Source organism: Coloeus monedula (assembly GCF_965178545.1).
Source record: "Coloeus monedula genome assembly, chromosome: 11".
NCBI lineage: Eukaryota > Metazoa > Chordata > Aves > Passeriformes > Corvidae > Coloeus > Coloeus monedula.
Window position 1 is genome coordinate 3,135,929 of NC_138791.1, and position 121,896 is coordinate 3,257,824.

At 41.5% G+C, this 121,896-nt stretch overlaps 1 protein-coding gene across 1 annotated transcript; it reads right to left on the reverse strand.

Moving 5' to 3' along the window:
* Window positions 1-31,770: 31,770 nt before the first annotated feature.
* IARS1 (isoleucyl-tRNA synthetase 1) lies at window positions 31,771-120,974 on the reverse strand. The gene is made up of 35 exons (XM_082289076.1): window positions 120,920-120,974; window positions 119,185-119,274; window positions 116,792-116,911; window positions 116,119-116,275; window positions 115,543-115,662; window positions 112,606-112,688; window positions 104,908-105,025; window positions 102,114-102,261; window positions 100,806-100,893; window positions 96,999-97,059; window positions 95,290-95,385; window positions 90,743-90,865; window positions 89,196-89,287; window positions 84,761-84,859; window positions 74,631-74,757; window positions 69,756-69,829; window positions 69,240-69,434; window positions 65,091-65,177; window positions 64,342-64,425; window positions 60,874-61,021; window positions 58,003-58,123; window positions 54,171-54,262; window positions 53,754-53,831; window positions 53,245-53,366; window positions 50,563-50,665; window positions 50,358-50,441; window positions 46,321-46,495; window positions 45,313-45,416; window positions 44,934-45,029; window positions 43,958-44,134; window positions 43,074-43,185; window positions 42,026-42,151; window positions 37,526-37,669; window positions 36,431-36,583; window positions 31,771-32,468 (listed from the first exon to the last, which is right to left on the reverse strand). Exons 3-35 carry the CDS (start codon window positions 116,908-116,910, stop codon window positions 32,386-32,388), a joined length of 3,789 nt encoding a protein of 1,262 aa, XP_082145202.1. The 5' UTR covers window position 116,911; window positions 119,185-119,274; window positions 120,920-120,974; the 3' UTR covers window positions 31,771-32,385.
* Window positions 120,975-121,896: the final 922 nt, after the last annotated feature.

Sequence of the window (121,896 nt, forward strand, 5' to 3'; positions counted from 1 at the left end):
CAATACTAAATTTGAGATAATCTAACAGAACTTGGGATTTAATTTCTATAGAAAAGAGCTCTCTTTTTTTCTTCTTAAGTACAAGAAAATGCTGAATGCTCCTACTTGATTTCTGTAATCCGTTCTGTACAACAGCACCCCAGAGCACATCAAGGATTCAACTTAATATACAGTTTCTTCATTTGCAGCTACTTTTCTCAAGTTCATTAAATGATTCTGTGTCTGTAAACCTGCTGGCAACTGGATACTCCACCTTACTGCACTTCCTGCCCCAGTGAGTTTAAATGCTATTTTACACTCTCAATTGAACATTAAAAGGGCAATGATACACACCAGGAATTTCATGCAGCTGTATTAATGCTGACTACTGTAGCAGAACTGGCTTCCAAAGCAGCCCCAGAATTATCTTGTAGAGACATTATTACCAAGAAATTGGAAAAAAAAATCCTAATCTGGTCATTCCTTATAAAAATGAGGAAGAAGGCAAAAAAATTGACAGTTTGTTTCTTTTTAAGGCAATATCTGAGGCATTTCAAAATATTTTTCTACACAATTATAAAGTTGGGTTTTTTTAAGGAAAGTCAAAGGAAAAAAGAAAAAGGTGGTTTTGCTGTATTATATGTTTCCAGGAACTACAACTCACAGGAAAACATCACATGTGATGGAGATGATGCACAGAAAATCTTGTGCCAGAAACAGAAAATTAATCAATTTAGTAATCTGTGTGTGTCATCAGGGCCAAATACTCATCTATAAAAAGCACCTCTTTGGTGCCTCGTTGGCTCCAGAACTCCAGCACCATCTTCACTGAATCTGGTGTCTTCTAAGATCACATCTCCAGCCTGCAGCCTGCCTTACTACTTATAGCTGGACAGGGTTTCACAAATATTTATAGATAGGAAGTGCTTCACAGAAGTTCCCTTTCCCCACAGTAATTCCTACTTCAACATACATGAAAAGTTACTTGCCACTCAGAAAGCTGAGTCATTATTATGCATATTAATAAGCATCTTAGGAAGTGTATTTTTAATGTATGATGTATTTAAATATAAGTCTTGACCTTATAATGATCTCACACGACTATTCATATAAATAACAAATAGTGTTGTGTTATTTCTATGAACCCAGCACAGATTACCACAGCTGGACTAACCTGTGAAGAACTTCAATTTCTACCAACCCTTGTGGTGCTAAAAAAGCATCTTAGATAACAAAATGGGGGGAAAAATGTTAAAGAGAGAGAGAAAAAACCCAACTTGAAAATACGCTGTGTTTCTCAGAGCACTGTCACTGCACCTTCAACAGCTACAATCCTGCTGGGTGAGGATGAGAAGAGTGAATACAAAAAGCTGCCACCAATGCCATCCTCCTAAAGCAGGAGCCCAGCACAGGCACACAGGAGCTGGAACATGAGTGTGGCTGAAGAAAACCTGCCTTCCACATTCAGGAAGAATTGGAAACGAGCAAATAAATCGCTCTGAGTTGACAGATACATTTTTTCTTCCCATAGAACACTCTTTCCCTCCTATTCCTATGCATAGGCTTGTGTGTGCATTTCCATATTCCCTTGTAGGCCATCTCAGACAGAAAACAAGGATGTAGGAAAAAGCCACAGCACTGGATTTGGGGGAGGGGGAGGACTTACAACCAAGCTTCCAGGTCATCACTGCCTTGCAAGTTGATTACTCAACTCACAACTAATCTGCTGCACAATGCAATTTGATTTCAATTTCCCAAGGAGGTGGAGGAAGGGAGAGAGGAGAATGTATCCAGCTGATGAAGCCCTGCTTAGGTTAAAGTCTGCTGAAAGCTCTCTGCAGAAAAAGTGCACAGAAGGCACTGCAAAGGAATTAATGGCTGGTCATGTTTCCCCTCTACTTTTTCTGTTATTAAATATTCTTGCTAACTAAATAAGCATGACCATTTTGTTCAACTTTGCTCACAATATCCCCTAACACATACAAAATTCTGTCTTTGAAAAATGTGGGGTTTTTTCCTAAAAGGAACGGAAGGCAATTCCATTTATTGGATAATTTTTCTTGATAAAAATTATAATTTTTTTTGTATTTACAATTAGTAATGGTACTTTATATATAGCTCAAAATATTTTCCCTTCTCCTGGAGGCAAGAGTTAAAGGCCTCTGGCACCACCATTGACCAAATAATGAAAGAATTTATTTGCCATGCAGCTTTAACGAAACAGCTCCGGAACATTTAATTAAAAACGCTGCAGTTCTTTTCAGGGAAGAGGAAGCCTGACAGAGAGTTATACTTTGCAGCACTCCTTTGCTTCATTGCATGTACATTTCAACATCAGACCATCAAACACTTCATCAGTTTATTTCCATTCTAATCTGTCATTTCCCTGGCAATATCCTATTGGAAGTTACTCTCTCTGCATATTTCACAAAGACCAGCTCATTAGTTTCTTGTCTACCAACCTGCTTAATTACATCCCATAGTGAAACTCCATTAATTTTAACAGAAGTTATGTGTCATTCTACAGCCTGATTTTGGTATTTTGATCCCATTTCTAACAGACATTTTGATCCTTGGTACAGAAAGTGCCACTCACACAGTACGAAGCTCACAGAGATAAAACTCACTTTGTATAACTCAAAGTGCCAAGTGCAGCGCACGGAGTCAGAGCCCATCCCGACATTGGCCAGGATTTGCAGCAGCTGACCTTTGAATCAGCCCAAAATGACCCTTCTTCAAAGCTCTATCTGCTCTAATCAAATAGAATGTAAAACAGCAAGGGACTTTCACTCAAATGTTTACAGAGGGGTGTTTTTAATTATACAATTGAAAAATTTCAACTATTACACTGGGGAGATTTACATGAGCTTATTATGACTTTATAGACTTGATCTGGTTTAAATTATGAAAGCTTTTTATAACTTCCTACATAAGGATCCAGATTAGAATTTCTTTAATCAGCTCAAATATATAACATTTGAATTAACCATTCTTACAGTGTGCTTTTCCTGGCAGAGATTTAATGCACCCCCACAAAACAGGTACAGAGATTTGCTCAACAGAGAAATAGTGAAGTAAACAAAGCCCCAGCACTGTGACTGACAGACAATTAGCACCAGGTATGACTTGGGTTCTACAGGCTTCTTTTTAAACAGTCCCAGTACTTCATAGAATATTTTTTTAAGTGGTCTTCTAGATCCACTTGATGTGTGTGTGTGTGTGTGTGTGTGTGTGTGTGTGTGTGTGTGTCCACCAAATCATCGTGGCAACTCTGTTTCATTAAAACATCACAATATTTTTTGGTCAAACCTTTGCTTTATCAAAAGTCCAATTACTCATTAGTTCTCCCAGATTTCCATTGGAAAGAAAAATTTTAAGAATTATCCCAGCTGTGAAGGTGACTGATAACCAATATACTGAAATGCATTTGGGGAATCCTGGGCTGATTAACTTTGAGTGATCAGAGATGTGAAAGCTGCGCTGTCAGTCAGAGCAGGGACTCAGAGCAGGTTTCTCAAAAGCCAGTCTGTACCTCAGAATCTCTGATGAGGGACTGACACATTGAAGTTTCTATCTCAATGGAAATGTAAGTTTTATAACACCCATATTTTTTTTTAAGTCTGGTTGGCTGTATATTTCCAGGATATATTGTATTTTCGTTATTTTCGCCTGATTGAGACACAGTTTTTAATTATCACTTTCTGATGGATCCAGCCAGCCACAACAACCACTATGAAATTTATGTGGAGCCTTTCCAGAGATAAGAGGACTAAAAATAGCTGTCAATAGTTAGGATCCCTGTAGAATAGTATAGTGGGCAATACTTTGAAAAACTGAAATGGTTAACTAGATTTCATTATAAGAAGAGATGGTAAGTATTTTCTGAGAAAATAGGCCTTTGTAAGAGCTCTTATGCCGATAACTCTAAAACTGAGAGCCAAATGGTTTTTAGATGTACTTGAAAACTCCTTGAGTGTTAACTGGGATACGTGGATGGAGAAGCCCATGCTCTGAACTCCTCAGTGCAGACTGTCTCACTGATGTCATGAGGAAAATCCTCACTCCTTCATAGTTTTATAAGGAAAATGGACATTCAATGTAGTGGATAATACAGGTCCTACTATGACAAAAGCAGCTGTTATCATTAAGCCTGATCAATTCACAAACACCACAAGAACACAATTTTTGGAATATCAGAACACAACTGCTCTCCAATACTTTCATGCCCAACAGTTCTCCAAGTTAATTGGTCAGTGCACAGCATCAGAAATTTCCTATGAAATGTTACCCCACAAAGGCTCCCAGCACACCAGAGGGCTGTGAAGGAAACCACCCTTCTCTGTCCATGTGCACATAGCCCCTAATTCCACCAAGCACTCAGGCCTGATGTTTAATGCTTTACTCCAGCAGAATTCAAATGCACATGTAAGTGCTTTGTGGAACAAGGAGGGATTTAGGCATATGCTTAAGTACTTCACTGAACTGGGACCAGGCTACTATTTATAGCAAGGTTTTTGTTCCGGTTTTATTGTTCAACACTTAAAGTCATCCTATGGCTTTTCCTTCTGTATACCCTCCCCTCACACAGCAAACCTTTTAAGGCTGCAATCTTCTTCCAGAAGTAACAGGTTTAAAATCAAAATGGATATCATAAGCTCCTCCAATTACATAATTTTTTTCATCATATTTACACAGAAATATGAAAAAAAAAAGGCTGAATGGTAGGAAAGTTATGAAGCCAAAAGTTGTATGTAATAACAGGATGAAAAATCCCATCCCACCCCACCCCCAGCACTGAAGCACTCACAGAGGAACCAAACACTAATGTGTGCCCCCAGATGTGTTCATTCCATCTTCCCCAAGTGTCCTTCGCTGTGCAGTCCTCTGTTCCACGGAGAAATTCAGGCAGACTCATGTTTAAGGCACGATTTTATTGAACTTGAAAAGCCATCAGTGCTGAACACCCCTTGCTGCTGCAGAGGCAGATTGCTAACAGGCACTGAGTGGTGTTGTGAGGAGACAAAAATACTTCCAAACGACTTCCAGTTCAACACCAGCACCTCTGTGTTTTCATTTAGAGAAATATATCTCTCTACTGCAGAGGCATCTGGACCTATCAGCTCATCTTTCAGTGTTAATGAACATGTTTTCTCCAATCCTTGTTTTGATTGATCAATGTCTTTTCACCGATATTGGTATAATAGCAAAAAATCCACATCTCCCTAGAAATCTCAAAATATTCCATCTGCTTTTTAAACAGTACTGTTGTTCTCTTACAGATTTTATGTTCCCCACAAATATGCACATGGGTCTTCTGTTTTCTATATTTGTACACAGATTACCCAAAGACAGCGCTGTGTTTCTGGGATGCTTAAAAATCTGGTTGGAGAAAACCGGCAGGTTTAACTGTTAAGCCAGCTGGGAAAGGCGTGCTTCCACCCAAAGCGATAGCGACTGTAAGGATGTTTAGGAACGGAAATGGTTTAAAGGGAAAGGATTGATGCTGATATTTGTTGAGAATGCAGGGAGAGAGCTGAGAGAGGAGAGGAAGACGGGGAAGGACGCAGAAGGAGCGATGAGAGCCAGCGGCGGCTGCGGCAGCGGCCGGGCCGAGGGAGGGGGCTGCACGGAGGGGAGGGGGCTGCAGGGAGGGCAGGGGGCTGCAGGGAGGGCAGGGGGCTGCACGGAGGGCAGGGGGAGCAGGGGGCTGCAGGGATGGCAGGGGGCTGCACGGAGGGCAGGGGGCTGCACGGAGAGCAGGGGGCTGCAGGGATGGCAGGGGGCTGCAGGGAGGGCAGGGGGCTGCAGGGATGGCAGGGGGCTGCACGGAGGGCAGGGGGCTGCAGGGAGGGCAGGGGGCTGCAGGGAGGGCAGGGGGCTGCAGGGATGGCAGGGGGCTGCACGGAGGGCAGGGGGCTGCAGGGAGGGCAGGGGGCTGCAGGGAGGGCAGGGGGCTGCAGGGATGGCAGGGGGCTGCAGGGAGGGCAGGGGGCTGCAGGGATGGCAGGGGGCTGCACGGAGGGCAGGGGGCTGCAGGGAGGGCAGGGGGCTGCAGGGAGGGCAGGGGGCTGCAGGGAGGGCAGGGGGCTGCACGGAGGGCAGGGGGAGCAGGGGGCTGCAGGGATGGCAGGGGGGCTGCAGGGATGGCAGGGGGCTGCAGGGAGGGCAGGGGGCTGCACGGAGGGCAGGGGGCTGCAGGGAGGGCAGGGGGCTGCACGGAGGGCAGGGGGCTGCAGGGAGGGCAGGGGGCTGCACGGAGGGCAGGGGGAGCAGGGGGCTGCAGGGATGGCAGGGGGCTGCAGGGAGGGCAGGGGGCTGCAGGGAGGGCAGGGGGCTGCAGGGATGGCAGGGGGCTGCAGGGAGGGCAGGGGGCTGCAGGGAGGGCAGGGGGCTGCAGGGAGGGCAGGGGGCTGCAGGGAGAGCAGGGGGCTGCTGCCGGGCCGTGCGATGCAGAGCCCGTGCTGCGCAGCGGGAACAGCCGCTCCGCACTTCCCAAGGAAATCCACCGCCGAGCTTTGGCTATGGAAAGCTGGCAGAGAGAAACTCGCTCTGCCTGATTCTTCCTCCGCTCAGGGGAACAGGATCTTATACATCCCTGTAAATACTTGCACACGAAAAGCATCAAAGGCGGCATTACAAGAGAAATCCATTTCTCTTGTAATTCATGACTTTCAGTTCTGGCTGCCAAGATGCATTGAAAGGGGCAAAATCATCCCTCAAAAGCACATTATTTCATCAGAGTGCCCTTACAATATAACCCAAAGCCACTAAAATCACAGAGAGAAGCTTTTCACCATTTTCAGGAGTCTGAGCCGGACTGCAATAACCTTCAGCTGAATTATTAATGGTAACTTGTAAGCCATTATCATGGAAAGATCTCTATTAGTCACCAACTTACAGTGCTATTTTCAAAAACATCCAACTTAGGGATGTACAAATCCCATTGACAAGCCAACAGGACTTAAAATTCCATTTGGCTTCCATTCCTCCCCTTTTTAAAAATCCTGCCCTTAATACATTAAACCTTCCTACTGCACTGTCTATAACTTATTTGATAATCAGGCCATAAACGTTACTTGACAAGAACATAACCCTTGGTGCTAAGTTTACAAATTCTCTCCCTAGGACAAGATGAAATTTTAACTACAGGGTGTTCAGTTCTAGGCAGGTTCTTCTACTTGAAATGCAAAGGTTCTCAGAAAGGTGTCCTCAAGAAGAACAGCAAAAAAACAGGTATTTTCACGTACAGAAGAGACTTGGTTGGTTGTGTATTTGTAGAACATGTCACACTTGACTTCCACATAAGTAAATGGCTTTAATGCTCCCGTTGAATAACATTACAAATATCTTGCAGATACAAACAGTGTTTGCGCTTACAGCAGCATTTTCTATCCAAAATTCCCAGCAGCTTTACAAGTAGTGATTAATTAACCCTTGAAACAGGCAGGTCATGTGCACACTGTAACAGCTGAATTATAAATCTGAAGCAACAGCCCACAAAGACAAGCAATGTGTATGAAGGCACAAAATGTCCCCTAACAAAACAGGTAACAAGACACAATTTGTTCTCCCTTCCCATGCCACAGCCATCACATACCTGCATTTTTTTAGTCTTTCCTTGAGCAGGAAATGTGGGATATCATCAAGGTAGAGCTGTGCTAACAGGATAAAGGTATGAGCATGGAAGCACTACTAATGCTGCAGCTGTGTTTTATTCTCATTAACAGGAAAGCATTGGCTGAGATCTTAAGGGCAGCAATACATTTCAAGTAAGCATTATCACAAGTCAGGAAAAGTCACTAGTAACACACTGAAAGGAAGATGTAAAGGAAGCACAAAAAAAGAAGTGGAATTCAGGGCAAGAATTTCGGCAAACTCAGTCAAGTGATTTGTAACATCTCTTAAAGAGAGGATCGAGGAATTCAGGAAAACTGACAGTTACCAATGAAGAGTGTATGAAATAGTGCAAGAGATTATCTCAGTGCAGGGGAATGTAGGAAACACTGGAAGAGACTGTTACACCCAGAGTGTTTAAAGGCTTTGACTATCAGAAGAGATTGTACAAAAGGTGAAACAAGAACATTTAACAAAGAACAAGTATTAGAATGGCACAAATGTCTCAGTTCTGATCCAGATGAGCCAACACACAAAAGGATCAACAACTAAAGAGGGACATAAAAAGGCAATAGGAAAAGGATCTATAAATACAACAGAAGTAAGTGGGAGAAAAAGATAAGCAGAGGCTCTAGTATTTAATGGGAAAGGAGAGAAAATAACAGATGGCAAAGAGAAAGCTGAAGCACTCAGTGCTTCCTTCATATTCTTTTATGTCTCCATCTCAAGGATAATGAAAAGCAAAAATATTTCTAAAGTTATTTTTACTGAGAAGACAGGACTAGAGGCCTGAAGAAAAAATGAATTAGGCTAAAAACTATCAGAAGAAGCCAGACATACTCAGTCTGCTAGAGAATGATGAAGTTCACTGCAGAGTACTTCAGGAATTACCTAAAGCCATCCCCAAACATTAGCTATTATATTCAATAATGCACAAAGGGAGGGTAAAGTTCCCAAAGGACAGCAGCGAGGCAAAAACAGTATGCAGCTTCAAAAGGAGAAGCAAGGCTGAGTGAAGAAACTGCAAACCCCACCACCTCCCTTTTATACCACAGAAGACACTGAAACAAGTTAAATCACCATATAAGTACCTGAAGGATTAAGTGCCTGAAAATAATCAGAATGTCAAACCAATGAAGTTTCCTTTTTGATATGGTAACTGGGCTACTACAGAAGGAAAACCCAGTAACAAGCAGTTTATACTGGCGACAGTAAAGCTTTCTGTAACTGACCAACGTGACATTTTCATGGCGTGGAAGGACTGATACGAAATTGCAGTTTAGTGGATGCTCAGATTCTTAAAAAAACGAAAACCAAACCACCACCCAAATTAAAAGTGATTACTAAAACTCACTGTCAGTGGAATACATCTCACAACTCACTCCCCACATTAGAAAATGCCAGGAGAGAAAAATGTTTGTGAAGCAAACAGGTAGGGTTCATATCACCTCCAGTCCACAAGCAAACAAGATCAAAATTCAGACTAAAACGTAATGCATTGACGAACTTGTTGCAAAGTGAAGTGTAAGCAGAGCAAGTGCAAATCCAGACATCAAGAAAAACACTAAATAGAGACAAGCTGAGTTCTGTTGGAAGGGATCTGGAAGCCATTGTTGACTATAAGTAAAAAATGGTATAATGGTATTTTTGAAAAGGATGTCTAACAGGACTGCCACTCAGACAGTAACCTTTCCATTTTCTCTACTGTCCAGAAAGTTGCAGAACATGAGTGAAGAAAAAAATCACAAGAAAATTCCCAGTAAATGCAACTGTGTCTTGTCATCCTGTTTAGCTGGGGAGCAATAAATGTCAGCAGTGCCAAGGGAAAATATGAGGGGAGCACTGTTGGATCACAAAAAAGCAGTGTAATAGTGTATCTTTTGGAGGGAACACACCCATTAACACCAACCTTCACAGGCCATAATGGCATTTTCGTGTTCCTACTGCTCTCCAATTCTTTAGCACTTGACACAGAATCACCAGGGCTGCTGTATATAACACATTAATTTTTCAGAGTATTTAACCTTTCAAGAAGAATCATTCTACATCTTCCAGATTGATTCTTGTGGCATTTTCAAGCTGAACTAAAAAATGGGCCCAGTTTTTGTCAGGGCTTTTGGACACTTGGCACTCACTGTAATTAAGAAAAACCCAATGATGTGGAATAGAATCTCTTCCAGGTAAAATTTTGACATTTTGTCTTCATATAATTACTTTCTACTGTTTATAGGCCAAAACTCACGCCAGTCTTCTATTTTTAGTTCGCATAAACTGATTTAAAGCTTGTAAAATACTTCACACATTAGAAAAACGCTGGTGAACGTGTAGACTTTGTAGACTAAAGTAATGCATTAACATTGCATTTGAACCTACGACCAGAAGTTCAGTGCAGCAAAGCAGTTGTAAATACACCTAATGATGCCACCAATTAGTTTTAAATAATGAAATTTCTTCTCAAAACTTCCATTTTGCTTTTCCTGTAACTGTAGCCCAGCACCTAAAAATGCACATATCCACTTCCTGAGATGACAAAGAATGTAAACCTTAATTCTTTTGGAGTAATTACTTTAAGCTTCAGCAATTGCAAAGAAATCTGATGATAGCAAAGAATATTTTTTCTGCTTGCTTATCATAAATCTCCTCATTCATACTGCTGCTTAAAAATATTCTGAAATGCGTATTAGATTACTTTCTAGGAACCCATCAACCTATTGGAAGTGTTCAGCTTGGGTTACAGAGAACATTCCCTGAAAATAAAATTCCTATTATTTCAATCCTCTTAAACAGTATTAACCTCTTTAAATAATAACAACATTACAAAAAGGTTTAAAATACCAAGAAATTACCTGAGTCACAAAAAATTAAATGCTGGATCATCTAAAATATGGCCTTATTTTGTCTGCTGTGCTGAATGCAATCACACCTTCCAGGATGGAAGATTTCCCATCAGTGGGAATAACTTCCCCTAATGAAGAATGGCTATCCAATAAGCAGGACAGAATATACAGGATCAGCAAATACTTTAAAGGTGATTTTTTTCTGCACAGGAAAGCTATCCAGAGGCTTGGAATCTCCTGCTCATAATGAGATAACAAAAGGAATGTGCTGGGCATTAGGCTCACTGATAACCATCAAGAGAAATCCTGTTCACCAGAAAACTCCTGAATCCTAACGCATGTCATGAAGAGGTGCATATGGAGTGGACAGCAGCTGCAATATCTTTAAGCAATCTTCATCCCTGATGGATGACTTTAGAGTAGGCATAATATTCATAAGTTCAATGTAAGTTATTTGAGCCTTGTTAATAAATAAATCAGGCTAAAGGCAATTCCCCAAACACTGTGGAATTAATGATTTATCAATCTTAGAAATAGAAATGCTGAATAGAGACAGCTGCATTATTCTGGCCTCATAATGCACAAAAGGTTTTCAAAACTTGAAATGTGCATCCAAGGTCACACTGCTGTTGAGTGTGAGAGGGAAATGTGATTCAGTCTTGCAGCTCTAAATCCTGTCCCTTCAACAATTAATATCAATCCTTGATGAATCTGCAGGCCCTTGTGACAATTTCCATATCCACATGCAATGCATACATAATCCCACTGCTACATGCAGGCAGGAGAAGTATCTCCTCCACCAGCACAAATGAAATTAGGCAGGTCTGGTTCTGAAAATCCCACTACTGGGACTTTTTAAAGGCAGTCCACTGCACAGGGAATAAACTCATTGTGCACAGAGGTTCCTGTATTATGGCAACTGGACAACCCAACACACAACCCTGCTGTTGCTGCTCTTTCACGGAGGTTCAGCTCTTGCATGACAACGTTGCCTTCCCAAGCCTTTGGCACGTCAGTTGTGGCAACTTCAGGAAGCTGAGCAGTTCTTGGGATGTATGGCCTTGGAATAGGAATGATGGAGAGACTGTAAAACCTGCCAGCAAGGCAAGGCCTTTCGATCAGAGGAGAGAAAGGGCTGGGAGCAGATTAATAAGCATCCACAAGAGAATTGCTCTTGAGGCTCTGAGGGCACTGACCTGAGCAGGCTCTTCAGAAATACCTTTACTGCATACTTAAAGGTGTGCAGTGAACCCTCCAGAACACACTTCCTACTGTAGGTGTTAAAGGTGTAGCAACCCCTGCCTCCTAGAAATATTTAAAGCTTTTTTGGTTTACATTCCAGTGTGTGGAGGACATCCCTGCAGCACACCAGTTATTCTATTTAGATGCTACAAAACATTCAAGAATTCTGAGCATAATGTTCAAAATATGTGAAAACAAGGCCTTTTACTTAATGACCCTTAGATACAAGTCCATGCTGATGGAAACGGGGTCATCCAGCAATACAGCAGTTACACATCCCTTAGGAAATGCTGTCTTAGATCACATAGATGCAAAAAATTGGTCACACCCGTAAAATGGGAGTCTGAAATATTTCACTACTAAATAACTCCATTTATGAAGATGAAACTATTTTCAAAGTAGTCTTTGACAAAAAATAAGCATTTGTGATTTAATTGATAATGCTGTAGCATGAATATATTGAGACCAGCCTGGATCTCAGCCACTGTGACACTCATTGCTGTCACTCCTCTCATCCTATTACACACAAATATTTCTTGTTCATTCTCCCTTTTCCTTTCTCAAATATTTTATATTTTTCTTTTCAGATAATTAAAACTATTTATCCTTTTGTATTTGCCACTTCTATTCATACAATAATCTGCTTTTCTATATATCTTAGTTTTTACAAACTTTTTCCTTCAAAGGACAACTTAAGTTCCACTCTGAACTTTGCAAATTGCAGACATTTATTGCACAGTGTACATTAAATGTAAAGCTGTTTGGAAACAGAATCCTTATGTCTGACACACACATTCCAAGGATAAGATTCACCAGAAGTTTGAGCTTTGTTCAGATGTTTGTTTTAAAAGATTTCAGCAGTCATACAATTTTGTTTAATGTAAACATTAGCTCTGTTCCCAATTATCTCCTCCACTATCATCTCCCATCAGACTGCTGCTAAAACAATCACTTATCTCTTGTACAATTACTCTGCTTTTTCCTCATGGCCAATGCAGATGACTTTTTCCCAACTGCAGTCCTGAACCTAATCTTAAGTTACAATGCAAGTTTTAGAGTGTTTTGAGTATCAGAATTTTCTTTTTAACCTCACTTGGTGTACTTTAGACTGCCTACAATACACTGCAAAATATGCAGGTTTTGTAGATGCAGATAAACTCCAAGCACTTAGAGGATTATCAATATTCAGACAAACAGTCCTACTTTCCAGTCACATCACTGAAGTTTCTGTGGTAAATGACCTGAGGTGCTTTATTCTTGGCTAACCGAGGATGAGGAACCAGACAAATGCACCAAGTTTGACTCAGCCAGATACAAAAAGGCAGCAAACACTGTTGGAGGTGCCCTATGGTGGCTGATATGTGATGTGGGACACGGTGGAGACTCACAGCCCTCTGAAACAGTGCCAAAGGCCAGGAGGGGAACCCTGAGGCATCTCCAGTAACACCAAACACCTTTTTGGGGAAACCAAACCAAACCCACTGGCTATGATAATATTCCATTCAGACTCCTCACTGCACTCCTCCAAACCAGATCCATCGAGGTGACAGCATGACAGGACACCATATAAATATCCCTGCTATCTCCCCACGGAGCTTGTCAGAAACAACAAAAATGTACTTAGCACAATCAGGAAATAGACAATTGAATGGTTAAAAGATATGGTTGGGATAGAGAGACATGCCAGACATTTGGATCAATATCACATTCAGTAGCCTGGATAATCAAGAGGTTGCGGTCCTGGATTTACAGCATGTGAGCAAAGGACAATGCTGGTAGTGGTATCAAATAGGAATTCAAGGTAACAGAATACTCCACTTCCATTCCATTAAGTGTTAAAGTGACTGTGTTCATATTGACACTAAACTGAACATTTAATCCATATTCTTTTGCTTTAGGAAGAACTTGCAGCAATATTCGCTTTGAAAATGCAGCTTAACATTAGATCATGAAGTCATTACAGAGAATACTGAGATACTGAGCTGGTTTCTTAGCAAGATACACAGAAAAACCACTTCTCCACTGAAGAGTCATGAAAATGCTGAATCCTGTTTGAGTCAGCACATGAAAATTAGTCACGTGTAGGTGAGGGGACAGGATCAGAAACGAAGTGGTGCTCAAGAACATGACAGTGTGCACGCAGTCCCACTCAAAGGACTGCTTACGTAACTCAGGGCTCACAGTATCTATCAGCCACACACAGTATTCCTTAAAAGATTCCCTGTTACTGTTTGGGAGTTGAGTTACAGCAGTATCAACTTTCACACTGTTTAAAAACTTACATTTTAGCTTATTTTAGGAGCAGTTAAGTCCTACTCTACACCACTGCTTTCAGCTTGCCTATCTTCCCAGCACCTTATCTTGGTACCCATGCTTCTCAAATAGCACTTTACTACAAAATACGCTTTAAATAAAAAGAAAGTAAAGAAAGTATTAGCACAGAATTAGGTTGGTGTAACGTGATAAAACAGCACAATAAGATGGAAAAAAAAAAAAACCACAGGCAAAAAGAATCAGCAACAAATACACAGAAAGAAGTAAACTTTTTGACAGTTTAATTCAGCAAAGGAGATGTTTCCTCCACCTACAATACAAGAGGCCATTCAAAGATACAGAACGGAAGACAGTGCCCCTCCGTTCACGTTTCTAGCAGTCTCCAAATCAAGATTTTAGGAGAACACCCCATTATGCTCAGTGACGGTAGGAAAGCACATCTTGACGACATCCATGCCAAGGTGGTGGCGACCGGGACCACAGCGGCCGCCTCAGCCGGCATCCAGGGGCACCTGGGCGGGCTGGTGCACTGCGTGACCCGGGCAAAGTTACCTCCCGCCGCATTTTCCTCGGGCTTTGAGGCGCTCGTAACGCTCCGCTGGAGTACTGCGAGGCTTTGAGAACTACTGCTTGTAAAACATTTAAATCCCCCCGTGGAAAAGAAGAAAACAAAAAAAGCCCCAACGCGGCCGCAGCAGAGCTCAGCGGCACCGCAGGAGCTGGGCGAGCGCCGGGGACACGGCGGGGACGGCGCTCCCGGGAGGGGCTTCTCCTTCCATCAGCCCCGCCGAGGGAGCAGAGCTGCGGGCAACAATCTCCTTATGACTCCCTCAAATTAATATTTCTAGGAGGAGCGTCACCTCCTGGAACGCGGCGCCCCGAGCGCGTCCCCGGGGCCGCTGAGGCTCCTGCCGGGTGCGGTGCCGCGGGCGCAGCGGGCACCGCGGTGCCTCGGGCGGGCAGCGCGGGGCTCCGCCGCCGCCTCCCGACCCATTCCTATCTCTAAGAGCCCTCTGGGCTTGAGCCGGACTGAGACCAGAGGCTTCCCGCAGCAGCGCAGCCGCTGCCACCGATCCCGCCCGCCCCGCGGAGCCGCCTCCATCCACCGCCCGAGCGCATCCTCCGGCCGCATCCCGCTGCCCCCGGCAGCGCGCCGGGATGGGCTCGGCCCCGGCAGCGCTCCCGCCCCCGCCGCCCGCTTCAAGGTCACCGCGGCGCGGGGCAGCCCCGGGGGTCGCCGCTCCTGCTCCTACCTGAGCCGGCGAGCGGAGCGGAGCCGCCGGGAGCGCGGAGCCGCCGCTGTCCCCTCACCGGCGGCAGCGCCCGGGGACTCGGGCCGCGCACGGCGCCTCCTCCTGCGCCGGGGCCGCTGCGCTGCGCTGGGAGGCGGCGGCTCCGTCAGACTTAGCGGGGAAGCCCTGGGGGGGGGGGCGGGCAGCGCGTCTCCCCACCCCGCGAGGTGCCGGAGCCGAGCCGAGCCTCCCCCGGCGGGGCTGGGGCTCCCCTCAGCGGGGAGAGGCTGCGCCGCGCCCCGCTCCGCTCCGCTCCGCGCAGGGCTCCCCTCAGGGGTCCCTCAGGTGCGCGGGGGATGCGCGGCAGTGGCGGGAAGCGCGCGGAGGCGCCGCGCAGGTGAGGGCGGCTCTGGGGCGCCCCAGAGAGACGGGGCTGAGCGCGCCCGCTCGGCACCGAACGTTTAACAACACCACCTTTCTATTGCCTTTTGGGTTTCTTTTCCCCTTTAACACTCGCCAGTTTTCTCCCCGAATTCTGCAAAAATCCCAAGGGGAAAGCCTGGCGCGGATTCTGAGAGATGGAGAGTCCCACCCTGGGACACAGCACCTGGGGAAGTACAAAAAATGGAATCATGATGTGCAGGTGATGTGTGTTATACAAACTGAGCAACAGCACTCCAGATTTAGAAAATTAGTAATAAAACCCCACCCCGTGACTTAGATTTGAAGATACTACTTTTGTTTGCAAAGAGGATGGCATCTTTGAAATGCTGCCAAAGTAGTTAATGCTGGGTATTTAACCAACACGTTCTGGTTTTACATATAGGCTTAAGTTAGCTTTCCTAACAGTTCTCTTGTGCCACATAATCTTTTCACCCTGAGAGTTCAAACCAGTTACCAAACGTCTCCAAAGTTGAACTGAGACAGTGAATTTTGAAGAGCAGAAAAATGTATTTGGTAGGTGGGATGGGGTTTTGCGTGGTGTAAAGAATGCACACACATCACACAACAACTGTAGACTGCTGCAGCGAACAACACCAGCATTTTACTTGGAAAACTGGAAGTCTTCCACCACTTTTTATTGGTGAATAGCAGCGCTGCCTAGCCCTGGTTGTTTGACAGATGATACACTGTTAATTATATTCTGATTACTATCTTGGCTTCTTCCTTAACACCATTTGAATTCCAGTTTTAACCTTATCTCAGCAAGGACTTAAGGAAAAAGTAGGACAGCCAACATAAAAGTACAAATCCCTCCACATCTTCTAAAACTATTTGTAACTTATTGAAACCCAGGAGAAGCTGTTACCATGTATTTGTAGAGCTTTCAGACAGGCTTGTTAACAAAATCCAGACTTGTAGGTCTCAGCAAGCTCAGTTACCAGCTTTGGAAGAAAATCAGAAACCTGTAAGTATTCTGCAAATATCTAGATTGGTTTTCTCATCTGATCTTAAACCACATGCTTACTGCCAAGTGAGAGTGAGCAAGGTGCTTTCCCTGGCTACGTTTCCCTGGGTCATGAGGAAGATCAAACCAACTGAGAAAAACTAATCAAGAAGAGCAGCATTTTTGTTTTGACAATGCTTAGAAAGATGGCAGAGAAATCCTGAATGAAATGTTTACAGAAATAATCATGCAAACATTAGGTAAATGCGGTGCTATTTTCAGCTTGTGCTTATTAATCATTTAAAGCAGATGATTGGAATGCCATTTGAAAAGCATTAGATGTGCATTCTTACTAGCTGCCTGCAAATGCATTTCACTGGTAATTCTGTGCTGCACAAAAAACATGGCATCCTCCAGACTGTTTTCACAGAAATACTAAATTCCACACACAGCTCCACCTGTTAAATACCAAGGCTCACAGTGCAGAGCTCAGGGTTTAAATCTCACACAGAAGGACAGTCTCCCATCACGTGATTCCTCACATCAGAACATCCTCAGCGGGTCAGCTGCTGCAGCTGGAATTAATAACACCAGAGCAGCACAAACAAATTATTGCTTTCCTTGCTTCCTCTTCATCTTCTGATGTTTAGCCCCTACGACTCTTTGTCAATCGTGGTGAAATAGCAGAAGCGTCTGGCTGTTTATCACTGGTGATAAGCAATGACTGACAGGGCAGCTTTCTTCATTTTAAGATCTTCTGCCTATGAAAATTTTTCCCCATGCAGACAGTGGAGCAGAACTTCGTACATTTTTGCCAACTAGAAGCTGTCCCCATATTTTTGTAGAGTACAAGGCAGGGGTCTCAGCACATCTTTCCTGTTTCTACAGCATTTCTAGGAATTCAACCTCTTACAGGTTTTAAAAATACTTAAAGTGTGATGTTAACAGTAATAACATCAACTAATGACTAAATCTAACACTTCTTATTATATTTTAGCGATTATGACCATTTGTGTTATGTTTTTCCCTAAATTCATTGCACCTCCTCTCACCTAAGGTGACGTTTAGAGATTCCTTTAAATTCTTCCTCTCTTTCCTGGTTAATGGGGGAATATATGTGTAGTGGGGTCATCTCTTTTGCCAAAAGGATCTAATGGAGCAGAGATCACGTAATCACTAAACTCTAGCACTATACTTGCCTCGAGTTTGAATAACCTAACAGTGACTTATCCTTCTCAGACAGTTCTTCTCCGGTTTTAGCTTCACATAATTTTCACAACATGGAGCTTAATTTCCATGCTAACAAAACAGGAGAGGAATTTCAAGGAAATTCTAGAAAGGAAGCGATAATGGATGCCAGTTCAGCAACTCAGATTTTGGCTGTATTATGTTAGAATGAAACAGCTATTTGCATTTCAGCCTCCTTTAGGACATTTCTAAAAATAGATGTGTTTGTGAAAGGGCATAACTGGGATGTCTTGATACCATATATAAACATAACATCTTCCATCCTGTGGAGCCCTCACTCACTTACAGAGTTTACCTTTGAACCGCTGTTGGTGCCAAATGGCAACACTGAGGATGAAAGTGGAGAATACTTGGTCTGCCAAAAACGTAGTAATTTGTGGATCAAGAGAGCAAAGTGAAATCTTAAAAGCTGTCCTCATCCTTCAGGCAGAGAGGTTGTACCAGGAGTGGTTACACAACACCACGGAGCTGTGTGAAACATGAGCGGCAGGGAGGACTTTTGGAGTGCCCACATTGGACTCCCAGCCACCAAGTCCGACTCTTTTCTAACAAACTGGGACATTTCATTACCAGAATGTTCAGACCCAGCTGTAGCTTCTATTAAGGAAAAGCTCCCATGGTATCAAATGCCACCAAACCACGGCACAATTCCAGCATCTGATAGAGCAGAAAATGTATCCCTGTGAATCGCCAGTGAGATCTCCTGCAGTAATTTCACACCCTCACACCAGCTTCCCAGTGAAAAGCCAACCAGCCCTAAATATCTGCTGGTTTTAAGAGCAAAAGTAACACCAGACAAAGGCTGTGTCAGTAAAACACTCTGTGACGTTGCCATGATGTCTTACAGCAACCAGCATGAGGAAATTGCTTTTTGCATTTAGCGTTTCGACATCGTATGCACTACAGGAGAGGATAACAAAAACCTGCCCTCTGCTTTGTTTTGAAAAAATACAGGTTGACCAGAGGATTATTAGGTATAATGGGATATTCTGGAACCATAATTTTGCTGTTCTAAGTCAGTATCAAAGCAAAAATAGTCAAGTGCAAAGGGCACATTATGTCTGCACTTACATGAAATGACCTTGCTGTGGCCCAGCTTCAGCCATGCAAAAAGTAGAGGGACTTCCACTTCCATCTGAAGTTCAGCAGTTCTACAGGTCAGACACAAAGTTCCTGTGCTGTTGGCACTGCTGATCCTGGCTAGAAATAAGATTGACTAAAAGTTACCAATTGATTCCTCTATAAACCAAATCTGCTGCTTCTCCAGCAGAAAGAATTCTCAAGCTGTAATTTGTTAAACGTGACATAAAGTTGATGATCTTGCAACCAAAAGCACTTTGTCAGAAACAGCATAAAAGGCCATTTTCTCCCACATTTAGAACTCAATGGATGGAGGTGTCCACAACACCTTTATTCTGAAAAAAATTCTCAAAAATTAAATTAAAGACCCCTACCAGTCAACAAGAAGCCACCACAAGAAAAGAGGTCAGAAGAATATGGTGAATAGAGACACTGCACTATTATGGTTATATATTTTCTGAAAGGGCCAAAAGGTAGTTTTGCCAGATGCATAGTCTGACTTGGTTTGTCATAATCTGCTAATTATATGTATATAAAAGGGGGCAGAATAACTTTTTTGACCCCTGAACTCCTCAGCAGTCACGAAGTCCTTTTATATACATAAGGTAAATTGTGCAAAAGGGCTTTTTGCAATATCCAAACCTTTTTGCAACACACTGAGACAATCCTCTTAACCTCTTAAATTATGCAGCAAGACTGCTTTAAAAAAATCCCAAATTCTTCAGAATCCCAAATTCACAGATTACTGTGAGAAGTCAGTTGGTAAAATTAAAAGCTTTAGTAAGGATGACATTGCTTTGAGAACAACTTACATGTTTTGTTTTATTTCTTTATTAACGAGGAATTACATGAGGGAAAATGCTCAAGTGGACCCAGGACTGGATTAAAAACCCTGAAAACACTCTGAGAGCCAAAAGATGGTGAATTACCAAATGTTAAGTCACAGCACTGTTATTTTACAGTTAAGAAGAAAAAAGACAACTTCTAGTTGGATAATAATCACAAATAATCTCAAACATGCTCCTTTCCTATTGATTTTTCAACTATTTTTTTCCCTTTGTTTTCTGAGAAGAAATCCTGATAGATTGAAATAGGCACCAGTTTGCAAAATTAGTGCAAGTACCAAAGATCCTGAATGTGGCAGAGCATTAAATCCTTGCACATGGGATGTAGGGCATTTCAGAAGCAAGAGTAAAATCAAATTTAAAAAAAAAGCAGTGAAAACAAAGCAGCAGCTAAAGGTCAGTACAGGAAAACCAGCTGAGTATTGGCAAATTTGTCTCAACATTCCCATAAATTTAAAAGTCAGTCCTTGCTTTCTATAGCAGCTTCCCAAGGGGGAAGCAGAATCATTGATTTAAATACTAGTTGTCATCAATGGTTGCAGGAGAAATTCCCAGAGAAAATACTACACAAAAATACCTGAAAGAAAATATTTATCAATAACATATAATTCATGTTGCAAATAAAAGTGAATTTAGCAAGGCAAAATGAACCTAGATGTGGTCCCAGTGGTCATTTTATAAATCCCAGATTTAACTTGCTGCTCTTTGGGTAAGAATAATTCACAATTTGAGAATAACAACATTTTACAGTATCTTCTTTGGACTGACTGAAGGTTGTAAATTACAATCCTGCTATTTTTTTAGGAAGCCCACTTACCTTTCATACTTCAAGTCTTAATAAAAACCCGGGGCAAGGCAAATCTGCCAACGTGCATTTTAAGTGATTGCTTTAAGTCATAGATGCCAGGAAAAACAATCAGGAAGCCCTTGGATACACTCAGGAGACCCATGTCACTGCAGAAGGAAGCTACCAACGCTGTTAGGCTGCTCTGCAATTTATCAACAGTGAAATCTGCCTTTTCACTTTTCCAGCTTCTGGCCAAAACTCCTGCTAATGAACCCAGTGCTTATTTCTCACTGCACTGTAAATAATCACCTTGGACCTCCTCACAATCACTACAAATGAGCCCTGAGGTGGGATGAGCACGGGCATTCCTGTCAGACTCAGGCACCTCCCAGCAAAGCACTCCCAAATTAATCCCACAATTACCCAGCACTCCCAAATTAATCCCACAATTACCCGTGTGCTGATGGGCTGAGCAGTTTCAGGGGTTGATGAGGTTTAACTCGTGTGGAAACAGCAGCAGCAAGGCCCTTCATGGCTCAGCAGGTACAGACCTGGCATTTGTGTGGCCTCACCTGCAGCCTTCCACTCTGAAAAGAGTGGGTTTCTACAGATAGATATATATAGATAAATATATATATATATACACACACTCACAATGGGAAGAGAAATAAGTACACCCAGATTGCAATTCCAAATCTCCTCAAATGACTTCAGTATCCCCACTTCCACCTTTCCATTATCTGGAGAGAGAATTTAAGGTGCCTACACACCTAAATTATGCATTTAAGGATTAATTAAGAATTAACCTCTGATATTGTTTTATAATTAAATCCATATATCTGTCTAATGATCCTGGGCATATATGAGAGTGATGAGTGCAAACAGCAGGAAGGCAAAAATGTGCATGTGGATTTCATTATGGATGGGAGAATTACAAACCTTTTCTTATTTTTCATTCAACTTTGTTTTCTCATAGCATTTCAGCAACATATTGATTTATATTGATCTAGGACTTTTAGACAAAAAATTACTCCCAGTTAAAAACTACTTTTTTTTTCCCTCAGCCAATAAATTCTGATTCTTTCTTATTTCTCTAAGTATGAAAATTGTCATTTAAAGATTTAAACCTGAACTCTGTCAACAACAATATACTGACAAAGTGCATCCAAACCACAGTTTTTCTCTCAGTATAACTTTCTACACAACTTTTAATTAACCATGGATAAGCAAGGGGATGGATTTTATTTTAAAATGCTTTTCTGCAGTGGTCTGAATTTCTGCAGACTTATTGATCCTGAAAATACTCCCTTATCTTTAGTGTTTCCCAGTCATAATTGGATAGAAATTACCTTGGGAATAGTGTCTGACACAGAACACCAATGCATTGTACAAAAATAATCCCCCAGCCCCTGAAGTTTAAAGATTTAATTGCTTCTTAGAGACGGTTTAAATTTTTTGTTATATGTAAGTGAAATCCCAACATAAGTTTTTGGAAGAAGTTTTATCCTCTTACAAAGGGATTTGAATGGTTTGGGCTTCTCTGCAAATGGTCTTGTCCTGCTGCTCTGCTCCTGCTCTCAGGCTGATGCACACTCTGTCCTCACTCACAGACACTTCCTAATGAGGCAAATATTACATTTGTATATTATATTACAATTGATAACTCTCACCAAAATAAACAATTTTTGACAGAATAGAAGAATCAAAAAAAAAAATTAATGTCCCATCTTTCCTGAAATGTTACTACACACAGCTAGCTGTCCTAATTATCATAGAAAGCCTGGATCTCAGCAGCAGGAGTGAACTGGGATATGCTGGAAAACAAAAGCTGGAACAATGCTTGAAAAGCTCGTGGTGGGTGGGCTGCCAGTCCTTCCATGACCACTTGCCAGAACAGTTCTGGGATGACTGCTCAGACTAAAAAGCCCCTGAGTCTTTCAGGAATCCTCCCCTTTGCAGCTCCATAACCTGTTTTTGCCTGGAATGAACAGGTTGGGATAAGCACCATCACTTTCTCCCCAGTAGCTCTGGTTACTCCAGACATTTTCCTTTCTTTCTCTGTGAGGAGGACAGGAGAAAGTTCTTTGCACAGAGTGAGGTCCCAAAGATGGACTGTGCTGTTCCCAGCGGAAGGAGGCAGCCAGGCCTTGGTCCTGGAAATTAAGTTATCTCTGTTTCCTCTTTCAGTTCTCTCCTGTCTCTGGTTTATTTCTTGGTTAAACCAACGCTCATTAGTTGTGTCTGCATTTAGTCTCCAACAATTGGCAAAATTGAAAACACACATTTGATTCAGCGTTAGGGGAGTTTCAGTAAGGAAAATCCTGGAATTTCTGCACTAAGACAAGTGTTAAAGGTTTAGATGAGGCAGCAAATCAACTCACAGAGTGCAGAGCTGTACCTGCCCAGAGGTTACAATCATCCTGTAACCCGCCTGTAAGCACAGAGGAGCTTAAGTGTACCTTCAGTTATTCAAGGCCAAAGAAAGCAAAGCCAGGTATGAAGATACAATCTTTCTTAAACGGTTGTTTTATTACACAATAGTAAACCCCCACCAGGAAACAACGACCTTCCACAGCCCAGCAAAAAAACCACCAGGAAATCTTCATCCACTCCTTAAAACTTCTCACAGACTACATACACACGTGACTTACTTCTAATGGGCTGCACTGATATATATTAATCAGAAAGTCTCTACTAAAGCAGTAATTATTCCATTTCTAAGGGGGTGTTGGGGTGGATGTACTTAGTACAGATTAATATTCTTTTAATTATGTAACTTACTGGGACCTGTGAGTTGGCAGGGCTGGTGGTTTCTCAGTGCAAGGCATACATGACAAAGCTTCACTAGTCTCTCATCTTTTCCCCCCCTCTCCTTTTCATTTCTCATATGGTTACATAAAAACAGCAGGGAAATGAATTATGCATATTTTTTAGCACACTGAAAAGTTAATGAGAAGTTAAATACAACTTACATGTGTGATTGCACAAAGCACTTATTTGACCTTGCTAAGCTTGAACAGGCATTCTAAGATTAGCCTGGCATGTATTTCAAGTGTATGAAAAATACAAAATTGGTTCTTAGAACACTAGTACAGACTGTTTCATGCCTAAATCCTTGTTATGTGCAGTGTATTTATAGGAAATGACTCAACTTTAAAGTGTGCAAAGACAAGTAAACTCTCCTTCCTCATGGCAAAGTGGTGCCCGTGTATTCAGATGCTCCTCGCCAAGCTGCAGCCTTCAATAAACCGCGCTCTGCACAGGCAGGAGCAAAGACTCTGCAAAGGTTTCCATGTACCACTTTTTGTCATAATGGCTGTGAAATATTGCAGCATTTTACAGTGGAGCAAATGGGAGGGAGGGGGCAGAAAGACCCTTTGACACTTTGACACTTTTTAGCTTGAGGGTTTGTACACAAACCTGAGGGCCCCACAAAGCCCACAGTGACACTTTGGTTCTCCAGCTCCCTTTGCCTTTCCATCATTTGTTACACCTCATTTTAAGTTAGGCCTTATTAGCCAGAGGGCAAAGCAAGAAGTAAGTGAATAGAGAGACCAAGGATAGAACAAACTCCCATCCTTCCAGCACCACAAACAGAGAATGTTTTGTCCCGTGCTTTATTCCCTGTTCTTGTGTAGCAATGGAAAACGCAACAGTGCAAGATCTGATATACCATGAACCAACCCTCCACACCCTCAAGGAACACCGTGGTAAGAGTTGCTGCTGTTCATCCATTTGGGAAAGAGGCAATAGTTCAAGGAGTTGAAAAAAATCATATTCTTCTTCAGCAATATCTGAAAAAATACTGTACTTGAGATATTAAAAAGTTACTTCAGTAACTCAGCTCTGCTGAGAACTGCTGGACAAAGTTTCAGCCTCAGCTGACAGAAGCAGATCGTGTTTAAGTTTCCTTACTAATTTATGCAAAGAATGAGAGGATGAAAAATATTAGATTGTTGTCTCCCAAAATGGTAAATACAGGTAAGCTGTGGGAAGTGATTTTTAATACCATTGTTATACTGGGGAAAACAGACCATGGAAAAGAAGACCGTACATGACACTCAGACAAGTGCACGTGTACCAGTAACCCTTGCACCCAAGTCCTTGACCTTTTACCACTAATTAAAATAAAAATATTTTTAATTTGTGCAACTATTCCTTTTCCTTGACTTAATGTCTCCTCACCCCCACAGCCTTTTTGGCTGTACACATTACTGTGTTGCATTGCATTATTACAGGGCTCCTGATCTCCAAAGGATTAACTCCTGGTTAAGTTATGTAGGTCTGACCAACAGTTATAAAAATTTATTCCCCCAAATGCACCTCTTTGTATCATGCTCTCTATTTCTGCAATGTCTGAATTAATATAACACATTGCAGCTTTTCCGTGCTTTTAGTGCTGGGGAATAATACATTTTTTCAAAGTGATTATTCCATGCAAGAAAAGGCTTTAAACTGGCAATACTTTAGGCATGTTATTACAAAGGTGTATAAAACCTGTTTGATATTATTGCCCCATGGAAATTACTCTGGCCTCTGACAACTCTTAATACCTTAAAACCAGCAGCTTAAGGAGACAATCTTGCAATAAAGAGGCTACATGGACTCTGTGTTGGGTGCCCTTATCTTCCCTTCCTCTTTATTATATACACTTGCACAAAAATCTTTCACTTTGCCACCACTCCATTCCTTTTCTCTTCCCTCTCCTATTGTGATGGAAATTATTTAAGAATTAACCTGCTGCCACTGACTCCCGGGTCAGTTTCTCTGTTTCTGTTTTGACATCATCTAACAAAGATTAATTTGGATACAGGCTCTGAATGGCAGCTCGGGGAGGATCCAGCAGCCAGAGCCTGCACTCTGCTACTGAGCCAAGGAAAAGCAGGACAAGTCTCACAGGCTTCAAGTTCCTGTGTTCACTTCTAAAAATGCAAACCTACAAATAATCAGCATATTTCTTTGCCTTTAAAGAAATCCCAGGTTTGGATTTTTCCCTCCTCAATGACTTCACTGTTTACACATGATGTAATTAATGAGTTTATCAACTTTTTCTCTGCACATCACAAAAGAAATCTGAAAGCAGGAATTGCCTTGGGACAGACCAAGAGCCTGGTCCTCAAGGAGACACTTTAATGTTTAAAAATATAAATACACATTATTGAATTGTCAGCTGCAGAATGCCTTTCTGGAAAACAGCAAAGTAAAATAAGTACCAGCCTGAAGACATTCCAGTTGTGTCACTGATGGTGGGGAGAAAAAAAAAACCTGTTAAGGCTGGACCCCCTGGCAGCAGCGACAACGTTTGTGCCCCTCTGTGTCAGCACAGACCAGTCCTGCTTGGCAAACATGGCTTTGAGTGAGAATCCCTGGAGTCCATACACCAGAAACTGGAATGGAAAGGCAGGAATGAAAACCCACTGTGCCAGAAGCAGCTCAAAGAACAACATTCCCACGTGCAGCCAAGCAGCCCAGGGAAGCACAGAGCAGGGAAGCAACGCTTTGGGATCCTCAGGGCTGTGCTGTGCCACCTCAGGTTAGCACATCTGTCAAATCTACCCGACACATGCCTGTGTATCCACCAAGAGAGCAGCTGAAAACAGGGTTTTACACAATAATCCAAGTCAAACTAAATATTTGACAATTTTGTCCAACTCTGTTCAGCTGATACTGCTCTTGTGCTTCCCAGAGAGCCGTTTGTGTCTCATACTTGATGGTACCGACAGCAAAATGTGATTTGGACACAGACCATTAAGTCTCTATTTGCAGTATCTTTTCGTAGGTTTTTCCATTTTTAAAATGATGGATGTTACTGGTTCTTTGCTGCTTTCCTCAGGGGGAGGAAGGCATCTACTTGGAACACGTATAGCCCGAAACAGCCGGTGTTTTTTGGCTAATGTACACAAGTGCTAAAAGCAAAAGCACAGGTTTGCAGGGCAGTGGCTCAGCCATGGAGGGGAAGAGGTTCAAGGCCTTCTGTACAACTGAGATTCACAACGCGGTATGATCAAATTCAGGCAGTTGAGCTGCAAACAGAGGTTAGAAAAGAATCCAAGTCCTGCCCATCAATACACTTGAAACAAGTCAATATAGATGTGCTGGTACCATGGCACCTGTGCTTACACCCCACACCACCGCTGTGTGACACACACTACATGGCTGCTTTGGGACGTTTTTCCTCAAAGAGATACCCAATTTCTCCTTAATTTAATTTTAGAGTGGAGGAAACAGAAACTCCTGTGGCTGTTTACCAGCTCACCTCCTCTGTTAGTTTTGAACTGTGAGTTTATGTCCCTGAAAGGAGGGCAAAGCAGCTGAGAAAGGCATTTTTTACAAAAACCATTGAAAAAGGGGAATCTGAAACATTTTCTAATTAATTTGCATAATTAAGGTCAGGAGTAAGCTCCTTCCAAGTCAACAAACTAATAGTATCATCCAGGGATTTGCAGTATAAGCTACATGTTCCAGTTTGGGTTTGTCCCCTCCGCTGTCCTTTGGGGCAAGTAGTCATCCCACACAGAAATAAATATATTGTGTTGTTTGGGGGGGTTTAATCCCCTTTCTGTGCCTTTATTTCTGTCACTTTGATTCCTCTTACAGAGGTGGTCTCAGTTAGATGGTGTTTAACACCGGGTGAATGACAGAATCTTGAAGGTACCCAAATATTGCCAGCAAAATGCATTTATATAGCTGGCTTGCACATCCAGTAGCTGATGAGGATGCCATAGGGTGCCACAGAGGTCTTCAGACATCAACATGATCAACACATTATTGTAGATATCCAAACAAAAAACACATTTTAGCACTTACAACCAGTTTCTTTCCTTGTTTCCACTAATCTTCATAGACAGGCTGAAATTTGTCAAGAATTTTTTTGCAAATCCATCATTTCCTTAAGTGAAGAAATAAATTTCAAGTGAGTCAGAAAAATCCTGTCACTTTCCCAGGCCACCCATCCTAGGGACAGATGAATTCTTTGGCAGCTTCTCCTCATGTGTGGCCTAAATTCCCAGCCCATTTCACTGCAGGCCTCTTGAAAACTAGTTCATTACTATTCTCTTTGCAATTAGTACTTATTTATTGGAAGACTCGTCACATCTCACCCCCAGTCTTCCCTGCTGCAGACTAAACATGCCAACTCTTCCAGTCTTTCCCCACAAGACATCTTTGCCAGACCTTATTCCTGATTCTCCTCACTGGCCTCTCTCCAAATTGTCAACATCTTCCTCATCGCAGGGTTCCCGAAATTGGACACAGGGCTGCAGGAGGAGCCTTATCAGTAATTGAGTGGAAAGATTACTTCATCATCTCTCAGACAATCCTGTTTATGCAGCACAGCACTTGCTTTTTTTGGTACTTGTGTTCTTTGGCAAGAATATGGAATTATTAGTCCTCGTTTAATTACTAATCCGTGGCAGCTCCCTTTGCTGTAAAGCTCTTCGGTTCCAAGAGCCTGAGCCTGGGTTTTGGCTCATTCAGTTGACACAGAGAGCAACTTTTCTTCTTCATCTTACAAACACTGTCTTCAGGAATATTCAGGATCCTTCATCCTTGTTTAGATTGTATCATCAGCAAGATTTGCAGTCTAAGATCTCAATTTTTCCATGTTGCCTCATCTTCCCCTCCTCCCACTCGCACTGCCTGGCACACAACATCCATAAGCAACGAAGTCCCAAAGATCCCATGATTTTGGGGGTTGCCAGCACCATTAATCACAGAACACACATCCTAGCTCTACATTTTGATAATCTTCACCTTTGCAAAGCTGCTGACTTAAAAACTGAAGGATATTTGTCCTTCAGGCAGACTACAAATGATATTCCATGGCAGTACCCTCTGCACAGCTGTCCAGCTGTCATACGAGATCAAATTCAGCAAACATTAAGTGCCAGGGTGCATTTTGCTTGTCTGGGAGATTTCAACTCTTTTCACTGTTTTGAGCACTAAAGACAACTAGAAAAAATTGCGAAATTAGGGTAACGTTTACAGAACTCCCAAGAAAGTCTTAAAAATTAAGTATCTTTAGGAACAATTTTTATTCCATCTACAAGGAACTTTAGGAGTCTTCTGAGGAGCTTTGTGACCCCTAATTAGAACTCTGCACAGACAGAGACTAGAAATTAACTGAAATACCCAGACATACTGAAATAGCAACCTTCCCCCCCCCATCATATTAAAGCTATAATTGTATTTGTTACATAAACATTTTAACTGGGGAAAACATTAGATAATTGAAGACAGTCCCTCCCTCCAACCCCAGCTCTCCACCACTCACAGCACAGCAAGAGTAAAATTAACTCAGGAAAGTGTGTTCCCAGTGCAAAGCTGCTCACGTGCATGGACGGTGCTGTGCTGCTCACACTGGGGAACAAAGATGGGAAAGGAACCTATCTGAGGCTATTTTGCAGGTCACCTTTTGTAATGCAGCTGCAGACAGCATATTTTCAATCTGTTTAATCAGTGTCAAGAGTCCAGCCTATAAGAAATCAGATGAAGAGCAAGAAATTATTTAACAGACTGAATAATTGCCTTGTGCTTAACCCCCAGTGATGACGAGGATTCTGAACTCCACCGCTGCTGGCAGAAATCAGAAAGATTCTGAGCTGCAAAAGGGCTGAAAGGTTGATCAGCTGTGACTCAATTCATTGCAGGATGAGAAGAAACCTGCTTATTTTTTCTCTCCTTAAAACCATTCTTCTCTCTGGAAGTTCCTTGCAGAAGGCCACCAATAGTCACTGTTTTCCCCTGCATTCAGGCAAGACAGAAATGCAGTTCTGACTGTAGCACCTTGTCCTGAGGGAGGCAGTGAGGTGACTCTGGGCTAGAGCCAGCCTGGCCCACGCTCACATTGATGGGTTCTGAGGAACAACAGGGACTGGACTGACAGGGAGCAATCCTGCTGCTATCCTGTCACAGAGCTTTGCTGCTTCAGCTCAGCCAAGCCTGAGGATTTCCTCCCATCCCCAGCCTTGCTCAGTGCCAGGCCCTCTCCTTGCCAAATAGGATCAGCTACAGAATCGCAACCTGATGGAATTGGGACAGAGCAGATCACTTGGAGATCAAACCAGCTCCCAGAGGTTCAAGGGGGGCAAATGGGGAGGGACACAAATCTGTGCATGTGTGGTGGGGGATGTGTCCATTTTCCTAAGCCCCAGCACTGTGATTTTTGGATATGACAATAGATCTGGTTTGTATCAGTACCTGCTGCTCCCCAACAGCACAAAGCTGGCTCAGCAGCCCAGCTCCTGCAGAGCCCTGGATGCTGCACACATTCCAGGCAGGGGGAGAGCTGGATTGCCACCAGGTGAGAGGCAGGAACAGGAGAGAAGGGACAGCATGAGGATTCACAGATCCCAACTCCTACAGGTACAGCAAATGCTGTGACACAGCTCTGTGAGTGTCCTGGCAGTGGTTTCTCTGTGCAGAGGCAGCAGTGGTCTGGGACCTCATTTGTGTAACAAGCTATTTAAGAGGGAAGCTAATTGAAGGACATAAATTTCTGAAGAATATCACATCAAGCCAAGAGACTATTATTAGCCCAACCTAGATAATGTTATAGAAGTGCATTAAGAAACCTCAATAAAAAAATTACTAGGAAACATTCCCCACTCCAAGATCCCAAGAGATAAATTCTCTCATGCAATGATTAGATATTATCCAGAATAATAAATAAAGAATACTAAAAATGGATGTGGAGAAGGAAGGTAGAGACAGCACAAGTTCACCCAAACGGGTCACAGCCTGTTCCTAACGTTCACTGCTTTGGAGGTTAAGAGATCAGAGCCATCTAACAGTGGCAGCTGAAAGGAAAATTAAACTATAATTCTGCCACAAAATTATTTTTTAATTATATGCTACTTATGTAAATGTTGATGCAAAGTTAATGGACCCAGAAGCATTTCCAGCAGCATCCTCTGATCAACTCTGGTCTCGTTCTTCCATTACCTGTCCTGAGGATATTGAATTTTCCCTTCTGCCTGTTTCTACTGATCCTACCAGACAGAAATAGCCATCTATGGGCATTTCCATCCTTGAGCAGGCTGGAGCACCAGGACACACCTGGGTTTCTGCTCCAGTCATCATAACCCATGAGGACTATGCTGATGTGGACAGAAAGCTGACAGACTAAAAGCAACCAGGTTAAAAAACAAAACAAAACCAACCACAATACATGCACCAAAAAAAAAAAAAAAAGGAAAAGGAAAGGAGAAAAAGGAAGAATGAAGTGCATGCAGTGAAGAAAGGAAAGTGAGATAAAGCAGGACAAAATGCTAAATCCCAAAAAACTCGTTAAAAAGGCAAGTGATGTTGTGACCTTAGATTAGCTCATTAAGAATAAGGGTAGGTTGCAATCATTTACCATCTCCCTTTATTCTCCATCAACAACAAAGCAAAGTTGCTTTAAGAACAGCAATCTTGCTTTCACAAAGATGAAACCTGGACTTTTTAACGTGACAAAGAAATCCCACAAACCAATACAAATTGGATTTCCCTGTCACTATGTCAATAAAAACCCAGCTGACTTCCAGGTAAAAGTAGAGGGCAATGTCCAGTATTCATTAACCTGAATAGGCCAGTGTGGTTCAGGAGGCACAGCCATTTTTAATACTGATAAAAATAATTTTATGTAAGCTGAGTGCCAGGAAGTTGGTTCACTTCAAAGGAGTCTCAACAATTTTGGTACAGCCCACTACTGCACAGGAGTTACACAAAACAGCTATTTATAGTTATTCCAACTAAGACAGGGTTATCAGAAACAAGCTTTGGTTTTTATTCATAGTATAAAGATGAAAAACACAGAGCAATGGAAAAACACACTCAGCAAGCCTCTGTTCTCCCAGGCTGTAACTCCACTGCTCCCCCCGTGTGCAGTGGGTATCCCATTGTTCACAGGAACTCAGGGAGGCCCACAAGTGCAGGCAGCAGCTCCTGCCCAGCACAGGGTGTCCACAGCCAAGGCTCACACTGACTTACCCTCAGGAAGGTGCAGGAACACCCAGCTGAGCTTAAATCTCCAGGTGAACCAGGCAAAAACACCCCCAAACTGGCAGAGGTGGTCTCTTACTTCCCCTGCCGGCAGCTACACGAGTGAACACCAAAACATTTGACAAGCTGTACTGAGTATTACAAAAACTAAAACCCCAAACTAATTTCAATCTCAAACTGCTTCTGCATCAGAACAACTCTTCCCCCAAACCCCTGACCAACCCAACCCCCCAAACCTGCCAGCACCATAATCCAAATTGCCACTGGTGTTCAGTACATGCACTGCCACATCTCGGGTGTCTCCGGGTGTTCCTGATCCATACAGAGCTCTAAGAGGTTACTTCTTCAGAAATCCTAAGGAAGCAAAGTACTCTCAACTCAGGGAAGCAGGAGTCTGGAGATGAAGCAAATTTATTGTTCCAAGTGTTGAAATCAACAGCCACACACTTGATGAAAATCCAGCAAGTATGAATGAACAAATCTGGAGAACCCTTAAATAAGTTACAAAGCTGTTGGAGGATGGTGGATATATATCAGAGCACCTTGTAGGTAACCCATGGTTTAGAAAAGATGCCCTCTGCACAAAGAACAGCATCACTGAGGTATGAGTCCCATTTCTCTCAGGCAAATTACTGCATAGATAGCTAAGGTTTCTGAACAGCTTTTACAGCATTTTAAGATAACATAATGAAAATACATTGTATTTGAAACCAAAGAGCAGCATCTTAGACATGCACTGGTAGAATACATCCTGTGTGCCACTAGAGATGTTAAAAGTACCATACACAACTTGGATGTTCATCTAAAAGCATAGTAATTTCCTTTAACTTCTTTTTTTTGTGGGAAAAAAGTCTACATGGTCATAAAGCTGGAATTCTCAACATTCAGCTGTGGTGGGCATGACATGAACATACAGGGTCTTCATGTTCAGGTTCTTCATGGAGACATCCTTTGTGATCTCTGAACGAAGGAAAGAAGAGAGAAACAACACAATTAGTGCTCTTGTTTACAGGGAAAACTATGAACTTTTTTTTAATTTGCTTTATTCAGCCATTTCTGCTGGTTTCACCACAGTGAGACTGGGACAGAAACTGCCCAGCTCAAAACTCCCTCCTGTTAAAGCCCAGTGCATGAAAGGAAGGGTCACCACGTGTCAGGAGTGTCCCTGCAAGAGCTGAAGAGCCTGGTTTATGTTCCAAAGTAGAACTTTTCAGAAGTCCACATCAGCCCACAGCTCTGACCTTCACATCCTGACAGAGCAGTACCTAGTTCAGAAAACTCTAACACCATGATATGAAGTCAGTACGAACAGTACAACACAAGGCACTGAAAGCCAGAGTCCCTCATAAACAGTTTATACGTAAAGCAAGGATTGTACCAGTACCTGGTGGAAAACTCTGCTAGAACCTTGTTGAGGATGCCTGAAGAATTTCATATCATACAGGATCAATTCCCTAAGTCTTCTCATAGCTACATGCACAGAGTTTGGAACAGGATATTATCCCAACAAACCTCTGAAGGACAGAGCACACTTCCAATAGGCTGATTCAGGGGTTGTAACCCCACCTGTGTCTAGGGAAAGTCACCTGCAAAGCTTGCAGAGCTGGAGATCTTTCACTATTACATTGTGAAATGTGAAATTTTTCCCAAGAAGCCTGGTGCTTGCTGACTGTGCTTCCAGCACCCATCAGCAATAGCAAACTGCCCCACTGAGAGGAGAGTGTTTGGAATACTGGGAGATACAGCCTTGGAACAAAAGTCACCTCAGTAACAAATACCCCAGAAACCTCTTCACTAAGAAAGTTCAGAGTGATAAGAAACTTGGCAGGTGTAAACACAGGAACACTGGTGAAACCAGATGAACAAGGACTGGGGTCACAGTGCCACAACACCCCAGAACCCCTGGAGACAACCCAAGCAAATACAAGATAATATAAAGATCTGGCACCAGTATTAGCACAAAGGACACATTAATAACACCCAGACTGGCTGGGGATTTTCAGGAGGAACCTTTTTGCAGTCTCCTGCCCCATCTTGCTTTGAAAAATATTTCCTTTTTAGAATAAACACACAGAGTCTGCACTGATGTTTCAAGCCATCTGTTAATTAGAGAACTGAGAAGCCCTCATGGATCAAAATGGCACTGTTTTTCAGGAGTTCTCTTCCATTGTAATAGTCCTCTTTAAGCAGCTGAATATCCAAGCATAGAGCTAGAAGAGTGGAGCTATAATCCAATTCAGCAATTAGGGCTTTATTCCCTCACTAACCTTCCTTCCCAGGAACATGTTCCATCAGGATGTAAAAAAGTTTGGTCTGCAGAGCAGCCAAACAAACTGAACTTGGTCTCCAAGTCTCTTATTAAATGTTTATTTTTAAGATCCTGAAAAACTAGGAACTTACACAAACCTACTATTTTCAACAGTATCTATCACAACAATTAGTTTTAAAAACTGGAAATTTGATTTTTCAACAAACTGTAGGGACACCCTCCTTTCTGTGCTCCACAGAAAGGCTTTGCAGGGAGCACGTGAAGTGTCCCCATCATGGATCTATCAGGTACCTGGAACTCATCTCTCCAGCTCATGAATAAGCAACACTCACCACTTGGACATTTATTTATGGCATGTTTTCCAACATTACAAACGGGGAGTGAAAACCACGTTTGTTTCTGAAAAGCTGGCCAGTCTTTGTGCAATAGACAGCAGATGCCCAACTGCCTGCACCAACATCATTTATAAAAATAACCTTTTCAAAACCAATAACTCATTTTCCACCAAGTGATTGTTTTTCCTTTTTATAGAACAGGCACCAACCTTCCAATTCATGAGTTATTTTCATCAAACATTTCAAACAGTTAACAGCAAATACATTTTTATTTTTACAATAAACCACAAAAAAACTACTCAAGAGACTGAGCTTTGTTGTTTTGAAGGTAAGACCTTGAACAGATTGATCAGGACATAAATGGGGGATTACAAAGCTGCAACAATATAGATAAACATTAACTGACCTAATGTTTTCTAGAGGCATCAAAGTGTTTTGTATGCAGCACTTATTTATCATACAAAGAGATGTGAAGATAAAGTACAATGACATCGGTGTTTAAACTTTAGAAGTGTTATTCAGGGAGGTGAATGCTAATAATTAAATCTGAGATAGCAGAAGTGTGGCTACAAGGCATTAGCTGCACAAATAAACCTCTGAGACCAAGCTCTCTGTGTTCTGAATCTAAAAGAGACCAAATCAGTTGTTTTGGCCTTGGAAGAGTTATCAAATCTCATCTTTCACATCACTGTGAACTGTCACTTTACACACCTTAATGAAAGTTTAAACAGTTCTGGAGAATCCATACTACAAATGTTACAGTGATTTAACCCTTCCCTTTCAGGTGAAGGCATTCTAAAAATCCTCACTTCAACTGAGCCTTAAAGGCTGTTTTGCCTGTACATTTTCCTGTCCTGTCAGCTCCTTGCCTCTTTCAAAGCTCTGCTGTTCCCTACAGTGGTTTTTTCAGTGTCTGAACAGAATCATGCCGTGCTGTAACAGTGACAGGAACCAAAGAGGAGCTGTGCCTAACATCCCTTGTTCCTGAGTGCCTGAATCCCTGAATCCCCAGGCAGCAAGGCTGCACACAAATACCTCTGGGCTTATGCAGACCAAGTGGGGTTCATCTTCTTCAGCACATCCCGTGTGCTGAAACACTCCAGGCTCCAGTTCTCTGTTAACACCACTCAGCACATTATTTTTGGCATTCGCTCACACTACCACTAGAAAGTTTCATCAACATCTGAGATCCATCTGAGCTACAAGAACGGCTTTTGGATAAACACGTTCCAGGTCATATGAAGTAAAAATTAAAAAAAAAAATCCCAAACAGCCAAAAATCCACAACAAACCCCCTGCCCCCCCCCCCCCCTTGCTCTGATTCCAGTCTATCCCACCTGAATCCTCGTGGACAGCTGAGTGACCCCAGTTCTCCGCAGCTGGACTAGAGCTGCCTCCCCACTGACAGCACCTCCTGAGGAAGCTCAGCCCACCCTAAGATGGCCAGTTTGAGCAGGATGTCCAACTTCTGGATAGATAACGTGTGATAAGCCCATAAATGGCATGGATCCCTCCCAAACAGCTTGTAAACCACATCACTGTGACACTGCAGACAAAACCCTTGGCATCATTTCATTCCAAGAGCTGAATTCTCCTGAATACAGGAATCACTGTTTTGAGTTCTTGGGGTTTTTACCATGTAGTTTCCAATCCATTCTCTCTGTCAAATGAAGTCCCAAATCACTCTGGTCCATTTTTCATCATCACAAGTGGCTACAGTTTAGTCACACATTCCCCACGAATCAGAGATCTTTGTTTCCCACCTGTCTGTGGTTTTGGGGGATTCTTTAGCATTTCAGACCTGTGAACGTGTGCTGAAGCTTCCTGCTTCCCAGATACCCGATGGCTGTGCCCTACTGACTCCAACCTACCCACACTGCTCTAACAGAGATCCAACACTCTTTCCACCCACTCCAACTGTCCAAGATAATGCAACAATATGAATGTCACAAGTTCGAACAGATTCTTAAAACATTCCTACTGTAGACTCACTTCCAGGAGGAGATTCACTGCTCAGTCACTCAGCAGGGCACTGCCACTCTCACTGCTGACTGACCTTTACTGCAGAAGGAAAAAGCTTTTACACAACTTGGCTTGGCCATTTCATGAAGGGAATGCATTACAGCTTTGAACTTCTAAATCTGTATGTTTGCTTAAAGGATTTTATTATGCTAATATTGAATTACTGGGCAAAATTACAAACCACTGTGTGAATAGTGTGGATTTAGTAATTAAACTGGATCTCAGGTTACATGAGCTGCTCCTCAACAACAAATTCCAAGGATCCTCAGATGAGCAAACCAAAGGTTTGTGCTTACCATGAGTTAGTGCTTCATCCAGGAACAACTTTAGCCGCCTGCTTCTCAGCCCAAAAACTTTTGCTGTCTCATGCAGGAGACCTTTGTAGGTTAATCCATTCTGACCAACGGGGTTTTCCATTAGGAGAGTTCCCACTGTTCCTTTCTGGCATTCTGGACAAGGTAAAACAGCTGAGTCACTATTGGTAAGAAATGAAATTATTTCTTTTATCTGGGTAAACTGAAATTTAGGATTTCTTCTTCCATTTCATCTCTATTTCTCCACGGTACTGAGAAATTAGCAATACCAGCCTACAGATATTCACAAAGTAACTTCATGAAGCACAGAACCACAAGTGTAAAGTGATGACTGACAGCTTGGCCAACAGAAGAAAACTTTACAGAATTCCTTACATGAGTCAAATGATAAAAGGGTCTGGGAAATATGAAATATTTCAACAGGACACAGAAACCACTACGTGCAGAAGCTCACCAAGCACCTACTGATGATCAAATCCCTAGGAAAAATCATATTTTTAGCTCCTGCAAGCTCTCAGTAGTGTCAGAAAGGGCTCATACCAGAGCACAGAGTAAGAGCAAGTTACTAAAACAACTCAGTTTCTCCCACAAGAGCTTTCAGATTAGCAGCTGGGAAACAGAATTACACACACACATATATTATACACCCAGACCAGGTGAATAATACAATTCATTTTGCTTTTAAATGGCACTAAGAAGTGTTTCACAGGCTGTTTCCAGTGTCCTGGTAAAGAGCTGGCTCTTCATTCAAGTTTGGCCTGTTTTAGACTCAGCCCTTTACAGTAAGCTGCACAGGTGAGCTGATGGTCACAAACAGGGAAACAATGACCAGGGGCTCATGTTCAACTGCTGCCCCTTATCTCAAACTGGCTTTTCTTTTTCTCTCAGGAGAAGAGGCATAAAAGCTAAGTATAAATATTGTTCTTACCAGAAAGCAAGTACTAGGAAAAAAATAAACACAGTCACCATGTACCAGTGAAAACCTCCATTTTCACTGTGCACCAGCAAGTGAAAAGGGCCAGAACTTGCATGACAGCAAGCTCAGGCTGTGAAGGAGGAGCCCAGCAGCCCACGTACCTTGTGGCTTTGCATTGATCAGCTGCAAGTTGATGTACTGGCAGAGCAGGGCACTGGGGGAGCTGGGCAGGGCAGGGGCTGACCCTGCTGTCACGTGCAGAGTCTTCCCACTGAGGCCCAGCAGGTCAGTCTGGTTTATCAGCTCTGCAACAGAAAGTGACAGCAGTCAGGCCATCCCAGGAGCCACGAGCTGACAGCGAGGCTGTCTCACTCCCGACCCCACTGCAGGAATGTCTCCCCTTTCAAAATCCCGTCCTCAAGAAAGAGCTTCTCTGTTGGAAAAATGGATGGAATTTGTGCAGAAATATTTGGTTCTCGTAATAACACAAAGGGGGTGCTTGGTTTGCTGTGGAAATTAGCTCCTATACAACATTTATTATGCACATAGTGACTTATGCAATAAAAATAGTTAGCAAACTTCAAACAAGCAGGAATTATTCACCCAAGCCAACCATTCCTACCTCATTACAGGAAGATCTGTGATCTTTGCTTGCACCAAAAATCCCCTGGCCAAAACAGCACGGGGGATGTGTTTCTAGGCAACATCAGGATATTTATTAATATTAAAAAAACAAACCAAAAAAACTAAAGTCATGGCTCATGACTAAAGCCCCCTGCATGACTGTGCAATGCCACCACAGCTCATGATCCAGCACGGCTCCAGCCAGGCAGATGGAGAGAATGGGGGAAGACCAGACCCAAAAACCAGGAGCCCTGTCCCCAAGAACATCAGAAGCAATCCCTGGGATGAGAAGCTGATGAGGTTTCTGTGACAAGAAAGAATTCTGCAGCACTGCCTGAGCCTTGAGGTCAAACAGCCACTGATGGGCACAGCATTAAAGATACACAGGAATAACATCACTCTCTGCTGCAAAGAGCTCCAGAGATCACATCCAGGAGAACTGATGCATTTAATTTCTTGTCAGAACTATGTGTTCCTGTACATATGGAACAGGCACACCTGTCAGCTCCAGCAAACAGGTTTTCATTCCATAGCAGCTTTGTTCACATGTCACAGAGCCTAAGCTGTACAAAGCTCATTTTCTATCAGTTCACCTGAAAGAATCTCAGGGGAATAACTTATAAATTTATACACTTTGTAAGTTTATAAACTTATAAATTCAAAAAACCCCTAAACCAACCACAGAGCTCCCAAATAAAGCCCCAAACCCTCAAAAAGCCTAGCCCCACAAAAAAGTGAACAGTAATCACAAGCACAAGCTCTCAAAATTCTGCCAAGTGCCACAGAACAGAGTGGGATGCACTGGGAGTGTTTACAAGATTGCTCAAGGAAGCACAAAGACCTCAGGCTGCACCTAAGATTCTAAAATGTGTATTTTAAATATCAACTTTCATATATTTGTATACAAAGTTGTAACAGTTTGAAGAAAAAAGAAACCAAAAGCCAAACACTGCTCTGGCCTCTGTGAGGTGCCAGGCACGTGCTCAAGCACAGGAAGGGGATTTGCTTTTGGTTTTATTTCCAGGAAAGCACGAAAACAACTGGATGAACAAGTGGAGAGGAATTACCAAGATTTCACCCAATGGAAGGGAGCCAGGGCAGGTTTTTCCCAGCACAGCCCTAAACCAGCACAATTTCAGGCCATGGGAAGAGAGAGCACTGGAGAGCAGGGGGTCAACAGAGCTGGAAACACTTGGCCCCAGTAACTCCCAGTTAGCCACTCCCCAGCTGGCAGCATCCCTGTGGATCCATGCAGGGCAAGGGGGCACGAGCTGCAGTAATGGGGGGTTTGCCCAACTAACAAATTAGCATTTGGCATTCCAGGACCACTGACATTTTTCTAGGGAAGAGCTCAGGCACAGTGCTGTCAGAGGAGCCTGTTCACAGAACCCTCTCATAAGAGCAAGAAAAAAGTGGATCATTTTTTCATATGTATTAATAGACTTGAAGGGAAGCAGGTATTACAAGTGTTCATCAAAATCACTTTAAAAGTCAGTTCTCCCTGCAGCAGGGGTTTAAGTGGTAATGCTCTCCTAAGGTATCTTACAGCCCCACAGCCTTTTAAAAATTACAGATTAAAGAATCAGCCATCTGAAAATCAAAGATGAAATAAGACCAGAATCAAGAAGTTTGTAGGGAGATTTTTGCCCCATGTTCCTTTCCCCTCCCTTTTTTTAAGCCCTACATGATCTACAGATGCATTTCTTCCCATAAACATACTGAAATTGTTTTAAATAGGTTTTCTTCAATATGGGCTACTTCCATGAAAGCTGAGTGAAAGTCTACAAGCATCCCAAACAAGAAGTTTAGGGAATTTCCAGCAATCTAGAGGGAAAAAAGTCAAAGACAACAACTTTTTTTACCATCTGACTGGAGCCCAGCTTCTTCCCTTTGCATTACTTTTTTTTTTCCATATAGAAAGAGACAAATTCTATTTTCAGTTTCTGAAGGTCAGTACAAGTCCCAGAGCCTTGTTTGGGGATTGTGCAGTTCCTCAAAATACCTCGACACACTGCTGGGGAGGAAATGTTTATCCCATTATTCCAATGCTGCACTGAAATGCAGGGACAGGACATTATCTGAGCCTCCCTTAATATAAGAACTGCCTGATCCTGTGCCACTGCACAACCCTAAGGAAATCTTCATTACAATTAGAGAACAAGATAATAAATTACTGCAAGTAAAGTGGACAGCCCTAGAAACCACAGGAAGGGAATGAGGAGCCAGAAACACAGTTTTACTGGGTCCCAATTTTATTAACACACGTGGGAGCGATTCAGAAATGACTTGTGTGGAGTGCACAACCTTTCTCTGCAATTCCTCTTGGACAGAGCAGCTGATTCCAATCCCTGCTCACCTACAGAGGCCCTGCAATCACCATGAGGCCCCACCTGAGGTTACCCACACCCTGGTTGGGCAGATAAAGCAGATGGATTGTATCCAAAGCAAACACCGGAATTCCGGATCTATTCTCTGACACCATTCAGGACTATTTTCCTTGCACATGCCTTGAACTCTGACTCCCCAGGGAGAAATACCTTCTGCTGACCAGTAGTTGTTTGAAATCTCTGATAAACTGCAACAAAAGCCAATCTGATAATCTGATCTTTCCAAGGGAATTTCCATACGGTCAATGAGTGGGCAGGGAAAATACCCTGCTCTGCCCAGACCACTGACACACAGGGAAAGGTGAAAATCAGCATGCCAAGATGGGGAGTGCCAAAGTGATTCCTAAGGAGCAAAAGTGAATGGAAAGGAATAGAGCCTTTGTTACTACAGCAGAGGAAGAGGGAAGGTTTCAATTTTCTCCACCACTTCCTTTAGGACTTTGGCATTAATGGATTTGTGCTGCATCTTTTCGTCCTGTAAATGGCAAGAAAAACCACAAATACGGAGTCAAACTACTTATAACCTTAATGAGATGGGAGTTTCCCAACTCTTCTGGGCCTTTTGCAGCTCATCTCTTACTATCTGTGGTGACAATGAACAATACCAGTACCCACCTCCCTCTGCAGGCACAGACCACACTGCTAGGAACTGTATCACTCCTACTTGGAAAAGGATTTCAAGAAAAACCATTTCCTCCTCCAAAACACAACTGGAACTTGAGGAAGATACTGAAGGATTTCCTCTAAATCCCCTATAACTGAAAGCAAAGAGTAATCCTTTTGTATGACAGGACTATTCAGCTGAGCTGAGCACGACCCAGAAGATTTATCACAGTGACCTAATGGATGACACCAGATGGGAAACCCCCAAAACACCCTCCTAGAAATACTCTCAGGAGAGGACCAGTAAGGAAACTAAGGACTGAGATGGCAACAGTGACATAGAGACTATTCCCCTATGGATGTCATTGCTGGACATGAACTGCTGATCCTCAGCAGCCCTGGGGGGCACCCCAAAACAGCCAATTCAAGCACCTCCCCCTCAGATGTGCTTCAGTAATATTTTCATGAAAAAAACACTAATAGAAGTTTTTGTAGCCATCCAATTACCATTTTCATAGTGTTTTGGGGTTTTTTTTACATTCGTGTGCCTTAAAGTTCAAGCTGCAAAAATATTCCATAGGTTTTTCTAAAAAGAAGAAATGCAGAGATCCTCAAGGTTGCCCAGGATGGAAAGGCAACATTTTTCTTCTACAGATCACAGTTTGCATTCAGCTTAAGTTCTCACCCTGCCTACTGAGGCATTAGGGAAAAGAAAGCATGGAAAGGCTGATGGCAGCTCGCCATCAAGATCCAGCATAGCCTGGGCCCAGTGAAATAAATCACATTTTGTCCTGATGAGAACTGCAATGGAAGCAAGATAACAGATGAGCACCATTTAGCAGCAGCTTTTGGAAACACGTTGGTGTAACTATAAACACAGCCTCATAAGCTAAGTACTATAAAATGGAGTATTTCCTTACCCATTTTCTTGTCAATTTTCTATAGCTAGCTAGATAGATATAAATCACACAGTAAATAATTATACAGTAAATGACTCCTAGCTGCTGCTAGAAAGACTTTCAATTTTCCTTGTCATACTCCATTTACCTGTGTTTCCATTAAAAACTGTCAGTTTGGAATTTTTAAGACCAAAAATGCAGGAGACAGCATCTACAAGTCCGGTGAAGTTCAAGGTATTATCTCCTTTTGGATTTTCCAGCAGCAACACACCATCTAAAACAAAAATTAAGAAGTTAAAATGCAGTTCGGAAGCAATATCCCAGTTCTAATGATTTTCTAATGACACTAATTACTTCCAGTGAGTTTCTAAGCCAATTTAAAACTGGCAACACTGCATCTTCCCAAATTTTTTTAGCTGGAAAGAAAACAGAGAAATGGACTGATGTGTACCTCAGATTTATAGTGTACAAGTTATATCTGCTTTTATGAACAAGGCAGTCCCATTTATATGTCACTGAAGTGTAAATCCAGCATTATGTTGGCTAAAAGCTGCCAGACTGTGCCCTCTGAGATGGTCACCAGCTTTGCCAGCTGGATTCATTCACACTCAGGGAGCAGTTCTGTGACCAAGAACAAGGCACACTTACATCCATATATAAATTGTCAGCACATGCAGGAAAAAATTCCCAAAGTACATTCAGTTTTCTTTTTTTTTTAATATATAACTCACCCTTGTAACATCACTGCACTCATGTCCATTGCCCAAGACACAGTCAGGCTATTCTCTGGTTTTAAGTATTCTTTTTATCTCTGTACTTCTTATCTGAGCTTCTCAAACCATCTCCTCCACATCCAGGCCTCACCCACTGCACAGTGCTACAGCAGGAATTATAAATTCTCAAACACATCCCCAAATCCAGAGAGTGCACCCCCCACAGAGATGCTCACACACAAACTCTCCCTGGAGCAGGAGTAACAACTCCTGAGCACACCTGAGTGTTTTCCTCAGAAGAAATAATGGACGGGTGTGGCTGTGCTCTGAATAAACTTATTTTCAAGAATTATTTGAAGCTCCTATTGGAAAGGAGGCTGCACCATCTTTCAAATGAATTCAGGCTCCAGCATTCACCACACCTTTTCCAAATTCTTCCATACCCCACCCCTGACAAATCAAGCTGGGGATATTAATGCCTACCTTGCTCTGTCCCATTGACACAAACTTTGAGGTTGACGTAGGCACAGGCTGGGCCAACAGACTGACACACCCCCCCTCTGACCAGTGTGATTTCCAGCTCTGATCCCTTCAGCTGGGGAAAGAGAGAGATTATCATTATTTCAATATTGCTTTATTAAACAAACACAGAAAAATATTTTTCTTCAATGAACAACACTAAGATCTTGCCTTGTTACACTAAACATGATTTACCACAAAATAGGGATTTTTCCCACATCTTCCTTCAGTGACAGTGCTTCAGACACGAATCTGCCTGTACCAGATGTCAGGAAAGCAGGGAAACAGCCTGATTTTCCCAAGTGACGAGCAGTGATGACACTCTCCCAAAATATAATGCCAAAGCAAATCTGTCTGAGAGGAACCCTCTTCCAGAGAAATTCACGAGTGTTGACCAGGGCCCTGCTCTCAGGCATTGCCTGGAGAACCCCTTGGATCACAGCTGCCTTGGTACCACCAGGCTTTGAGTATCCCTCCATGACGTTTAGCCTCGAAGGACAGTTCTAATACAAAAGTCTATTAATCTAAAATCAGAGCAACAATATTTTGACTGTTTAAACAATGCACTAATCCAAGTACAAATAACTGTGTATTAGGTTTACACAAGCAACTGCCTCATTTATTTACTTTGGTATCCAAGCAGCTCGATTTTCAAAAACACCACACATACAGCACTCAACTATTTTCTTTTATAAACCAAAAACCACTAATACCTAAAGTTATAAATAGAAAACAGTATCTGCTCTATCCCACAAATAAATATTGACACAATTATTCTTTAATTGGGGCAATTTGTTGGGTTAAAAGCAAATCAGATGAACTATGCAAGCTGTGCTTTTCCTTCTTACTTGGGTTGTTTCCTGGATGAGAATTTCCTTTGAGGTAGGCACCGGGTAAGGCTTCAGGTCTGCCTTTATTGTGGCAAAAATAAACTCGGCGTGTTCCTGGATGATGGTGTCCAGGTACTCCCCCTCGGGCAGGGCCCTGTAGTACACAGTGATCTCATCTGTGGGGACCAGGTTCCTCTGCAGGACACACAGACACACCATTACTGACAGCAGGATCACACGCCAAGACAGGAATACTTGTTAAGTTAAAAAAAGTACATATTTATCAAGCATTTGTTAGAAGTTTCCACAGAAGATTTAGAAAAAAAACACCCTTCTGTCAAAACACCAAGAATCTTAAAACATGGGAGTTCAGGCAAGGTTAAGTATTTTGATATTCATTATAGCAAAAATAAATTATGGCCTTATGGCATTACAGAACTAAATTTAAATCATCCACTAACACATGGGAGAGTTTTCATGGCCACATTTCTTCCTGGTTGTATTTTATACAGGAATAAATCTATGTAAGTTTCATATATGTAAAAAAAGTTAAAATATATAAATCTACATTGGTGTGTATATATTTTATTTTTTAAAAAAAATTCTACATAGGTGTGTGCATATATACACACATCTATAAAATCTAAAAAGGGTTTTTTAAAATATATAAAATATAAAAAATAACTATTTTGGTAACAATTTGTAAATTTTCAGTCTTATGCTGAAGAAAGGTCCTTTCCAACCCACACTTTTCTATCAATATATGATTTCTGCAGCCTTAACTGCACAGGTATCTTTTCCAAAATTACACGTCCCACAGAAATTTTCTCTGCATGTCCTTTAGAGCTCTTGCAAGGGAATCCAACCAGAAAGTCATACACGAGGAAATGATACAGGGCTTTATGTTTAATTAAAAATGCAGTTGCTGCTGCATATTGCCCAGATTGCTGAAAAGGAAATTACAATGTCTTGTCCCAAAGCGCTGATTCCTCACCTTCTTGCGCAGCTTCTGGATGCGATTGATCACTTCCCGGGCAACTCCCTCATCCACCATGGACTGGTCTGGGGTCACATCCAGCAGCACCAAAACCTGAGCAAATGCACAGAACACCAATGAGCAGGTGACAAACTGGAAACAAGGTGGAAGAAACGCTCTCAGGAGCTCAGGATACCTTTTAGAGAGCTCCTCATGTAAAAAATACAACGGTGGAGAGAGCATTGAACAGCTGCAGTATTTACACACTCCTGGGACATGCTGAACTACCTGAACTAACAAACCCAAGCCAGCTTTCACCCCACCATTCTCCTATTGCTTCCAGAGGAACTCTTCCCTTAATCAAAGAAAGAAACAAAAGAAATAACCAATAAAATACCTGAGCATCAGAGTGTGCCTCAAACTGGGCAGATCCCTCTGTCATCTGATACATGAGGCGGAGATCTTCCCCATGGAGTTCGTGTCCTTCCACAACAATGGTGCCTGCAGGGTTGGCAGATGGAGAGCATCTCTTACCATCCAAGTAAAAACCCCGATTTTAAATTCAGAAAGCTTTAACCAAGTATCAGACTTCAAACATGTGCAATGCATACATTGGCAATGCAACCAAACAGCAGTGAAGCACTAGTGAGCAGCACTGAGTTATCCCACATTCCCATTTTTCACACAAGCACTTCTCCAGGCAGCAGAGATCACTAAAATACAGGCACTTCAGCAACTGTTTGTGTGGAACCATCTGAATGGAATAAAACTTAAAAATAACCTGTATATTCCACCAACTCCAAATTTCCATTTAAGCAGTTCCCTAACAGATATAGCTGCAAAATTCACACCCGCTTGTAACTCTGGAACTGAAGGAATGCTTTTAGAATAAAAGCTACTGCACAAATACTCAGTTCCAATCTGATTCAGTCTCACAGAAAGCTTATTCTTTGCTTCATCTTGGCCTTAACAGTAGAACTCAGAAATCACAGAACATCCCTGAGTGGGAAGGGACCCACAGGGATCATGGGGTCCAACTCCTACCCAGACACCCCAACAATCCCATCCTGTGCATCCCTGAGAGAGTTGTCCAAATGCTCCTAGAGCTCTGGCAGCCTTGACCATTCCCTGGGGAGCCTGGTCAGTGCTCAACACCCTTTGGGGAAAGAACCTTTTCCTAATATCCACCTTAAACCTCCTCTGACAGGAAGAAACAGTTTAAGAAGAGAACAGTTTAAGATCAGTGTGCATGGCCATTTCTAATCTACTGTCAGAAAAATAATAAATCCAGATTTTTTCCTCGTAACAGCTGAAGAGGGATAATAAGAGGGAAGTAGACCCTCAGCTCCTCTAAGCCCACAGAAGGATACCCTGCCATCCTTGAGGGGTTTGTCCCACTACAGACCTGTCTCCTGGAATCTCTCCAGCTGCTCGCTGCTCAGCTCTTTGATGGCAGCCATGACGGGCTTGAAGGCCCCCTTGAGGCGGCGGCCCAGCACGGTGTGCTCGGGCTCGGCCCGCAGCCGCACGCCGTACTTGCCCTTGTCCGCAGACAGCGTCACCGCCCGCACGTTCAGCTCCTGCAGGAACAGAGACACGAACACGAGCTGAACACCAGCCAGGGCCTGCCCACAGCAGGGCCACAGTGCCAGGGAAGTGTAAAGGGACAAGTTTTGTATGGGCTTGTCTCTATGGACCGAGTCACTGGCCAACATTGGGAGAGCAAACGAACCCAAGCCTGAACCCAACTTCAGCAGCAGACCCCATCCTCACTCTCAGCCTCCAGGAAGCAGTTCTCTGTTATTAACAGACAGCTCTCACCTCAAATCAGCCCCCTACTCAACAGCCCTTTTTATTTCCCCCTCACAACTGCCTGAAGAGCTAAACCCATTCCCTCTGCGTGCAGTGGCTGGAGCCAATGGCCTGGCAGAGCTCAGGAGGGAAAATTCTGCTGAAGCTGTCCTTTCAGTACACACCAAGCCAGGAAACCGTAACCAACCATTTAATGGTTGAGGTTGTACAAAACAACCTCATTTTGTCTCCTTTCCTTTACCTGCTCATTCCAGCTCCCCACTGCACAGAAAGCCACTCTGCTCAGAAAAGCTTCTGCCTGTGCCCAGCAGTCAAAACAGCTTTATAAAACCTGCATGGACTTCAGGAGGGGCCCCAGACACTGCAGGAGTGTGTGTGCCCATCTTTCTGAGTTACACATGCAGTTTTTGTCCCCGTATCTGAAGGGAGCATAGTGGTGCTGTGGGAAGTTTGGCACAGCAACTGATTGAGAGGACAACATTGTTTTCCTATGAGGAAAGACCAAGGCTGGAACTCTTTGGAGAGAAGGAAGCTGAAGGGGTTTATGACAGGGGTTGGAAAACGTGAGGCACAGACCTGCATGTACATTTCACTGTAATCCAGGCCAGGCAGGCCAATACTTGAAGCATTTGGTGTTTAATGTCCACTGGATGGTGGTCCCCATCACCACCCTACAGCATCACCAGGTGCACTTGGCAAACAAGCTGCTCCAAGGCATTGAGGAAGCAGAAGTAAATGGCAGCAACAGCATGACAGGACTAGCAAGTAGCCAAACATTTGGACTGAGAAATAATGCTTAAATACAACCTCTGAGCTGCAGCCTAATTCCCTAGGAAGTCCTACTGACATGAGGAGCCAAGAACACAACTGAATCTAATTTTATTTAATACATCTTTTAGGAAATCTAATGAAAATTATGCACTTCAGAAATTGAGTTTCAATGGGGTGCTGCTGGAAATGAGCCCACGAGTTGTAAATGACAACCTCGTGGGGGAAAATAAATAATAATCAAAAAAATAGCACAAATTGAAAGATGACTTTGGGCCTGATTAGATAAATCACAGAGAAGCCAACTCCATTAGGACAAGTTTTCTATACTAGTTAGATTAGGAAATCATACTTTTGTACACATTATCCATTTAAAAACCCAGAATGAGTCTTAGAAAAACAGGCAAATCTGTATCTTAGGTCTGTTTATGTCAGTCTCAGTGCTTTGACTTCAAATAATTCTTAATTTTATCTTCCTAATTACTCAAAATTAGTTCCTTAACACATCTTTCAAGTCTCATGTGGACACACTGAGGCAACCAGCCCTTCCCATGACCAGCTGGAAGAGCTGTACATGGAATGCCTGAACATACAAGAGCCTTTTGCTGGTGCCACGTGCCCCAGCAATACCCAGTCTTCAGAACAGAGACAGAGAATTTCAGAAATGCTGTGCTTCAGCTGGGCTGGGCTCTCTAAGCAGGCAGCCTAAAAAGGAAAATAAGTATTCATTATGTAATAGTTTAAGAAATGAAACACTGCAGGGCCCCCCAGCCACAGCTCCCTTGTCAGATAATTCAGGCCTGTCACAGGCTCAGCCGCTGGGTTTGATGGAGAAGTCAATTTTCTCTGTTTTACAGCAGCCCTACACAGGGCTGGGGGTTGGAAGGAATACAAAAGTTGGATGGAAACAAGATTCTGACTGTGCACAGAGTCAAATTTACTCAGATAAAACCTTTCCCTGGAAGAAGCAGGGAAGAGAAGTCCTGACCCAGGCTTGTAAAAGGCATCAAATAGAAACAAATAAAATGCAACTGTGTCCAGTTGCTAAAAGCCTTCTGGTTTTATTTCATTTTGTGAGCTTGGCTATTTTTGCATGACAACTCTATAATCTGGGGAGTTCTAATATTAAAATCCATTTATTTAAATGACTTGCTGTGTTCTGAAGATGAGAGAGCAGCACTGCAGATCAAAGACTACAGTTCCTTCTGCAAAAGCGATGAATGAAATTTCTGAAGAATTGACAAGTATATTTTTCCAATTCTTTTGTCAGCAACTACACGAAATTAAATGGTGTAATTCTCCTTACCCATTACCTCTGGCATCTGCAAATTTACTCCTGGCAATCACTGAAGGTTCCAAAGCTCTGAATAGACAGGAGGTTGATGAACAAAGCTGCAAATGCAGCCCAAGCAATGCTGCCCAGCCTGCCTGTAATCACTGACCTCTTTAGCTCTGCACCATCCAGTAAACAACAGGATTGATTGCCATGCAGTACAATAAAACACACACTCAGCTCCAGCAGCAGCTTGTTGAATTTTAAGACACATAATAAAACCAGAACAATAGACAGTACTTTGTGTTTGTGCTTCCACAAAGGCATCTGAGTTTGTTGTAACTCATCTCTCCAGAAGAGACCCCTTTGTCTGCAGTAGCAGAAGAATACAAATCAAAACATACTAATGTACAATCCAATTATGTAATAATTTACAAATGGTTAGCTTCTTCTGTTACCTTTCATTAGCTGTAGAAGCTGGCAACAAATTTTGGCAACTACCCTTTCAGAAGTAATTTGAGGAAGCAAACCTTATCTCCCTTAAAACTGGATTCTCTAGAATCCACAAATCCATTTTTCAGATCCAAAAAATGGGACAGACACTAGCCTAAATTTCACAAAATTCTGCTGTTGAAGAGACCCAGACATTGAAGTTATTATAATTAATAATAACAGCAATTCTGAAGCGAGGGATCATAACTGCCAAGTCTAAGAGCAATAATCAATAAGTTAACATGACAGAAAAGCTTTACAGTCCCACTTGCAAATCAATTACTGTTTTTTAATTAAAAACTCCTCTAGTGAACAATTCTTAAGCATTTAACTCCCACAGTAACTAAAAGCAAGCAGCACACAGCACTGATGTAGAGGTCCTGTGCACTGAGCTGTGACTTCCTGAGCCAGTGCTCATTCCCCCAGCAGAATTTTTAGACTTTCCATAGATGTGTGTTTATGCTTGGGGAAAGCTGGTGTTGCTGGAATTATATGTAACAGAAGGTCTTCCTCTGCTTCATCTCCTAAACCCCCTGACTGACATGGCTGCCCTCACCAGGACAAGTGAGGTGAGCTGATCCCTCCTTGGCAAGATGCACATTTTTGTTCTCTCTGTCCAGGTAAAGCAGCTGATCTTGACAATGGCAACTTCAAGCACAACACGACAGCACATTTTAAACACGTGAGCAGATCTGCTGTTACAGATACCTCAATGAAGGGAAGGAAGAACCCTTAACCTGCAAGAACAGGCACAGGATAAGGGCCACACCATTTCTGCACAAGGAAAAAACCCCTCAGATCCTGTACTGCCAGGGCTTAGTGGGAACAGAACAAGAATTTTATGTCACTGATCCTTGGAGATGGTTTCTGAGAATGCACAATGGTCAGATTCCAACAGCCTCTCAGTCCCATGTGGTCAGTCTGCCGGATTAAGTATTTCTCTACACTAAACTGACTTTGGCACATCACCCACTGATAGCCCCTTTCATTACAGCTCCCCTGGAAATTCATTTTACCTCTGAGTTGTTAATATCATCAACAGGGATGGCTGTTCAGCTAACCAACAGACACAATCCACTTAAACATCATGTTCTTACCTCGAGTACGTACTTCTCTAAAGACCTGATGCTTTCCAGAGCCTCTGGATCCTGGTGGATAATTACTACTTCTTTCAAAGGATACTGGGGGGGAAAAAAAACCACCAAAACAGAAACGTAACTATTCAGTTTCCCCAGGTTTCTCCCAAAGTTTAAAACTGTTACACATTCACAAGGTATGACAGGAGATGTGAGGAGTTCTAACCTTGACTGGGATGGTTTTTCTGTCTCTGATCACTCGTCCCAGCTCAATCACAGACTGCAAACAAGAAACGGCACTTTCGATTTTTTTGTCGATGAGATCCTCCCTAGATTAGAAAGGAAACATTATAATTGCTTCATTTTCATCACATCTCTTTGAACAGATTGAAAACATTTTACCCCCTTCTCTGACATTTCCTGCAACAGATTCAATTATGCCCTGGTTGGGGCAATTAAAGAAATGAACAAACAGGCCTTTCCTCGCTCTTTGTGGAGAAGATGAGGAGGAAATAACTTGCTGAAAACAAATAGCAGAGCTATTTTTACATCTTTTGTTAGCACCTCTCACAAGGTGGAGAGGATTGAGTCATACAACCTATTCTAGTAATAGCCAATAAAAAGTACAATTTACATTAATAATATCATAAGAAGATGCAGGAAGATATTATAAATAGGGTACTTGTAACAACAATGAATTCCCTGTAACAATTCACTGGATCTCAATTTATCATCTTTTCCAGAAATTGCAGATATTTGAGCTGGATGTTTTAGAGTTTTATCATCTTTCCTGGCTCAATAATTTTAACACCCTTCCATTTTGAGGCAAGGCAGGGCTGGGGTTTTTTTTGCCTTTTGGGGGTTTTTTTGGAGTGGGGATAGAATTGGGATTGATTTTGGGTTGGTTTTTTTTTTTTTTGAGTGAGCTGACATTTACATCTTACTTCAAATGTACAAGCAGTGAAATGTTCTGAAAATGTGTTTTTGCTGATTTTTTGAATAGACGCACTCATCAGGCAGCTCCTTTAAAACCACTCAAGTATCAAGGCAAGAGCAGAGGTACTGGTTAAAAAGACAAAGATGAATAAAATGAAATGAACACAGATACTTGCTGTAATCTAAGGAGTAAAAGTAGTGGGATGAAAACCACAACTCCAGTAAGGACTGGCCAGAAAAACAGAGCTGGCAAAGCAAAACTTAGAACTGAAATATCTGCTTCAGTAGGGCTTTGAGATGGTACTACCTATTTTGAAGCTTTTGTTCTTCCAAAAGCCAGTGCTTCAGGATGATCCTCCAACAACTTGGAAATTAAAAGATGGAAGATTTTGCTCCCAGAAAGCTTCATACAGGATTATGTGGCAGTATTTCAATATTACTTGCCATCACTGAACAACACTGCAGAGCCACAACATGACAGTATTTTTCACAGACTGAATGCAAATCCACAAAATTTAATGCAACCCATCTGTTCCGACACAGAGCAACCAAGCACGACCTCAGTGGGGTTTTAACACAGGTGCTGAGTCAAGCTCAGCTGTGGAAGCGGCCAAGTCCCTCAGCTTTAGCTGCACTCACCCTTCTGGTGAAGTGGTATTTTCTGTAACTGCATCCAAAAATCTCTCTTACTATTAATTGACAATATTGTCCTCATGCTGAATCAGAAAACTTTCAAAGTAAATGCAGTGATGTGCTTTGAAACTCAAACTTCAACGATAATCTGGGTTTGAAAGGTGTTTTTTTATGGGACAAGGGAACAACTGATACACAGGGGATCCAATAAATTCCACAAACTAGTAAGAGACAAAAACCCAAACCAAATGCACTACAGAGGAAAGTGGTGCAAGCCTCAAATACATCCCACATTTGCATGATGCAGCAGCAAGTCAGCACTAACTGCAGTGAAGAGTGACTAAGCCACTTTCAAATGCTCGTGCTAAGCCCATGCCTGAACTGAGTTCCTGCAAACAGCTCCTCATCCTTCCCTTACTCCCTCCTACAGGAGCCCAAACCTATTCCTGGCAGCTCCCTGACGAGGGTGGCACTCCTTGATTACATATTCTTCACAGCACTTGCCCAGGGAACAGAAAATCAGCACCATCATTATGTCAATCTCCAGCTCCCTGTTGCAGTAACTCTCACTATTAAAGCTCTCACAAAGACCATACACCCTCCTCGAAGGATGCAGCAGCCATAAAAAGATACACCATTAGAGAAGGTTTGAATTTTTTGACTGTAAAGCATCAAGGTCAGGTCCCCTGTCCTTGAGGGTTTTCACACTGAGCTGCAAAGCTGAAGGGAAGTTTTTTTTCTCCTATTTTCAGGGACCAAGAGCAGACACTGCTGCAGGAACTAACTTAATCCACTGCAATACCAGTGATCTCTCTGATCCTTTAGGGCACAGTTAGGCACCACAGCTTTGAGTCAACACAGTCTGAGGTGTAAAAAAGGATATTCCTGCCCACCATAAGAAAATATTATGAATTTGGAACATGCATTCCTCCTAATTGCTTTCCTTCCTATCTCCAGTCCTTGAAGGTAACACAAATCCACTGCCTAAATGTGGAGGGAAAAGAAAATTCCCAGCTAAAATTGAGGGTGGAATGTGAAGTGTACTGCAAGTGAAATGTTCTACAGCAAAGAGACTAAAATTCACCACATCTTAATCAAAATATAAACATCCTGTGCCCACAGAAAAGAACATGTTCACTAACATCCTGAAGTTTTTTCGGAGGCAGAGGAATATTTACATTATTAAAGTTTGTTTTCTTGTTATGCAGTTTTAAACACAAGTGAGGGAGCACTGCTCTGTGAAATCAAACAAAAACAAGCCCTCAAACCCCAAAAATGAACAAAAATCCCCCAACAACCAACTAAACCCCCATTCTGCCACCTAAGAGCTGCCTCTTACCTGACTTGGGGGAGCATGAGGTAGTGGATGCTCTCAGTGTTCTTTTCCTGGACCGAAGCTGGATCAATGAGTGTTTTCAGATTCTGGTACATCAGCTCAGTGATAAATGGAGTATATGGTGCCTGTAATGTTGCATTCAATCACCAGCTTTCCTTTATTGCTTGTACATTATGAATCAGTAATACCATGAATTACATAAGGACAGTTCAGCAAAAACAATGCTTACACAGTGTCTGCAACTGGGATGTTATTCAAAATGCAGACTGAAATAAATAATGGAATTCATGCTACTTATTTACCTCCTTCCTGATATTTAAATGTTATTTTTGGGAATCAGGGAAGAGATTATAACGTGTCCTTATCAATCAGATGATACAGGCCTTCTTTTTACTACCATGGGGCAGATAAGCAAATAAAAGGGAGAGATGGAAAATGAACTGTGCTACACAAAGATGCTTTTACATTAACTGCATTGAAGTGTTATTGAGAGTGAGGTGTAATTCCCTTACCATGAGTCTGCACATGGAGAACAAGACACTAAACAAAGTTTCCAAGGCCATAATGCAGTCCTCAGTCCCATTCTCACCCTAAGTGAAGAATTCATCAAGAAAAAAAAGCAGTTTTAGGATCAGGAAGTGCACTTCAACAGGCTTCAAAAGTTCCCTATGTTAATGCAATACACTTGTTTTCCAAACAGTAATCACTTTGCTCAATTCCAACCAGCAAGTCCAACAGAATTATTGGGCATTTTGGTTGGTTTTTCCCACAAAGCAGAGAGGAGAGAAAACAGTTAACTTTTGTGCCACTCTCAGGCACAAAGTGACAGCATTTAAAGCCAAGATCTTGTATGGAGCTGCCATGAATCCCATTACCAGGGACTGCCAGGACTTTGTTGCCAGAGCAGGAGTGCAGCAGCTGATCCCTACCTTGAGCCTCCTGCGGTTCATTCTGACGTACCAGTTGGTCAGAACATCCACAAACTTCACCAGCCGAGGCACCACCATGTACAGCCTGTAAGCTGCAAGGGAAAATGGTTCCTGCAGTTCAAATCTGCCCTCTGCAAGCTCCTCACTTCGAAACCACATCATGATTTGCAGTCCCAGTGTTAAACACAGCACTGGAGCAGCAGCGAGCTCCAAAAAGTGACTAAAATATTGATCCTGTTAAAACTGGGTTTTGAATATGCACAGCATCATTCTCATACTCAAGACAAACACAGCCCCCCCAAACTGCTTCCTTAATCCCACACAAACTGACACTATGGGAGTCTTATGCTTTTATCTGACTGGTAAAGAGGATAGTGGATAAGAAACTATTAATGGCAGGGGATTGGGTAAATCCTCCATTTGCACATGCTGCAAACGCAGCCAAGGTGCTGAAAGCTGAACAGAAATTATTGCAGAACCAGAAAATACAATTTTCTTAATTACTGCCAACGCTTCCTCCTTTTGCGCAGCAGATTTAAAATGAGACACCTACTTCAACCAAGCCTCCCCCAATTAATTACAGTTTCACTATTTTTCTAAGTAACAGGGTAAGCTAAAATGTGAAGTAGCAGCAAGGCTGATGAGGTAAGAAATAAACAGAGCTGTATTTTCAAGTTCTGTGTAACTGAAATCATGGAAAGCTGCCAGCACCAAGGTCATCACCAGCATCACTACAAAACAGGGAAACAAATTTCAGCTGTTCCTGAGAAAAACTGGGGGGGGCAGGGGAGGATGGACCTTACACAGGACTCAATTTTCTAAGGAACAACTTGTATTTAGCTTCTTTAAAAGCCAAGAGCTTCTTGATCTCCATTCTGAATCAGTTTCATTAATCAAGCAGCTACTGAGTAAAATGGATCTTGGCTTTAAAAGCTCCACCACACTTTTCACTGCATTTTGTAAAACAGAAGTGTTTTTAAAGGCAGAGAACTGGGATTTAAACCTACAAAGGAAATGCCCAGAAGATTCACACCGTGGTGGGGAAGACATTATTTAGGGAGGAATTTGTATTCCTATAAAATCCTAGCCTTTCCTCTAGCTGTGCATTATTAACAGACCCGTTATAAACAAATTTTAAAATAATCAAAAATCCCACCCTTCAGGGATAGTGTATCTCTAACAAGAAATACAGTACTAGCCTGGAAAAATGCATTTCTCTTCTCAGTAGCTGTAACCAAATTGTGAAATCTGCTTTTTTGTGACTCAGGAAAACCCATGGATGTACATGGAGACACTACACACTTCTTTTAATTACAGTCATCACGAGAGATGATGTTTTACTAAAGTAAGTGTTTGTAGGGGGCACTTTAGTAGAAAATAAAAAGCCTAATAAGGCTTATTGATTTTTAATGCAGAATTTTAACACCCCTGAAAGACATCACGTTTCAACACATGTAACTTGTGCTATTTTCCATGAATATTGCAAATGGGGCTGGGCCTCCTCTTCTTCAGCTGCACACACTCCTGGAAGGCAAAGCTCTCCCCATCCAGGACCAGCAGAGGGCTGTTCCCCCTCTCTGGAGTTTTTCCAGGCTCTCTCAAGCACCCCAGAGTTGGAGGGGGGCACAGGTTCATCTCCTCCCCCTCAGCCTATTCAGGTGAGGTCAATCCCACACTGACCCCCACTCCCACACTGCTGCCTCTCCAAGTGCCAGGAGAAACTGGAGCAGAATTAACATAAGTTGGACTTAATGGAAACATTTTTCCAGAGGCAGGAGCAGTGTAAAATTCAGCTCCACTCTAAAAGACGCTGCATGAAATGGAAGAAGCAGAGCCCAGCTGCAGCAATTCCCTGGTCAGTGGGGTCTCCTCAGCACTGCCAGCTTCAAACATGTGTGTTCTTATACCCCATCACCTCCAGCTGCAGGAATTTATATTTATCGCCTTTATCAGCATTTGACCTTTTAAGTCACCATTATAATCTTCCCTTGTCTCATCCTGACATTTTTCCTACTTGAAGTGATACAAAGTAGAAAATCTTTCTAAAAAAAAAAAAAAAATCCCCCAACAGGTTTGTAAAAGAGATTAGCACCAGAGTATCATGTCACAGTACACAAATTCACTGCATCTCATTAAGATCTGCCTGACTGAACCCAGAGTTTATGCAGAAAAATAAACTGAAAAATTCAGTTTATTAATCCCCTCCAAATGAGACTGCCACTCATTTGATGAGCACAGGATGTTATCTTCATCTGCCACAAGACAACAGCATTTCATACCAACACTGCTGCCTTGGAAGCCTTTACACTCTCATTTTCCAACAGGAACTCTCTTCTCCTGCTTGGAAGGATCTTCTTACTTTGTAAAGATGGTCACTGACACAACCCTTTTTGTCAGCTTCATCTTCCTCTCAGAAATCCAGAGCAGAGAATTCAAGTTTCTACCCTCATATTCACCTTCCAACAAATAATTCTGTCTAAACCATGCACTGATCCAAGATCCCAGGTTCACAAACTCACAAATGAATTTTCTGCTGTCCCTCAGAGTATTTTCCTCTTTACATGCAGCACATAAACTTGCCCAGGCTCTGCTGATTTCTGCTTGGCAACACATGAAACTCGACACAAACCACCATCAAATTTCAAGGATAACAACTTGCAGGAAGAAGCCACATTTTCATCAATTAGAGCCAGCTTTTATCATATCCCTGGGTTAGGTAGCTTGAGGATTCCCTTTTCCTTTAATGAAATGTTCTTAGATGAGTTCACATGAATTTTGCTCGTACCAAATGACCTGATTCATCTACCACAGCAGGATAAACTCACTGGACTGGTCTTGGTGACAGTGACCATCACATCAGTCAGAGGGGGGAGAGCAAGAGATGAGTGCAGGACTGTTCTGTGACCTCATGAACTCACATCTGGCATTTAGCTCTTTCCTTTTTTATCTGTTATTCCACTTAACACCCTCCTTCCCAAGCCCAAGGCTTCTAAAAATTCTTCTGAGGGCAACTTAAGACCACAGGCATGAGGGGGTTATTTATTTATTCATGAACAGGAATGACAACGGCCAAAGCCACCTTCTTTCCAGTATCTGGGCTTCCAGTGCCCTCAAATGCACCAAAACCTCTTCAAATCCCACTGTGACTTTATTTGCAAGTTTATCAACTACTTCAGGGGGTTCTTGCAGCATCTTCTCTTTGCAATTAAGTGCCCCAATGTATTGTGAGCCTCACGAGGTATGGGATGATAAAAAGACAGCAAGCAGGAAGAAAAAACCTGGACAATACCTTCTTACAGCTATACCATATCCTAATACCATCTACCCTGCTGCACACACTCCCACAGTATGATTCCAAAGAAACCCTCTCCATGGAACCACACCAGGGAAAAATTTATTGCCAGGGCTCATGTACCTCTCAAAATTATTTTATTCAGCTCACTTGAGCACTGCCCATTTTATCCCTTTTTTTACAGCTTCTCCAAATTCTATTTGGCTTTCTTTTCACTGCTGTCTTTCAGTGACTATTATAATATTATTAATTGCTCCAAGCACTGCAGCAGACGTTGTTACAGCAACAAGCTCCATCACGGAGCTCGCAGGATTAGCTGTGACAAAAAAAGCCTCATCACTTTTTGAAATCTCATGAACAAGCATAGCAAAATCTGACTTAACATCCATGAAAGCAGCATTCCATGGATTACGGTAGCTGGTTAAAGACTTCCTTCCTTTTATCAAAGCCTTTCATGGAATTTGGGAATCTCTGCACGGACAGGCAAGTTCTGCAATCAAACATGAAACACCCCCAGATCCCCTGAGCAAAAATGCATACCTGCCATTTCAGCTTTGAAGAACTGGATGAGGGATTGGGTGAAAGAAAGAATCCATTTATCCATTATGTTATTGCTCTCCTTAACTGTGTTCTCATTGTAAAGGAATTCTCTTCCTTCATCCTATCATAAAAACACAAAGCACATTTCCAAGTCATCAGGGTATATAATCAAACCTCTGTATCCAATTACCTGTCAGCCACCACTGTTTTGGCATCTTCCCTGAGTTACACTGGTTTGCTACCAGCAAACATTAAATTCCAGACACAAGTAGGTAAGAGAGGGAGCTATGGAAAACCTGCCTCCCACTGCTGCCACACCACAACTTTTAACTGCCAATGAGGCCAGTGATTTGGGCCTGTTAAAGCAGATAAAAAGCAGTGCCAGTCCTCCTTTCCCTGTGTGCAGGGTGAGCCCCAGCCTCCAGACACAGGGTAGGATCCTTCAATCTACACAACTCCTTCATCCAGGAGGATCTGAGGCATTTCTAAGGAATTTACTATGCAGATGGATCCTATCTGGGGAGCGGGCCTAGAAGCAAGACCATTACTTTTTTAAGAACATGTGACAATTCCAACACATTAAAACATAGATGAACGTAGCAACCTGAAAAACCAGGTGGAATTTTTAGCATCCAACATGCACAGAGTGCATTTTTGCTGCTTTCCAGAGCACTGATGTTTGCAGCCATCTGAAAAATGTCATCACCTTGCTGGTTCTGCCGGGCAAGCAAAACCACGTCTGTACCTCGTCTCTTTCCCACAGGTTGGAAACAGGGTTTGGTTTTTTTCCCTCAGATTTACAAACCGTACTTAACAGCTGGTTTTAAAAGCCTTTAGACTTTCTCTTCCCTCAGAGTCCAGATGAAAAAATCTGTTTGGATTATTCAACCCAGAAACTATAGATCCACTTTCACGGTACAAAGGAGAAGATTCACAGGAAAGAAATGCAGGAGAGGAGCAATCCCAGCGTGAGGTCAGCAGTCATTAACCAACTACAATTAAAGGGGGAATTACAAGAAGCATTAAATCATGATTATACCTGATCCAGGACACTGGGATTTTGCTTTCTCTCCTGCAGGAAGCAGAATACAATGACAAAGTTGCTTAAACCTGTGCATGAAATCTAATTTAAGCTTTATCATCTCCAACAGCACATTCTTTTGCCTAACATGGTGCATAGGAAGGATTTCACTATTTAGAAAGAAAAATCCATCTGCTGAATTACCAAAACTATCTCCTTAAGCACCTGGATTTTCCACTGGGATCTTCCATCCCCAGTTGAGCTGACATTGCAAGATTTAATGGGATCACAGCAAAAAGCTGTAAATTTCACTTTAGACAATTCAAAGGTCACACAGGATAAACAAGTGCATTTTCAGGGCAACATCTACATTTCTCTGATGAATGCTGTCCAGGGATCCTAAAAAAAGGCTTGTTAAATATTAGGATCTGGAGTTAGCAAACTTTCTTCCCCAAAGGGGTTGCTAAAACAGGTAAAACCAATGGTTTAAGTCCGCTGTTTACTGTACTGACTTCTGCAGTCAGCTGCCTTTATTGATTCAAAGGGCAGCTCTCCACAGTGGCCAGGCTGCCACTGCAATTGCACATGTAGTACAAGGTTTGGACTTCTCATTTAGCTCCCACTCTCCCATAAAAGTCTGCACTAACCTGCTGTCATTCATTTCAGCTGAAAAATTAAAATTGGTTTCAATAGAAACTATACAATATACACATCAAATCTTTAATTTTAATGAAAAATTACTATAAGAAAAATTTTAATCCTGCTTTCACGCTGAAAGTGTAGAAACTCCTGTCACTCATCCAGCATTTTCAGTAGACTTCAAATGTAATCTACAAGTCTAAAGCATTATTGCTTTTGTGATTTGCCTTTCTTTCCATTCCATTTCTGAATCTTTTTTCTAAGTTGCATTTAAATATAACTTTAAAAAAAATTACTGTCATGTTACAGAAGACAATCTTCTTGCTGTGGTTAATGTATTCAGGACTGAGTATTCCCAAGTTAAGCATTTTAATGCAGATTCATAATTAAAGTTCCAGTAAATCAGTTAGCTCAAGAAACTGTCACAGCAGCCACTACTGAAAATAACTTTCCTGACTGATCTGCAGCTCTGCTCATGTTCAAGCTGGGTGGTGCTTAGCACTGCTCTCAGTGCAGAGGAACGTGCAGCCCAAGTGACAGATCCTCCTGGACAGATCCTCCTGGACAGATCCTCCTGGGCTGGAGCTGTGCTGGCCACACCACACAGAGGAACAGCAAAGACAAAGCAGCAGCACTAAGGCAGGATCAGTGGGACCTGCTGCCTCCAGCTGCTCTGGAAACACCAATAGGAAAATCCACCCAGGCTTAGCAGGGACATCTCAGAGGGATCCCCTCCAGCACACGTGGCTTTAACTGGTGTTCCCAGGGGGTGATGAGCAGCAGGTAATTTTGCTCAGTGTGTCCTGACCCCACAAACACCAGGTCTGAACCTCCAATTTCACAAGTCTGAATGCAGTAGCATCCCACTGATGTGAAATAAAAGGGACTCAAGAGCACCCCAATCTGAGAAAGGAGAGCTGTCACGTCTTGGCAGTCCTCCACCTTCCTCTCCTCCTTTCCATTTCATAAGCTTGGCCAAGAAGAGAAAGATGCAGGTGATTACAGCTTCATAAAGCATGGCAGAAACAGCAAATAACAAATTAAGAGCAAGTATAATATACAACCTGATCTAACTTAGAGCAAGGAGGTAAAGATCAGATGACCTCCAGAGTCCAGACCTCCCTCCCAATCTCAGTTTCCCTACAATGTTCACTCCCTTTAACCCTGCAGAAGCAGAAAATCCCTTGCACTCAGCCCCCCAAGATCTGTACCTTGTGCTGCAGGATCTGCACGTTCTGCACCAGGAAGCGATAGGCATTGTACCAGGGCAGGAACACATCCTTCAGGATATCCCTCACTCCCTCCTCCTTAAACTTCAGGTTTTCTGCTCTTACCACGGGAGAATTGATCAGGTACAACCTGCAAAATAAGATCACAGCACTTCAAAGCTTAAAACTGCACATACTGATAGAGTTTCACACTAAAAACCCCAAAGATGACTGTATTGTAGGCATGTAACAAACTGAGTATAAAGCCATTTACTAGTTACTGCTACAGGAGTTTTTCTAAGATGCTGCATACAGAATTTGTATTTAAACTTTTGGGTTTTACTCTAGAAGTTAACTGAAGTGCTAAAACATGCTCAGATGCCGTCACAGTATCAAACAAGCAGAGATTGCAAGGAATTAGCATTCATCTTTAGGATGGCACTTATTGTTTTGGCAATATTTTGAATTCCTTAACCCCAACTCAGTGTCCTTCTACTCAATCTAGTTCATTTCTTCAGTTATGAAAAGCTTTGACAGAACTAAGGAGCAAAACAAAACAGGCAAACCCAGAGAAAAGAGCAGAAATTAACATTTTCAAGAAAGACAGCCCCAAAAGGGGACAAAGGATTGCAGGACCTCCTACAGCACAAATGTCCCTCAGCTCCAGAGACAGCTCTGAGGGGATAAAGCAGAGGATCCAGGTGACACCAGCTACTTACACAAGGGACAGAAATGTCCCTCAGCTTCTTTGCTGCCTCTGAGTTTACAAAAAATCATCTTTATACTTCATCCCACCTTCTTTCCCAAATAAACATTCTGTCTTCAGAAATAAACTGGAATCTATCAAGTTAACTCAAAGAGAAACAAGGCCTTACTCAGGTATCAGAAAAACTTGAATCTAAACTTGATTCAGAAACACTTCATTTAATTTTCCAAATAAGAAAACCAAACCAAGCATTTTTTCATTTTAAAGACTGTGGCATTTTTCAATCCAAATTTATTAACCCATTTTCTCACATTTTTAAACTTTTTAAATCATGATTCTAAACTAACATAACTTTACAGGCACTTCCTTTAGGAGGCTTTAAAATCTTAATGGGGTTTGACACAGCACATCCAAGAATACCAGACCATAAATTCTTCAGGAGAGAGGGCTTCTTGCATTAAAACTAATAGATAAAAATAGAGCTGCCAGAATAAACAGACAGTAATGCAGCACAGAAATGGCCTTTTCAGTACTGAATTCAAAAAAAAAAGAAAAACAAACAATTTTTAAACACATATTCTTAGAATGGCTTGGGTGAGAATGGACCCTGAAGATGACCAAAGTGAATTTGTACCTGAATTCCAATTATAAATTTACAGAAGTAGAGAACAATTCATGGCAATGAACTAGGAAGTCCTTAAATGAAACTAGAATTTAGGTCTATCCTTAAGCCACACCTTCCTTCTATTACAGTTATTTATGTGCCACAGTTTGGTGGTGCAGTGGTATTTTTGGCTTGTTGCATTTTTTGTTTGTTTTAATAAAGCAGCCCTCCACTGCCTTACAATATGTCAATGTTAAAAGAAGAGCAATTTCCTCAATTACTCCAATGCAAAGACACATTTATTCTATGGAAAGAGAGATAAGGCACACAACAAAACAAGAGTTCCATCAGTTTAGTTACAGCCATTCAATTACCCACTGGACAGAAAATAAAACCTGCCTCAAATCAAGGCAGTGTTATAAAGTTTGCTAACAACGTATGAGAAAAAAATAATCTCCTCTTCACCCCTCTGAACCAGCAGATTGCTGCATTATTTCTCCTGCATGTTAAGACCAGTTTGAGAGGAGGAGGTAACGCCCCACTACTAACAGCAATCCTTACCCCAGGACAGAGGAAAGCAAAGGCCTGGAAGTACCATGACCAGCAAATTCCTTCTGACATAGCTCAGCTTGGACAGGTCTCCAGACCAGGTCTCAGCAATACTGAAATGGAACTGGTTTGCCTTTTCTTACAGGTTTTGCTCAGGATTCAAATTTCATTAAGTCTGAAGTTGAGTTGTTAAATTTACTGTGCTGCTATTCTGCTGTTTGCCCTTTCTACTCAATTCCATATTCATTTCACCAACTTATAGCTGTATTTTCCGCTGATCTATTTATCAAGCTACTGCTGAAAATACTTCAAAGCTGGAGTTAAAATATACATATATATTTGTGTACTGCAAAAGCTAAAGTAACTCTGCAGGGAAACAGTGCCAAGGAAAAAACCTCAGTTGTAGCTTTTGCTATTAACAGGGAACATCAAGCGCCTCAGAAAAAGCAGAGAACTGAATTGCAGAGCTCCTTCCAGAAATGAGCCCAGGCTGCAATGCTTTTTACTCTCTGTGTGGGTGTAGGTATAAATAAATGTGACATTAAAGAATGAGTACACTGCAAGAAAAATGAATTAGCTTCTTAGAAATTAAAAAAAAAAAAGACATGAATAATGGAAGTGTAACTTCTGGTGTTTGAGATTTTTTTGGTTTGTTTATAAAAAAGGGAGGGGTCTTTTTTTCAACAGAAACATCACCTATGATTTAAAAATCTCCAGTATGAGTAACTCCAACCCTTTTCACTCATATTATGCAGCCACCAACTCACTGCTACCCTGCTAACACACCTTGTTTATTTGTAAAGAGCAACCTTGATTAAACTTAAGAACTCTACCCAACATGTACTAGATCCTTTAAATGCTAAAGCTTGAAACAATTAGGAACTTCACATTGATTTTTTTTTAATTATCTAGAAGCAACAACCATCTTCCCCAAACAAACATTCAGCTTTCATTCAGCCCATCAGTTCTGGGTGTAGCTGTAACACACAATGTGTCGTAGTTGAAGGTTTTCTTATATACACAAGAATTACAGGGCTCTAGAGAAATGCCCAAGCACTGCATTCCTGCAGTTATTAAAATGTGTTTGTTGTACCTTTACCTCAAGGTACCAGTTGATGCATGTAGTCAGTGCACCAAGGCAGGGCACCAAGTGACTGTGTAATTACTTTATATGTTCCTGTAATTTTAATGAACCACTTGAACTGTGTTTAATCTCTGTTTGACCAGGACAATTTATCTACACACACTAGGCTGCTCCACTTCTGCTCTTCTGGTGCTGCTACTACTACTACTACTAGGTGCAAATTACATACTCAGATCAACAAAAACAAAGCACTTTCTCTCTACAAAATGTATAGTGTAAACAGCAAACAAATGTTTTGTGCATTATGCAGAGACCCTTCTCTAAGACAAGAATTTAACAGTCACCTTGTAGTATTGTTATCAAATATTTTATTTTTACTACTTGGCTGTCACTGCCGTCTAGAAGCTTCTAAAATTAACTTTCTTCCTGCTGCTAATTGTCAAACCCCCACAAGCAGCCTCTTGGCACGGATCTGCCATGAGCAGGGAGCCAACACATCCCAGTGACCATCCACCAAAGGAATCCCACCTGAGTGCATCAGCTCCGTAACTGTTTATAATGTACATCGGATCAGGGTAATTCTTCTTCCTTTTGCTCATTTTTTGGCCATCACTAGAAAATATCAGAACATAGGTATCAATTCCCAGAACTCTTGTAAAACATGGATAAAGAAAAAAGGCCCTTCAAATCCAGCTCAATTTTTCTCTCCTAGTATGTTCCTGGTGGCACAGACATAATTATATATATCTATATATTGGCACATCGTTTCTGTAGGGTTGTTGAGCCCACAGAATAAACTGAAAAAACCAAAACCCAACCCAAGAGGCTCCCAAGTTTCAAATCTAAGCAGGAAATCTGTCCTTCCTACCAAAGCTGAGGGAACAGGCACTTGTTTTGAATCAATCCCTCCAGCCCACTGGCAAAGCTTCATTCGAAAATAAAGGGAAACAAATATAATTAACTTAAAATTACGTCTAAAGCTACATTTATCATCCCTTTTGCTCTGCATAATAGGTGTAATTTCTTTCCTATTCTTGTTGTTCATTTTCTCTCTCAAGGCAGGACTAATCCTGCTGGAAAGAACCCAGTGCAGCAGGCAGCTGGGATGTGTGAGCCTCTCACTCTCAGGTGCCTCTTATCTCCTGCAGCACTGATATCACCCTGGCAAGTCTTAACAGCTGCAAAGTCCATTTCACATTCCATTTAGAACTTGCAGGACTTATCTGAAACATTCTTTGACTAAAAACCTGCTCAGGAAGGAGCTGATTGACACCAACCTGGCAAGGACGAGGCCATTCACAATGACATTCTTGAAAGCAGGCCTCCCAAAAAGAGCAGTGGACAGCACCAGCAAAGTGTAGAACCTGAAACAAGAGACAACATAAATGTGACTTTATAAATACACCAAGCTAAAGCCTGCATGTCTTCATTAAAAAATTAATGTTTCATTATGGTGCTCTCCTCCAGCAAAGATAAATTTTAAGTGTGGGGAACATTTATGTGGCAAAAAGTCAGAAGAGGAGCTTATTGAAAGTAGATCTTCCTATTTGTAGCATTATCAGGCTGTTTGCTCAGCTGGGATCTACTAGTCTAGGAAGGCAGAAAAATTCTAATAGGAAGCATTAGGAAGATCATGAGGAAGAAAATTGCAGCATTTTTCCTCTTTAGTACAAAAAAGGGAATTCTGCCCCTGAACAAGTTTCCTACTTGCTCACTGCAAACCTGTGAGCAGGGGATAGGTCAGGATCAAACATGGCACACAGGACCAGCACACTTGTGTGTGTTAATTGTGTATTCTTCAGCCTGACAGGCAATGGAACACAGTATAAAAGTATAAAAGCAAGTTATCAAAAAGGGGAGGAGCCTCCTTCCAGTCCAGCCAAAGGTTTGATCAGGAGGTTGTGGGTACCTGCTTAAATCAGCCACACTAGGAAATAAGAGAATGTTCCCACAACAAAGGGCAGCAGCAGTTTCCCTCCCCATTCTATTTGATGTGTTACAACCACTCTATAAACTGAGACACTTTGGAAATCAGTGCTGGAGCAAGCACAGGCACCTGTTGTTCACAAGGCTGATACATGATTATATCTGGGAAATTAAGTGGAAGTGCAGGATGATGTGATAATTTCACACTCGGGAGCCAAAGCCATCACCAAAGGAGGGATGTGTGAGCTGCTGGAACTGCACTGTTGGTAATTACTTTTAAGAAGGTGACTGGAGGGTGGCCACAGCTCTCCTGGTTCAAAGCAGGCATCACACTGACAACTACTTAGCAACCTTCAAGGAGAAGGTGATTATAAAAAAGCTGTAACAAGGCACAGGAGGTTATGTCTCAGAACTACATACTTGCATGAAGATTTAGTGGAGAAACACTCCAGAGGGGGAAAGAAAAGAAAAAAAAAATCCATCTGTATGTTCCAAAGTTGTTTTTATCAGAAAGCAGCCTATAATTGCAAAAGCATTATTCTGACACTTGAGGGTCCTCTGCAGAGGTTGCTGCGTGCATTTATTCAGTGACTTCCATGACAACTCTGATGCTTATCTCAGACAGGCCCTTAACTCTCAAAATCACCTCAACTCACACTGTAGGATACAAATTCTCTTTATTAAACTACAGTCTAATTTCATGAATTTTAACCAATACTCCTCCACCTGCACACAAACTTTTGCACTCAAAATCCCTGTTTCGATCTTTAACGTCCTTAAGAAAACCCCTAAACACAAATATCTGAGTATTTACTCAGATGAGTGACACCTCAAGCCTACAGGGCTGGTAGTTCATTACAAACACAGCAGTTCTTCCTTAGTACTTACTAAAAAGTTGACAAACTCCCAGGACTTTCTGCAAACTGGTCACAAATTCTCATACTAGAGGACCCAAATTTGCAGGTAAAAAGCACAAAGCAGAACCAACTAGGAGAGATTTCAGTATTCTTTAGGGAATATTGAAAAATGTTTCCTAATTCCTGTATTATAAAAATTGTACAGGCAGACTGTGGGCACTGAAAAAATGCATCCAAGGATACATCACAGATTTTATGTTCAAATTGTCAAACCCAAAGAGCCTCAGCATGAGGTGCCTCAGCTGATAACAGCTACAAGACTGGCTCCGAGAACCTGTGATCCACATATTCTGATGGAACTCTTCTGATTCTTCCTCAGGTTGTGCTTTTAAAACTCACCTCATTCACTCTGAATATTTTAAAGGAATGTCTTTCTGCACCTTATTTTAGAAATATCTTGTCCACAGACACACTTGGTTCCTGGAAACTTCCTCAATTTCTCTGCTGCTTTACCTTCTGTTCACCAAATCTCAGTCTGTTTCTAGGTATGTCCTTGCAGATAAACAGCTGGCAGTCAAACAACAGTAAAAAAGCCATAACAGGGACAGAAGTTTACTCCTTTGCTCTACTTTCCACTTAGGAGAAAACAGGGAGGGGATCTTTTCTCCCTTTTTTCTTGAACAGCTGTGGGTAAATTCATGATCCTGTGGTTCATACCAAAACCCTCCAGCTGTGAATTCCCTGTGGGCCACCACATTCTGACCACGACCACAAATCTTGCTGCATTTCCCTCTACAGAGACAGAGCCTTTCCCACCACTCTGCCTGGACTGCCAGTCTTGCAACCCAGCTACTCTAAGGTTTTGTCCTGTGGCTTTAACAAATATAATTCAGCTGGTTCTCTCTCCATGCAGAAAGTCATCAAAAATACCTCTTTCCGGGACAATCACTTTTGTTACATTAATTTTCCCCTTTTCTCTCTTGATTTTTTCTCCTCCGTGGAGTGAACCAGAAGCCACCAGACCTCCACCTTGTGAGCCTTTCCCCACCTCCCAGTCCTCACTTCACAGCAGCTGCAGTCTCTGACCTGACACAAAACCAATCCCCATTCTCAATCTTCACACTTCATACAGGATGTGCCAAATACAAATCACATCCTGTGCTCTCAACACTTCAGAACTCACCTGCTTGTTGTTCTCTTAGACCTCACACCTTGACTCTTTCTGTCTCTCACAAATCAGAAGTGCTCTACTCCAAATCACACAACATTTGCTGCTAGCAAAGCCCTGGCTCATCAACAGCCAGGAGCACCTGGGAAAGGTGGGAGCAGCAGGAATTGAGGCAGCTGTTTTGATTTCCCACCACAGACAGGTGAAACACACCTGGCTCTGGGTAAGACTCCCAGGAACTCTTATAGTGATGTTAAGAGCAAAAAGGAATCTACCCCAGACTGCAAAAGGGAAGTCTCCTCTTGCACCCTGACTAGGGCACACAAGTCTGAGGGCTCACACCAAATGTCTTTATCCTGAGTTCTTCCATTAAAAAAGAAAAAAAAAAAGCACTATTTTCTAATTTTTTTCCAGATATTAAAGAGGAAAAATTAAGTTTTTATCCTCCTTTTGCTACCCAGCAGTATCTGATTGTATACTGAGGTAGTAGATAATTTTTTGCAACACAATTAAGGGGTTGAATAGTGAAGACATTTCACTGCAATCATAAATTTAGTTGTATTTGGCATCCTGCCTGCTCTGGTTTCTTGGTTTGTTGGGGGAGTAGAGGAGTGGGCAAAGGGAATTGCCAGCTGTATTCCAGAGGAATTCATTTAGCTCTAATACCTCAAGTTACTGGATGGAAAAGTTCTGCTTGGACACAGTGAAACTCACTAATCCAGAAAACACAAGAATTCATCTTAATCTGTCCCTTTTCACAGTCAACCTCAAACTTCAAACATGGACTAAATACTCTGCAATGCTAAAACTACAACTGTATGTAGACATACAAGTATGTATGAGAACATTAACCACAGAAAATCAGAGAAAAATTTTCACCAATGATGGAAAAGTATTTATCCAGACTGAAAGAAGCAGATGAAGTTTACAGCTAAGAAATGTGAAAATTTTTTTTGTAAGCTGTAAATTGTTAACAACATAATGTCTGACTTAATTTTTTTCTGCACTCCTATAAACCCAAAATTCAGATTTAGTCTTGGGATAAAAATTACCAGGCTATACATTGGCTTGAAATCCTCAAAACACTGCCTTCCATTTCAGCTGACTCAGTTGCAGCTCTGTCTCTAGAAGGTAACTCCACTTCTGTGATAATTCAGCTGATTATTCCGTACCAGGCCAAAGATGTGCCCTGTTACCTAATGATGTTTTCCACAAGAGCTGGGAAGATTTCTTGCTAACACTGTACTCCTACAACAACTTTTTTGTCACCAAGCTTTAGACTACCTCGTGTTTTAGTTTAAAAAACTAATTATACACTTACCTGCATAGCATTAAAGATATAGAAGTACTGAAATAAATGCATTAACTATTATAAAACGCTGTTAAATAAATATATCAATTATGAAAGTATATTTAAGCATTGCAATGTTAGACACAGGGCAATAACCTCACATAACAAAGTGGCAGAAAATTACCATCCTCGTGTCTGGTCGATGCCCTCAGCGATGAAGTCAGCAGGGAAAGCATCCTCGAGCTCCCTCTTGTTCTCAAAGGGGTAGTGCACCTGGGCATAGGGCATGCTGCCACTCTCAAACCAGCAGTCAAACACCTCGGGCACGCGGCGCAGGGAGCCCTTCCCACAGCGCGACGGGATGCTCAGCTGGTCAATGCTGTGGGGACAAAACCACCCAGGAACCCCACACAAAACCAACAGTTAGGAGAGGTTCATGTTATGCTGGTAGATGAGGATGACAGCGGTTTTGGCTTTTGTTTTAATGACTCTTCAAAAAGCTCAGCATTTCATTTGCGCAATCTCTGTAATTTTTATATTAACAGTGTTCAAGACAGAAAAAAAATGGAATTTATATGTCTTAATCACAAGTCCTGTTATGACTTTTCTATTTTCTCTAAATCTGTTCGGGAAAAAAACCCAATTTTTTTTTATGTCTGCTCATCTATTTGTAATACCCAGTGAATGGTCGCTGACCCACCTTTCTCGATGGAGATCTGTGACTTTCACTCCAGACAGCTCTTCCAGTTCTGCCACTGAACCAACACAAACCACCTGTTTAAGAAATTCAGGAAATTTAGCCAGTTATTTGCACACAGTAGCAATTTTTTTCTAACATCAGACAGAAGACCTATAGGTCAGTCAGAATCTCCAGTAGTAGCTGACAGAGCTGAAAAAACAATAAAAATTTTGTGCAAGGATCTCCTTCCTATATCTAACACAGCACTAAATGATGTTAGAGACCACTGCCCTGATTTAATACAACTCGTGTTACAAGAACTGGAGACTTGGAAGCAGCAGCATCTTGGCAGGTTACCAAAATCTGTGGGATTTTGGGGGCAGGGGGGCTTCTTCAAACAAGCCACAACCAACAACCCCTGAAAATTCAATGACTGACTTTTATACAAATAGGAGTTTCAGATCCCAGGCTCCTCCCCTAAAGTAAGCAGCTCATTATCCATAAGTGTTCCATCCCAGGTACACTAAATTGTACATATTAAAGGCTTTTAATTTAAAGTGAAGAAAGTGTCACAGCTACCAAAGAGGTTGCTAAGAAAGAATTTTCTTGGCTTTGTTGCATCAAACTTTTAAGAAAAATGCAAGTTTCCACACCAGACTTGCACTGACATCATGAAACAATGATTCTGAAAAACTCTATGAGAGAAGCAGAAAAGCAAAGCTTTCTTTGCTTTAGTTTTTAGTCAAGTTGAGCCCTCCCACAGCCCTGTGGCCTCTCTCATCTGCCAGGACTCACGAGCCACAAGCTGCAGTACAGGCCTGGATTTTGGAGATGCTGTCCCACATGCCATCAGCCCCATTTAGAAGTGCCATGGAAAAACCCCAGGGTTTGACAGATCTGACAGGGAAGGAGTTAAATGTAGCACCACAACGAAGCTGTAAATAGGCCAGACATTTTTCATATGAAATAACTTTCTAAGTTGCTCTCAAGATACAAAAAATCAGAGCAGTGCTCAATTCCTATAGCTAGTCTTAAACATATGCATATGTATACACATGGAAATTGTGACTAACTAAAAAGTTTTGGTGCATTTAACTCCAAAAAACTGTCATGAATTACAGAGAAGACAGAAACTCAGTCTGATTTGGGTTTTAAGACATGATTTTCCCAGTCTCATTCAAGTGCTGATCTGCACTACTAATCACCATTTTCTACTGTTAAAGTACTTTGGAAATGCAAATTTTCATTACTTATCTGTCTTTTTTTCTGAAAGGAAGTGAGGCAGGACAATGATTCCACCAGCCAGGTACAACAGCCTGCAGAATCCACACAAACTACACTGGGAGATTGATCCCAGGTAAAAATACATCTTCATCAACAAACTATTTTTAACTGAGATCTATTCTTCATTCGTGTGGCCCCATAAGCAAACACACAGGCTCAAGTGAGCAGCAGCAGGTGCTTAGTTCAGCACTGCTGGAGGAAGAAAAGGTATTAATAGAGAAATGGGTAAAAAATGCCCTTGGATACACCAATTACTTTACCTTCACTAACCTTTATATCTGAATACACTTTGACACTAAGCTCTGGGAGAAAAGCTGCTCATTACTTGGTGCTTTTTGAACAAGTACTTCAATGCTGAAGTAAAATCCTGAATATTGATGCAGAACTGCACCCAGAAATCACTCACTGAAGAAATAAACCAAAGTTCACATGAAAAATCCACCAACCCTCAGAGGAACACAGATCTCCCCCCACTGAATAAGACTGCCTCTATCCGAGGCAGAAGGAAGGAGCCCCTCTGTCCCAAGGGGAGCTCATTAGATACTGAAAGGCAAGGGGAGAATGCAGCAAACAGATGCTAATCAAATTCCATCCCTCATTAGGCCGCACCCACTCGTTTCTGCAAGGAACACACAGGCTTGTGCTCTCCAATTAAAGCTTCTGCTCTGGAGCATCCCTTCGGGAGCCATGGCTGCTCTCACAGCCTGGGCCCTCTCCCTACCAGGCATTAGCTCCTCTTCCATGTTATGGTTCACATCAGCTACAAAACCAGCTCTACCAACACTGCACAGCAGCAAAGACTGCAACAAACAGACGGGGACTGGGGGCTGCTCAACCCTGTTTCAGCACCTCCAAGACCCAACGTGAAACCAGAGGTCAAAGCTAACCCCTGCTAACAAAATGAACATTAGATCCAGGATTAACCACATCAGTAGGAAGAGAAAGCCACCCCCAGCAGCATTTGTGGAACTCGATGTTCCTGTGGCAGAGCCCTGCAGTCCCTCCTAAATAAAAATGCTTGTTTTTGTGGGTTTGCCATTTCAGCTCTGTTCAGTACCTCAACTGAGGAGTAAGGAGTGCCCATAGAAAGGAAGAAGCCCGCATAGTGTGTCAGCAAGACATTCTGGGATTTCCAGAAAGCATCTCATGAATATTAAATAGAGAAGAAATGACTGCAACAGTCGGCCAGAAGTGGCCTAATGCAGCCTCAAAGCAGCCCAAAAATGCACCTGGAGAGGTTCCCTCACCCTCAGGAGAGCAGAGCCAGAGCCCTCTCATTCTGCTGGGCAAGACTGAGGGCAGCCAGCCTAGGGCAGGGTTACCATGAGTGACAAGCCAGGAAACAATCAGAGAACTTCCACAACATCACTGAATAGTGAACTCTGGAATTTGTATGCAAGTCCTATAAAATGAGCCCATGTCTGCTTTACCAACTTGGGTGTTATATTAAAAATTTTATTATCTAATCCAAATGAGATGTGTTCCTCCACTGAGGAAATCACTGGAATTTGAAAGCTTAAAATGATAAACTGTCTGCAAAAATATGGCAATAAACACAAGCTTCAAAACTTAACTTCCATTATGTGTCTCTACCTGATAATTATGCTAAAAGAAAACTAAAATAAAACTCTGCGAAACCAGTTATTGATTTGTAATAAAATTCACTTTAATACCAATTAATTCACCTCGCTGTATATTAAATAAGGAATTGTTATTACTTCTCCAGGTTTTAATATGCAAAGCATAATCGTGTGCAACAAAGTGTTCTTCTGAGAGCAAGACATGAAGAGGCTGCTCTGCAATCCCACACGGCACCAGGCTGCAGTAAAACAGGGAATTCTGAGGGAATATCATTACTGGGAGAGCAGATGTCACCTAAGCTTTAAGTTCCACATCAGTTCCAGTGGTATTTGTTTTTCAAGCCATATCTCACAAGCATAAAAAAGAGAGTGAATATTTAAAAAAAAAAAAAACCTAACTTGAAATTTAGCTTGGTTCAGAAGCTGTACTCAGCTGTTAAAGCACAATATTCAGACTGGAGCAAACAGAAATGTGTAACATCTATGGATAGAAATAATAGACCTGTTGGTATTTCCATCATTATTCAGAACACCGAGCCCTGAGGAGTATTTGCAACTCTTTTCAAAGGAAAGGTCAATCTTCCAAGTTAGACATCATTTTGTTATTAAAAACTAACAAATCAAACCTAGAAAAGCAAAAAAAAAATCTGTACACACAGGAATACAGATATGGGGAGACTGGACTGAAAATGCAATATTATTAGAGGCAGGAAGTGGAAGTAATGAAACCTTTACACAATCCTTTTCAGCTGTAGAATGAAATACCCAGGCACAAAACTGAAAGCCTTTTTATTACCTAAAAAAAAAATTGTTATATCAAAAAAGGGGCTTAGAAATGTTGGATGAATGTGAAAAAAGTGTGTATAAATTGTCAGTCTTCAAACTAAACTCTGTTATATGAGAGACAGAAGCACTTGGTTTGTCAGTAATTTACAAACACACTCTCAGCATAAATAGAATCCAATGCCAAGGCTTTCTTAGATACTTAGATCCTAATTGCAGGAGTATCTCCCTCCCTCTATCTCCCAAGATTCCCAGTGAAAAGGAAATAAAAAATGCTTTATGGTGCACATCTAAGCAATAGCAAGTTTAAGATCATAAAATACTTCTCTAGCAGATGTTTTCCTACTCCAGGTCTTTCAGGTCTAAAATGAAGATTAAAACTTTTTCAAATCAAGAGAGATAAAAATAAAGGTTTGGGATGCTGCCACCAGTATTTACCTTCCGTGGACATCCTGACCCTGATTACCATTTTCTACCTCCAGCATGAGGAAGGCTTTTCACATGTGTCTAATGGAACTAACCCAACACAAATAATAGATAGAAATAACAAGGAAAACAACACACAAAAAACCCCTAACCCATCCTGCCTTCAGAAAGAGCTTTAAAACCATCAAAATTGTGTGTGCACTCATGCCCTCTGCATCGTGCTACCAATGCAGGGTACCTTACAACTTGACAAAGCTCATTTCTAGCACTCCCATTATGCATTTTCATCATTCCACTAGATTCATATTTTTACAGTCTGCTACATTCACATTTGTGGCACTACAAATATGTATCTTCACTGTTCTGCTGTGGTGGACTTGCTTTTATGCCTTCAGCAACTCATTTGGCTTGAAGTAACCAACCACCAGAATTTCAAAAGGAGACTTAAAGGAGTTAGCAAAAAAAAAAAAAAAAAAAGAAAAATCCCCTCCTTGCCATTTTCTCACTGCATTTATTATTTTCTTTAGATTTGCCATCACTTCAAACTCTTCTGGGAAAAGCAAGATTAATTTTAATGTAAAAACCAAGAAAATTTGCCTGCAGTTCTCAAGCAAAGGCGAAGCAAACCTGTACAGGCACATAAATACACCCATAAATATGCACAGATCCGTCACCTATTATACACATACAGATGGGTTATACAGATATGCTGCTAAAACATGTTAATAGAACTTCAGACTGCAGCAGCCAAAGATACACCAAAATAAGCAAACAAGTACAGAAAGGCTTTTCTGGCAATGGGACCTTTCATTTCCTCACTCACCTCTTCCAAATCCTCGCTGACCCACAGAGGGATGGGGGTCCCCCAGTAGCGGTTCCGAGAGATGGCCCAGTCCCGGGCATCCTTCAGCCAGTTCCCAAAGCGCTTCTCCCTCACGAAATCTGGAACCCTGTGCCAAAAATAACAAAAGGATTAATACGGCACTATGTTCCACTTAAAAGCAAGCTGGTAAGAATTGATTACATATTCGATTTCATCCATCAAAAAAGTTCATTTCAGCATTGATATGACTTAAAGCAGTGTTACAGCACTGGCTGCTGCAAGGCCTGTGGAGGTGCTGCCAAAAAACACAACGGTGCCTTCTGATCCCCAGTAAGCTACAGAAGTGAACAACACCATGCTTATTTTACTATAAAGTAACTCAGGAAAACATATGCAACATAAAATAGATTCATTAGGGCTGAAACAATGGCCAAAGTCCTCAGGACAGTCCAACAGTGGAGGATTATGGCTAAGGGTGATCACAACACAACTGCTTAAATTACATACAGAAAACGGAACAGCCACTGATTTTGGTGTTGAATGATATTCCCAAGAGTGAAAAGCCTGGAGCAATAGCATGAAAAGGCACTTTGGATTATGTGTGGGCATCCAGGTACATGCACATTACTCAGGTTGATAGATCATACAAAAAATCCTTTCCAAGCTGTTGATCATCTCACTTTGAATTACCCAGTTAAGAAACAAAACATGCCCCCAACCACAGAACCCTATCAATGCTTGCTAAAACCTCATTTTGAGCACTAATGGGCACTGAGGGATGTTAAAGACAAGTTTTCATTGCGTGAAAGTGTCTTAGAGCTCAAAGGTTAACGCCAGAACCCAATGCCCTGCAATGTTCCTGGTTGTGCTAAGTGGCCTGGTGGTTTGATTAGAACCATTAGTTTTCTCTCAGGATGTAAACAATTAACTATTTATCCAATGATTATGTGCAGATGAAGAAAAGCAATGGGTTTTATGGTCAACAATATGCTCCCTTCTTGCCTAAAGGTGCATTTAAAAAGACCAAACTCAAATGAAACTCACAGAAAGAGCAACCTCAAGACACTGTCAGAAACACAGAAGCTGTGAATGAGCAGCTCACAACAATAAAGGAGCTCTGGAACAGTTACTGAGCAAACCATGGCAAGTTTTGCTGGGTTTGTTTTTCCAGTCTAACTAAAAAGGCCCTTCCCAAAGTCTGAGCTGGATTAGGAGAGCCACAGTTTCTAAAGGGGGAGCAGCCAAGCTACAAAGCACAGAGGGTCTCTTCCATCTTTCTGTCTGAAGCTCTTGGTCCTCTTGTCAAGTATTTCTTTTTGAAGATTTTTAATCACAGATCAGTCCCAAGAGTAACAAAGATGAAAGGTTCCTTTACAGGAAAAATTAAAAGAATGGACTCACATGACACATTGAGGTAGGATTTGGCCCAGCAGCAGGAGGTTTATGAAATAAGTGTGAACAAAAAAAAAAAAAGCAAACTATTGATGAAAAGGAAAGCTACTGGCTTTTAAAAGTTTTACCCATGATGAAGCCATGTGGAGATCTAAAGGCTTCGTGATGCCAATGTTGTCTCAAGTGGATAAAAACTACCCTTAAAAGCCTCACCAAATATCAGCCTCAAGTTCCACAGCTTCCCTCGCTATTTCTGGAGTTACTTTCAGCTGCAAAGTTCTCTCTCCTGTAACACTTCTTGAACAAAAATCTAATATAAAAAAATTTTAAACAAACTCAGTGACTCATGTTTCACATGACATCTGTAGCCCTGCTTTGAAATTTAGAAATGTATACAGGCTTTCCCAATTTGGTTCAGCGTGGGACTCGTTACTATTAACTTTCTGTGGTGACCTTAGGAGACCCTCTCTCCAAACACAAGTGGAAACTGTACAAAGTTCATTAGCATTTGCCCAACATTCCACTAATGTGGAAAACTTCTCTTTACATCACTCCTAAACTAGTTTCCATTTTTCAGAAGTTGTTAGACACTGATTAGCTGAAATTATTAGTCCCATTTAACATAGCTAGAGGCTGAGACAATCCCCCAATGACATTAAAATGCTAAGAGTTTCAACTCTGCCTCCTCAAAACACACATGAAAAATTAATTTTATCCCCAAAGTGGACATTAACCACAAAAATGTATGTGGTGTGATCTCTCTCTCTGAGCTATGAAAGCATGTAATTTACCTCTTCTGGTAAAATTGTCTGACCCTGCTGCCAGTTTTCAGTGGAACATAAAACACAAACCACTTCATCTCCTACGAGCCACATTTGCAACAATGATCTATGGCTCTGTAGAGGGACAACACAGGAATAACACTGACACAGCCATCAAATCAAATAGAAAGAGTTTGTGTCTCACACACATTCTGAGCCCATCACTCAAAGGAAGTGTTACTTAAAGCAGTTGGGTTTTGCCACTGCAGAGATGCTGCCCATGGGTGCTGCCCAAGGGCAGACACAGCCTCCAGCTGGGATCAAGCTGGAAAAGGGATCTAGAGCAGGAACAGCCATGCCAGGCACAGTCCTTCAAGTCTGGAGCCCATTTCTTCTACTTATTCTCACTCGATTAGCTCCAGATATCTCAGTTTAACACTTACCTACATATTGTAAGGGGAAAAAATAAAATCAGAGGTACCTTCTACTTAAATATTTGACTAGGCTGTGAAAAAAGAGCATCCTCAATGGTGCTGTTACTAACACCTGACCTTTATTTACAGCAGTTCCAGGTTAGTGTTCTTATAGAGGTTTTTTAGTTTCTTTTAATCCTACTCTTAGATATTTTCTTGGTATAGCTCACCTGTTAAATTTTCATTAAGACACCATCTTGCCACAGGCATACATTAGTTGAGGAACCATTTTTTTACTTTTCCATCTACACAAAGCAGCTGGAAGATAAATGAAAAACCCTCTCCCAATATGCCAATGCAGTGTTTTTCATGTTTAATCTCACATCCATCATGAGCCCCCTCCAGCTTGAAAGCACAAATCTCAGGTTCCTGCTGAATGACCACTGAGTTTGCAGTTGGGTGTGACCAGAAGGTGCCCAGTTCTACCCATTCAGAGCCCCCCGGACTGGCACTGGACACCTTCACATCTCAGAAAAGATCAAGCCCCAGCTCCCAACAGTTCCATGGGGCTGCAAAATCAAAAGCAGCCACATCTCTCCTGAAGCCATCGTGCTGCAGCTCCTCAAACTGAGCTGTGAGAAACAGGATTTTTTTATTTCCCAACTGGCCTACAATGTGTTTGACCTTCAAATTTCTCTGCAAAATGACACAGATAGGATTTCATACTTCTTTCTCTGACACTTAGCAAGGTTAAGGAGACTGCTGTCTCAGCAGGTCAGGGAGCTCTTGATTCATGGGTGTGGAACAGTGTGGGACAATTGCAATTTCTCCTCTTGGCACCCAGAACAGGGCACTAAATAAACTTCAGGATGCAGACACTGCAGCAGCTGGAAAGCTCAGGGAACTGAACTTCATAACACAAAGGAATAAATATTGCTTTGCCAAATCATATATTGGGAAGATGTTGAATCAAAGTACATCAGCTCCAACCTGTTTGAATGCTCATGTCTATCTTACTTTCCCAACATCAAAACTCTATCATACAAGTTAGACATAATAAAAATTATTCATTTGCTGCAAATTTCTGTGTCCATTTTTGACTGACTGTTCCTATTTCTGAAGCAGATGTGGGGTTTTGCTAAATTCATGCATTGCTAAGTCCTCTGCACAGTCAACTCCCACATCCTTTCTTGGTAGCTACTCATTTTCTTAGTGTCTAAAATAAAAATTCCATTTGACAAGCCAAAAAACCCCATGAAGAGCACAGCAAAACCCAGCCTTTTAACAACATTTATTAACTTATTACAACAGGAACCATCTACTTTGCCTTCTAAGTCTGTGCACCACTCAGCACCCAAGTCACACGAGCAATGTGGGCATGGATTTGAAAATAGCAATTAGTGACCACCTTCAATCCCAGAGCAGGACTGGGTCTGCTGACAGTGAGCTACCATGGGCTGAGCCCAGCACCAATAAATACTCAAGGAACAGCATCAATTAAAATAAATAAATTTGCTTTCTGACTTGTCTCCAGAGGAAAAATGTACAGGATGCAAATAAAAAAATATTCTAAATGATTACATAATCCAGAAGAAAACTTATTAAAAGGATTAAAACATCTGTTCCTTTTCTGTATATATATTTTGAAGCATATTTCTTGTGCTCATAACACAATTGCAAATAGTGAACTCGGCTTATTATTCCATCTGAGAGCTCAGATGTGCTCTGAGCTGCCTCACTGTGCCCCAGTCACAGGGTGCAGGAACTGTCTCAAAGCAGCACCATCCCTCTTTTCTGTAAACACAAACAGCACTGGCAAAATAAAACACTGCCCCTGCACAAGCCTCGTGTTTTATCATCATTAAAAGCTGTTTAAGATACTGCATAAAGACAGACTAATCCTTTCTCACTCTTCATCGTTCTTCTCACCAGTTAACTTTATTCACAATATTCTCTGCAAAACCACAGCACCTTTATGTATTGGGTATGATTTACTTCATGATTGCTAATTAAAGGAGTTAAGACTATAAAGCTGATAGACAAAACACTACCTTGAGTAGTGTGATGTAGGGAACCTAATACCAGATAAAGAACTCTTAATACAGCTTTGGTTCTGAGAGGATGGTCCCAGATCTGTCCTGTCCTTTGGCAAGCTGGTAACTTTTTAAGTGCCACCTGAAATCAGGAATCAGTTTTAAGTCTGGAAAAGAGAAAGTTACTCTTCCAGAAGACAGCTGAGTTGTTACCAGCAACACCAAATGTGATGAAGTAGTTATTCTCTGTCATCTAACGGAATATGTACAGATTTATTTAAATTCCTAGCATACCAACTGGGGGGTTTATTTTAGGTGTAGAATTTGGCTTTCTTTTTTAAACATTAACCAACCCTTAGAAGACAAAGGCTTAAATTCCATTATGTTAATTTACTCTAATAACAAGCCTCCTTCAACATGCCCTCAAATTGATTTTTAATGGTTTTTAATTCAAGGAGATAAAATAAGCAACTATTCATGCCCTTTTGACACTTTAATTAGCGCCAATCTATATCATGGACCTAATTAAACATGGGGAGAGGCAGGAGGGAGGAGAGGGGAAGGGAGGAAAGGTCAGTGTGTGCCAGGCAGAATTTCCACTGCAGCAGCCTCTGCTCCTCAGCCTGGGAAAGCTGCTGGAATGGTGCAACCCCACACAACCCACACAAGCCTGGGCTATCTCCACCGCTGCATTTTCTGTTAATGTGCAGCTTACAGGGGCTAAATGAACAGGGGCTTTCAATCATTTTGATCTCCCAATGTTTCTCTTCCCTCTTTTCTCCTGGTTCCCATGGCAACCACCACGTTGTGGTGTGACTGCAATGCTGCTGCAGACGCATCCCCGTCACCCGGACACGGCAGCGCAGCCCTGACCTCCGGTTCTGGCACACGCTCCCACTAAAAACCCTGCTCTATCTCCCTTGTAGGACCCAGGCACCCTGCTAATTGCTGTTAACATTCCTTATCTTATCAACAATCCCTGCAGCCCGAAGCCAGGGAGAAGTGAAGCTTCCACTTCTCTCCACACAATTTCCTTGGGAATATTCTAACATTTACTGTCACAAAGTACTTTTGTAGGGCATCAGCACTCAGGATCCATCTCAATCCACATTCAGGATCCATTTCAATCCACATATATAAATACATTTGCATTCCCGTGACAGCGGCAGACATTCAACACACTGCTCACGTCACAGATTTATCAGCTGCCCAAGAAAACAGCGCTGGAGTTGCTTAGTGAACTGACATTTGGGATGTTTATTTCCTAAGCTTTGCCTTGAAGCAAAAAATAAGCTTTCAGTGACCCTTCAGTGGAACTGAAAAGGTACCTCTGCATTCATGGCATCATCAGCAATCTCTGCACAAGAGGCTCAAAGAGGAAACAGCAAAATTAAGGTGCAGCAGAACATAAGCCATCAAAACCCAGTGAACAAGCCTCCAAATTCACTTCTAATCCTCAACCATGTCTGGTAACAGACAGTAATAAAACCTTCTCTAAATTAGACAAACACAAGGCTAGCCCCGCAGCAATTTTTTTCACCTCCTGCTGTAGGCAATGCCACTAACTTGGATTTTTCCTCGGGAAATGTTGCCATCTAGTGACTCCACGTTGCTGTACATATCACAATTGTTACTAGAGGGAGGATCTCATTTGTATTCACGATTCCCCAGCAAGAAAAGTGTGACTGATGACTCAAAAAGAAGAGTTACAACTGCATGGTGATACTAAAGAAAAGAAAAAAATGAAAAAAATCTACACACACCATGCATTTGAAACTGTTCAGATGAAATGTATTAATATTAACAAACTAAGAAAGAAAATGTCCTATGAGACTTCCTAGAAAAAATAAACAGCAGAAGGAGGAAAAAGGACTCACTGGGTTTTTGCCACTGCTCTACAGTTCTGTTATGATTTAAAATTCTGTTGCCCTGCTACAGACTCAGATTCCTCATCTGAGCAAAAATGACAAGGTTAGTAAAATAACATTTGCTTTCTATTGCAGATGGGATCCACAGCCCATCCCCTGCACAGCCTCAGGGTTTCTGACACAAACAGGCATCATTCCTGATCACATCTCACCTTTCCACAGGTGGGAAACAGTTTTGTGGTCAAAGATGAAAATGACCAGGATCAAAAGCTTCTCCAAAGATTGATGTGCTCGACTGACACAGAAGACATCTGAGCTCACACAGGAGCTGCAGGGAGTGTTTGCAAAACTCACACTTTAACTTCACTCACAGCAAATGTGTTGTGGGTGGCATTTCCAGCAAGAACTAACAGCTTAAGTGATGAAGTCAGGAAAATAATACCTTCAACCATACATCAAGCTCTTTATTACAACATCTGAATTCTTCAATGGTGAGAAGATGCCAGAACAAAAGGTTTGGCTTCTTTGAAGTCCCTGTCTTCCATCACTGCTTTCCTTCCACTGATGCTCGTTTTTCCACTACACCAAGTGCTGCACATCTTATGCAAACAATGTCAGAACTGCACAATGTCTTTAACATTAGAAACTTGGCAACAGTTAGAGGTAAATGTTTCAAGAGTTACTGAAGGAGAACTTTAAGTTAGAAAGGTTTGAAAGAAAGAAAAAAAAAACATTTCAAAGCCAATATTTAAATACAAACTACAGAGTCTTTTCTATCAGTCTGCAAGAAAAGAAATATTACATCCACTGCCAGAAGGATGAGCTACAATAGCTTGGAATCCTCATTATAAATTGTACTGATTTATTTGTTACAGCAACTTCTAAATTTTCAGCTTATACCAACTTTGAACACTGGTGACAGGAACTAGTCCTACATTGTAATTATAATCTAAGGTGGCCTGGTTTAGTCTGTGGGTACATAGAAAATGCTCTTTCAACAAATCCTTCAAGAAAATGATGGTGACAACATGAAATCCAGACGGCACCTTGGTGCTGCATCCAACTCTCCTCATCAAGAGGATAGAAAGCCAAGGTCTGACAGGCCTGGATTTTACAGCAGCCAAAACTGCCCCTCTTCATCTCAAATTATAGCAGTAGTGGGTGCCTGAATGCCAAACAGAAGATAACCTTTTGAATTTAAATTTTCTTTTAAATAATCTCAGTTACACAGTAAAGAACATTCAGTAAGGGAACTTGAATTAAAGGCTGAACCACAGCCCCCTAAATGCTGTTCCGGTTTTGCATTTTCATCAACATCCAACACAAGTTAATTCCCAGTCTGACTGAAATAAGGATGGGACAGAGTAGAGAGGGTTTTTTGGCTTCTGGTTTTACAAAAATGCTGGCACATTACTCATGGAACCATTGCTGGAAGTGATAGTTAAATTCATTTTGAAAAATGAAAATAGAGTTACTGGTTTTAATAAATTTTGAATGACTGTGGCCTTGTAAGTTGGGTAATTCACTAAAAAACTAATTAGAAATGCAATCAGGTTGCACACTTTGTCCAAGTACGTTTAATCTATTTCATCAGAAAGGATATCTATCGAGAGGGCAGCTATTCTTAAGGGACAATATACCTATCAGTCATTTACAGGAATAAAAAAAGCAATGCAGTCAAACCCATTTTGTAAAGGTTAATATAGTCTGAAAAGCATTTATCCCCAATTTTCTCATTTTCAGGACATGCTGAAGCCCCAGAGAGTCCAAAAATAAATTTTTAAAAAGCTACATATTATTCCTGTGACACTTTCAGAGATCAAGTCTCTTCAAAAGCAGAAAAAGTAGGTTTTGGGAAGGATGGAGTTCCCAAAATTTAAATAAATGAATACTGCAGAAGGCCAGCAGTCTCAATGCCAAACAGAACTGCCATCAATGGAGAACACAGAAAGAAAACCTCAAGAACACTCCCTTATTCTTTTAAAAAGCTGGATTTTGAAAGCCAACTTTAAGTAACAAAGATTACCCAGTATTCAAATTACTATGAAATCACATACTGAAAATCCATATTATTTATTAATAAGTCTGTGAGAATACATCTCTACTTGCAGCCATATTCCCAACAAAAAGCTTCTCACAATCTCTAAGACCACATGGTTTTAAGAAGAGTCTTGAGGAATCATCTTTATGTTCAGTTATGGAATTGTGTTTAGACTCAGGAACTGCCTGAAGGAGAAATGGTTCCTTTAATTCCAAGCATTTTGATTATCGCCAAATGATGTCACTGCCTGCTCTTCTCACCCAATCTTTGCCACGGCAGCTCCAAAATTTGCTTTCACTTGTATCCCCACAAAAAGCACCACTGAAACCCCAAAGATGTGCAGGCAGGGTTCAAACTGATCAGTAATTCTTACTAATTAGTGTCTCCTGGATGAACAGAGGTCACTTAGCAGCTTCTTCTTGAAGCTCTGCTTCTGGAAAATAAAATCCATCCCATCCATTCAAGCATTTCCTTAATAGGATCATTACATTTTTTTCTCCTGTTCATGTGAAAATTAAGTATGCAGGTCTACTGTCATCCCAACAGTGAAAGCATCTTGAGAAAGCTAATTAAAGCTAAGAACAAACACTTTCACCCCCTCTCCAGCTTATTTTTCCCCCAAAGGAGGATCACAGTATGTTCTGCTATGGAAAACAGAAAGCAACACTTACTAATCTCTAAACTCTCCTGACACAGCCAGACTGGGCATGTGCTGCTTGGCAAAGCCAAGCTGCAGCATTTCTGGGCAGGCTCTGTTATGGATCACTGACTTTTCCCACAGATCCCAGTATTTACAGTGCCTGTACCATGTAAGCAGTTATGCAAAAGCTGCTCATGGAGAATTTAATTGCCAGCTACTGTCCATGAAAAAAGGCAGCACAAGCTGTAATTGCTCACTGAAGGCTGAGTCACCTTCTTTAACATCATCTGAGCTGCTGACAAGAGGTGCAGGAAGAGGGGTGGGATCCCAGCTCTCCCTACAGTCCTCATATGGAAAGACTGAATGAGGTTGTAATCTCCAAGTTTTCCCCACTTACTGGGAGGTCTCAGCCTCCCAGGCACAAGTGATTGATGAGAGGAAGGGAAATAAAAACACAGCTGATGAAGGTGCAGAAGATAAGGTGCTTTTATTACTAACATACCACAAACCCAGGACTGACTCCCTAAAAGGCCACCAGCATGAACAGTTCCCTTTTATTGCACTTAATAATGCATTTAAGTTATCTAAAACTCATCTGCTGTTTTCTACCCAAGTTTCACACAAGTACTTTTCACATTCCCTATATACACGTAAAAATTTAATTTTTGCCATTAGCAGAATGCTTTTATTTAAACCTGCGTGACCAAGTTTACTTACAATTAGGGCAGCTGGGTTGAGCTTTTTGCAGGTGTTTGGGGGGAGGGTGGGTGTGGGTTTTTCTTCAAATGCACCTATGATGAAGTAATCAACCTTTTCTGTAATAACTAGATGAAAAAAACCCCAACTTGTCTAAAAATTAGTTTAATTTGGCACAATGTATACACAGCATTAAGCTGCCTATGTTCTTCTCTCAAGAGAGATATTCCCCTACACCCCCAACTCCAGGAAAAGGAATAAAACAGATTTATGCAGGAGACATTACCAGTAGCACTGGGCATTATTCTCCAGCAGCTTCTCCACCATGTGCTCCACCCTGACAAACCAGCTCGGCACAGCTTTGTAGATCAGCGGAGTATCTGACCTGCACAGGGAAGGGAATAAAACAAACAAAAGCATTTTTTAGTGCTACATTATTTATAATGTGCTCTTTAATATTTGGTTTTGCACATGACAGTCCCCCTTCCACAGATTGAGTTCACTGTTGCTGAAGTATTATCACAGTTAAAGGTTGGGGTCTGTTTGATTTGTTAACTTACATAAACTGTTACACTTATGTGAGCTACTATTTTGAAATCGAGCCTTAAAAAAACTTTTACAGCCTTCAAACCCAGTAATTCAAGGAATTTGTATAGCAAGAGCAATCATGAGAATGTTCAAACGATACTTGAATTTGAAATTTGTGCTCCTACATAGTACAACATTATGAAATTCAGTAACTATTTAAATGAGTCATATTTCAGTCTTCCACATGAGCTCATTCTGCATCTTTTTTTATGTGTATATAAGCCTGAAAATCCAGGAAACATGATGCTGTGTTTTTACTATTTGCATTTAAAAGAATAGTCACAAATCATAAAGAAGTAGCAGCACCCAGAGTTAACTAGAAGAAAGTTCCATTCCCAGGAGGAGAAGGAAAGCAAGAGATCCAGATAAGCATATAGAAGAAGTTTCAAATATATCTTAACATATTCCTTACTTCAGTAAGCAATAAAAGAAAATCCATGTGGGAGGAGAGCAGTTTCACAACTTGAAACTGCTTAGAAATGGAAACACTATTGGCCAGAGCACACAGACTGAGCGATTCCCTACATTACTTAGCAAAATCAGGATCTCCAAGCATCTGTCTGCAGTGTCCCAACCCAATCTCTGATTTATCAGTCCCATAATAACTGCTTAAGGTCTTGATTGACTGTTCAGGTATCACACATCCTTCTAAAGGATCCTGGGATCCAAGAGTGGGCACAAGTCACTATAGGAGAGTTCAGACCTTTCTAATCCTTCACATCCATCCCATGATTCCGGCTTGAAGAGGGAGAAAAGCCCTAGGGGGTAGGATCTGTCTATGGGTACAGAGGAGGAGCAGCAACAACATTGAGACAAGAAGCTCATTCTCCTTTAGCATCAAGCCACCCCCCAAAATATTTCTTAAAAATACTGCTTTTGTTTAAGCCACTTTGGTCCAGAATTTGGCAATACACAAAAATTCACCAGCAAAGACCCTGAGAAACTACTGTTATCTCCCATATGCAGTCATTACTATAAACAACCAAAGTTTAATTCATTTTATTTATATCCACAGCGAGAACACATTTGAAATCCGCAAACTACTGCAGATTATGATGTAAATTAAAATTGCTACTGTGCCAGCACTTGCTAAAGGTGCACCTGCCTGACCCACAAAAGAAAGAAAACCCACAGCAAAGGTTGTTCAGACCTTAAAAGCTGAACTCACAGTGCACAAAGCCCAATAATAAAAAACACATTGCTTCTTTTAACACTATATTTCAAAAGATATTTCATTTTAATGATAACCTGTACGCTTCCATGTGCTTAAGTGTTAAAGTACCTATAACCTTAAAGGAAATGGTGACAGCTCAAAGTAATAATAATGTAGCTGTGTCCTAGCTATTAAATGCAAACCTACTGATGGTTTGCTACTCAAATTTAAGTCCTAACAACTAAAAAGGGAACAGTTCAGTTCACTCCTCACACAGCAGCAAGATCCCAGTAAAAAGGAAAGCATTCCCCAAGCTACAACGTGTTTCGATTTCACTGAGTATCTTGTTTCAGATGTGCTAAAGAATGATGAATTGCCATCACAAGACAAGTAACTGGAGACAAGTAGAATAAAAGCTGGTATTAAAAATTTCTCACATGGTCTTAACACATCGGAAAAGGAAGGCTGGGACAACAGTGGCACCCCAGCTCTGTGAGGAGAGAGCAGCTGACAGGTGGGGCTGGCAGCAGACAGGCCCTGGGGCACAGAATGGCTTCAGACAGGAAGGATCCATGACAGAGGGTCAAAAGCAGGGGAGCCATTTCCCAGCTTTCAACCTAACCCTGAGGTTGTAACACCTGATAACCACTGTAAGCACCCACAGGGCTCTGTTCCACCTACAGGAAGACAGTAAGAAAGGGGAGAGGGCACAGTTTCTCTGAATATTTTTCTTCCAGCTGTATTGCCAAGCAGTGCCTCAGCAGGAGACTGCAGAGAACAAAACACTAAAATCTGCTCAAGCAGTGACACCTCACACATTTCTGCCCCTCATGACTGGTGAGAAGGTTGAGGAATCCATGTTCAACTGGATTTTGCTGTAGAATCAAATGAGAAATACCAATTGCTGGGCCTTGTTTTCCATCAACACAAGGGGAAAACCACCCAGACAGACCTAAAATCAAAGTCTGATGCTTACAAAGTTCCTGCCTAACCATTCCTCTCTGTCTCAACAAAGTTTTGCTCCCCTTACAGACAGATCCTTTAGAAACACATGAGAAGAATCAAATCACATTACTTGTGATCTTATTCCTCAAATGATCAATAACTAAGCCCATGCTACAAAGATGCTTCTTGGCTTTGCCTTCACTGGCTTGGGCAAAAGTCCACATCTGCCAGTGGAAGAGCTTTCCAAGCCTGTTGCCAAAGGAATGGCAGGCAGGACCTGGGAGGGACACTCCAGCTGTCACATTCAACAGTTGCTGCCCAGACCACACAGACCCTCAAGATCTCACGTGTGCACAGAGCAGTTTTGACCCATGTCCTCCATTTTCAGCAGTTCCAATAAAGACAAATTCTAACTGAAAACTATCTACTGAGTCCTTACCAAGCTGTTGTTTTTCTCTTTCATACTTTAAAGTTTAGTTGACAGAAAATTACTACACAGAGAAAGACCCTAATTTCATGATATGTAAAAAAAGAAGGCAAATTTCTCAACGTACCAAGGATTCAACAACTGCCTGGTTTCTGGGAAAAGCAGTAGTACATTAAGAAGAGTCTGATTTCAAAGTTTTCTTACATTAATCAAAATAACTTATAACTATGTTCAAAGTTAAGAACTACTCTTCTACTTTTAGCATATTCCAATTATGGTTTGATTTGTGATGGCAGTGAAATGAGCTTTTCAAGTAGAATCCATTGTTCAGTTCTTCCCACCAGATAATTTGCTGCTAGGTGCTGCCTGCAACTTATCATCAATCAACAAAAATGTCAACAGAGTGGCAGGATTAAGGATCTTCTACAGAATCAGCAGTTCTACATCCCTGCTTTGTCTCAGAAGGCCATGACTGGATATTTGAGCTGCTCCACAAGAAAAACACAAGCATTGCTTGATTTTGGGGCTGCCATTTTTCAAAAACTCTCCCAAATCATCAAGGACTTAACACTTGAAGAGCAATTCCCCTTCTTCCTCTAGGCAGCTGCTAGAAACAAACCAATCCCACTGTTCAAGAGCAAGCAAAGGTTATTTTTGCTATAAATTAAAGATAAATGTATCCTGCTAGAACACTTCACCTGGCAGAGTCAGAGCCAGACAGAGGGATGAGCTGAGCTCTTATCACAGTTATTTCAGTACAGGTGCTGTATACATCAGATATGACTTAAAATCTTTATGCCATTTCAGATAATTAAATTAGGTATTTTATTTTAAGTGTGTCTTTGCTCGTAATAAAAATTTAATACCCTACTAAAAGATTACTGAAGGTTTGTTTTTTTTTTTTGTTTGACAATTGTTCGGTGATTTTTTACAATAGCAATTGTGGGAATTTCAAACCAGGGAGGACACTAATAAAAACCAGCTTCATTTCTAGATTAAATCTGTCTAGCCTGTATTCTTCTTCAACAAAACTTTTGTTCACTGATACTGAAGGTTCATGGAGAATTCCACAGGGAGAATTCCCACAGAGACATCCACCTAGAGATGTTTCCACATAGTAAGCAACTGGTCTTATTTCAAATAAGTAATTTTACAAGGTTAAAAAGAACTATCATTTATCATTTTAACATAAACATCTAAATACCTTCTGTGATATACTAATTTGAATACAATTCAAAGGGGATCAAAAAAATCCTTTCCCACCACTCAGCTGCTTAGAAAATAACCTTTTTTTAAAAGGGGTGGTTAGTTAGGAGTTCCACACCAAAAAATGAGCAACACAAATTACAAAAACACACCCTTAAAATCATAAATAGAAAATAAATTTCAGCACTAAACTTAAATTCATCAGCTTTATTGGAAAAAAAAAAAATATTTACTTGATGACTAAACCAAAACTGGAGCTCTCCTAAATCAATAATCTCGGTTTGTGTTACTTTTAGTTTTGTCAGGAAAATTAAGCAAGGGAAGGGGGGAAAAGTGAGAGAAACCTGAAGAACTTCTCTGTTAGAAACCTCAGCTCTCAGGCAGGTGCAGGTCTGTGCTTACCTCCAGCAGAAGGGGTAGCTGTGCTGGAAGGTTGCACTGTGGATCAGCCGGCCCTTCTCCTTCAGCCATCTGATGATGTGCTTATCTGCATCCTAAAAACACAGCAGATTTTCCTTGGAATACACTTTTCACTCAGTCAGCTACTCCAGGATTTGTCTCAGATACTCAAATTAATTTTTAAAAAAAACTATGCATAACCCAGCATTTACACACACACACAAAGCTTCTACCAAATTTATGCATTTTCTGCAGGGGCACCGTAAAACACGAAATTTGCAAAGTTATTTGCTCTCCAAACACTGTTTATACACAGTGTCTTCAATGTGTCTCTGCTATCTGGATAAATTAAAATGTATAAATTAAAGCATCAGTCCTTTTTTACCCTTAACTCTCCACATACACACAACTGTGTATAAATTCAAATTTTTTGAAGCACCAATATAAGCCAAAACCAACATTATTTAATATCTTAATGATTGAGTCTTCTAATTTTGTGATAGGAAATCACATAGTGCTTTTCACCTAATATTTAAACTTCCTGGCACCACATTCCTCCAAAGTGACTAAATTTCAGAATTTGAAGTATATTTCACAATACCTCACTAACCAACTAGGATTTACATGCTAAGCTGGAAGCAAAAGCTGTATATTGATCATTTGAAACAATCTACTGAACATACAAGTGTCAATATGACATTAAGGGGAAAAAAATGCAAATATCTATGAGTGAAAAATTCAGCATCATAAGAAAATTTTCCAAGAGCCTTAAATTCAGATTTCTACCAGCATGAAGCTAAAGATGGAGCCTCCAGTGTCCTCTTATTTGTCTTAATGCATAAAGCAGGAAGCCAAGATAGCTGACTAAATTCTCAACTTAATTGAAAAAGACTTAAAAATCTTACATTGCATTTGTTTACATGAACGTGCTTTGCTATCAAACTGTAGCAGCAGGGCTAAAACCAATTTGTTTTCTCAGGCCAGGGAATTTAAGAGGCACTCCCTACCAGGGATTTGTATCTGTAGCAATCTGGAGTTCCAGTGGGTTCCTTTTCTGGGGATTTCTCTTGCATCTACTGGCAGGTAAATTCCCACTGCAACACAGCCCACAAGTGGGGAAAATGACAGGATTTCTCCCTTCTAATGGGTCACATTACATTAACTGGCTGGGAGAAACTTAATGATGGCATCTGAGAATTCAGAGTCATCCAGAGGTGAGGGAGGCCCTGCACACGTGCCTGGAGACTCTGGACATGACATTTCCATGAGGAAAAAGCAGAAAGTGAGACTCTGGAGTAGCTGCAAACAGGATACTCCTTTTGCCTTTCACTACAGATACACAACATTACTTGCATTTCAACTTGTTCATTTCTCAGCTGCTGTAATAAACAATTCCAACCTTGTTGCAAATGTTAAAACACATTTTAATTTCTCCAGTTAACAGACACGCATAGAAAACAAACCCACTCAGAGAAAGAGAAGAAAGCTTCTGCCATACATAAAATGTATCTTGAAAAAAGTAGTCATTTACTGTCTCCAGGCCCACTGACCTTCACATACTGCCCAGCAAAGTCAGCCACTTCTGCTGTGAAGCAGCCTGATGCATCAACAGGACACACAGGCACAGAGTCCTTCTGAATGATATTAAAATCCATGCAGACCCTGTAATCATCCTGCAAAAGAGACAAGCACCAAGCTGTAAGAATACAAAATACTGGGGAAAAATCCATCCCTCCAAATAGAAATTAAATATTAAACAGAAAATGTGATGACTGGACAAGAATAGCAAAATACTCAACCTTCACTAATCCCAAATACTTATGAGAAAGTCTTGTTTTATAGGATTGTAGTTTTATTCATGCAGAAAATTATGATTTCTTCAGACTCTCACCTAGTACAGGGGATATGTGCACGTTTTTCTATGCACATCAATGCACATATACACACACACGTTTTTTATGTGTGGCTTCAGGATACCACTGCAGGGCAAAGGAACTGCCAACCACTCCATCCTGCTCCTATCCCAGCCAGAGCCTGGATCTCCCCAGCTCTCCAGCCAACACGGCATTTTTCAGAAGGCAGGTTGTTTTAATCAATCTGATTCTGGCATTTCACATAAGCAATCCCGTTTTCTGAATGTCTTAATGATCCAAAGCCTTTAAACCTGTATTTCTCAATCTTTTTTGGCCCATAGGCAATGCTACTGACCAAGAACCACACATGGACAGCATCATAAGTTTTTTTCCTGGCCAGTCTCCACTTAAATTTTTAATTTCCTGTACCAGTAAGAAAAAAAGAAAAAAAGAGAGTTGCTTCAGACTTTCCTGAACATGACTGAACAATAATGGCATCAGAGAAACACTTAAAACAAAATTAGTAGTGGGGTAGAAAAGTTCAGATTTTAACTTCAAGTCTAAAGTCAGAGTAAATCTGCACCTTATCCAGTTACAGCAATTGCTTGCAGGATACAGAGCAGGTGTTTCACAGGAGCTGCATCTAAAGCACCCTCAGCCTGACCAAGGACCCCACACCAGAGCCAGTGTGTAAATGCACATCCCACAGGCCAGTGCTCCACAGCTCGCTGCCTTCTCCTTCCCTGGATCTAACCAACACACGTGAGCCAGCTCTGGAGTGCCAGGGCAGGGCTTCCGGGTCCTCTGTGTCCTCATCCTGTACCTTCAGCTCTCCCCACCATCCCTGTGGCTCCCAGCTCCCCCAAGCCAGACCTTTTGTACTTTACAAGGATGAGACTCATCCACAGACCGGGAAGTTGGCTGCTTCATAAACTAAGGCTTTACACAGAGAAACAGCAAATCCTTTCAGCTCCAGCACTCCCTTCCTCCAGAGCACAGCTTCTTCCCCATGCCCAGCAGCTGCAGAAAGCCATCACACATTTGTTCACCCTGCACTTGGTCACCCAGCTCCTCAGTCAGGGGATGACAGAGATAAGCCCCTTCTCTGCCAGCCTTTCCTCAGCTGTTACTGCTGAGGGACTGGGAGCAGGCCTGGGGGGTTTAAAATACGGGCCAAATGACAGAGCTGATGTCAGCCCTGATTTGGCAGTGAGCTGTTAAAGGCTTTGAAGCAGCAGCCAGCACAGACTACAAAGCCTGGCACACTCACAACCCTGCTAAGACATCACAACAAACCTTCCCCTCGGCAGCACCTCGGTCAAGAGGTGCTTCAGCTCCACTTGCAGCACTGCTGCAGCCAAGGATACACAAAGGGCTCTGCTGCTCTGCCTTTCTGCAGTCAGCTCCCTGCTTTTGAACAACAAACTCGAATGGAAGCTCTCCAGATGACCTGCCATTTGATTTAATGAAGATTTCCTTCAGAAACCACAAGGCAAGAATATATTCAGGTACATACAAGGAATTCACAAGTGCTAAGCTCAAATAACAGCTAAGACAAACATCATTTTTTACCAGGATAGGAGTTTCAGCGGTCATTTTTGTACCTCAAAATCCCTCAAAAGATTACACATAGAAGTTGTAATGCACAAAATTAGTAAACAGCTCACTTATGAGAAATCAAAAGCTTTTTTATCTGAAATTTTAACAAAACAACAGAAACATGAAGTCAAAGGTTCACCTGCAGCACCTCTTAGCAAAAACCAACAACACTTTTGCAAAGTACTGAACAAAAACTGCATCAGTAACAGATCTATGAAACTTGTGTGTCACAGTCTGAGCAGGCACTAGAAGTATTGCAAATTAAAACTTTGTATGCAAATTCAAGTGTTACTACAGCTTTTTAAGTTGACTGCAGGTACATCTACATATGATGAAATGCTTGAGCAGCTGAATTTTAGTGTCATGTTCATCTGGAGGCACAATGAGTTTACAGCATTTTTAATACAGGTTTGTCTTGTTCTGTGAGCTTTAATTTTGATGTCTTTTGAACTGAAATAATAGAGTGCTCTGATATGGTGTGGCAGCTTCTATTTGGCAAATGCATCACACAAGACAATGAAACTACATATCCTGGAACTAAATGAAGGTGAATTTTTACTTTCAATTTTGTTGGCGGATACATTTCTAAGCTATTAGCAATACAGAACATGTATCAGTAAGCAGGATTTAAAATAAATAAATAAATAAACCCCTGACCTTCCATCTCTGTTTATCAAAGGGACTCACTTATATTGACAGGAAGGAACAGAGACAAGACTCGAGGCTTGCTGTGAAGGACTCTGCTCTATTTCTTCTCCTCTGACCCTCCCGGTCCACTTATCCCTTTTCTATCCACCTTCAACACAACAGGAAGGTGCAGAGGAGCCAATTAACCAGGAAGACAATCCTGTCTGCCACCATGAACTATCTCCCTTCTTTCATCTAAGCCTGTCGAAAGGCCTACCAACAGTATTCTACACAGAGCCTACTGCATCATGAGGAAATCCTGACCTTAAACCAGGACCTTTGTGAGCTTTTCTGAACAGAAATAATCTTCTGTCAAAACTGCACTACGTGCACCCCAAAAAGAAGGCAGCAGCATTAAATGCAACAAACACTGTGCACTTTCCTTCTGAAGGCACCACAGCCCATTGACTCAGACCCCTGTACCAAGCGTTATCTACTCAAACCTCTCCTTAGCTGATGAGTGCCAAGTTCTGTTTGTAATGTCTGTGCACTTTTTCCTCACACAATGTTTTATGTATTTTTTTTCTTTGTGAGGCATTTAACTGTTACTCTCAGGTTTTTTCCTAAAAAAAAAAAAAAAAGTTTTACAAGTAATTGCTGATTTCCCAGGAGAGAGAGGGAAAAAAATATTTTTTCCTCTGTTTACAAAACTCAGTGGGCTTATTAAAAAATCAAATAAAAGAGGGCAGATAATCCTTGCTCTAAGTGGCCAGCCAACTTTTCCAACAAGCTGTTTCCAACAAGTTTAACTGGACTGTGCAAATACACAAACCACTCTTAAAGCAGCCAAGGTAAAGGTTCTTCCAGAGCTCCTTCCCTACTGGCAGTCTCTTCCTTTCCTTCCCTCCATTTCCCACAGCAAGAGCTCCTGACTCTAAACCAATTCTCACCCCTCTGGCACATCCAAGACTCAGCTCCAGGGGAGAGTCTGAGGAGCAGAAGTGTGAGAGGATTTATACTCCTGAGGACACTTGACCAGCCACCACCATTTTCTTTATTAACTGCTAGCACAGCCCACTCTAATTTTCTTTATTCAGAGCTATATAAAGCTGGAACATCTTTTCATATCAACGTTCATCCTGACAAGGGAAACACCACCACAATGGATGTACCCTTCAGAAGAATGTGGGGAAAAAATGATGGAAGAGGATGGGCTATCTCACATGAATACAAAGAGGCCTGTTGCTAATGCCAAGTTTCTGGAAATTATGACAGAGCTCGTGGTCCAGGGATTGCTAATTGCTAGGCACTGCAAGTTTTTTGAGGGCATCTTTGGATAATAGCTGAAGACAGGACACTCTACAAAAAGGACAATGAGCCTAAACTAGTGCATTTAATTCAAGTGTCTAAAAACTGAAATTATTAAATCCATAACAAATCATTCCTCTTAGCCTTAAAAAAAAGAACAGACTGAGGGAAGGGACAATAAAGACAGGAAAAAAAAGAATGGAGTGCAACAAAATCCTTTCACACCAAGGGATAAAGTCTCAGGACAAAAGCAAGAGAAAGCGTTTTCTCATTCTCTAAAAGCCCAGCAAGTAATGAAATTGAAACGCTGAAGAGGGGCAGTGTGCTGAGCAGAATTGCTGTTCCCAACCAAAATTATCACTTAGCAGAGCCAGTTTTCACTGCAGTGCCACAGATCAGCCCTGCTCGAAGCTCTAACTTCAGACTTCGAGAAAAGCTGAAATCAATGACACTCAGAAGATACAGTGGTGAGTTCAGCTCACACACCACAACACAAACCAAAGCCAGGGACACGAAAATCTCCAGTCTAGCACAGGCACTAAGTGGAAGAGCTCATTAGACTACAAAGCTACATGATATTCTTACATTTTCAAGCAGCAAATGGGAAGATTGTTTAACATCTATCACCCTGAGAGAGTCCCCAGGAGCTGGGAAGCCATACAACGTGTGCTGAACAAAATTAACGTTATAAATGTGTAGTTCACACTTACAGCACCAAAGTAGGGAGCCTGATGGACAACTCCTGTGCCTTCCTCCTCCTTCACATAACCATCCACTACCACAGTAAAGGCACCTTTTTCTTTGCACTGTAACACAAAAATATGGGGGGGTTACATATAGGTATATATTTACACACATACAGCAAACCAGGATTTTCAAGAACCTGGCAGAGCCACGAGGCACACAAAAAAGGGAAGAACTGCATCAAAAATCAGTGACACAGTAAAATGTGACATCCCTAACATGACTTAATGACTTCCCATAGCCCAGACACCTGTGCACTTCATTTAAAGAGTGTCAAGTGTGATTAAATCTCACACCTCTCCAGAAGGCCTCCAAGTCAATTACTCTTCAAGCCACAGATCTTCACACAGTTCTGTACTTAACAGACTGCAATCAATACACTCCTGAACGTGAGGACACAACCAAGAAAGGTACAGAAGTCTTCCTGCATTTTTGTGTGTCCCCTTTACCTCTTCCTTTAAATCAAAGTTTGCTTTTATAGTCACACATTTTCCTTATTTCCTCCAGAGAATAACAGCATGGTAAATACCAACTAAAAACAGAGAGAAGAGAAAATCCAGAAAAAAATTGCTAAGAAAAGCTACGACAATTTTCAGTGTGTTCAGTATAAAGATAATGAAAAATGAAGGGTTATTTACTATTCCTTAAAACAAAAATAGTAAAAAAAATAAAAAATAAAATAAAAAAAAAACACACAACAAAACAGTGCAGTCACAGCTGAACCGAATATGTTACAAAATTATTAGGTTTGGCTTGTTCTGGAGGGAGATATTTTGAGATAAGACCTACATTCTGTATAAAAACCAAAAAATTGTAGATGCCCCATCTGCGCCTTACAAGTACAGCAAGACTCAAAAAATTTATCCATTCCAAACCTCAGATCCACAGTCCAATTTTCCACATTCAGCCGTGTTTGACTTTCCTCTAGAAATATCAGTCCCTGCTCCCTACAGAGGTTTTCCCACCTTTGCTGACTCCTGCAGATATTTCAGAACAGAAGGTGTCACAAGTGACCAAATCCCTTACAGGAGTTCACAGCTGCCTGGCCAGCAGGGCTGTACTTCTCCTCTTTGAAAAATTTAATGGTTTTAATCCAATTTTTTTTTAAAAAATAGAAAATTTCTCTACACCCTCTCCCTATTGCTACACATTATTTTATCATCTGGGATGCCAGACCTAATGCAGTGCTTAAAAGCTGCACAGGACATCCAGATAAATCTGATATATCAGTAGGTTTTTAACAAAGACTTTTAACTCTTCAGTGGAAAATATGACCATGTCTGATTGTTATCCAAAGTCAGAGTCATTCCCTTGTGAAGACAAAGCTTGTCAACTTAGGAGGCAGACAAGAGACACTCAGCAGATGAGAAAATGAGAGAATACTGCCTATTTATTAATGTGTATTGAAGTTTCTCTGCAATCTGAAATCAAACTTCTATTTATCACCCAATTTTTACTCTGAATATATTTAAAACTTAAAGGAAAAAAATATTAGAGAAAGAAGTCAATACTGTTTTTCAAACTTGCACTAGGATTTTAAGGTACCTTAACCTTAACAAACTGGAGTTTGTTATTAGAACTTAAGATCTTTTTATAATATAAACAAGGAATACTCAGAATGGGTTTTGCTTTTGTCTTTATATCCTGTATCAAACACCAAACTTGTTCATCTTACCTGAATAAAATATTCAAAGAGTGGTTTGTATTTCTTGCCTTTAAGAGCAATGCCAGGAAACCTGAGGAGAAGGATTTATAAGAACACAAATTAACAACCTGGAAACTGGTTTTTTTTCCTATTTGCTTCTTCATCTCCCTGACAGAATTTGATTTCAGAAGATGAAAAGTATTTCCTTAAGTTTGTTTCCCACCTCTGTGGTTAATGTGGACTTGGGGAAAAAACAATGTCTCTTAATGCATCTCTGCTACCAGTCATTAACTTGTACCTGATGGACTTTCAATCAATCAATGTAAATTAATAGAGGAATTAAGCATTAATGACAAACTCTTTATGGTAAATCTGGGCAAGAATCTTCTGGATAAAACACAGTATCCATAACAGCAAAGCCCTACACCTCAGCATGTCCAAGAGAACTAAACAATGATCCGAAACACCTGAAGTTTTATGTGCAGAAGATTGTGACACAGGGTATTGCAGCCTTTAAAGCTCAGATGCCTCATTCCTTATTCTAGAACTGGGCATCCAAACTCTCCACAGGCATCTCAGGGAATGATCCAACACAGACAGGACTGGCTGAGGAACCAGCTGAGTCAGACAAGAAATGTAAGGCAGAGATGGAGCCTGCAGGTCTGGCTCCCTTCAGGCTTCTGACAGCAGCTGACAAAGACAGTGATTAGGTTGGGATTTGCAGCTCAGAACTCTCCTGAAAGTGCTTAAATCATCCAATTTCAGGGGAAAAAATCCAGCTAAAACATATCTTAATCTAATAGATGGGCTGGATCTCCGACTGTGTCACAGCTGTGGTCTCTCCCTACGCTCCCCTTGATCTACAACTTCCAAACAATGGTCAAACCATAAAACACTTGACTCCTTCAAAGTGGGGGACTCTTCAAAGCTGTTGCACTGCACAGAAAGAACCTCAAGCAGCATTTACTGCCAAGTTCAAGAGCATGACTCCTCAGCCCAGCACACACAATATCCTCTAGGAAAAGGGGAGACTTCTATTTTAAGCCACAGCTTTGCAGATGGTTTATATGTTTTTATATTACAAACAGCCTTAGGAATGTTTGAGGTGCTTAATCAGGATCAGATGAGAGCAAAGCATCCCAGTGCTCAGCCACACAGATGTGGGAATGTGAAGCACCAGAATTGGCTTTAAAAAAAAAAACAACAGTATTTATATTCTTATTTAACACAAGTCAGAGAAAGGTAAAGGTTGTGGATCACATTCCTGATTTTCATTTTGGCATCTGAAATACTTTGTTTGTCAAAGTCCTGAACTTCAGCCTGAAAATTTATACAACGGTGCCTTCTTGTGACCTAAGTTATAGTGGTAAGACTCATCCAAAATCACTGCAGCAATCCTTCACTCCCAGGAGATCAGGAATCTCTGGTTTGGATTCTTTAGAATCCAAAAAGAGACAACAAGGGAAAACAGTGCAAAGAAATTAAATGTTTAATATGCCAAACGACTGAAATGTAACAAACGAGGAGGAAGATTCTCAACAATCACGTCCTATGTACCACTGCTAAATAAAACAAGAAGCCACTCAATGGCCAAAATTGGGGTAATACACCCAGACCAATTCATCAATGCAAAGCAGCCAAGTTCAGGGGACTTCAGACACTGAACATTTTCAATGAGACCATTCCCTGCCCTCAGCCTGATGTCTGATACAGATTAAGTTGCATAAATTTCTCCCTCAAGGGCCTGACTGCTTGAGAATTTAGAAGTGAGCTAAAGGAAGAAAAAAGTTAAGAGCAGAAGTGGGAAAGTTCATTTCCACAAACTCACAGATCTAAATCTTTCAAAGATCCATTCAACTACCAGCTACCTTTTAATTGTTTCACATTTCACATTTGAGAAAATTAATTATTACATAACAGAGAAACTGGAGCATGACCAAAAACAGAAATCAGCTTGAAAAGAGACTGCAGCACTAATACAGAAAGAATTGAAATATACTGCTCTGCAGAGAGGTTTTCTAGCAGCCTTACGGATGCAGAGATTAAAAAAAAAAAAAGGAAATGTTTAAAAAAATCATTAAAGACTGGGGGGCTGAGAGGTGGTGTTAGAAATACCATTAGTCAGGGACATAAATACAACATCTGAAATGTGTATGATTGCCTTAAAGACCAGGCTCCTCACACTTCTGATGAGGACACCACATCAAAAAAGGCCAGAATGTTCTGTGCATTCCTGGAAATAGAATGACTGCAGTCACACTGAAGTTAGATTTGTAGTAATGCATTAAAAGAAGAATTTGGAAGCAAAAGACAACAGATCAACAAATGTAATATATGGGCTAACTGGCTTCTTTTTTAAGCCTAAAGCAAATGTATTTAAAAATACTTAAGAAAAAAAAGTGGTTTGATAGAAGGCTTAGTTTTTAGACACTCTGAACAGGTTTCAAAAGACCAAAAAGGGAAAGAGTATCTGTATTTCCTGAGAGAACTGAAGCACTGATGGATCTAAAAACCACTGAGACACATCTAACAACCTGATTCAACTTTAAGTGACTGACAGTTTTTAGTAAGTGCTGAAGAACATGCAATGTGAATTTGTCAAGAATAAGCCACACAAAGCCACATTTTCTGGGGCATACTAACCAGCTTGGATAGCAAGCAAGCAGATCAAATTTAGGTCTTAACGTTAGTAAGAGTTTGGATACTTTATCATTCCAACACACACAAATACCTGACCTGGTGGATACACCACCATTTCAAGAGAAAAAGTTGTTGTTAATTCAGTCTCAGACCAAAAGAAAATTCCCAGTGGTATCCTGGCAGGACCATCCTAACACTGACACTGTTCAGTGGTTTCACTGATGACTCAGAGGGAAGGAAAAAACTACAGAGATCGGGAAGTTCAGCGAACCCTGAAGAATGAGAGCACTGAACATCATCTTTAGAAACTGAACACCATCTTAAATTGGCACAGACCAAGTGACAGATTAAGAGCATTCTCATGGGGGGGGGGGAGGGGGAGGAAGGAGGGAAATCAATGCAGAAATATAAAATTATTCAACTGCCCAGTTTGAGCCATCAGAATAGGAAACATCTTAAACAAACATTCCTGCTCTGTATTTCCCTAATTTAATGACCACATGCAATTGCTTAGCTGAAACAGCCTCCACTTTTTCAATTTAAAGCTTTCAACTGCTTGATAAAAAGACAAAAATAGAAATTGATGCCAGTGGAGAAAGGGTGTTATTCTCAAAAACATCTCTAGTCTTTATTTTTTTTTTATTGTGGTTGTGTTATGTGGGTTTTTATTGGGTTTTTTGGTTTGCCTGAGTAAAGTGAGCAAACAAATATTTGTTTAACACCTGCACCCCCTGCCCAGTCTGACTTCTTAATTCCTATTTTTCCACCTAACCAAGATGAATAACCGCTCTGCAAAAAGCAATGATTGCCACTAACTACAGAAGTAATATTTATTTGCTAAAAACAATGGGATATGGGATTGTTTTGCCCATTTCCCTTCAAATATTTATAGAATGTGTAGAAGAAGGCATTTGGACCAGCTCCAGCATTTTCTCAAACTTTTACATTACTGTGAACACACAGGAAAGGGGTGGACTATGGAACCCTTTTTCCTCACCACAATACAAGGACCCAATGAAACTTTTTTCTGCTTGTAGCTTCACATACAAGACCAATTTGTTCCAGCAAATTTCAATTCCTTTTACAGATTTTTGCAATATAAACACACATGCAGGGAACTCCATCTTCTTGAAAACATTTAACTTCTGATCTAGAAAAACACTGAAAATTAGCAAGTGTAATCATTTATGTACTTGCCTGTCAAGTATTTCATATTCACTGTCAGATTTGTACAGTGCCACCAGCCTGGACTCCATCAAAATGTAAATCTTCCCTGTGGCCTTATCTAGAATATAAAACAAAACAGGAATTCCACAAATCTCAGTTTAATCCCCTCATTTGCACCATTATAAAATCTTTCAATATGTGCAAGATGGTATCACTGTAGCTGTAAAACTGCCCAGAATAATCCTTTACTACTTTGCAGCTACTTCTTCCCCACACAGCCAGTTAAGGAACACTTTCCGAAGGCTAAGTTTAAACAGAAACCACAGGATGAAATCCAGTCCACTGATTTTCAGTGCTTTGTTGTTGCAGAGGCAGAAATACCCTTTCTTGTCTGTTATGGCTGAGCCAAATAAAAAAGCAATTGAGAAGTTTCAGTAAATGCAATTGAACCAGAGGGAAACAATTGGAAGATGGACAATTACCACATAAAATCAGTATTATTAAGTTGTGAGGTAATGATTGCACTTTATGCAGCCTTCCTGAGATTTGCTATTTCAATTACATGCTAGGCTTTCTTTCTAAAAGAAGTATATACCAACAAAGAAAGTTAATACAAAAAAAAAAAGTGAAATGTTATGAAGAAAACTCATTTTCTACCCCAAACCACCCTGATTTCCTAACTTCAATGACAAATTTTATTCAGGCTGCTACCCTGCCAACTCAGTCAGGGTCACTGTCCCACAGCAGCAAGCCAAAGACATCCAAACCCAACTCAGCCCCTCAGGCAAGTGAGATGTTATTTCTGAAAGCACTCAGTATTTCTTTTTAAGATGACCAAATTTCTGTTAAAACTTTTGAAAACTGAAACATACTCAGCTCTCTTAATAGAAAAAAAACCCAAACATGTGGGGTTCACTGCAGAACTTTATGTTTAACATCACCTTAGGCATACAACAGATTCATGTGGTTATGTTGGAACTGGAAATTCCTACTTACTATTCTGTTTAATTTCTTTTTAAAAGGGGGGATGCTTGTAGATGAAGGTATAATTAAAGACTACAAGCACCCCATCCCTTTTTTTTTTTTTATTCTTTATTTCATCTATTAATATTTTCAAGGTACAGTCCTCATAAACCATGTAAAATAACAAGAGCACAGCAGTTGGAAATCATCAGCCACATCCAAGGTGGATCTCATCTTTCAAACTAACACTGGTTCAACCCCCAGAAAGTTCTGTAAATTTAACCTAAACCAGTCTATAATACAAAACATAAGTACATATTCACAGGCACTGAAGGAAGAGGTGCTCGTTGTGTGTCCCCTGCAGTTAATACTTGCCTCTCAGTTTTACATACTGCAATTCTGGGTTAACACAAAGGGCCAGATTGCTGGGCAAGGTCCAGGGAGTCGTGGTCCAGGCAACAAGAGACACACTGGGATCTTCTTCCAGTGGGAAGCTCACAGTCACTGAAGGATCCTGAACATCCTGAAAAACAAGATAAAGTCCAAGGTTAATAAGAGAGCCAGCAAAAAGCCTTTACTGCCTATGTGAGTGAGAAAATGGAAATCTAAGATGCAGTAACTCTCACTGCCATGCACCCAAACCTATCTGGCAACTGGCCTAGTTCATCACTGTAATCTGTAATGTAAAAGGTGAAGTGGCAGCATTTAAGTCAAGAATAGAGCACCAGCCACGGAGTTCCTCATTACACTAGTGCAGTCTGTTAGTCCCACAAGGCCACAGGGTTAAAATCTCCCACTTGCTGGAAGATTTGGGGGATTTGCTGCCAAAACACCAAAGAAAAAGACAAGTGCAGTTCCTTTAGGTACCTCTTATAACCCCATTTTCAAAGTTTAGAACCAATCTCAAGGGTCAGGAAAATCAGCAGTTTCTCAGATACGACTAAACAAAGCCTTTTCCACATTCTCTTCTGTAGCCAGGGATTAGAAAGAACAGCCACCACATAAAATGATTCATCTCTAATTAAGAAGCTGTTGTTAACAAGGAGGGGGAAAACATTTGGGGTACTTAAAAACAAGAGTATATCAATGTTTAAGAGTAAAAGAAACTTCAGGGAAGGAGACCTTTGTCAGCTACTCTGTAAAACTTAACCTTCAAATGAGTCTAAAAAATCCACTGAAAACAAGTTTCTTTCAGCCAAGTACAACCCTATTCAGTCACTTCACATTTCACATATGATGAAAAGCTGTTGTAAAAGCAAGTCTAACCCTCCAAATGTGAAACTTTCACTATGAAATTCTAAATGCCAACTCAGAGGGTGCCGTGCACACCGACCCTAAGCACAGAAATAGGTCCTGTGGCCTCGACACGTCTCGTGCGAGGCGCTCTGGTTTCCATCCAGCATCATGGAGCAGTTAATGGCATCATGGGACAGGCAGCTATTTACGTCTGAGCTGAGGGCTGCTCCAGAGGGAATTTTCTGTGAACATCTGGTGCAGTCAACAGTAAAACATAAATATTACATAACCCATGGCCTGCGCTCAATACCAGGCAGAGCTCGAGCTCTCGGTTCTGTCTGTACTGAGTGCAAGGCAGCACTGCAGGCTACTCACTTTGCTTTCTGAAGCACTCAGCTCACCAGGTAGATAAAAACAACTGGCAAAGCATAAAAAATGCCATCCAGGCTGACAGGTAATGGCATCAGGTAGTGTTCTAGCTGTTAAAATTTCACCTGCAGATGCCACTTCTTCAGTTTAATGCAACACCACCTGCTGGCATTGTTAACTCAAGTGTGCATGAGACACCCAGCTCTGGTTCTGAACATGCTTCTTGTGTCCTACTGCTCCTGATCTGTGTCCCAGCTCTCAGAGGATCAATAAACAGCAGCTTTCCACTGTGAGAAGCAACAGCTGCCTCACACCCAGAAGTGGCTGTGCTCACCAAGAATAAATCCTGTCAGCTCACAGACCCACACCTTCCAAACACCACTTCTAGCAGATAAGAAAAATAATTTTTGTATGGAGTGGCAGAGCAGCCACACACACCTCTGGTTCTAGAGTAAGAAACAGCGTCTGAATATTTCATCAAGACTCAAGAAGAGAAAAAAATGAGCTCTAGCTTTATGGAAAAAGAGAACACATACACAAACCCTCCAAAATAGTCTTTGTTCTAAAGAAAGCTCATTAATCTGAGCCTGTGTGAAATGTCAGTTAATAAGGACAAGAAAAGTAATTATTTCAGTTGTCAGACAGTCACAAATATCAAGGTATCTTTGCAAATCTTTCATAAATCACAAACCAGGTTTTTTTCAGCATAAATACCCCTCAGCAATACAGAAAGCTCTGGTATCTGTGGGCTGCATTGTACTACAAGTCTATTTAAACATTTGTTTCAAAAATACTATTTTTGGCCAGAAAACTGGCCTTTTTTAGGCAAGATGTAGAGACCAGATGTACAATCTGTGCTTGCGCTCTGCTCCCACAATGCAAGTGAAAGATTTACAATATAATGATATGGAGGCCTGGGTCAGGATTGGAAAGGATACAAAACCTCTAGCCACAAACTAACGTGGAGTTTGAAAAACTGGGACACAAGTTCTGCTTTCACATACATGAACATGAGTTTGTTGCAAGCGAGAGGCTGCACTTGGCCTTACCTTGTCATTCACTTTTAAAGGAACATTTTATAAACCACAGTAAACCCTGCATTATATAAGGTAGAACATTTTCTGGTGTTTCCCAATCTAAATTAATGATTCTTAGAAGAGCCATTATCCCACTGCTACAGTGTCTTTGACATTCCTTATGAATCCCCTCACGGAAGATTAAAACCTTGTCAAAGACCCTCTTGTGCATAGGGACAACTGCAGCTCCCCTCTTAAAATTCAGCATAAAAATCCACCACTGCAGTATCACCTTGAGAGCCCAGAGAGGGAGGAATTTACCCCAATAAAACAAAGTGTTCACTTCAAAGATCTGTAAGTAGCAACCAAGGAAGAAGTCTAAGATCAAGTGATCCAAACAAATACAGCAAAATGTGATAAAAATTAACCCATTTACCTAGATTTTTACTACCAATTTGGAATGTAATGATGTGCTTAGGTACCACCAAGCAAAAAGTACTAAAGCTCTTCATATCCAAACAGAAGAGAGAAATCTGATTGCAACTTACCTTGTAGTTCTGATGGGACTCAAAGTTGGACAGGGGGGTGTTGCACGCAGTTGAAAAAGGCATGACCTTAACCCCTCTATACACCAGCCCTTTGTCATAGAGCTGCTTGAAAACCCACCTGAAATACACAAGGAACAAGGAATAATTTGGTGTTTCACATTTAGTAAATAAACTGCAAAATGGGGTTTGTGCTCTAGCTGGAATTTCTTTCTGAATTACACCTTTTTTTTAAAATCCATCATCAACTAAAGACAATATTTGCAAGTCAAAAGGCAAAGAGATAATTGATTGCAACTGCATTTCTGGCAGATTTTTAGCTTTAGCTGATTCTAGCAGCTTGGTATTCCATGCACTGGCTGCATAGCACATAGATTAATCAGCAATACGGATTTTTGTTCCATCTAAATCCCTTCTCAGATTTCCTGAATACAAAGATCACTTGAAATCTGAACAACTAACAAGGCTGATATCAGTCATAATTTAGAGAAGAGACAAGTAGTGACATGGCTGCTCACTTCTCACATGATCTTAAGTTTCTGCTGCAGCAACCAGTGCCACAGAAGAGATACAGGTCAGAGCCACCTGCAACCCACCCCAAGTAAATCCTGATAATCTAAGAGCATTTTTCACAGGAGGGCACAGTTAACCATGAAAAATTATGAACTCAGTTTTATGGTGCCTCAACTTAATGTTCTCCTTTGAACTCAGATCCTCTCCAAGATCAGTCTCACACCAAGCCTTAACTCTGCTTAGGAAATCATCAGTCCAGCCTGTAGCATAGCTGGATCTTTATGTTTTCTTGAAATAATCAAGACAGCACTTAATATTACAAATATTACACTTAATATTACATTGACAAATGGAGTCAATGCTCAAGATGAATGGAAGCTGGAAGAGAAACACTTCACACAGCAGCTCAAAGTGTCCATGAGATGGACAAACCCTGAATTCTCCAGGGTTTCCTCAAGCATCATCAACATTTATCAGCTTCTCATGTCTCACTGACTTGCACATTCAATGGCACAGCCTGCAGGCTGTAAGGCAGGAGAGGGCAAGCCTTAAATAATCCTGCCAACTTCAACTCACAAATCAGAGCTACTGCACAGCCTCATCATTTTGAATTTCACACAGAAACTGTTAAAACTCTGCTGACTTTAAAAGCTCCTTTATCCAAACTGTTTTCAAACCATCCTGATCCCTTTTCTGGGTCCCTTTGCAGATAAATAGCTCATTGCTAAGCAACCAACCCCATCCTGGCAAGCAGCACTTTTTTCTGCAGGCTGTCGTTTTGTGCTTGAGAATCTGGACCTGTATTTCAGTCAGTGTCTTGTCTTCCATGCTTGAAATTATCATCTTCAACAAAAACCACAAGCAGACTATTGCACTGATTTTATCTGTAGCCCAAAATAAGAATATCAAAAGACATGCCCTGTCTTGCTGACATGAAAGTCCTATGGTGCCTTAATCAGAATAATCTTTCCACTACAGATTAGGCAGCTGGAGAGAATATAGAATGTCACATGGAAAAGATGTGCAGTCCATCAGATTCATCCATGGGCCTCCAGTAAAAGTCAAAAACTCTCCTATAAGTGGTCACTAACATCAGAAAAAGTACAAAATCCAAAGTCTGAGATGGAAAAATCCTCAGTGACCATCAGCAGCATCAAGTTCTGCCACAGAGGAGCCAAACCTAGAAATCTCTCAGAGCTGTGCACTCCTACAAAGGTGCCTTACCTGACACACAACTCCAAAGAAACCTTGTTCAACCAAGAAATGTCACCCACAGGGAAGATGTGGCTGCCTGACCCCCAACCCAAATCTGAAACAGAGCAGCGAGTGACTATTTTACAATGGAGATTTTAAGTTTATCAACTTAGACTTGTATAAATCCAGATCAGTCTCTTATAAAAATGATCCCTGAACATGGTTTCACCAGCTTTCAGCATATAAATTTGAGCTGGCTAACTGCACAAGTTTTTGTGTGAGTTAAAATAACTTTAAATGTATGCTTACCCCCTCAGAGCATAATGAAGGCAGCCTGTGACAAGTGACAGCATTCCTACTGAAGGTGTTCTATTTGCCTTTCAAAACCAGTAACTAAAATACCTATAGAAAAAGGCTCCACTTTACTTTCTATAGAACACTGCCTACTAACAGCACACAAAAACTACTCTGAGAAACACTGAATATTTAATTCAGCTGTAAATATAACTGTAAACTCAGGGAGCTGCTCAGGAAAGGTGAGCACAACACAGAGCTACCAAGCTCCCAATCCAGGCCGGCATCTCCCTCCTGTGGCAATCCCATCCCATTGCACACCCCGGGCTCCAGCTGTGCACTGCAGAGCAGGGATGGGCTTCCACACCACATCGCTCTCCTGAGCGTCCCACAGGCCACAAGGAGCACTCATTTGGAGGTTATCACACAGCCATTCACACGGAATAAACAGAATTATAATTGAGTCAAGACTGCTGTTTGATGCCACAGCCCTCATTACCACTACAAAAGCTCTTTTGTTATCTCAAAAAAATGGCTCTAAATGGCTTCCTTAGCAAAAAAGCTTCTGTGAGCTGCTGGTGTGTGACCACCAGACTTGCAGAGATGATTCCCAAAGAGCTCCCTGCAGCAGCTCCCACCTGAAACACAGCACCTGCCAATGATGAGCCTGGTTCTAACAGTAAGAGTCACTTACAGGTGGCACTTAAAGGCATCACAGTATTTTAGACAATAACCTCACAAAACATGGTTTAACCCTCATGTTTAAAAAATGCTGACACTTTGCAAGAAAGGGGCTCCAGGTATGTAAGCCAAAATTGAAACTGCAGTGCTATCTGAAAGAAAAATAATAACCTAAGGAAACCACAGAGCTCCTTTCTAGTGACAAACAAAACACAGAAATGAGAAGTCAAACCTTGTTCCTCTAATTCTGCTACATTTCTCCTCAAACATAAATACATTTAGTTTCATCCTCTTGGCTGAGGGAGCAGCACTCAGACCTTTATTAAGAAAAATGCAGTTTGGGAAAAGGTGAAATTCAAGATGCGTATTTCAGCTTCTTGTTAAGAGAGAATCTGGTCCCTAAAGGTGCAAGGAATGTTTAACTTCCAAAGTGATACCAATTTGTTGTTCCTGAAATGTGATGATGGGTTAACACAGCTGGTTCAAGCCCAGTCAATAACAAAGCCTTGCTCTCTCCAGAACTCCCAAGAAACCAGAACCTTGCTGCAGTATTTGTTCATCCAAGTCACACACACAGCACACAAACACCACATGGATTTAATCAAACTCCTGCAGTGCAAGGCTTTGCTTCCAAAAGATACTGAATCAGTCAGTGCAGCACTCCAAACAGCCCTGGCATCCCACACGAAATCCAACATCTCTCACTATCCTCAGCAGATGCAAAAGCAAGCTGCACTTCTCAAACCCGTACATCCAGTTCACATCAAAGAGAGGGATTTGATCTTGGAGCTTCCCAAATTCTTAATGCCATTCCTTTGGGGGATCAAGGGGCTCTGTTTGCAATGATCAGTATCTAATCCAGCCTTTCCAGAAAACTAACTCATAACTAACACTGAGATTTATTTTCAAACACATATAAAGTGCTTTCCCCCCTTTTTTTTCCTCTTTAAAGAAAAAACACCAGGACCTGTAAACAGTTCTGTGGGCATTAGCACAGCACGATCTAGAGGTCTATGATTTCAACATACCCACGGTATTATAGGTAAATGGACAAAATTATTGCTATGTGACCTCACATCAGTTCGTATCAAGATAAAATGACAATTTTATAGCCTCTGTAGGCCTATCAAACACATCCAGGCACAAACACCATGCTATGTAAGAAGCTCTGTCATTTCCAAGTTCAGCAAACACTGCATCCTAACAGCATCACGGGAAGCAGAGCTTCCAAGGAAAAGGTTTTCCCGGGATTCATAAACAACACTTGATAGACAAGATAAAAGCAAAAAGAAAGCAACAATCAAAAACAGATGATTAAGGAAAAAAAAAACCAGAAAAAAAACCGCTCAAAAAACACTGGACATGAATCAAAAAAGCATTAACTTAGGTAGAACATGAATTCCACTAACAAACACAGCCTGTCTTTAGAACAGTATGTTGGAAATACATCTCTTTAAGAAAGTCAAGAGAAGTATTTATTTGTTCCAGGGCCTAGGAATTGTTAAGTACAGAAGTTATCAAAAATTATGCTCAACTGCCACTGAGAGCTTTAAAATCCTGGCATACAGAGATCATCCAGCTCCAGGTCTAGCCTCCAAGCTGTAATCTTTGGAACAGTGTGTTTGTTGAGAGATTCTGGATCAAGCCAGAAATGCAAAATACCTGTGTAACAGGAAATGTGAGTATCTAAAATGGATGCTAAACTTATCCCAAAGGTCAGGCATGGGACTACAGTGTACTCCTCCTTCAAAATACAGGTAAGGAGATACAACGACAAGGACTGGAATGGTGAGAAGGTAACAACAAAGGGACTAGAGAACTTAATGCACAAAAGAAATACAAGAATGAGGAAAAAAAATACAGGTTGCTCATAGAAAAACTGATAAATCAGATTTCTTATGACCGGTATCTCTCTCTCTAGAGAATCACTAGCCATGGAATACACAGAATGCAACACTGATTTCCATTAGGACCAGAGATGTGTTGTTCTGAGAGCATGCTGGTTTAATGCTGAGCGCTGGTCCTGTCTCAGGGCAGGCCGGGGGTGAGCCCAGCTCTCCCTGGCACCTCCTCCCAGAGCTCCATCACCAAGGGGAGCTCAGGACTGTCCCTAACGCGGAATCAGGCTCAGCCCGCAGTTGCTCATTCGGGCACTAGATGGTGACAGGAATCTGCTCAAGCAACCCTTCAGGGGAGCAGGAGGAGAGGCCAAGGCCTGGGCAGCACCCCGGGACCAGCAGAGCCGTCCCCTCGCCCCGGCACCCCACAGGCTGCTTCCCCGGAGCCCAGGGAGAAGTGCGCCCCAGGAGCAAACTCACACCCAGCCCCACACCTGTGCAACAAGCCAGCAGTGAAGACAATCATTTATAGTTACTCCAACTCCCAAAGGTTTCTTTCAGACCACCTCAGTAGGAAGTTTAAGCTCCCATCAAACTCCTCTCCCTTTCACTGGATGTCTCGTGACCATACAAAAAAAAGGCAAGAACATATTGCCTGTTTGTGCCGTGCCAGCTCAAGATCACTGTCATTGCACTGTTCCAGTGAAGGGCACTCCTTAATTGAGATCCAAGCTACTGCAGGACAAACTCTACAGAATTAGAACTTAAAAGTTCTATTTAAGTTATTTAATATATACAGAGTTGACTGTATCTTAACATCGAAAGCAGTACAGTATCACCTCTTACTGACACCACCTCTCAACCCTCCCCTGAAAAACTCTGCCAGGATACCACAATTCTACCAATGAATGTTTTTTTGTAAGTCAAAATTTAGCAGGCTGAAAATTCAGTTTAGTCAGTCATCATATGACATAGCACCAAAGTGCCAACAAAGCAGTCATTGCCACCAGGACAATTATGAAAGATGAAAAAGAAATGCTCTCTAGCATTCTGAGCTTATTAATATTGTTTTGTAGAGATACTAGATAACAGATGTATTTGGTGTCTGAGTCCTAAATTATTTCCAATCTAAATGATTTGGATCGAATCAGCCACCACTGAAAACAACATTTATCACAAGTACTGGATTATCTCACTGAACTCAAGAGAAACACAGAAGAAAACACCACATGTCACAAAGAAATTCCAGTTGAGACCACTCCAGAGCTGCAACCCTCAAGAAGAGCTACAGACCAGAAAAAAAATAACCTAAACAGACTGGTTTAGCTGATTAGAAGACTAAAGACAAACTCCTTACCATATTTTAACCACAAAACCTACAGTTGCCATGCCCACTACCATTTTCACAATCAGGTTTTCTTCTGGACCTAAAATCAGCATTTTTCTCCCACAGACAGAACAACAACAAGATAAAAGCACTGGACAGGCCAATGCAGAAATTAATCTACAGTTTCTCTTTCGTACATAGCTGAAGACTAAATTTTAAAACTTTTTTTAAAGAATTTCAAAAGGAGCTCATAAAACATAAAATCAATTGAGAGAGAAGCATAGAACCTACAGCTCAAATTAGCACTCCTGATGGACATGAAAAGTAACTTCAGGAACATCTTTTGGGTCTGATGATTGCCTAGGTAACCATCCAATTTATTTTCTTTTATTTTTAGGAAATTGTGCATTACCCTGTCAAAACCACCACTCTAATTGCAGCAACAGGGCTCTCTTTAAGCATCATCTCCCTCAGCCCTGAGACAGTCCTAGGAGACTTTCCCAAAAAAACCCTATTTTTCAAAACAGAAAATGCATTTCATTACATGACTTAACAGAAACTTAACACTATCAGGAAGCAAAAGAAGTACAATTAAGTGGCTGTCTGCCTACGTACTTCCTGAAATTTTTCTGAGTTTTCAGACCCAAAGTTTATACTTTAGAGTCTGTATCAAAGCAAGCATTAAGAGGTGATCTCTGTGACAGGTGAAAGACCAGAAACTGCCTTTCGAAGAGGTGGTGGGAGAAACAAACCACCAAAAAAAGGTTTGGGCTGCTGAGCGAGACCCTGCAGCTAGCTCAAGTCAGGTTTGGTTTTTAAGCTTCCAGTTAAACAGAATTTGAGATGCCACTAAGTATTTTTGTGATTTACAAAACAAAAGTTTCTTGTCAGTTTTGGCTTTTTAATTATGCAGGGTTTCTTCAGCTGAGTTAGTTAAACATCTGCTGCCTTCCCACCATCTTTCCAATGCTCACTGAAATCTCACTGGCACTTCAGCCCTCTGCAGTGGCTTCAGGGACATCTAAAATGTCTGTCAATCCATTATCATAACTTTATGAAACTAACTGTATGATTAAAGCTGATTAGTAAAACTATTAACAAACATCCAATAATACTTTAATATACACATAATTTGCTTTACAATGGCTTTTTGTCAGCATATACTCTGCTGAACCTCTCCCTGCAATTCACCTTGTCATTCTATCACCCAAAAGACCCAAAGCTGCCATTTCTTCACTGTGTTAAACCAATCTTATTATCCTCTTAACCTGGAAGGTTGTATTGTCTTTTGAAATCCCAACAGGCACCCTGAATACATTGCCAAAACACCCAAACTTTACTTAGCTCTGCACCAGGAGTCCAAGACAGTTGTCAAACTGTGCTGCCAAGAAAAAGATAACAGCAGATTCACAGCCTCTAAATTCAGGCTCGAAGAAGAGGTTTGGAGCTAAACTGAGCTTGGACAGTTTGCCCATTTACAGCTGACAGTGTGAAGAACATCAAGAATGCAGAGATATAACGTAATTTCCTACACCAACCAAGGAACATATTAATAGATCTTCAGAACTGCTTCTAAGTTGACATGGAGCAGTGAGATTTCAGGGCTCACTAAAGACAGTATTGGTGCACTTTATTTTGCAAAGCCCTGCTACCCTGAAGAAGGGAAAAATGGAACAATTAATTCCGTCACTGGGACTTCAAGAGATTTCACATCACTTTAATTACTCTGCCTGATGTTTCATCTGCATTTGGCATTTTCAGAACAGTGCCAGTGATACATGGACCAGCACAGGTTTGCAATGACTGAAGCCTTTTTCACATTTCAAATCCATAAAGCAATGCATGTTCACTTACCACACAGACTCCATGAACTCGGGGTAAAGAGTTTTATAGTCATTTTCAAAGTCAATCCAGCGTCCTAATCTGGTAACACTAAACTGTTAAGACACAAACACAGAGATTGAAAGGCATCTTAACAATGTATCATCACGATATATGACTAATATTTATTCTGTAAAATAAACATCAAATGGGTTTTTAAGTGCAGTGTTTGTCCCATATCAATGAAATACATCCATAAAATATTTTAGCCTGATAATAGTTCCAAACAGTGTATTTAAACAGGCAAAAATAAGGAAAGAATGAAACCATGAGCATGGTTATTTAGAACCAAGGTCACACAACAGGCAAATGTGTTCAACGCAGCAGAAATGGTAGATCATTTGGATCATTCATCAAATAGAAATGGTGAATCACTCAAGGTTCAGCCAAGGTTCAAATGCCTGAAAATTGCTTTTCATTGCAGTGGTCTTACTTCTATTTTTAAGACTGCTTGTTGCAGAGACAGTGAAAACCCAGAAGACGTAGTCTATCAGCTTTCAGTTACATGAAAACATGATGTAACTTGAAGACAAAGAAATGCTGAAAGAAATCGATACGTGACAAGTTATCAAACTATTCCAGGGCCAACTGCCTTCTCTGACTTCCCAAAGCCATGAGAGGGCTGCCAAAGCCCCAGGAGTGACAGGTGCTCGTCCCTCTCTCAGGACAGATCATGGTCACATCCATGGCCCAGCAGGCAGACACTAATGAGGAATGAGCCAGCTATGGGATTCACTGGGACAAGTGGGATTTCACAGCCACCCAAACCCCCAGCTCTGCAGCCAGCCAAGCCAGCGACACCTGTCCTGACACTGTGAGACACAGCCCTCACTGAATGTCAAACCAGCAAAGTGAACACAAAGCACATTCATTCTCTCACCTCTACACTTTCATACAAGACCTGAGCTCCTGACATGTATCAGTTTTCATCCAGACCTTTAAGCCACGCTGACATTCCACTAATAAGATCCATAGCCTAGGACTGATTAGCACAAGGATCCACAAGGTTGGAGCATTATGTTTGGTCTCAGTTTTGTAAGATCTCACACAGCCAAGGAACCTTTTTTATTTTTTCTTAAGTCTCAAATATTTGCTAACCACTCCAGGCAGAAAATAAACACTCTAACAGGAATGTTGGTAATTCCTCTCCTAGCCCTACTCCAAAATACTTGAATTTATTACAAGTCAAAAGATATTTTAACAAATTTCATTATTTTTATTTATCAACTAAAATACACACAAGCATGCACAAGTTTACAAACAAAACAAAATATAAAATCCATTCACCACCCAAAAGATCAAGTGCTTGGATTAACCAGCACTGCAAAAACACCAGTTCCTGAAGCACAGCAAGTTAAAAGGTATGGAAAATGCAACACAAATGTTCTAGGTTTGGCTGGGATAGAGTTAATTTTCTTCCTCATAGCTGGTAAGGTGCTGTGCTCTGGATTTAGTACAGGAATCATGTTGTTAACCCACTGCTGGCTTAGGTGCTGCTGCACAGTGCTTACCCTAAGCAAGGAGTTCTCAGTTTCCCCGGCTGTGCCAGCAGAGAGCTGCACAAGGAGCTGGGTGGGAGAACAGCCAGGACAGCTGATCCCAACTGGCCAAAGGGACATTCCATAGCACAGAACAGCGTGCCCAGCAGAGAAACTGAGGGGACTTGGCCAGGAGCTGGGAATCACTGTGCAGAGACAGGCTGGGAATCACTCAGCAACCGGACTGGGCATCACTTGGTTTTCCTGGCTTTTACTCCTCCCTCTCTCTCCTCTTTTACTACCATTATTATTATTATCAATAGCATCATTACAATACTTTATTTTGTTTCAATTAAACTGTTCTATCTCCACTCATTGGTACTTGGCTGCCAGCTGAGGTTAAACCACCACAACAAATCAGAATGAATCTTGCTATTTTTATTTCTAAAAGCAACAAAGAATTATTGATGATGGGTTTGAAATACAACATTTCAGAGTGTAGATGAATGAATGTACATTTGAAAAAAACCAAACTGCCTGCTTTTCATCCAGCCACTCACTGAGGTTTAGGCCACAGCTACTCTACCCAAGGCAGCTCTGGGTTCTTCAGACACTGGCCATAACTTCAGAATTCTTCCCAGGGCAAGAGGCAAGTGATGCTCAAATAAGAAATTGCTATTTCCATGAAAAGAAATGCAGCAGGACTAGAGAACATGCAGAGGAGTGTGATGAAGTAGAACAGCTTTTGCATGAGGAAAACTTAAAATAATTAGGACTGTTCTGTCTAGGAAAAAAAAAGATGGTTAAGATAAAGCTTTATTGGAAATCATTTTATAGAACTACCATTCTTCCAACTCGCACACACCAACACTCTCCCTCTGTTCCCTGGGATGCAAAGCTGACACCAGTATTCTCTGGGAAGACTGAGAGTTTACACACACCACCTGTGACAAAACCAGATGTGAGAGAGAATTTCTGTTCTTCCAAAAATACAAGCTACTACCCAGCACTCTGGCAATGAAAAGACTGGGGGAAGAAGAAGCAGAAAAGCAGTGAGGTTAATGTTAATTTTCTTTAATGGCTCCATTTGAAAACCAAAGACAGATCTTTCATTTTTCTATACAAGAGAAGACACAAAGAAAGAGACAATGCTCAACATATCTATTATTTGTTCAGTGTATCTTATTAGACACTCTGAGCTCCAGGTAACCTGCAAGTAACCTCCTCTTGACAGCACCAGCAGTCTGTTCTGAGCCACAATGGTGCTCTTTTTTTTCCCCTTTCAGGATCACAGGGGAGAAACACAGTACCTTAAAGACATGAGATTTATGCACATAATCAGACAAAAGGATGAAGTTCACCCTACCTGAAACACTTCTGCACAAATACATTTAGAAATGCTCAGCAGAACATGGACTGAGCCTTCACTTACCTCCCACTCCTTGGCGTATCTCATCACAATCCCTCTGCACTCTTTGTTGTAAGCTTCAATCCCCATCTTTGCCACATCCTCTGGCCCTTTAATGCCTAAAGTCTTGTCAATCTCATATTCCTGGGAGCATGGAAAACAACCAAATAAAACATCCTGTTATCAGGATTTCCCTGCAGAGTTTATTTATGTCCTATGCATTCTAATGAAGCTCAGGGGCCTCCTTTAACCTTTCGAGATTTCACGAGAGCTGCACCTGAACTAGGCAGGGATTTCAAAGGGTCACCCTGGCGTGACTGTTCCTTCAGTATCATTAGAAAAATAAACAAAACACCAGTTTCTGCAATAGGTACCAGATAAATACAGCTTCATAGCAATGAACAGAGTGCAGGTGACCAGCGGGAAGCTCCTGAATTCCCCCCACACAAAAGCCAGAGCAACACACTGGACAAGGAACTTCCATTTCTCTTTTAGCAACAATGCCAGGTATAAAAGCAACTGAAACATGAGTGATAAGCAGGGAACAACAGCGAAAGAGGAACCAACAGAAGTATCTGTAGGTAAATTCATGACACATACCACAGGTAAGCCGTGGCAATCCCAGCCAAACCTTCTTTCAACATGAAAACCACTCTGATGAGCAAATCTGGTTACTATGTCTTTGATGGTTCCTGCAAGAATATGGCCATAGTGGGGGAGCCCAGTGGCAAACGGGGGGCCATCATAGAAGTTAAACCTACAACATAAAACATTCCTCATTAAAGCAAAAACTGAGTAGCAGGGCTTCAGACAGGGTGACTCTACCTGTATCCTTATACTACTTATGTTTTACTAGGAGAATATCCATTCCTTCCTTTTCCCCCATCAGTCAGCACAGGTGCCACGCTGGCAGTGGGACTAAAGGGAACATTCCAACTTGTTCAGTTCCTACCACTGCCAGTTCTAGCAAGATTCCCATGGGAACATCCCAGCACAGTGCTCCACAGCTGCCACAATGGGAGGAGTTCTTTGCTTACCTCCCCATTTCACTTACAAACACACCAGGCAAGAAATTACAGGTTTACTGCTACTGTTTGAACACTGCTGATTCTTCACAAAGTGAAATATAAAGGGACAGCAGCATGAGCCAGGCCTGCTGTTGGCAAAGGCAGCAGCTGCTGTTTACAGAACCAAGGAAAAACAAAGAGTAATTACAGCTAAGCCACCCCTGCACTGCCACGCACAGTTGCTGCAGCTTTCAACAGATTCTTACCTAGGTCTGTTCTTTGATTGCTTCAGGCATTCTTTGAAACAATTAAGATTTTTCCAGAGCGTCAGTATCTTCTCTTCCTCATTTGGAAAATTTATGTTTTCTGGAACTTGTTGAACCATTCTTTCCCAACAAGGATAGAGAAGAGAAAAAAACATATTGAACAGAAGTGAGAAAAAGGTAACTCCACAAATACAACTTACATCTTACAAATCCGTATCACCAATCCAGAGCTTGGTTTTCCAAAGAGCCTGATTCATTGCAGGCATGGAAGCAAGCACTCTATTCTAAAAAAAACTTAATTTTGACTGAGTTTTGGAACAGGAAAAGGATTCTCCATTCTTCTACTATGATTGTTCCCTTGTGTATTTCTGTTTCCTAGAGAAAACAGTCAAAGGGCAAATTATTTTTTGGTTACAGGTTTGGGATTTTTTCCTTTAGGAAAAATTTCCAAGTTCCAACTGACCCTTCAGCACCAGTTTGCACCAGAGAGTTTCACTTTAAACTACTGAAGAAGGGGCTTCTTTTCACTGTACATTTATTCACACCGTTCAGATGTTTAAAAGAGCATTTTCCATTAGGCTATGCCAGCATTCTCAGATGCCCCTAAAAGCAGCCAGACTGCAGAAAGCACAGTGGAAAAACATTGCAAAGATGAATATGTGTTTTAGAAGTACATTAAAACTAAGCCACAACAGGCTACTTCATTGCTGTAGAAGCAACACAGGGAAGAGGAATTCTCAACATAATTAGGAGCACACAGCAGAGTTGCCTGGTTCCAGACCTGCTACAAGATAGAAAGGGGTCAGATTTCAACAAAATGCCACGGCAAGAACTAAGCAAAGCTCTGGGGAATAAGGGTGTTCAAGACAGGAGCTCCCCAACAGGAGAAAACTGGTTATGAAGGTTGTAACAGATGATGCTACAGAATAAAAGGGTTCTTCCACCTCTCCCTTTATTGCTCCTGAGCACTTACACCGGAAGTAGCTACTACAGCCTTGAGCTTCACTCAGCATTAGAGAATTGCAAGTTATGGCACAAGACCTGAGCCTTGTGATTTACTCAGGTTTGGAAATACTAACTGTGAATCAGCAACAAAGGCAAATGCATGAAGACAATTCTTCCAGTTACAGCTGAAGTTCCAAAACATTTGCCTAAATGGAACCCAGACCACCACAGAAACTTCCAGCTCCAGGCTTGAACCCATATGAAAAAATGTGCTACAGGCCAATTCCACCGCTCATACTTTCTGTATTCATGACAAACCATTCTCTCCACTAGTAAGCCCAAATTATCATTTATCATTATCATATTATTATAATTGAGAAACCCACAACCTGGTGCACAGCCAACACAGCATTTGGAGGGGAGATCAGGGGCTGACAAGGAACACATGGACATGACGTGGATGCATTTCTTAGAAGGGTAATAACCAGCCTTAGCACAGTGAGTTAGCCTATACACAGCTTGTAGGAGAGTTCTCACCAGTCTGCCTCAAAGCACTGATTAGGCTGTGTCATTTCTCAGTGATTTGATCACAGAGACAATGGAAATGATAAAAGAATTCAGCCTTAAAGCTTTTATCTCCCACAAGCCAGCTGACCTGAGGAATAAGGATCTGCATGTTCTACTCAGCTCAAGCTCAGCCCTCTCAAATTAGTGATAACTGCAAAGGGTTTGGAGACTGGCCCAGCTGTCAGGGCCGTGTAACTGAACAAATCAGCTGCGGGCTGGGGGTTTGGGCTGTGCCTGTGACCGGGCTGTGGAGGCTGCTCACGGATCACAGACTCCCTGCGTAAATCACAGAGTCACTGTGGGCCCATTCTCCCAACTGCAGCACTGCACGGGCAAAGCAGTGTCCAGTAACCACAGGGCACAAATCCATACACGCTCTCAGCAACATTAGAAGTTTATTGCATCAAAAGCAGGGGGGAAAAAAATACTGTTGAGAATTAACATGCAACCATCACTACCAGTTGGGTTTTTTTTCCAAGTTACAAACCAGAATTTTAAACAGACTGACTTAAAAGACAAAAGCACATTGAAAATCTCACCATGGCTCAACCTCAGCTGAGCAAAAAAGCCAGGATCTAACAATCAATTTATAGACAGAGGTATGAGTATCTCTGCAGCACAAAAAAAGCTCATTATAAGCAATCTTGGTATTTCAGAGAATAATCAAGGACAACTCATTACTTTGAACACTGACTGAGCAAAAACATCACAAATCATGTTACAGAAATTATTATACATATCTAATAAAACCACATTTTCAGACAACACATTTACAGAACTCAGTAAACACAAGGAGGGTTCTCCATTCATTTTCTGCTGACAAAAAGTGATAAAGTTTAAGACAATGTACCCTTAAGCAAGTCTTTATTAAGTACACTCACTTTTCTAGAGGATAACAACATTCATTAGGAAAGATGTGAAAGTTTGAAGATTGTACAACAGCAGTCTGAGAGTTAGACTGGCCTTCTTATCTACAAAAAAAAAAAAAAAAAGGCATTAAAACCATAAAAGCAAGTTCAAGTGTGTTTTTTTAAATATTAAGATTTATCCTTAAAAAATCAATAAAAATTCAATGAAAATACCACTATGAATGAAGTGAACCCATATTTGAGAAATAGAGTTGTACTTTACATACATCAGATATATGATTAAAACAAAGTGAGTTTCAAGATATTAACCATGTTGTTGACTGAGAACCTGTAAGTATAAAGACACAGGCTGAACTAAAGGTGTACAAAAGCTCTTCCGATTTCCAGGGGTTTATGAAGAGTCTCTTACTCTTGTTCCAGTCACCTTCTCCCACAAATTATTCTGTAGAAGAGACCAAAGCTCCCTTCAAAGACAAGGAACCACCTTTCTCCATCTACAGCTGCCTTCTCCAGACCTAATGCTCTGTTTTCCTTACACACCTGGCACCCCATTTCTGCCTTTTTAGGTACTGTTCTGGGGTAACATAAATTTAAACTGTTCACCTGATCATCAAAATTCTCCATTTCTACAAGGGACCGAAACAACCACTAAAACAAATGGAAGGATGGATGGGAACAGAATGCTAGACTACAGAACAAATGTTGCTTCTGAAAATCTTGTACTAATGTCTTATACAGGGAATAAAATTTCAACACCATCCCAGCTGTCCTCCTGCAAGGAGGGTTTCCTTTAATACTGAAAAGCCAATTAAAACATTGCTAAAGCAACAAGCATACTGCTCAATTAATGCTGTATTTAGACACAGATGTTTCATGCTATGCAGGAACCCAGTTTTACAGCTTTTGTATCTTGTGATGGCTTAAGAAATTTTTGTCGTCATCATACTACCTTGATTAAAAATGTAACATATCATTGTGAAGAAAAAGCAATCTAGGTTATCTTGAAATAACTTTGAACTATGTATTTTTAAGAAAACCTCAGAAACCAGTGACAGCTGAGTTACTGAACACTGCTCTTATGTGACAACTAAATTCTATTACCTGACAGCTGCTTTCTAAGCATATCACCACCAAACCCAATAAAAATGCTTCCTGCAGTTTCCAAAAGGCTCCCGTGGTGTGGGAGCCAACGTTTGCTGGAGATATCAAAGTCATCGCAGCTGCAGCAATAAAAAGGGTGCATTCATCAAACCCCCTCCATTAAAAGGATGCTGAAGGGAATGCTTTAGACATATTACACGTAAGGGACCTTAAGTTCTTAATGAAATCAAGACTTGCTAAGTATTAAGCCCTACAATACGGCACCTGGTTAACCTTTAATAAGTATCTGCTATAAGTAACCTCAAAATTACAGAGAAAGGAAAGAATCTGTGCAGCACCCAAGCAGTAAAACACACATGAACGTGACGTGGTACACACAAAACACGAGCTCTGAAACGTCGCCGATAATGTTAAACCCCACACGGGAGCTGCCAGCCCGGCCAGACCCTGTTACCGCCGTGACAGCACAGGCACCTGCCGGCCCACGAGCCGCCGCTTTCATGGGACACCCTAAAGGTGCCGCCCGGCACCGGCTCCCGCGCCAAGCGCCCTTACACGCTGCTGGAGCCGCCCGCCCTGAGCCCGGCCCGGCCGGCAGGGCCGTGAGGGGGCCGAGGGTCCGGCCCGGGCGGCGCTCCCCGCTCACCTCGGTCCCGCCATGATGCAATCGCGCCCTGCGCAGCATGGCCGGAAACACCGGCAGCGCCAAAGCCAATCAGCGCGCGGCTCTCTCCGGCCGCACAAAGGAGCTTTGTAAGGCGGCCGCCCATTGGGCGTGACATGTCCCGGCGCGGCGCGTCACGGCGGCGCGAGGCAGCTCGGGAAACTGTTCCCGCGTGCCCGCCCCGCGGCTCCTGATTGGGCGGGGGCGGGGCGGGGGCGGGGCCGGGGCGGGGCCGGGGCGGGGCCGTAAGTACTCTTAAATATCTCAAGATAGCAATTCTTATGGCTGTAACTAAGAAGTAATTCAAGATAGTAATTCTTAAGGCTGTAAGAATTCTTAGTAATTCTTAAGGCTGTAACTATAACAGAAGTCCCTCCTCTGCTGCTGTGCCCCAACTAAAAAAAAAAAAAAAAATTAAAAAACCAACTTGTAGATGGGTTCCCCCCTGTCAAAGGAAACTTAAGGGTTTGAAAAAAGTATTATCGCTGGCTGGCAGCGACTGAGAAACTACAAAACATTTCATGATACATTAAATAACATTTCCTCCACTTTTCCAGTGCTGAAAACAGCTGTGAAGAGGCTCTCAACAGGGAAAAATAGAAGTGAGATGGGGAGGTGAGTGAGGGAGGTGGATGCTCTTCCCAGCTTGCACACCTGAACCCCAACCAGAACAGATCGTGGAGAATGAGGGTCAGGTCAATAATGGCACAAACCGTTCAGCTGCCTGCAGGTGCTGATTTCAAATTGCTCTAAAAACTTGCTTACTAATACAGATGCAGGTATCAATGAGAGTTTTCAATGAAAGCTTTAGATTTTGATTTGCAGGGCTGGGTACAGGATGAACTCACTGGTCTGTGCAGGGCAGTGTCAGTGTGTGGATTAGAGATAATCCAGATGTGAAGGGAAGCACGTTATCTGGAATTCTCACCTGCTCAAAGTAGCACAAGACTGCTTTCTAC

Coding starts and splice junctions, on each gene's coding strand:
- IARS1 (XM_082289076.1), bottom strand. CDS start 116,910: ATGGTTCAACAAGTTCCAGAAAACATAAATTTTCCAAATGAGGAAGAG. Junction 84,860..89,195: donor AGCTACCCCTTCTGCTGGAG/GTAAGCACAGAC, acceptor TTCCCTGTGCAG/GTCAGATACTCCGCTGATCT. Junction 44,135..44,933: donor TCCAGAAGCTGCGCAAGAAG/GTGAGGAATCAG, acceptor TGTGTCCTGCAG/AGGAACCTGGTCCCCACAGA.